The sequence below is a fragment of the Mesoplodon mirus genome (genome assembly GCF_964341445.2).
Source record: "Mesoplodon mirus genome assembly, chromosome: X".
NCBI classification, from domain to species: domain Eukaryota; kingdom Metazoa; phylum Chordata; class Mammalia; order Artiodactyla; family Ziphiidae; genus Mesoplodon; species Mesoplodon mirus.
This window is the reverse complement of record NC_138981.1, coordinates 86,062,129-86,206,307: the sequence shown is the minus strand read 5'-3', so window position 1 is coordinate 86,206,307 and position 144,179 is coordinate 86,062,129. Positions and strand designations below refer to the sequence as shown.

The 144,179-nt window shown below is 40.9% G+C and overlaps 2 protein-coding genes across 5 annotated transcripts; one reads left to right on the top strand and one right to left on the bottom strand.

Annotated features, from left to right (window-relative positions):
- Positions 1 to 45,084: 45,084 nt before the first annotated feature.
- SYTL4 (synaptotagmin like 4) lies at positions 45,085 to 115,101 on the top strand. Its single transcript, XM_082609888.1, has 17 exons — positions 45,085 to 45,231; positions 73,541 to 73,723; positions 73,975 to 74,190; positions 74,332 to 74,441; positions 74,674 to 74,776; positions 99,606 to 99,707; positions 100,189 to 100,264; positions 100,605 to 100,695; positions 100,808 to 100,911; positions 101,424 to 101,519; positions 103,301 to 103,479; positions 103,773 to 103,875; positions 104,387 to 104,548; positions 108,449 to 108,557; positions 110,422 to 110,521; positions 111,280 to 111,488; positions 113,423 to 115,101. The coding sequence occupies exons 2-17, from the start codon at positions 73,614 to 73,616 to the stop codon at positions 113,569 to 113,571; spliced, it is 2,019 nt and encodes a 672-aa protein (XP_082466014.1). The 5' UTR covers positions 45,085 to 45,231; positions 73,541 to 73,613; the 3' UTR covers positions 113,572 to 115,101.
- On the bottom strand, positions 103,447 to 142,553 carry SRPX2 (sushi repeat containing protein X-linked 2; the record flags this gene model as incomplete). 4 transcript variants are annotated; one of them, XM_082609890.1, is made up of 11 exons in its annotated part: positions 142,175 to 142,546; positions 140,257 to 140,339; positions 135,824 to 135,904; positions 129,377 to 129,568; positions 127,088 to 127,264; positions 126,684 to 126,810; positions 126,403 to 126,524; positions 125,132 to 125,311; positions 124,342 to 124,475; positions 119,645 to 119,766; positions 118,004 to 118,534 (listed from the first exon to the last, which is right to left on the bottom strand). In XM_082609890.1, exons 2-11 carry the CDS (start codon positions 140,336 to 140,338, stop codon positions 118,354 to 118,356), a joined length of 1,398 nt encoding a protein of 465 aa, XP_082466016.1. In that variant the 5' UTR covers position 140,339; positions 142,175 to 142,546. The 4 variants fall into 4 exon arrangements, with proteins under 4 accessions (XP_082466018.1, XP_082466016.1, XP_082466015.1 ...); XM_082609889.1 differs by having other exon boundaries at positions 140,257 to 140,489; positions 142,175 to 142,545; XM_082609892.1 differs by lacking the exons at positions 118,004 to 118,534; positions 119,645 to 119,766 and adding an exon at positions 103,447 to 103,566 and having other exon boundaries at positions 140,257 to 140,489; positions 142,175 to 142,553.
- Between the last annotated feature and the right edge of the window lie 1,626 nt (positions 142,554 to 144,179).

Here is a 144,179-nt window from a genome sequence, read left to right as displayed (position 1 = left end):
AGAAGCCACCGCAGTGAGAAGCCCACGCACCACAACGAAGAGTAGCCCCCGCTCGCCACAACTAGAGAAAGCCCGTGCACAGCAATGAAGACCCAATGCAGCCAAAAATAAATAAATGAAATAAATAAATTTATTTTAAAAATACTGCCATAAGGATGCTCAACAAATTAAATGAGAGCATGGATAGATAGCTAAAATGAAATCAGGAAAAATGCATGAAGTAAATAGAGTAACAACAAAGAGTTAGAAATTATGAAGAAACAACAAATAAAATTGGGGAACTAAACAATACAATTACTTAACTGAAAACTTCACCAGAGATATTAAGCAGTAGATTTGACCAGTCAGGAGAAAGAATCAGTGAAATTAAAGAAAGACTTCAAAATTACCCAGGCAAAGGAGGGGGAAGAAAAAGAAGAACGTGAACAGAGTCTGAGACACCATTATGTAGAACAACATATGCATTATGGGAGTCACAGAAAGAGAAGAAAAAGAAAAAGGGACAGAGAGCCTATTTGAAGAGCTAATGGCTGAAAGCTTCCCCAGTCTGAGGAGAAATGGACATACAAATTCAAGAAGCTCAGAAGAACAACAGCTAGGATAAATATAAAGAGAACTACACCATGACATACCTAAATGAACTGTCAGAAATCACAAAGAGAGAATCTCGAAAGAAGAAAGAGAAGAGCAGCTTATGACATACAGGCCTACCTTGTTTTATTGCACTTTGCTTTATTGTGCTTCACAGATAATTGCATTTTTTACAAACTGAAGGTTTGTGGCAACCCTGCATTGAGCAAGTCTATTGCCACCATTTTCCCAACAGCATCTGCTTACTTTGTGTCCCTGTGTCACATTTTGGTAATTCTCGCAATATTTCAAACTTTTTCGTTATTATTTTATTTATTATGGTGATCTGTGATCAGTGGTCTTTGATGTTCTTATCGTAATTGTTTTCAGGCACCATATACCATGCCCATATAAGATGGCAAACTTAATTGATAAATGTTGTGTGTGTTCTGATTGTTCCATTGCCCAGCTGTTCCCCAGTCTCTCTCCCTCTGCTCAGGCCTCCCTATCCCCTGAAACACAACAATATTTAAATTAAGCCTAATAACCCTACAATAAGTGTTCAAGTGAAAGGAAGAGTTGCATGTCTCTCACTTTAAATCAAAAGCTAGAAATGGTTAAGCTTAATGAGGAAAGCATGTTGAAAGCCAAGAGGGTCCAAAAGCTAGACCTCTTGTGCCAAACAGTTAACCAAGTTATGAATGCAAAGGAAAAGTTCTTGAAGGAAATTAAAGGTGCTACTCCAGTGAAGGCAAAACAGACTTATTGCTGACATAGAGAAAGTTTTAGTGATCTGGACAGAAGATCAAACCAGCCACAAAATTCCCTTAAGCCAAAATCTAATCCCGAGCAAGGCCCTAACTCTCTAATTCTATGAACCTGAGAGAGGTGAGGAAACTGCAGAATAAAAGTTTGAAGCTGGCAGAGGTTGGTTCATGAGGTTTAGGAAAAGAAGCTGTCTCCATAGTGTAAAAAATGCAAGGCAAAGCAGCAAGTGCTGGCATAGAAGCTGCAGCAAGTTATCCAGAAGATCGAGCTAAGATCATTAATGAAGGTAGCTACGATAAACAACATATTTTAAATGTAGACTAAACAGACTTCTATTGGAAGAATATACCATCTAGGACTTTCATAGCTAGAGAGGAGAAGCCAATGCCTGGCTTCAGAACTTCAAAGGACAGGCTGACTCTCTTGTTAGGGACTAATGCAGCTGGTGACTTTCGGTTGAAGCCAATGCTCATTACCATTCTGAAAATCCTAGGGCCCTTAAGAATTATGTTAAATCGACTCTGACTATGCTCTATAAATGAAACAACAAAGCCTAGATGATAGCACATCTGTTTACAGCATGATTTACAGAATATTTTAAGCCCATTGTTGAGACCTACTGTTCAGAACAAAAGATTCCTTTCAAAATATACTGCTCATTTGACTCTACACCTGGTCACCCAAGAGCTCAGGTGGAGATGTACAACAAGATTCATATTTTCATGCCTGCTAATATAGCATCCATTCTACAGCCCATGGATCAAGAAGTAATTTTGGCTTTCAGATTTTATTATTTAAGAAATACATTTTGTAAGGTTATAGCTGCCATAGATAGTGATTCCTCTGATGGGCAAATCAAATTGAAAACCTTCTGGAAAGGATTTGCCATTCTAGACGCCATTACGAACATTTATGATTCATGGGAAGAGTTCAAAATATCAACATTAGCAGTCTGGAAGAAGTTGATTCCAACACTCATGGATAACTTGGAGAAGTTCAAGACTTCAGTGGAGGAAGTTTTTGCGGATGTGGTGGAAATAGCAAGAGAACTAGAATTAGAAATGGAGCCTGGGGACTTCCCTGCAGGCTGGTTAAGAATCCATCTTCCAGGGCTTCCCTGGTGGCGCAGTGGTTGAGAGTCTGCCTGCTGATGCAGGGGACACGGGTTCGTGGCCCGGTCTGGGCAGATCCCACATGCCGCAGAGCGGCTGGGCCCGTGAGCCATGGCTGCTGAGCCTGCACGTCCGGAGCCTGTGCTCCACAAAGGGAGAAGCCACAACAGTGAGAGGCCCGTGTACCGCAAAAAAAAAAAAAAAAAAAAAAAAAAGAATCCATCTTCCAATGCAGGGGGTGCATTTTCGATCCCTGGTCAGGGAACTAGATCCCACATGCATGCCACAACCAAGAGTTCACGTGCCACAACTAAGGAGCCCACCTGCCACAACTAAGACCTGGCACAACCAAAATTAAAAAAAAAAAAAAAGAAATGGAGCCTGAAGATGTGACTGAATTGCTACAATCTCATGATAAAACTTGAACAGATGAGGAGTTGCTTCTTATGGATGAGCAAAGAAAGCAGTTTCTTGAGATGGAATCTACTCCTGGTGCAGATGCTATGAGGATCATTGAATTGACAACAGTGGATTTAGAATATTACATAAAACTTGGTTGATAAAGCTGCAGCAGGGTTTGAGAGGATTGACTCCGATTTTGAAAGAAATTCCACTGTGGGTAAAATGCTGTCTAACAGCATTGCATGTTACAGAGAAATCGTTCATGAAAGGAAGAGTCCATCGATGTTGCACACTTCATTGTTGTCTTATTTTCAGAAATTGCCGCAGCCACCCCAACCTTCAGCAAGCACCACCCTGATCAGTCAGCAACCATCAACATCAAGGCAAGATCTTCCACTGGCAAAATGATTGAGTTGCTGAGGGCTCAGATGATGGTTAGAAATTTTTAGCTATAAAGTATTTTAAAATTAAGGTATGTACATTGTTTTCTTAGACATGATGCTATTGCACACTTAATAGACTACGGTATGGTGTAAACATAACTTTTATATGCATTGGGAAACAAAAAAATTTGTGTGAATTGCTCTCTTGTGATATTCACTTTCATGTGGTGGCCTGGAACCAAATCTGCAATATCTCCAATGTATGCCTGTAAAAGTGAGCTGTTATTAAATTATCAGTGGATTTCTTAGCAGAGAACTTGCATGCTAGAAGGAAGTGGGATGATATATTCAGTGTGCTAGGAAAAAAAAAAAAACCCTTCCATCTAAGAACTCTATATCCAGCAAACAGTCCTTCAAAAATGAAGGAGAAATTAAGACTTTCCCAGATAAAAGCTGAGGAAGTTTATCACCACTACACCTGCCCTACAGGAAATGCTGAAGACAGAGAATTCCCTGGCTGTCCAGTGATTAGGACTTGGCGCTTTCACTGCCGGGGCCCGGGTTCAGTCCCTCATCAGGGAACTGAGATCCCTCAAGCCATGTGGTGCGGCCAAAAAAAAAAAAAAAACATGCTGAAGGCAGTCCCCTCAGGTTGAGGTGAAAAAATGATAAACAATAACACAAACCCATATAAAAATATAAAATTCCCAGGTAAAGGTAAATATATAGATATAGAATCTTATAGTAATGTAAATGCATAAATCATTTTTAAAACTAATATGCAATTTAAAAAAAAAAAGCATAAAAAGTAATTATAAATCTATGTTAATGGATATGCAGTATAAAAAGAGATCATTTGTGTCATCAATAATGTGAAGTTGGGGGAGAGAAATTTAAGATTTAGAGTTTCTATGTATGATTGGCAATTAAGTTGTTATCAGTTTAAAATACTTTTTTATAATTTTATGATTTATGTAAATGCAATGGTAATCACAAACAAAATGTATCTATAGAATATACACAAACGGCTCATCTCATGAATCCATTGAAATAGAGTGAAATAATATTTATAGAGAGCTTTTCTCTCCTAGAAAAGAAAAAAGGTTGCCAGTTGTTGCTTCACAGAATCAAAATAATAGGAATTCAAGTAATTTTCTTCTGCTCTTTTAAAATATCTTTCTATCCTGCAGATGGAATGGCCTCTGATGATGAAAAGAGAAACCATATCTCTAAAATGGTTTTGAAAATTAGCTGAAGATAAAATTGATGAAATATTCAAACTCTTGAAAACTATGAAAAACCCCACAGAGAAATCAATTGAGAGGCAAATTTTTGAAAATAATTTAAGTGTTTTGAAATGAAAAGATGAGAAATAGCAAAATTAAACTATTTTACAATCATTATATAGAAATTTTATTTTAAAAATGTATATTATATGTATATATTCCAAAGGATAATATTAAAATCTGAATCTTTTGTAATAAATCATACTCTGTGTGAAAAAAAAGAATATACACAAACGGAAGTAAGAAGGGAATCAAAACATGTTAGTACAAAAAAATCAACAAACACAAAAGAAGGAAGCAAGGGATGAAAGAATGACAAAAACTATAAGACATACAGAAAACAATGAACAAAATGGCCGTAGTCAGTTTTTCACTATCAGTAATTACTTTAAATGTAAATAAACACACCAATTAAAAGACATGGATAGGCAGAATGGAGTGAAAAACAAGATCTAACAAGATGTTGTTTACAAGACACTCATGTTAGGTCTAAGGACACACATAGACTAAAAATGAAAGGATGGAAAGGATATTCCATGCAAACAGGAACATAAAGAGAATGCAGGTGGCCATACTTAGACAAAATACTTTAAGACAAAAATTGTTAAAAGAGACAAAAAAGGACATTATATAATGATAAAAGAGTCAATTCATTAGGAGGATGTAATGATTATAAATATATATGTACCTACATTTGAGCTCCCCAATATATGAAGGAAACACTGAGAGCTGAAGAGAGAAATAGACTGTAATACAATAATAATGGAAGACTTCAATACTTCAATTTCAGTTATGGATAGAAGAACCAGAGAGAAGATCAAGGAAACAGAGGACTTGAACACCACCATAGAACAAGTGGACCTAACAGACTGTTGGGCTGCACCCCAAATGCCTACAAAGTCTTGTAGTTGCCCAGCCTCGAGACTGAAGAAACAGCCCAGAGACTGCGACAGAGACATCAACAGTTTATTGGACAAGGGGATCTTACACAAAGGGTCCTGGAGTGACAACCCACTGTGTGCAGCAGACTGCAGGCAGAACGTGGTAGCAGTCTTCACTACTCAGGGGAGAAGGAGGCTACCATTTATAGGGGGAATTGACATCAGGTTGGCTCATCGGTTACCAGGGGCTAATTAAGCCTTATAATTAAGAGGATTGGATAGTCATGTGAGTGAAGCAAGGACTGGTCAAGCAGGAGATGTACAGAGAGCAAGAGAGCAGCCATCTTGAATGGCCTAACCATACACAGACATATCCAGAACATTCCATCTAACAGCAGCATAATACACATTCTTCTCAAGCGCACAGGAACATTCTCATGTCAGGTCACAAAACAAATTTAAGAAGGCTGAAATCATACAAAGTATCTTCTCTGACCACAGTGGAGTGAAACCAGAAATCAATAGCAGAATGAAAACAGGAAAGTCCACAAATATGTGGAAATTAAACTACTCACTCTTAAACAGTCAAATAATCAAAAGAAATCACAAAAGAATTTAGACACAGAGAATGGACTTGAGGATATGGGGAGGGGGAAGGGTAAGCTGTGACAAAGCGAGAGAGTGGCGTGGACATATATACACTACCAAACGTAAAATAGATAGCTAGTGGGAAGCAGCCGCATAGCACAGGTAGATCAGCTCATGCTTTGTGACCACCTAGAGGGGTGGGATAGGGAGGGTGGGAGGGAGGGAGACGCAAGAGGGAAGAGATATGGGAACATACGTATATGTATAACTGATTCACTTTGTTATACAGCAGAAACTAACACACCATTGTAAAGCAATTATACTCCAATAAAGATGTAAAAAAAAAGAATTTAGAAAGTATCTGAGACAAATGAAAACAAACCCACAAAATAACAGAACTTATGGGATTCAGAATGACATCAGCAAAATGATAGACTGGGCATTTTATACCATCTTCCCCCCAACCCCAAACACCAATTTTTCCAATCATCCACAGATGAAAGTGCCTTTGTGGAAGTCCAAGAGTCCAGCGAGAATTTCCAGCACACCTCTGGAGCAAAAATAATCTAAATTGGACACATTGAAAAGGGTAAAAGGAAAAGCTTCACTTCACTTGCATAACCCTTTCCCTAAGGTGGAACAGCTTAGTACCAAGACCCTCTCCACCTGTGATTTCTCCCATGGGGAAAGTAAGAGCGAGTGAAAGACAAGATTCCTCAGCTGTGTGGAATGCTGCCAAAGAAGCCCACCTTTTTCTTACCCCATCCAGAATACTGAAGTGTGCTGCATGTTTGGACAGTGGGGAAGGGCTGGCAGAACAGCAGCCAGGGTTCTTGGAGGGCATCAAAAGGACACAGATCCTACTAACACTTCCACTGATTCCATCTCGAAGCCCACCCACAAGCTGCTGGGGATGCCTCACTTGTGGATCTCCTCAACTGGTCCACAGTCAACCTCAATGTTCCATGCCCCTCATGCACACACACCCTCACTGTGTGGCTGGCTCCCTGCATGTGCCCCCAAGAGAAACACATATGAGTTTTGCAAATGGTTAATGAACACACACACAAATCTTTCCTGTCTCTGTGGGACTGTGAGAAAGCACACAAAATTGAGCATTTGGCATTGCCATAGGGAAAGCAAATGGGAAGTTGTCGCACCCAGCCTGGCTTTGTAGGATTGAGGGAAGGCATACAATCTTAATAATTACCCCTCCTCCCCCACACCAGGGAATAAGAAGTGTGGAGTAGGCATATTTACAGAAAAGGTCTGAGAAAGTCTCAGAATCACTAGCACAGATGACAGATAGTATTTGTCACCTGAAGCCAGTCAGTAAAGACTGGAGGATGTGACTGCTTCTTCAAATAGGAAGACAGCAGCATAAACCTTCAAGGAACATGAAAAATCAAGGAAATAATGACACCACCAAAGGGACACAATAATTTTCCAGTAACTGCCCCCCCCACAAAATGGAGATCTGTGATTTGCCCAATAAGGAATTCAAAATAGTTGTTTTAAGGAAGCTCAATAACCCATAAGAAAACACAGAAAGACAAAAGAAACCAGGAAAAAAATATAGGAGGTAAATGATAAGTTTCACACAGAGAGAAATAGAAAAGAGCCAAACAGAAATTATGGAGCTGAAGAATACCGAGAATGAAATGAAAAATGCAATACGGAGCATTAAAAGCAGATTTGATCAAAAACAAGAATCCGTGAAGTCAAAGGCAAGTTATATGAAATTATCCACTCAGAAGAGAATGAAGAAAAAAGAATGGGAAAACATAGGTGGAACACTCTTTCCAAAGAGAACACTCTTTCCAAAGAGATGTAAATTGTAGCAATATTTTTTGGATCTGTCTCTTAAAGCAAAGGAAATAAAAGCAAAAATAAACAATTGGGACCTAATTAAATTTAAAAGCTTTTGCACAGCAAAGGAAACCATCAACAAAATGAAAAGACAACCTACTGAATGGGAGAAAATATTTGCAAATAATATGACCATCAAGGGGTTAATATCCAAAATGTAGAAACAGCTCGTACAACGCAACATCAAAAAATCAAACAACCTGATTAAAAAATGGGCAGAAGATCTGAATAGACATTTTTCCAAAAAAGACATACAGAAGGCCAACAGGCACATGAAAAGATGCCCAATATCATTAATCATGAGAGAAATGCTTCACAAAGACCACCAACATTTTTATTCAGTGGGCTACCCACACACCGGGAATCAAATTGCTGGACTTGTCATACGGTCTTCAGTTGCTGTACCCCACCTTAAATGCTTACTCTGCTGATACATTCAATTTCAGCCAACTCCAGGTAACAACATCTTCGCCCCAGGGCTTCCCTTCAGTTGGATGCCCTGCCCACATTTCTGCCCTAATTGCTCCTCAAGGAGTGATTTTGGAGTAGCCTTCAAGGCCACCTTGGTTATTCTGTGCCCAGGGACAAACAGCTCTTGGCTCACAGATGCCTTTAACCACACCACTAGGACTCATATAGCAGAGATGGCCCATGAATGGGTACAAATGCCTGGGTTTCTCGCGGGAGGTTCTGATGAATACTTTACACTGAGAACTTCTGCCTTTGGATTTTATTGCGGGGCCCATATCACAAGGCTCTCACCTAGTACATTATTCTCTCTCCCAGCTATGGGGTGTGGGGTGGTGGTGGTACACAGAGTGCTGGGGGCATGTGTCACCTAGTGGGGTGTTCTGCAGGTGACACACCCCATGGGGCTCGCGGATGGGGCTCCTGGTGGAGTCCATGAGCTGGCTAGTAGGATCTGTCAGTTGTTGAGTTCTCTGCACTGGCTGCTGACAGCCCGCACTTTTTCTTGCTCCTAGCTGCCCCCAGATGCTTCAGCTGTGCTGATCCCCCTCAGTGTTCTTGGTGGGAAGAGAAAAAGTGGGCCTCCTGGGCATAGTGCCACAGGCTGTGGAAATTGGGCACACATTTTTCCCTTACTTTCCCTTGAGGGAAAAATCGAGGGCCAAGGAGGTCTCTCTTGGCACTGAGCTGTGCCACACTGAGGGAAGGGTGATGTGAATAAAGTGAAACTGTTCTTCTTACCCTCTTCAATGCAGCTGTTCTGATTTTTTGCTTCACCATGGTGCTGAAACTTCTCCACTGGCCTCCTAGACTCCTATAAAGGTGTTTTCATCTGTAGTTGGTTGCTAAAATTAATGTTTCTGTGGGGGGTTGATGGCTGGAACCTCCTATTCTGCTGTCTTGCTGACATTCTTTTCTAAGCTATTTTTTTTAATGACTGTATTGTTTGTCCTGTGTGGCCAATGAAGTCTTTGTTTTGTTAGGTGGTAAGCTAGTGTTTTGACAGGGTTTCACTAAATGTCTGGAGCCTAGAAAAGAAAAAAAAAGAAAAAGAAAAAAATACTCTCCCAGTCTTTGCAAATTGGTATTGTTTTGGGGCACTCCTTCAATGCTTAGCTGGACCATTAACAACTCTTTCTTAGCCTTCATGCCTTGCTTCTGTGGAAACTGAAGGTCACCCTGAGGTGAAATCTTGGAGTCTTCTTAAGCCCTTTTCTGAACTTGTGTCTACACTTGGTCATCCTTGTGGACTTCTCAATTCCACAGTATGCACAGCAGTTTTAAAAGCCTCATCTACCTAGCCCACCGTATATCTCCTCCACATTCTTTGCTAGTCTTTTTGAAGTGTCTATTGCTTGTCCTGACTGTTCTTCCTTGCCCCAGGCTGCTGTGTTCAATACTTTTGCCATTAAATGCTTTCTATGAAAGCCACCCTATAAGCCACACAAGGCCTGGGAATGTTCTGAGTCAAGAGAAACAAAGGCAAGTCTTTGCACCAGTCCTTGAGGAAGCCATCAGATGGACTGAAATGCCCAACCATAATTCTTTGTGAATAATGTTCATACTGCTCTCTCTGGCACTAGCAACCTGCACCAGGAGTGTGGGCTGCTGCCTTCACAGCCACCAAACTGAGGAGTGGGGAGATGGTAGGTAGGCAAAAAAAAGCTGCAGTGCTCTCTGACTGCAGTGCAAAAGCTCCTTTCTTCATTAAGCACTCTCCTGGTTCTTGTAAGTTTTACACTAGATTCCAGAATTTTACAAAATTGATTCTGACAGTTTTTGCCAGCTTATTAATTGTTTTTGTGGAAGGGATGGAGCCCTGGAGTTTCCTATACCACATTTTCAATAACATTGCTCAATTTATTCTTCATTCCTTTTTTTTGTTTTTTGTTTTTTTTGCTGAGTAATATTCCTTTGTATGACTATACAAAACTTTATCCATTCAACAGTTCATAAAGGTTTGTGTTTTTTCCACTTTTTAGTTATTATGAATAATGGTGCTATGAACATTCATGTATGAGTTTTTGTGTGAACGTATGTTTCCAAATCTCTTATGTATATACCTAGGAGTGCAATTGCTGGGTTATCTGGTAACTCTATGTTTAACTTTTTGAGAAACTGTTGAACTGTTTTCCAAAGTGGCTGCACCATTTTATATAAACGCCAGCAATGTATGAGGGTTCCAATTTCTCTATATCCTCACTGGCACTTGTTATTATCTGTCTTTTTTATTGTAGATACTTCAGTGGGTATGAAGTAGTATCTCTTTGTGGTTTTGGTTGGAATTTCCCTAATGACTAATGATATTGAGCATTTATTTGTGTTTATTGACCATTTGTATACCTTTTTGAAGAAATGCCTATTCAGATCTTTCGCCTATTATTTCTTAGTTATTTGTCTTTTTTAAATTTTTTTTTTTTATTTTTGGCTATGTTGGGTCTTCGTTTCTGTGTGAGGGCTTTCTCTAGTTGCAGCAAGTGGGAGCCACTCTTCATCATGGTGCACAGGCCTCTCACTGTTGCGGCCTCTCTTGTTGTGGAGCACAGACTCCAGACGCGCAGGCCCAGTAGTTGTGGCTCATGGGCCCAGTTGCTCCGCGGCATGTGGGATCTTCCCAGACCAGGGCTCGAACCTGTGTCCCGTGCATTGGCAGGAAGATTCTCAACCACTGCGTCACCAGGGAAGCCCGGTTATTTGTCTTTTTGTTGTTGAGTTGTAATATCTCTTCATATATTCTAGATGCAAGTCTTTTATCAGAGGTGTGATTTGCAAATATTTTCTCCCGTTCTGTATATTTTCATTTCACTTGCTTGATATTGTCCTTTGAACCACAAATTTTTAATTTTTGATGAATTCTTATTTATCTATTGTTTTTTGTTGCTTTTTGGTGTCATATCCAAGAGACCATGACATGATCCAAGGCCATGAAGATGTATGACTATGACTTCTAAGAGCTTAAAAGTTTTGGTTCTTACATTTAGATATTTGACCCATTTTGAATTAATTTGCATAAATGGTGTGAGTTAGGGGGGTCTGACTTCATTGTTTTGCATGTGGATATCCAATTGTACCAGCACCATTTGTTAAAAAGACTATTCTTTTTTCATTACATTTTCTTGACATCCATTGGTCTATATGTCTGTCTTTATGCTAGTACAATACCGTCTTGATTCTGTAGGCTTGTAATGAGTTTTAAAATCAGGAAATATGAGTCATTCAATTTTGTTCTTCTTTTCCAAGATTATTTTGGCTATTCTGAGTCCTTTGAATTTCCATATGAATTGTAGAGTCAGCTTGTCAATTTCCTCAAAGAAGGCAGCTTAGATTTTGACAGGAATTTTATTGAATTTGTAGATCAGTTTGGGAAGTGTTGCCATGTTAACAATGTTAAGTCTTCTGATCCATGAACATGGGTTGTTGCATTGGTTTCCTATTGCTGGTATAACACATTTCCACAAATTTAGTAACATAAAACAACACAAATTAATTTTCTTACAGTTCTGCAGGTCAGAAATTTGAAATGGGTTTCAAGATGTTAGATGGAGGGGGGGATACATTTTCTTGCATTTTCTAGCTTCTAGAAGCTACTTCCATTGCTCATGGCTTATGGCCCTTACGCCATCTTGAAAGCCAGCAATGTAGCATGTTTTAATCCCTCTCTGTAACTCTTACACTCTTGCACTTATCTTATAAAGAAAGCTTTCAATCACATTGGACCCAACCAGATATCCAGGATAACCTTTCCATCTCAAAATCCTTAAGCTAATCACATCTGCAAAGCCCCTTTATTCATGTAAGGTAACATATTCACAGGTTTTGAGGATTAAGATGTGGACATCCTTGGGGGCCATTATTCTGCCTACTACAGATATCTTTCCATTTATTTAGATCTTCTTTAATTTCTTTTCACAATGTTTTACAGTTTTTAGAGACTAGGTTTTGTACTTCTTTTGTTAAAATTATCCCCAAATAGTTTATTCTTCTGGTTGTTTTTTTAAACAGAATTGTTTTCTTAGTTTCATCTTCAAACCATTCATTGCAGAAATATAATTGATTTTTGGATTTACAGAAATACAATTATATTTACAGAAATACAATTGATTTTGTATACTGCTCTTGTATCCTGAAACCTTGTTGAACTCATTTATTAGTTCTAATAAGTTTCTTTCGGTGTGTGGATTCCTTACAGTTTTTTATAAACAAGATCATGCCATCTACAAATAGAGTGTTTTAGTTCTTCATTTCAAACTGTATGCCATTTGTTTTTTCATCTAGCCTAATTGACCCAGCTAGAACCTCCAGTACAATGTTGAGTAGAAGTGGCAAGAGCAACATCCTTGTCTTGTTCCTGATTTTAGAGGGAAAGCATGCAGTCTCTCATCATTAAGTATGATGTTAGCTGTGGGGCTTAAATTGCTCTATAGTTCAATCCGAATAAACTTGGGCTCTTTTGTAGGGATAGTTTTGAGGTACATGTTTGAGGTCTGCTCTGATCCCTGGAAGGTTAGTCTTAGCCTTCTTTTTTCCTGCTTTCTGGCAAATTTATTGGCCTACAGTTTACCTTGTTCTCATGGAGTTATCAGTCTCTTCTTAATTGCTTGCTACCAAAATGGCCATTGTTTCTAGGAGGACCTTTAGTCTTTCCACATACTTTTTCAAATTAAATCAGTTTCTTTAAGGAGTACTTTGGAACTCTCAGTTATTATGGATGGCCTCTTCCCTTGGGAAAATTCTCTGAGTCATTCTTTGGGCACTGTGTGGGTGTAGTACCCTCTGGTCTTCTCAGCTTGCTTTTCCTGACATGCAACCGCAACCCTTACTTTTAGAGTGAGCTAGAGCAAGGGTGATTGGGGCCCCAGTGTTCTGGCATGCCATGCTTGATGTAGAATGTCTGCCCTGTGAGTGGAAGCTGGGTAAGAAAGGGTATCCCAACTTCTTGGCCATATTCACCAGGAATTTGGCTTCTTCAACTTGGAGTGGTAGGGAATGAGAAGTGCTGGTGGCTTGCCTCTCCCAATGAGATATGATAACCCTTGGTTTTGAGCTGAGGGGTAAGAGAGACCTGTCTTCTTGGCCACATCCTCCTGGAGGGAAGCTTCCATTAAACCCAGGCGGGTGATGGGGAAGGAGGGCATGGGTCTTGGCTAAACTGTCACATATCCTTGCTATTCTTACTGAATTTTAGTAGATTTTCTTGAAGAAATGTTTCTGCATTTGCTCTTTGCCCTAGGACAATATCAAGGGACTTTAAACCATTGGCTCTTTAAATGATTTTCATCAGTTATGCTTGTTTCACTCTGGAGTGGATCTGTAGTGCTCCTCACATGTCATTATGGATGTGGAAGTCCTTCATTTCTATCTTCAATAAAATGCTGCTTTGTGTGGGAAATTTTATGGTTTGGTGGATCAGGTAGCACTCAGTTCATGAAGACAGGTTTGGTTTGTATAATCCCTTTGTGTCCTATAGTCAGATGTTCAGTCTCTGTCAGGGCCCAGTAATAAACCAGTAGTGATTTTTCAAATGAAGAATAGTTGTCAACAGAGGAGGGCATGGCCTTCCTCATGAGCCATAGTGATCTTCACGGTGATTTCTTTTTTTTTTTTTTTCTTTTTGCTGTATGCGGGCCTCTCACTGTTGCGGCCTCTCCCGTTGCGGAGCACAGGCTCCGGATGCGCAGGCCCAGCGGCCATGGCTCACGGGCCCAGCCGCTCCGCGGCACATGGGATCCTCCCAGACCGGGGCACGAACCCGTATCCCCTGCATCGGCAGGCGGACTCTCAACCACTGCGCCACCAGGGAGGCCCTTCACGGTGATTTCTTATTGGGGCTTTGCCAGAGGTTTCATACTACTTCTCTGCCTGCCACAGACATATTTTGAATACCATTGGATCTGTTGGGTCCTAAGACCCAAGTGGCAGATCAGCTTTCATTGCAACCAGCACCTGTTGCAAAGTCATTACTTTCTCTGAGATTCACTCAAGAAAGTGGAGCCTTGCAGGTTCCTGATAAATGAGTCAGAGGGGCATAATCAAATATGGTAAATGTTACCTTCAAAATCCAAAGAGGCTCACCACACTTTGTGCCTCTGTATTCATGGTAAATAGTACAAGTGCAGGAGCTTATATCCTATTTTATAAGGAATATTCAGAAATTCCCCATACCACTGGACCCTTAGAAACTTTCCAATGTGGCACGCCCTTGAACTTCTCCAAGGTTCATCCCCTATACTCTAGCATACATATGTCTTGCTAAGGTATTTATTTATTTGCTATTTCCTATTCACTGTGTTTGCTTAGCATAATATCATCAATATAATGGACCACTGTTATGTTCTCTGGGATATCAAGATGATCAAGCATCCTCTGGTCTATGACAGTGAGCAGAAGAGTTGACATAGCCCTGGGGCAACAGTAAAGGTATACAGCTAATCTATTGTCCTTGCCCTGTAAATGTAATCTGTTTCTGATTTTGCTTGTTGACTGAAATGAAAAAGTATACATTTTCCAGGTCAATAACTGCATACCAGTAGAGATGGCTCATATGGAACCTCAGCTGCAATTGGTATCACTTGATTAAATTTGTGATAATTTACTCTAATTTTCCACAAATCATCTGACTTACAGTAGCCACACAGGTAAGTCAAATGGGAATTTGGTAGAAAGTGCCTTTATAGCATCTCTCAATTTTTGATATAGGTTATCTCTGCAGTTCCCCCAGGGAAACAATATTCCTTTAGGTTTAACTATCATGGTAGGGGTAAGAGTTGTTCCAGGGGCTTCCACTTGGATTTTCCTCCCATAATAGTTCTCACTCCATAGGTCAGAGGATCAATTTGGGAATTCTGTCAGTTAATATCTATTCTCATTATATATTCTGAGTCTTGGGAAATAACCATAGGATGCGTCCTTAGTCCCAATGTAAGACATGTTCAAGCCAAGACTCCATCTATCACCTAAACTCCATAGGTTCCCTATTATCAGCTGATGATAGTGGTTATTCCAGTTGTTTAGGGATCAGCATACCTTTGGAGCCAGTATCTAATAACCCCCAGAAGGTCTGAGTATTTCCTTTCCCTGAGTGCAGTTACCCTAATAAATTGCCACAAAACCTTTGGGGGAAGATTCATGATACATATCTGTGGCTGCATTGCAGGATCCCTCCTCCATCAGGGGGCTCTGTGCCTGTGAACTGGCTTACGACTGGAAACTGGGTAAGATGCCATGAATTTTCTTTATGATGACCAAAGGAAGTTAGGTTTCTGCCCAGAAGACCTATAATTTTTCCTCCTATGTATGTAAAGCATCACTTTAGTAGGCTAACCATATATTTCATTTTCAGGGACTCTATGAAAAATTAGCCATTGCCACAGATCTCTGTGGGTCAAAACATGGGTCAAAACACTGAGATTACCATTCTGTCCTTGTGTGTTATTGTGGTAAATGTTCTTATTTTGTGGTTAGGCTGCTACCTGACCTTTATCACTTTGGGATCCCATTAGGTCCCATCTGAGATCAGGGAACCCAATTCCATCGTGGAATCTCCCATCATCATCGTGGGCCTTCGGAGTATGGCCATTACTTAGCTAGTTAAGGATGCAGGTGCTCCCCTTACCCAATGCATATTTTTATAAATTTTTTAGGAGACAATCACAGGTGTACAGAAAATGTAAAGAAAAGTGGCAAATACAAGTAACTTTTCCTGGAACCTTTAGAGAGTTAGTTGGCAAATGATTGCCCTTCCACCTCAAAATACTAAAGTACAAATTTCTCCAGATACTTAAGTGTGTATTTCTGATAAACAAGGATGTTCTCCTATATAACCACACAACAAACATCAGTATCAGGAGATTAACACTGATACATTATTACCATCTAATCCTCAGACCCCATTCAAGTTGTGCCAATTGTCCTTCAGTGCAAAGGGATTCAGGAATTGTTCATTGCATTAAATTGTAATGTACCTTTAGTTTCCTTTAGTCTGAAATGATTCTTCAGTCTTTCCTTAACTTTTATGATCTTGAAACTTTTGAAGATTACAGTTATTTTGTAGACTGTCCCTCAATTTGGATTATTCTGACATTTCCTCATAACTAGGTTCATGTTATGTATCTCTTGTGGCTTTATAATGTGTCAACTGGTTAGGGTGAGCTGCATTTTCCAGAACCCCTTTTCTGTATGTTTCTTGCTGAGGTGCACCACGAAAGACATTCTCATGGGAAATTTGGAGGGTGGAAGTGAAACAATAGCCATTTTGTAGTTTACACACATTATTGCTTATCTGTTGGCTTAGCGTGTTGGTGTGGGGCACCAGCTGGGCCCGCAACTGCCCCACCTTCCCCTAGACCTCCCTTCAGCTTCTTTGGGTCAGGGGTAGGTTTAGCTTCACAATGAAGGGCCCAGCTTCTGTGGGATACACATACCACTAAAGGCAGAGACAACAAGAACTGCCAGCTAATGCTTGTGGGTTCTAACTTGTCTTTGCTTTCCCCCTGCCTTCCATCTATCTTACCTTTCCAACTTCCTGACCTGTGGATTGCAAGCTCCAGCATTAGACACAAAGACAATAGCCTTGCATACACTTCTTAACTAGGTCCCACAATTGCATAAGGTCAAATTTCTGTGACAGATTCCTTGTGGTTCTGTTTCTCTCATTGAACCCTGACTGATAGAACATCTTTAGTAGGAATATCACAGAAGTGATGCTTCATTCTTCTTATCATGTCCTACTGGGTGGTGAATAATTTCTGTTTGTCCCATTACTAATGATGTTCATTTTGATCACTTGATTAAGGTGGTATCTTCCAGGCTTCTCAATTCTAAAGTTACTCTTTTTGTCTTTTGTAACTGGTAAGTATTTTGTGAGGAGGTACTTAGAAACTACATAAATAACCCATTCTTCAAGCACTTCCTTCCTTCCTTAGTTTCTGGCACAAAAAGGGGTTCCAGGCTCATCTTATCATTTCCTGGTCTAGCCCTTGTAGTAAGCTAATTCTCCAAGGAGCTCTGATTTCTTTTAGCAGAAAATAAGACCTGGGGCTTTCCTGGTGGCACAGTGGTTAAGAATCTGCCTGCCAATGCAGGGGACACAGGTTCGAGCCCTGGTCTGGGAAAATCCCACATGTCGCGGAGCAACTAAGCCTGTGAGCCACAACTACTGAGCCTGCACTCTAGAGCCCACAAGCCACAACTACTGAGCCCGTGTGCCACAACTACTGAAGCCCACGGGCCTAGAGCCTGTGCTTCGCAACAAGAGAAGCCACCACAATGAGAAGCCCGCACACCGCAATGAAGAGTAGACCCTGCTCGCTGCAACTAGAGAAAGCCCACACACAGCAATGAAGACCCAATGCAGCCAAAAATTAATGCATAAAAAATAAATAAATTTTTTAAAAATAGAAAACAAGATCTGGAGTACAGGTCTTTTGCCTCCTTAGGTAGGTTTAATCCTAGGTATTTTATTCTTTTTGATGTGGTTGTAAATGGGATTGTTTCTTTTTTTTTTCAAAAAGAATTTTTTAATTTGAAAAATTATTTGCTATACAAACTAGATAGTGGATCAATACCTCTAAAATAGAGAGCACTTATAAATTCATAAGAAAACAATATCTAAGTAGAATATCAGCAATTTATAAATGTAGAAATACAAATAGTCAAGATGCAAATGAAAGTACTTTTGAAAACAAAAACTATTATTCCTTGCCTGTACATTGGTAAAGAAAGGAAGATTAATAATTCCCAATATTAGTGAAGGCTTAGAGAAAGCAGCACTGCAGGGGAGTGGAAAGCAGTTTGACGGGATATATTTTTTTAATTTTAATTTTATTGGAGTATAGTTGATTTACAATGTTTTGTTAGTTTCAGATGTACAGCAAAGTGATTCAGTTATAATATACATATATTCATTCTTTTTTAGACTCTTTTCTCATATAGGTTATCACAGAATATTGAGTAGAGTTCCCTGTGCTATCCAGTACGTCCTTGTTGGTTATCTATCTTATATATAGTAGTGTGTGTATGTTCATCCCTGTTTCTTTAATTTCTCTTTCTGATCTTTCGTTGCTAGTGTATAGAAATGCAACAGATTTCTGTTATTTGTTTTGTATCCTGAAACTTTACTGAATTCATTGATGAGCTCTAGTAGTTTTCTGGTAGCATGTTTAGGATTTTCTATGTGTAGTATCATGTCATCTGCAAACAGTGACAGTTTTACTTCTTCTTTTCCAATTTGGATTCCTTTTGTTTCTTTTTCTTCTCTGATTGCTGTGGCTAAGACTTCCAAAACTATGTTGAATAAAAGTGGAGAGAGTTGGCATCCTTGTCTTGTTCCTGATCTTAGAGGAAGTGCTTTCAGCTTTTCACAGTTGAGTATGATGTTAGCTGTAGGTTTGTCATATATGATCTTTGTTATGTTGAGGTATGTTCCCTATATGCCCACTTTCTGGAGAGTTTTGATCATAAATGGGCATTGACTTTTGTCAAAAGATTTTTCTGTGTCTATTGAGATGATCATATGCTTTTTATTCTTTAATATGTTGATGTGGCGTATCACACTGTTTGATTTGTGGATATTGAAAAATCCTTGCATCGCTGGGATAAATCCCACTTGATCATGGTGTATGATCCTTTTAATTGTTGGATTTGGTTTGCTAAAACTATAAGACACTGATGAAAGAAATCGAAGATGACACAGACAGATGGAAAGAAATACCATGTTCTTGGACTGAAAGAATCAGTATTGTCAAAATGACTGTACTGCCCAAGGCAACCTACAGACTCAATGCAACCCCTATCAAATTACCAATGGCATTTTTCACAGAACTACAACAAAAACCTTAAAATTTGTATGGAGACACAAAAGACTTCAAATAGCCAAAGCAACTGTGAGAAAGAAAAATGGAGCTGGAGGAATCAGGCTCTCTGACTTCAGACTATACTACAAAGCTACAGTCATTAAAACAGTATGGTACTGGCACAAAAACAGAAATGTAGATCAGTGGAACAGGATAGAAAGCCCAGAAATAAATCCACACACCTATGGTCAATTAATCTATGACAAAGGAGGCAAGACTATACAATGGAGGAAAGACAGTCTCTCCAATAAATGGTGCTGGGTAAACTGGATAGCTACATATAAAAAATGAAATTAGGACATTCTTTAACACCGTACACAAAAATAAACTCAAAATAGATTAAAGACCTAAATGTAAGACTGGATACTATAAAACTCTTAGAGGAAAACATAGGCAGAACACTCTTTGACATAAATCGCAGCAATGGCTTTTTCAATCTGTCTGCTAGAATAATGGAAATAAAAACTAAACAAATGGGACATAATTAAGCTCAAAAGCTTTTGCACAGCAAAGAAAACCATAAACAAAACAAAAAAGGCAACCCACAGAATGGGAGAAAATATTTGTAAACAACGCAACTGACAAGTATTTAATCTCCAAAATTTACAAACAGCTCATGTGCCTCAATATCAAAGAAACAAACAACCCAATCGAAAAATGGGTGGAAGACCTAAATAGACATTTCTCTAAAGAAGACATACAGATGGCCAAGAGGCACATGAAAAGATGCTCAACATCGCTAATCCTTAGAGAAATGCAGATCGAAACTACAATGAGATATCACCTCACACCAGTCAGAATGGTCCTCATCAAAAAGTCTACAAACAATAAATGCTGGAGAGGATGTGGAGAAACGGGAACCCTCCTACACTGTTGGTGGGAATGTAAATTGGTAGAGCCACTATGGAGAACAGTATGGAGGTACCTTAAGAATCTAAAAATAGAACTACCATATGACCCAGCAATCCCACTCCTAGTCATATATCTGGGGAAAAACATGGTTTGAAAGAGTACATGCACCCCCATGTTCATTGCTGCACTATTTACCATAGCCAAGGCATGAAAGCAACCTAAATGTCCATTGACAGGTATATGATAAAGAAGATGTGGCTCATATTAACAATGGAATATTGCTCAGCCACTAAAAAGAATGAAATAATGCCATTTGCAGCAACATGGATGGACTTGGAGATTATCATAACTAAGTGAAAAAAGTCAGACAGAGAAAGACAAATATCATATGATATTGCTTATATGCAGAATCTAAACAAAATTGATACAAATGAACTTATTTTTTTATGTTGGGGGTAGGAGTTTATTAATTTATTTATTATTTATTTTTGCTGTGTTGGGTCTTCGTTTCTGTGCGAGGGCTTTCTCTAAGTGTGGCAAGCGGGGGACACTCTTCATTGCGGTGCACGGGCCTCTCACTATCGTGGCCTCTCTTGTTGCGGAGCACAGGCTCCAGATGCGCAGGCTCAGTAGTTGTGGCTCATGGGCCCAGTTGCTCCGCGGCATGTGGGATCCTCTCAGACCAGGGCTCGAACCCGTGTCCCCTGCATTAGCAGGCAGACTCTCAACCACTGCGCCACCAGGGAAGCCCATGAACTTATTTTAAAAACAGAAACAGACTCACAGACTTAGAGAACGAACTTATGGTTACTGGGGAAAAGGATCAGGGGAGGGATACACTGGGAATTTGGGATTGACATGTACACGCTGCTATATTTATAATAGATAACCAAGAAGGACCTACTGTGTAGCACAGGGAACTCTGCTCAATACTCCGTAGTAACCTAAATGGGAAAAGAATTGGAAAAGAATAGATACGTGTATATGTATAACTGAGTCACTTTGCTATACACCTGAAACTAACCCAACATTGTTAATCAACTATAATATAAAATAAAAATTTTAAAAATAGCCAAAAAAGAATAGAAAACAAGATCTGGGTACTACGTATGATCATTGCTACTGATGTGTCATTGCTCCTAGGTCCTCTCAGCAGACAGAGTTAGGAAATATATGTAGAAGTGCACGTATGTGTATGCATGTGTATATTTATCTCTCTAACTGTCTATCTAAATGTGTATAAATACACTTACACACATTTACATCCATATTTATTTTGTATTGAAAACCATGACTTCTCATTGATACCTCCAATTCCAGTCCAATACCACAAGGTTCATTATAGTTTTTTTTTCCCTTACCAAATTGGTAACTCTCTTCTCTGACAGTGCAAAAACCTGGCTTCAGTTATCCATAATAATTTGATTAGGCCCCTTGTATGTAATTAATCTGCATTTCCTCCACTACCACTTATCCTTTGGAGATGCCTTCCTAATCCCACTTTGGCTTCAACACCTGATATCAGGCCATCCCTCTGCATGGATGCTCTCCTCATCCTTCTTGGCTGCTGACACCCCATACCAGGCTATCTTTTTGTGGGGATACCCATTCCATCCCATTAAGACTCTGATGTTGCACACTGCCCATCCCACTCCTATTCCACTGTGTGGATGTTCTGTTAACTCCACATGGGTTTTAACATTCCATGCAAGGCCATTCCTCTGCAGGGATGCCTTCATCACCCTGCCTTGCTCAGGCTCTGACCATTCAGTGCCAGGCTGCCCCTCTTCCCACATGGATGCTTTTTTTACACTGCTTGGGTTCTGACAGCCCACATCAGGCAGCCTCTTTCTGGAGACATCATCTTCACTCTGTTTGGGCTCAAACACCCCTCTCTAGGCTGCTTCCTCACCTGCATGGAAACCGTCCTCCTCCAATGTGGACTCTTACATCCTGCAGCAGGAAGTCTCTTCCCTTCATGGACATGCTTTTCACTCTTCTTGGATCTGACACCCCATGCCAGGCCTTACCCCTGCATGTATGCCTTCCTCGTCCTGCTCAGGCTCTGACACCTTGCTTTAGCCTGCCACTTTACTTCATGGATGCACTCTTCCCCTTGCTCAGGATCTGACGTCCTGTATGGGGCTCCCTGCCATTATGAACACCTTTCTTACTCCACTTGGGTTCTGATATTGCATGCCAAATTGCATCTCTGTGTGAATGCCTTCCTCACTGCTCAGCTCTGACTTTACATGCTGACTTGTGCTCCAGTGTGGACACCCCCCTCAGCCCACTTAGGCTGGGACATCCCATGCCAGGCCACTTCTCCCCACTGATGCCTTTCTCATTCCACTTGGGCCCTGACACCCAGTCATCAGGTCACCTCCTCTGCAAGGGGTTCTGATTCCCCATGCCACGCAGCTCTCCTCACTCCATGTGCATGCTTTCCTCACTGTCCTTGGACTCTGATAGTCCATGCCAGAACACCTCTCCTTGGGGATGCTCTTCTCACCCTGCCCTAGCTGTAACTCCCTATGTTGGGCTGCCCTCTAGAATGAACAGTCTCCTAACCCTATTTGGGTACCAGAACCCCATGCCAGGCCACCCCTCTGCATGAACTCCCTCCTTTCTTCAATTCGGCTTTGACATTCCATGCCAGACTGCCTCCACGTGTGATGCCCTCCATACCAGCATAGGTGCCCTCCACACCCTGCTTGGGCTTCATAACCCTATGCCATGCCTTCTGTCGACTGAAAAAATGCACAACCTAAAAGTTGAGAATTATGTTTTATTTGGCGGACTTTCTGAGGACTCAAGCCTGGGACGAAGAAGTTAGGGAGGAGGCAGGATACATAGGAGTTTTGCAACAAAGACCAGGTAGTCAGAACATCAAAAGGTTACTGTTAATTAAAGAAAACCAGACATCTCAAGTTAATGAATTTAGTGCTTTTTTGTGTACAGGAAAATGCAAGAGTCTGGGCTCAGTGAAATCATTCCTTTGATATGTACCTCAGCAATCTGGGGCCAGAATCCTCTTCTTTCCCATCCTCACTCCCCTCAGGGTGCACCATTGAGGGTGGCTCCAGTGGCTGAGGGCTTAATGGCCACAGCATCCTTTGTTTGCTGATATGGCAGGCAAGATTTTTAATTCACATTTCTTTACCCCACTCAGGCTCTAATGCCTTGCCCTCTAGGTGCCTGCTTTTCTCCGCCCCCACCTAATGGCTTTTAGACTGATACTCAGGAATGGGAGGGAAGAGAAAGGGCATCAATACATGTTTTAATGCCTTGGTGAAGGGCGTGTCCTCTGTGTCCTCGAGGAGGTGTGGTTAGGGGTAGCTAAGTAGTTTGCAAGTAAATCTATTCTGTTATATCCATTACCCAGAACCTCTGGACTCCTTCTTCTATAGGATGTCAGAGACGTTCAGGCATTTTGATTTCAATGACTGCAGGCTGTCACTGAGTCCAGGCTTTGATTGCCAATTTAATAGACCATTACAACACACCTCAATGCTTCAGCCAACACTTTAAATTTTCAATTCTGGGTGAGTACATCAGTGAATTCGACCCTATCACATGTTACACTTCTTCCCCCTTGGTCAACACCCTTAGAACTCACTTCCATACATGCTTCCTATGCTCCTGCTGAGGTCTTATGAGTCTCAGGGAATAGGCTCTCTCTCTTGGATCAAGCCTTGTACTGAGGCAGGAGATAGATGGGCCCCTGGGCTGGACAGCTGGTGTTTGTCAAGTGGACTAAAACTGAAGCTTTGTTTCCCCCAAGACACTCCAAGGACAAAGCTAGTGGCAGGAGCTGAGCTCTGCTGAAGAGATAAGGTAACCACTCCTGAGGTCAAGGAAAACTTCCCTGTCTGCACATATGCAGGAAGACTCCTTGGGGGTCAAAAAGAGAGGGAGTGCCACCCCATAATAAGTGTGGACATGCACCCACAGGCCTCTGGGGTGGGATCCATCTTAGCAAAAATTGAGCACTCATGTTGGGGAGGGTCCTGGGACCAGTCAGGTGTGAAAAAAGAAACAAGATAATTGGCCTAATGTAAACAAAGACCCGGAAGGACTGTCCTAGATAAGTGATTTAAACCACCTCTTCACTGCACGCCTCCTCATTAGGGGGGATACCCACACCCTTTCTTTCTGGGTGTGTATTTCTGCCTTGTTTCTGTCTTAAGTAAACAAACTGCTTCTCTGTGAGCTCTCCCATATGTTGTGCTGCATCTCTAATAATAAACTTTGTACCTGTTTTTACAGTTTTTGCCTACTTGAAACAGTCTTGCTTTTCAAACAGGGGAAAGAGCCAGGGCCACTTTGCTTCTAGCCTCTAGCCCCTGGTGGTCTAGTGGCTGGGATTCCTGGTTTTCATCCAGGCTGCCCAGGTTCAATTCCTGTGCAGGAAACTAAGATCTCTCTTCAGAACTGCTCACTGCTGTCTCTCTGAGATCAGTACTGCTCCAATTTGTGCTGTGTTGGCAATCTAACGCCTTATGGACTTGGAGCTGGTGAGAATGTGGATCCAGAGGAGGTCAAGCACTAGCTTGTCAGGCAACTTCCCCAAGGGCATTTGTTGAAAGGACTGTATGCAGAGGAGGCCTTGTTCCCTGGGGGGAGGGGGTGTTGGGGGGGGAATGAGGGAGTGTTGGCTTAGTTTCTCAGCAAGTGGGGACTCTAAGAACTATACATATTTTATGTTAATCAATTATCTTTTTCTCACTTCCCTTTCCTTGCTTCCTCGATGAAGGGTACGGGTGGTGACAACTCTTATAATTTAGGTTCCAGATAAGAATATAACTGAATCAATACCACCTGATGATATGGTGACTTATAGATTTTGTGTCTCCTCTGTGTTGGAAATGATAGTTCTTCTTTTGCATAAAGGACAGGAGTGGCTTCTGAGTGACAAAAGGGGTAGGCCATGCTGATTATTCTTTGCCCCCTACCCCCATCCAATTTCTATTCTTCATAGTCCTGCTCTGTTTTCTAGGTTTACCCCTGCATACTGTATATTCTTGGCTCCCTTGCCTGCTGGCTTGTAGTTGGGTTTGGTAGAGGGGTAGAAATGGTAAGAGATCAGTTAGTGGGAAGAAAGGGAGGTCAGAGTATTTCTCCCCAACTCCCTCCCTGTGCTGGCACTACACTTCTGGCAGTAGCTGCATCCCTGCACAGCTGGAGTACCTACTGGGCTCCTCCTCCTCCATGGGTCCAGCACTCACTGGGCTCTGGCAACGCTATTACTTCCTTTGACCCTTCCACTCATACTTCACTCTTCCTTGTTTCTTCCTGTAACCCTGACCACTCACTGTAAACAGTCTTTTCACAGTCTATTCATCTGAACCATCTGGAGTGAATTATTTTCCTTCCAAGGCCCTGCTAATAGTCTGTTCATATATTCATCCTTTGCCTTATCTCCATGATTTTAAAGAATAATAATGCTGGTAGTGGAAAACTCCCCACTTGGGTGTTTTTCTGTACACTTTCTGGGCTGTTCTCCAGTGCTTGGAGATAGAGCACCAGGGAAATAAAAATGTATCATCTAGGGAGGTTACCTTTTTAAACAAGACATTTAAAAACATCTATGCAAGTAATACATGGTCATGATGGAAAATTTAGGAAACCACAAAGAGAAAAGAAACATCTCCAGTAATCCCACTCCAGAGAAATAACCACTATTAACATTTTGATGAATGTCCTTTTAAACTAAATCGCACACTTGTTTAAAAAAAATCCACAATTCCTAAAGCAGTGCCAGCTTGAAATTTTGGGCTTTCGGAATTTTCACAACTGCCCCATCTGTAGTAGGGTGTATAAAGCAGGAGCAATTGAAGAAAAGAGAAGCACGGTGGAGGAGGAAGCAGACCTGGGGTGGTTTCATAGTTCAACCCCTTTCTGGACTGTCATATATTTGATGCACTGGATGAACCCCACCCACACTAAGTCCTGCTGTGCTGGGATGGGCTTGTGTGCTCTCTGGGAGGGGCTGCCTTCTCCAGTCTCACATTTAGAGGAATCTAAGCCAGAAGCATGGGTAAATAAGCCACAGTTGCCCAGCTGGCTGCTCTGCACAAAGCTCCTTTGCCATACATGGAACCCTTTAGAGCCTAAGGCAGCCCAGAGAGAGAAGTTAAGAACCAATTAATTCTCCAGCGGCCCTGAAAAGGTTAATCCCAAATTGACTGCAGAACACAAATGTGTTCCCACAGGGCAGAATCTAATCTTATTGTGGGTAATAACTTCAATCTTCGGAACTGGAGCTTATTTTCTAGATGCCAAGGTCATTTTGTTTTCCCTCAGAATCCAAAGAGCCAAAAATTCTTGCCATTTGATTCCTATGTCTCCTCAAAAGAAATGACACTATTATGTATGTATGGAACATCTTGTTCTCATCCCCTGTATTTGCTTTTCTACTGCCCAGTGTTATGATGGCCCCAAATAATCAACCCCTTTGTCATGAAGTTTATAAATTAGGCTGCTAAAATAGACCCCAGAGTGGTGGAATCTGCCCAGGCAGAGATGTATACAGAGTTGAGGCTACTCTGAGCTAGCTGATTGGTGCCGATGCACAGTTTTTTTTAATTTTCCCCTGGCTATGTCCCATCTGATTATTTGTCTCACTGCTTCAGAGCAACAGAAGCATCAACTTTCTACCAGTTTCCTCCTCTGACAGCAGTAGCAATGGAAGGATGGAATTTTGACAGCATCCTTGCTTGTTATTTCTTTCCTGTTCTATTCTTCAAGGCCCAAGTTTCACTCTAAAAAGCTCCTGCTGTGATTTTTTGGGAACCTGAAGAAAGAGATACTGTGCAAAAAATTTGACACAGGCCAATCATAGGACTTAGAGCACAGAGGGAACCAGTCTTCTTATTTAAAAAAGACCGCTTTTCACTTTAACTCGCTAGTCATGTATCTTTCTTTTGGAAATCTTGTTGCAACTTTTCAGTTCATGTGGAGGTGAGATGTAAGTTTACTAAACTTCAAATAGAACGGTATCTGGGAGGGGTGGACTCTCAGAAAACTTGTTTGTTTACTCAAAATGGGTGCCAGGACTCAACAAATTTGCTGAAGCTTCCTAGTTACTGCCTGCACATGTAATTGCAGTTTATTTTCATCAGGTTTCATTCTCACATATCTTTGGCTACACATTGAAAACAGCCCCAAGATTATCAAGCAGGAGTGTAAGAAGAATCACAAAGAGAATTTTAGGAGAAAGAAGCAGGGATTAAACCCAGGTGAAGAGATGTGCAGTCCTTCCTTGTAAGTATGAAGAGAGAAATTTTGAATTGCACTATCAGAAAGGAATGGCAGCAGCAAGGTAAGTGGAGATGTGACCTCCACATCTTTGAAGATGAAGCTTGTGATACTAGAGTAGGTATAAGCAGAGTGGGGGAGAGGCTAGTAATACAGGTTGTGGTGTGAAATGGTTAGACTATATGCTACCACATCACCAAAAGCTGTCCTTTGCATTGATGCATGTTCATGCTTGAGTAATTGAGGCATTATAAGGCAGGCGCAATCTTATTACAATGACCACCATTCCTATGAAGCATTATATATGATGCTAGAACAGTCTTCAATGGTGTTGTTATCAACAACAGAAAAATTGTCCGATCCATGCTTTCCTCTGATTCTTGCTCATGCAATAGTCGCTTCCTTTGGAAGGATTAGTTTCATGATGATATAGCAGATTACATAAAAAGAACTCCTGTGATCGTCGTCTAGTGTATTGAGATTGTTTCCCCACTCTACAGAATGGTGGAGGGGGAATATTGATGAGAACCCCAAAGGGATAGAAAGGGCAGCAGTAGTTTTGCAAAGAGGGAAAAGCAGACTGAATCCTAGGGAATTGTGGCTAGGGAGTGGGTCTGGGCCTGAGAAGGGACCCTAAAGTTGCATATTAGAAAAGCCTGTATGTGGGATATATCACATTTATCATATCCTATTGTTATCATAATCAAACTTTATCATTTTGCAGGTGAGAAATCAAGGAACAGTGAGGTAAAATGCCAGTCAATTTTTTTGAGTACACGTGATTAATTGAATGGGTTTATATCTTTTGATTCACAGCCTAGGCCTGATCCTATTGGACTACAGTGCCCCTAATGGAAATGTACCAAAGGAAGATGGGTCCTACCCAAGTGTGAAGAATCAAACAAAGGGTTAACTGGACTTAGAGTGGATGCCAAACAACTTTTTCTTTTTTAAGTTTGACAGAAGCAAACCAAACGTTGAAAGAGTTAGAAGATATCTTCTGCCTTGAGAACTTGATTTATATGTGCCTTTAGTACTGAATCATTCTAGCATGGTGTAATAGAAAGGCATTGGATGTAAGTGCTTATTTCTTCATTTATCATTAATGTGTTACTTAGCTTCTCTGAGCCACAGTTTCCTCACCTGTAAAGTGGAGATAGTAACAGTGCCTAATTTATAGTGCTATTGTGAAGATTTTAAAAGCGATAATGTATTTAAAGTACTTTACCTAGTGTTTGGCATATAGAAATAGCTCAGTACTTTACATAGTGTTTGGCATATGGAAATAGCTCAGTACTTTACATAGTGTTTGGCATATGGAAATAGCTCAGTATACTTTACATAGTGTTTGGCATATGGAAATAGCTCAGTATACTTTACATAGTGTTTGGCATATGGAAATAGCTCAACAAATGTTCATTACTCTTTCCTTTTCCACTTGTACAGGAGTTTGTCTAGTGCACTTAGCTTAAGTAAAAAATAGTAGCTCTAAAGAGCTCTCTGAATATAGTTAAAGCCCTTTGGGCCATTTGTAGAATGGCTCATCTCTCTGTAAGTATTTTCCCAAATATGGGTTTTAGCATGCATTCAAATATGGTTTTGCTCATCCAGGAAAACCCCAGACCGCAAGAACTTTATCTTTATGACTTGTTTTTCCTCCTCATTATTATCTTAGACCTCAGAAGACAGGACTGGATTTCACAGGCAGCTAATTCAGCACAAGAGAAACAAGGCTAGAAAAGTCCACCAGAGCTGCGAGGCTTTGCTTGCCCTAGGCGTGGGGGTCGGGGTGGGGGTTTCTTAGCCTCCATACTATTGATGTTTTCGTCTGGATACTTCTTTGTTGGAGGGGTGCGCTGTACTGTGTACTACAGATTGTTTAGAAGCATCCCTGGCCTCTACCCACTAGATGCCAGTAGCACACTATCCCTTCTCCGAGTTGTGCCAACCACAAGTATCCCCAGACATTGCCAAATGTCCCCTGGGGAGGGGGACAACTTTGTTCCCAGTTGAGAAACAGCCCTAGGAGGAACAATCTGCTAGCCATGTAGCACACAAACATCCAGTAGGATAAGCTAATGAATTCTTAAGGAATGATTAGAAATTTAAAGGGCAAGGATGAGTAAGGAGGAGTTCAGGCAGAGGAACAGTCTGGATTTTGAAAGAGAACCTGTGTTATATGTCAGGTCTTATTGATACAAAGGTTAATAAGACATAGATCCTGCTCTTGAGGAGCTCACATTTTAATGGGAAGGGCCACCACTTGAACAGTGAGAATACCATGGAGTGACTGCTATGTCAGAAATATATAGAAGGCGCTATGGGACAGGGGGAACACAGAGCATGGGTACCCATCTTAGTGGGGTGCAGGAAAGACTTTCCAGAAGACATCACATGTGAGCTGAAGAATGAGTAAGGATTAGCATGGCAAAGATAAATGAGGATGGAAGAGACATAAGAGAATTTGGGGTTTCGAGGGAAGTGCAAATCATTTAGGTTGGCTGGGAGAGGAGCGCTCAAAAACAAGGAGTGGTGGAAGAGATAGCTTGTAAGACAGATAGGAAGCAGATCATAAAAGTCCCTATAAGCCACATGAAAGACTCAACTCTGAGAACTATCCAGAGGTATTGAGTTTCTCTATTATCCTGTTTGGATTTAGGGAAGATTACTTTAGCTGCAGTGTGGAAGATAGATTGGAAGTAGGGTGACCAGTCAGGAGTCTATTATTATTATTATTATTTTAATTTATTTATTTTTGCTGTATTGGGTCTTGGTTTCTGTGTAAGGGCTTTTTCTAGTTGCGGCGAGCGGGGGCGACTCTTCATTGCGGTGCACAGGCCTCTCACTATTGCGGCCTCTCTTATTGTGGAGCACAGACTCCAGACGTGCAGGCTCAGTAGTTGTGGCTCACGGGCCTAGTTGCTCCGCGGCATGTGGGATCCTCCCAGACCAGGGCTCGAACCCGTGTCCCCTGCATTAGCAGGCAGATTCTCAACCACTGCACCACCAGGGAAGCCCCCCAGGAGGCTATTATTGTAGTCCAGGTGAGAGATGATTATGACTTGAGTTAGGGTAGTGGAAGTGGGAGGGAATTCAAGATCTGTTTACGTGGTGAGAACAATAGGATCTGGGACTGGTTAGATATGGGTACAGTTTCTGGCTTCTACTACTTGTGCTATTCACTAGGATGGAAAACACTGGGGACAGAAGAGGTTTGGAGGGAATGTGAAGTTTAAGTTTGGAGAAGTTGAATTTGAAGTAGTTGTGATCATTGAGGTATGGATATCTGGTAGACATTAAATATATGAGTCTGAAGATCAGGAGAAAATATAGGGTAGAGATACAAGATTGAGAGTCATCAGGGGAATTTAAGCCATGGGAATGGATGAGATAGCCCAAGGAGAATGTGTATACTGAAAAGGGCTAAGGGCTAAGGATATTCCTATGGCCTGGTTCTTCACTTCATTTGTATCACATCTTCTGCGAAGCTTTCCTTGACTAACATATGTAAAATATCACCCCATCATTCTCTCTTCATTTACCCTGCTTTTAGTTGGTAAAACATTACTATCCCATACTATGATAGGTATATAACCCATTGGCTTTTTGGCTACTCTCAGATATTTACAATAGTTTAATCAACAGGCATTAAAAAGTTCAACCATTCAAAATTAAAAATTCTATCTCACATTGAATTTAAAGCTTCTCTTTCAGCCTTCAACCTCCAGTGCAGCTTGAACAGAGATCCCACAGATCTCCAATGAAAAAAACTGACTTGGTCTGTTCTTTCACTCTCCTGGCTCTACTTCCTCCCCCACTTGCTCTGCAGCTTCTGGCTCCTCCAGTGTTGAGGTAGGTAGGAAGAGAGAGTGTTAAAGGGACAGTGAGGCTTAACTGACTGGGGCTGGTGTAATCTGGCTATCAATGCCCTTTGTAATGCCCAAATACTGCCTTTTCTTTTTTTTTAACATCTTTATTGGAGTGTAATTGCTTTACAATGGTGTGTTAGTTTCTGCTTTATAACAAAGTGAATCAGTTATACATATACACATGTTCCCATATCTCTTCCCTCCTGCGTCTCCCTCCATCCCACCCTTCCTATCCCACCCCTCTACTCTAGACGGTCACAAACCACCTAGCAGATATCCCTGTGCTATGAAGCTGCTTCCCACTAGCGATCCACTTTACGCTTGGTAGTGTATATATGTCCAGGCCACTCTCTCACCTCGTCACAGCCTACCCCTCCCTGTCCCCATATCCTCAAGTCCATGCTCTGGTAAGTCTGTGTCTTTATTCCCGTCTTACCCCTAGGTTCTTCATGACCTTCTTTTTCCTTTTCTTAGATTCCATATATATGTGTTAGCATACGGTATTTGATTTTCTCTTTCTGACTTACTTTGCTCTGTATGACAGACTCTAGGTCCATCCACCTCTCCACAAATAACTCAATTTCGTTTCTTTATATGGCTGAGTAATATTCCATTGTATATATGTGCCACGTCTTCTTTGTCCATTCATCTGTTGATGGATACTTAGGTTGCTTCCATGTCCTGAATATTGTACATAGAGCTGCAATGAACATTTTGGTACATGACTCTTTTTGAATTATGGTTTTCTCAAGGTATATGCCCAGTAGTGGGATTGCTGGGTCGTATGGTAGTTCTATTTTCAGTTTTTTAAGGAACCTCCACACTGTTCTCCATAGTGGCTGTATCAATTCACATTCCCACCAGAAGTGCAAGAGTGGTCCCTGTTCTCCACACCCTCTCCAGCATTTATTGTTTCTAGATTTTTTGATGATGGCCATTCTGACCGGTGTGAGATGATATCTCATTGTAGTTTTGATTTGCAATTATCTAATGATTAGTGATGTTGAACTTTCTTTCATGTGTTTGTTGGCAATCTGTATATCTTCTTTGGAGAAATGTCTGTTTAGGTCTTCTGCCCATTTTTGGATTGGGTTGTTTGTTTTTTTGATATTGAGCTGCATGAGCTGCTCATAAATTTTGGAGATTAATCCTTTGTCAGTGCTTCATTTGCAAATATTTTCTCCCATTCTGAGGGTTGTCTTTCATCTTGTTTGTGGTTTCCTTCGCTGTGCAAAAGCTTTTAAGTTTCATTAGGTCTCATTTGTTTATTTTTGTTTTTATTTCCATTTCTTTAGGAGGTGGGTCAAAAAGGATCTTACTGTGATTTATGTCATAGAGTGTTCTGCCTATGTCTTCTTCTAAGAGTTTGATAGTGTCTGGCCTTACATTTAGGTCTTTAAACCATGTTGAGTTTATTTGTGTGTATGGTGCTAGGGAGTGTTCTAATTTCATACTTTTACATGTAGCTGTCCAGTTTTCCCAGCACCACTTATTGAAGAGGCTGTCTTTTCTCCACTGTATATTCTTGCCTCCTTTATCAAAGATAAGGTGACCATATGTGCGTGGGTTTACCTCTGGGCTTTCTATCCTGTTCCATTGATCAATATTTCTGTTTTTGTGCCAGTACCATACTGTCTTGATTACTGTAGCTTTGTAGTATATTCTGAAGTCAGGGAGCCTGATTTCTCGAGCTCCATTTTTTGTTCTCAAGATGGCTTTGGCTATTCGGGGTCTTTTGTGTTTCCATACACATTGTGAAATTTTTTGTTCTAGTTCTGTGAAAAATGCCAGTGGTAGTTTGATAGGGATTGCATTGAATCTGTAGATTGCTTTGGGTAGTAGAGTCATTTTCACAATGTTGATTCTTCCAATCCAAGAACATGGTGTATCTCTCCATCTATTTGTATCATCTTTAATTTATTTCATCAGTGTTGATAACTTTCTGCATACAGGTCTTTTGTCTCCTTAGGTGGGTTTATTCCTAAATATTTTATTCTTTTTGTTGCAGTGGTAAATGGGAGTGTTTTCTTCATTTCACTTTCAGATTTTTCATCGTTAGTTTATAAGAATACCAGAGATTCCTGTGCATTAATTTTGTATCCTGCTACTTTACCAAATTCATTGATTAGCTCTAGTAGTTTTCTGGTAGCATCTTTAGGATTCTCTGTGTATAGTATCATGTCATCTGCAAACAGTGACAGCTTTACTTCTTCTTTACTGATTTGGATTCCTTTTATTTCTTTTTCTTCTCTGATTGCTGTGGCTAGAACTTCCAAATCTATGGTGAATAAGAGTGGTGAGAGTGGGCAACCTTGTCTTGTTCCTGATCTTAGTGGAAATGTTTTCAGTTTTTCACCATTGAGGGTGATGTTAGCTGTGGGTTTGTCATGTATGGCCTTTATGATGGTGAGGAAACTTCCCTCTACGCCTACTTTCTGCAGGGTTTTTATCATAAATGGGTGTTGAATTTTGTAGAAATCTTTCTCTACATCTACTGAGATGATCATATGGTTTTTCTCCTTCAATGTGTTAATATGGTATATCACGTTGATTGATTTGCATATATTGAAGAATCCCTGCATTCCTGGAGTAAACCCCACTGGATCATGGTGTATGATCCTTTTAATGTGCAGTTGGATTCTGTTGACTAGTATTTTGTTGAGGATTTTTGCATCTATGTTCATCAGTGATATTGGCCTGTAATTTTCTTTCTTTGTGACATCCTTGTCTGGTTTGGGTATCAAGGTGATGGTGGCCTCACAGAATGAGTTTGGGAGTGTTCCTCCCTCTGCTATATTTTGGAAGAGTTTGAGAAGGATAGGTGTTTATTTTTCTCTAAATGTTTGATAGAATTCGCCTCTGAAGCCATCTGGTCCTGGGCTTTTGTTTGTTGGAAGATTTTTAATCACAGTTTCAATTTCACTGCTTGTGATTGGTCTGTTCATATTTTCTATTTCTTCCTGGTTCAGTCTCGGCAGGTTGTGCATTTCTAAGAATTTGTCCATTTCTTCCAGGTTGTCCATTTTATTGGCATAGAGTTGCTTGTAGTAATCTCTCATGATCTTTTGTATTTCTGCAGTGTCAGTTGTTATTTCTCCTTTTTCATTTCTAATTCTATTGATTTGAGTCTCCTCCCTTTTTTTCTTGATGACTCTGGCTAATGGTTTATCAATTTTGTTTATCTTCTCAAAGAACCAGCTTTTAGTTTTATTGATATTTGCTATCGCTTCCTTCATTTCTTTTTCATTTATTTCTGATCTGATCTTTATGATTTCTTTCCTTCTGCTAACTTTGGGGATTTTTTGTTCTTCTTTCTCTAATTGCTTTAGGTGCAAGGTTAGGTTGTTTATTTGAGATGTTTCCTGTTTCTTAAGGTAGGATTGTATTGCTATAAACTTCCCTCTTAGAACTGCTTTTCCTGCATCCCATAGGTTTTGGGTCGTCGTGTATCCATTGTCATTTGTTTCTAGGTGTTTTCTGATTTCCTCTTTGATTTCTTCAGTGATCACTTCATTATTAAGTAGTGTATTGTTTAGCCTCCATGTGTTTGTATTTTTTACAGATCTTTTCCTGTAATTGATAACTAGTCTGGTAGTGTTGTGGTCGGAAAAGATACTTGATACGATTTAAATTTTCTTAAATTTACCAAGGCTTGTTTTGTGACCCAAGATATGATCTATCCTGGAGAATGTTCCATGAGCACTTGAGAGTAAAGTGTATTCTGTTGTTTTTGGATGGAATGTCCTATAAATATCAATTAAGTCCATCTTGTTTAATGTATCATTTAGAGCTTGTGTTTCCTTATTTATTTTCATTTTGGATGATCTGTCCATTGGTGAAAGTGGGGTGTTAAAATCCCCTACTATGATTGTGTTACTGTCGATTTCCCCTTTTATGGCTGTTAGTATTTGCCTTATGTATTGAGGTGCTCCTATGTTGGGTGCATCAATATTTACAATTGTTATATCTTCTTCTTGGATCGATCCCTTGATCATTATGTAGTGTCCTTCTTTGTCTCTTCTAATAGTATTTATTTTAAAGTCTATTTTGTCTGATATGAGAATTGCTACTCCAGCTTTCCTCTGATTTCCATTTGCATGGAATATCTTTTTCCATCCCCTCACTTTCAGTCTGTATGTGTCTCTAGAACTGAAGTGGACCTCTTGTAGACAGCATATATATGGGTCTTGTTTTTGTATTCATTCAGCCAGTCTGTGTCTTTTGGTGGGAGCATTTAATCCATTTACATTTAAGGTAACTATCAATATGTATGTTCCTATTCCCATTTCCTTAATTGTTTTGGGTTTGTTATTGTAGGTCTTTTCCTTCTGTTGTGTTTCTTGCCTAGAGAAGTTCCTTTAGCATTTGTTGTAAAGCTGGTTTGGTGGTGCTGAACTCTCAGCTTTTGCTTGTCTGTAAAGCTTTTAATTTCTCCATCGAATCTGAATGAGATCCTTGCTTGGTAGAGTAATCTTGGTTGTAGGTTTTTCTCCTTCATCACTTTAAATATGTCCTGCCAGTCCCTTCTGGCTTGCAGAGTTTCTGCTGAAAGTTCAGTTGTTAACCTTATGGGGATTCCCTTGTGTGTTATTTGTTGTTCTTCCCTTGCCGCTTTTAATATGTTTTCTTTGTATTTAATTTTTGATAGTTTGATTAATATGTGTCTTGGCGTGTTTCTCTTTGGATTTATCCTGTGTGGGTCTCTCTGTGCTTCCTGGACTACATTTACTATTTCCTTTCTCATATTAGGGAAGTTTTCAACTATAATCTCTTCAAATATTTTCTCAGTCCCTTTCTTTTTCTCTTCTTCTGGAACCCCTATAATTCGAATGTTAGTGCGTTTAATGTTGTCCCAGCGGTCTCTGTGACTGTCCTCAGTTCTTTTCATTCTTTTTTCTTTCTTCTGCTCTGCAGTAGTTATTTCCACTATTTTATATTACAAGTCACTTATCCGTTCTTCTGCCTCAGTTATTCTGCTATTGATCCCATCTAGAGTATTTTTCATTTCATTTATTGTGTTTCTAATCATTGCTTGATTCGTCTTTAGTTCTTCTAGGTCCTTGTTAACTCTTTCTTGCATTTTGTCTATTCTATTTCCAAGATTTTGGATCATCTTTACTATCATTATTCTGAATTCTTTTTCAGGTAGACTGCCTATTTTCTCTTCATTTGTTAGGTCTGGTGGGTTTTTATCTTGCTCCTTCTCCTGCTGTGTGTTTTTCTGTGTTCTCATTTTGCTTATTTTACTGTGTTTGGGGTCTCCTTTTTGCAGGCTGCAGGTTCATACTTTCCATTGTTTTTGGTGTCTGTCCCCAGTGGCTAATGTTGGTTCAGTGGTTTGTGTAGGTTTCCTGGTGGAGGGGGCTAGTGCCTGTGTTCTGGTGGATGAGGCTGGATCTTGTCTTTCTGGTGGACAGGTCCACGTCTTGTGGTGTGTTTTGGGGTGTCTGTGGCCTCATTATATTTTTAGGCAGCCTCTCTGCTAATGGGTGGGGTTGTGTTCCTGTCTTGCTAGTTGTTTGGCATAGGGTGTGCAGCACTCTAGCTTGCTGATCATTGAGTGAAGCTGGGTCTTGGTGTTGAGATGGGGATCTCTGGGAGATTTTCGCCGTTTGATATTATGTGGAGGTGGGAGGTGTCTTGTGTACCAGTGTTCTGAAGTTGGCTTTCCCACCTCAGAGGCACAGCCCTGAAGTCTGGCTGGAGCACCAAGAGCCTTTTGGGAGATCCGAGGTCTTCTGCCAACGATCAGTCTGTGTTCTATAGGAGCAGTTCCATGTGTAGATGTACTCTGATGTATCTGTGGGGAGGAAGGTGACCTCCACCTCTTACTCTTCTGCCATCTTCTCCCTCCCCCTCTGCCTTTTCTTGTAATGTGCTTTTGTGGTTTCTTCAGAGACTCCTTCACTTCCCATTCCGCCAGTGGTCCTCCTCCCTGCACCGGTCCTGATGGGAACAATGTACACTCTGACTGTCTTCCCCCCATGGTTCTTGCCCGTACAACTTTATTCTCATAGGATCCTCATTCTTCTTCTGGAGTTGCCAGATACACTCTGAGGAAACTACCTGGCCCATAGATAACACGGTCCCTAGGAAGTCTAGACCTTTGTCTTTGTCCTGCTGCTATGAACAACTTTAATCATCCTTCTGCCTTCAGATTTCTTCAGGTAAAAGTCAAGGACAAGTTTCTATCTTATTCAGACACCACAGGACACATGTGATGTTCTCCCATGAACTCTTCCTGCTTCATTGTCTACACAGGCAGGCCTAAAAATTTCTGTAGTGCAGCAAGCCTTCAGCCTGGGATTAAGATACCAGTCTCCCCTCTTGAAAGGTTTAACTGAGACCTTTTTGCTTGGCTTGAGCAGGGGAACGATAGTGCCTTCTACTCTCATGAATTCTCTGCAAAAATTCTCTTTCTCTTCCTCCAATTAATTTCTACAATTCTCCTGTATGGAATGGAGGTGAATGGTGAGTAATGATAATTAAAATACCAGTTTAGCTACCTCTTAGTAAGTCTTATTTGATGTGTTTATTTATTACTGAGAAGCAATATAAAGTAGTAGTTAAGAACATGGACGCTGGAGCCATACCGTCTGGCTTCAAATCCCGACTTAACCATTTGACCTCTCTGTGCCTCGGTTTCTTTATTTGTAAAATTGGAGTAGTAATGATATCTACATCATAGGATTTTTGTGAGGACTAAATGTGTGTGTATGTGTCTTAGATTAATATAATTAGAACAGTAATTAGAATAATAGTAAGTGCTATGTGTGTTTGCTACTGTGCTACTGTTTATTTTTCTTTGACTTAGAATGTAAGCTCTATGTGTGCAAGATCTTTTTTGTTTGTTTGTTTAGCACTGCATTTCCATCTCCTAAAAACAGTACATTTAACAGGCACTAGTAAATGTTAGTGCCCTCAGACTTCTCCTGAATAAATTAATGTGATGGTTAAGTCTTAAATGTTAAGGTGTAGGCGGAGAAAGTGGGGTCTGAGAAGAGTAAGAAAGACAGTGAGAGATAGGAGAACCAGGAGGCTATGATATTCCAGAAACCATAGGAGACTTTAATAAGGAAGGAGCGAGCAATAGCATCAAACATTGCTAGAGTGGCAAAGGAAAATAGAACACATATGGTCATTACATTTTGTAACAAGGCGCCCCTATCTTTTGCTTTCATATCCTCTAAGTAATGGTTTTCCTTCCTTCAGAGATGCTTTTATTAGAATGAATGACCACTGAGAATAAATCTTTGAACAGGTCTTAAAAGTTATCAACCTCCAAGAAACAAACCAGTTCTTCACTTATTTATTTTGGCCATGACCACAAACGTCCCATCCTCAATACAATTCAGTATATTTTCCCCTGACCTGGACTCTCCTCTTGAATCAAACAGCAAAACCAGCTGTTAACTTCTGCATACAACTCCATGCCACTTCTTCTAACAATGTGCTTCTCCCTTCTCCGTTCCCCCAACCCGTTCTCTCTTTTCAAGAGTATTAAGTAGTGAATATAAAGAACACTTACAATTCAATAATAAAAGACAACCCAATGTAGAAATGGACAAAGGGTTTGAACAGGCATTTCTTCAAAGAAGATACACTAATGGCTAGTAAGTACATGAAAAGGTGGTCAACATCATTAGTTATTAGGGAAATGCAAATCAAAACTACAGTGAGATATCACTTTGCACCCACTGGGACATCTAATCAAAAAACCAATAATAATCACTGTTACCAAGGATGTGGGTAAATTGGAACCCTCATACATTGCTGGTGGGGATGTAAAATGGTACAGCCACTTTGAAAAGAAATCTGGCTATTCCTTGAAAGGTTAAATATAGTTACTATGACCCAGTAACTCCACGCCTAGGTATGTACACAAGAGGTTTGAAAACATATGTTCAAAAAAACCTCATACATGAATGTTTATATCAGCATTATTCATAATAGCCAAAATGTTGAAATAACCCAAATATCCATCAATTGATGAATGGATAAGCAAAACCTGGCTTATCCATACAGTGGAATATTATTCAGCCATAAAAAGAATGAAAAATAATTTGAGTGACGTCACCAAAAATGATAGAGAACTCCAGGGTTCCTTGAATGGCCATAATCAGCTACTGAATAAAGTCCAAATTCCTTAACATGACTTACAAGGCCTCTGAAGTTCTAATCCCTACCCATCTGTTATGGGTTGAATTGTATCCCTCCCAACATTCATATGTTGAAGTCCTAAGCTCCAGTACCTTAGAATGTGTTCTAATTTAGAAACTGGGTCATTGCAGATGTAATTAGTTAAGATGAGGTCATTAGGGTAGGCCCTAATGCAATATGACTACTGTCTTTATGAAAAGGGAAATTTTGGACACAGGGACACATAAACCAAGAGAATGCCATGTGAAGGTGAAGGCAGGGATCAGGGTGATGCTTCTATAAGCCAAGAAATGCTTAAGATTTCCAACAGACCACCAGAAGCTGGGAAAGTGGAACTGCTTTTTTTTTTCCTCACAGTTCTCAGAAAGAACTACTCCTGCAGACACCTGATGTCAGATTTCTAGCCTCTAGAACTGAGGCAATAAGTTTCTGTTGTTTAAGCCACTCATTTTGTGGTACTTTGTTACAGCAGCCCTAGAAAACTAATACACCATCTTTCTAGCCTCATCTATGATCACTTTTCCCTTACATTTTCTGCTCCAGCCAACACCAATTTTCCTGTACTTCCTTTGCATAGACCTAGTGTTTCTCGCCTTTTTGTTTTTGCCTATGCTATTCTTTTGCCTGAAACTCCCTTTTTGGTCTACCTAATTCCTACTCATTTTTTTAAGTTTCAGAGAAGGTATTACTTTTTGCAGGGACCCTTCAATGACCACTCCCTACCAGTCTGGTGTAAGTGGCCTTCCTAGGTGCTCCCACATATCCTGTGCATCTCCCCAGCTTTGCCCTTTCCACATTGTATTATAATTTTATGTTTATGGTTTGTTTGCTTCCCTTCACCCTATGCAATAAACTGTGAACTCCTTGAGGAAAGGGTCACCAAAATCTCCATGCCTAGCACAGTATACTTTGCATGTAGTAGATGCTCAATATGTATCTTTGAATAAAGGGACATTTTCTCAATGTTTATTCATCTTTCTTTCCATAGCACCTGCTAATGTGCTTCTCATGTAATGGGTACTCAGTACATCTTGACCTGTGGTCCTCAACTGAGGACATTTTGCAATATCTGGAGACGTTTTTGGTTATCACTACTGGCATCTAGTGGGTAGAGGCCAGAGATGCTACTAAACATCCTACAATGCACAGGACACCTCCCAGCAACAAAGCATTAGCTGGTCCAAAGCTCGATAGTGTGGAGGTGGAGAAACTCTGATCTTGCCTGAATAAGAGACTGAGTCTACTTTTTACAACCTATACTCACTAGTGCACTAAATTTGCTTTGTCAGGAAGCTTGCTTTTTCTTTGTTGTTGTTGTTTTTTACAAAAATAAATTATTATCCAACCAGAAATAGAGGGAGTGTCCTAGAATCCTAAGAATTAAGACTTTGGCAATTTGAAAGTACCTGATCAATAGGAGAACACATGTATAAGATAGAATACTTTTATGCCTGGAATGCTCTCTAGCAGTGAAAATGAATGAATTAAAGCTACAGGGGTAAATCTCCTAAGCATACTGTTGAGTGAGGACAGCAAATTGCAGAAGGTACATACAGAGTGATACTACTTATGTATAGTACTACATATTGTTTAGGGATAGACAAATATGCAAAAAATGTATAAAGATATACATGGAAACGATCAAGATGAAATCTGGGACGGTGAAAACCTTGGGATCGAGCTGTATACAGAGGACTTTTGTTGTATTGATAATGCCTTATTTCTTAAGCAGGGTAGTTGGCATATGCTTGTTATATTATTTTTATACATTGAAATATTTAATACATTTTTTGGATATAAATTTTTTTAGTCATCCATTCATTTCTTTATTATAATTAAAATAAATTATAATTACATAAAATAAAATTAACCTTTTTTTGGTATACAGTTCTATGAGATTTAGACATGGATACATTCTGATAATCACAACCAAAGACAGAATATAGAAAATCCCGATGTCACCCAAAATTTCTTCATGCTGCCCTTTCTTTAATTTGCATTTCCCTAGTTACTAATGGCGTTGAGCTTCTTTTCCTGTCCTCATTTGCCATCATATATCTTTTTTGGTTAGGAGTCTATTCAAATATTATATCTATTTTTTTAAAAAATTGATTGTTTCATTATTGTTGCTTTTAATTTTTAAAAATTTTCAAGGTATGCGTTCTCTAATTTGTGGATGGAAGATATGCTCTCTCAGTCTGTGACTTGTCTGTTACAGAGCAAAAGTTTCTAACGAAATGCAATTTATCAATCTTTTCATTTATAGATTGTGTTTTGTATACCATACCTAAGAACACTTTGTCTGACTCAAGGTCATAAACATTTTCTGCCATGGCTTTCTTCTCTAAAAAAATGATGCATTTACATTTTACATTTATAATTTACATTTACATTATGATTAATCTTGAGTTTAAGTTCTGTATACAGTGTGAGGTATAAGTACAGATTCATTTTTTTCATATGGAAAAAAAAATGTTTTCTTGTTCCAGCATCATTTTTAAAAGACTTTCTCCATTGAATTGTCTTTACAATCTGATAGAATGTCTTCCCTTATCCTTTATTCATAAAAATGTATCGTCTATTCTTTACTGTTAATTATTCCAAATGTTATTTGGAATTACTCAGTTCTCATCTTAGTCCTAGAAAATTTAGAGTTGTGACTGGAATTACATAAAAGTACATAGATTAACTGAGATAATTTATATTCTTACGATAGAGAATTTTATTTATTTATTTATTTTTTAATTAAATTTTTTAAAAATTAATTTATTTTTTTGGCCGCACTGCAAGGCATGCAGGATCTTAGTACCCAGACCAGGGATTGAACCCGTGCCCCCTGCAGTGGACACTCAGAGTCCTAACCACTGGACTGCCAGGGATATCCCTTCCTGTGATAGAAATTTTTATATAGGTTAGTCTTACATCACTCAAAATGTGATAGTTGAAATATTTAATACTTTTAAAAGAGAGTACTTGCTCAATACAGAGGCATCCTGTTACCCAAGGCTGAGGAAAATCTCCATCTTATTAGTTAGCACCAGCCAGAACTTCCTCAACATGGTAAAATGAAACAACTCATTGAATCCGTCATTCACTATGGGACAGGAGCTTACATACTCTACACAGGATAATCATAAGTTCCTGTTGACATTGTTGCAGTGGGTTAGTGTCTGAGTTTGCTTGCATTGGACCCCTCACAATATTTGGCATAAGAATTAGAGCACAGTATCCTCGTGGCAAATAAGGAGGATCAAACAGAAATTGACAGCAGTTTGCAAAGCACAGAATCTGTATAAACAGGCCACTGGCTAACTTTGTTTTGGTTCATCGTTTATGTTTGTCTCTGTATTTGTAGCTGGTTCAGTGAGACTGTCTTACAGTAAAGGAGTCAGATCCTCACATTCTCCTTAACGAGCTAGACCTTGGAGAGTTAGAAACTGCACATGTAGAAAGAAGTAAAAACAAAATAATATCTGGAAGTTTTGCTGAGGAATAAGGGGATTGGACTAAATATTTTCTGAAGTCCCTTCTGGCTGAGGGTGTTTCCAGCTCCACCAAGGACAACCTGCAAAGAAGGAGCAGAAAAGTGCTTGGTCTGAGTTCCCACAGGCCTGGTTAAGGAGGTGAACACATTCAAAGCCCAGAGCTAAGCAGAGGGGCCCTGAGGGCTGAGCTGGCAAAGCTAGACAGAACAAAAGGATTTCCTTTTTGAAGTGGCTTCTTCACACTTCAGGCTGTGGGTGGGGTACTGAAGGGCTAAAGTATGGAAGAAAACTGTGGGGAGAGCTGGGAGGCTGAATTTTACTGTTTTATCTGTTAGAATTAATTTTTTTTTCTTTCCCCTTTAAGATTTTCCAAAAAATCTATATTATCAAAGCCATACTTGCTTATTATAAGAAAGTTGAAAAATACAAAAAAGTAGGAGGAAAACAAAAACTTCATTTAGTTTCACCACCTAGAGATAGCCACTGTTAATATTTTCCATATTTCTTTTTAGCCTTTTTTCCACGCATATCTATTCATATCCACTAATTGTTGTGATCATATTTTATATTAATGTATCTTACTTTCAATTAATACTGAAGCATAAGCATTTTCCTGTCATTATGAACTATGTGTAAATATCATTTTATTGTCTAGATAATATTATATTATGACTGTACTATAATTTATTTAACCATTGAACCATTAGGGTTTTTTTTCCTAGTATTTTATTATTCTAAGTAATACTGTGATTAACATCATTGTACAAAAAGTTTGTGTATATTTCTGTTTCCTTAGGAAACATTCATTCGTTCACTATACAAATATTAGTGAGGACTTACTATATGCCAGGCAGTATGCTAGGTGCAAAATTTTTGCCTTGGGTGGCATGTTGTCACCTACTGAGATAAGAAATACTGGAGGAGGAGCAAATTTAAGAGAAAATATTTGACTGGATGTGTTGAGTTTGAGACGTCCAAGTGGAGTTGCCAAGAAAGCAGAGCTCAGTGAAGAGGTCTGGATAGAACTATAAAATTACAGTTGTGGCCATATAGATGGTGTAATTCATGCCAAGTGAGTGAAAGATCATTTAGGGAAACAGTATATGTAGCATAGTCCTAAGAATGTCTGGCTTTCAGAGGTTAGATAGCAGAAGTGGAATATACAAAGGAGACTGAGGAGAGGGCAAAGGGATAGGAGGAAAAGCAAAAGAGTATGGCATCATAGATGCCACAGGAAGACTTTCAAGGAGGAGGAAATGGTTTACAGCGTTAAATGTAGGGGAGAAGTCAAGGAAGATAAAAAGGGAAAATGCCCTATTTATTTATTTAATATAGCTTTTTTGACACGGAGGTCATTGGTTGGGTATATTGTTGAGCACAGTTTCAGTGGAGTGTTGGGGGAAGGAAGCCAAATCGCTGAGTAAGAAGTAAGGGAATAGAAATTGCCCATAAAGAGGAGCTGGAGAGGTACCTAGTGTGTAGGTAGGATTTTTTTTTTAAGATGGCAGAGACTTGAGCATGTTTAATTGCTTATGACAGATGAGAGGGACTTGAGCGTGGTTAATGGCTGATGAGAAGAATGGAGAGAGAGAGAGAGGGAGGGAGGGAGAGGGGGGAGAGGAATCTGTAATTACTGGGTAAATATAAACATTTTAAAGTCTATTGATATATATTGCTCACATGCTTTCTAAAAGGGTTTTAAACCAACATACACTCCTACTAGCAATTATGAAAGAGCTTGTTTGAACACTTTGTCTTCATTAAGTGTTATAGAAACAAACAAACAAAACCTTTGCCAAAGAGTTGCATTATGGTTCTAATTTGCTCTTCTTTGATTACCAGTGAGTTTAACCAGTTGTGTCCATGTGTGAATTTAGTCTATGTCCTTTCCCCAAAACGTTTCTATTTTAGACAGACAGTTTTATTTGCTATAAAAAGCTGAAAGTCAAAGGATCAGAATAGTATCATTATCTCCCCAAATTATACGGTCTAGAGCCTTCATCTTCTTAGAAGTACACAACAAGTTGACAACTTTTGGCTCAGGCTGAGCGGAAGAGAAAGATGATGTATCGTCTGAGAGAGTGACCACCAATGGAACCCAGGTCTAGTCTTAGACTGCTATCGACAGTCTTCAAGCACCCTTTGCTAACCGGGGCCGGCATCCCTCCAGTGCCTTAAGGCTTTGGCTCTCAGAGCTCCCCTTTGGTAGGCGCAGCCCCCTACCAAGGAGCCCGGAGCGCTGTGCGGCCCCTTTAAGAGTCCAGCTCCTCCCCCGCTCCAGGGAAAGTTGCAGCTTTTTCCGCCTCTCGGGAGGGTAAGAAGGGCCAGCCGCCAGAGTGGGGTTGCAGTCTTCCCGGACTCGGAGACCCTCCCCTGAATCCGGTACTGGGACGTCTCGCCTTCTCGCGGCACCTGTTGCAGGTGACAGGTAGGTCTGTGGCCCGCGACCGCCCCTCCGCCCTCGGTCCGGGACGCCTCCTGGGCCCCCAGCACCTTTTCGCTGCCTAAGCGCCCCCACCCCCATCTCGGGGACCTGCGCGCTTCCCTACCCCCTTCCGCTCTCCCAGTCTCTCCTTGTCCCTAGCTGACCCCCTGTTCCCTCTCTCCGTCCGCCTGTGCGGACCGCACCCCCCACGCTTTGACTCCAGTCTGTTGGGGCGGTCCCTCCCCACCACTCTTTCTCCCTGCCGCCCCTGGCCATTTCCCCGGCCCATCCGTCGCCGCCACGGGCTGTGCCCCTCGGGGCTCTGCTTCCTCCAGAGTGGCCGACTTTTCCCGCCCTCCGGAGCCCGGGGCCCCTCCCGGGAGCTGGCCCTGGGGGCGGGGGTGGGGCCGAGCTCCTAGCGGGAACTGCGCCCTTCGGGGCGTCGAGTCATCTTTTCGGGGGTGTCTCTAGCAGCGCCCGGCGGTCGCGCGGGGTCTGGGCCCCGCACTCTTTCCGGACCTCTGACCTCGTGGCGTCCGCTTCCCTGGATCCGCCGCAGGTTAAAAGGCTGGAGGCCGATTGGCCCCGAGCCCTGCCCCGGTGGGCACCCTCTGCGCTTGGGCTGGGGACCCAGCTGTGTGCTCTGGAGCTGAGCCGCTTTATCTTGCCATCCTTCTTCCAGCAGGCAGCGGGGGTACCCTTCTGGAGGAGGGTCCCACAGCCCTCAGAAGGGACACAGAACGCTTCCATCTTCGGTGATGGTTTGTAAAGGGGCAGAAAAGATGTCCCTCCAGCCCTTAATGTTGAATAAAATGGTTAGGTTTTTTGGTGGTGAAATCATTTGGTGAGAATTTTGGTGACTCGAACAGGTGATGTTTCTCATCAACCAAAGTTTTCTTCCCCCAGTAGCCTGCCAGCTTCTTCAGGACCAGAGGACCTAGCATTCCAGAATACTGCTTTAGGCAGGGTTGATCCTAGGCCTTGTACATTTGTGCCAGAAATTAGTCTTCAGTACATCTTGTACCTTCTATTTTTAACTGGCTTCTTTTCTGCTTTCAGCTCCCCATCCCCACCCCTCATAAATCCATTAATATTAAGGTGTTAATGACCTTATGTGTTTGCCCGCTGGTCTGTGGAGAGAACAATGTTTAATGCAAAGAGTTGAGGCCCTAGTGAAGTTTTCTGCTGTAGTTGTAGCTGTTGGTGTTTTTGTTTTTGTTTAAAGCACCTGCTGGAAATCCTACTAGAAAAAGACCACCGACTTGGCTTGTGAGACTTTTCCTAGCAGGGGATGAACATTTCTGGTAGCACAATTTCAGGTGCCTCTCGCTAGGCTAGAGCAGTGAAATGAAGTTTGGAGGCCTGTTCAGGGATAATTGGTCTGTGAGTGTATGTGGCATTCTGATTTTTTTTAAAAAAACATTGTTTATTATTATTTTTAATTAATTTTTATTGGAGTATAGTTGCTTTACAATGTTGTGTTAGCTTCTACTGCACAGCAACATGAATCAGCCGTACATATACATATATATATCCCCTCCCTTTTGGATTTCCCTCCCATTTAGGACCCCACAGTGCATTAAATAGAGTTCCCTGTGCTATACAGTAGGTTCCCATCAGTTGTCTATTTTATACATGGTATCAATAGTGTATATATGTCAATCCCGATGTCCCAATTCCTCCCTGTGGCATTCTGGTTGATACTCTCTGAGCTTTTCCCCTTAAAGGCTGCTACTAATCATGGTTGTTAGTATTCATTGAGCCAGGGACTGTGATAAATTCTTTACATAATTATCTCACATAATCCTAATGATAAGTGTATGTGCTAGGCACTACAATTATAAGCACGCTATGATGAAAGGGAGACTCTGAGAGTTTAAGTGCTTTGTCTCAAATCACCCAACTAATGAGAGGCAGAGTTGGGTCATCTGACTGCCAAACTGTGTTCTTATCCCCTATCACACCACCTCTGCTGTCTTGGATGTTAGGAACACTAAATAGCTCACAGGTGAGGACTAAGTGATTAAAAATTTCCCTTCCAAGCTGAAGCCTAAGTTTTGGTCCTTGACTCCACCTCAGAGGCACTGCAGAGACTTTGGACCACTTACCTCACTGATGTCTTACCCACTTCACTTCCAACGTGAGGCTGGTTGCCACGTTGCCACTATAAGTACACACCCCTGGGTGTACCTAATTGAATGAAACCTTTGGGGATCTCAACTCAGAAGGAATTGTCTTGAAGTTAGAGAGGGTGACCCTGGATTCTAGGGATGTGTGCCTGACTCAACTTTTTCCTTTCCTGCTGGCTAGGGGAGAAATGAGGGTGTGGAAAGGGATAAGGATTTCCCAACAGCCAGGCCAGAGAGCCTGAGGGTGAGTGTGTGCTTGTTTTATCGTGGGATGGATGGAGTACCTTAGGGAGGGACAGTCCACAAGAAAATGTCCTTTCTGATTCCATCTCTGGGTCTTTGCTCAAGTTACTCCTTTTTTTTTTCCCCTGAAGAGAGACTTTCCCACCCATGACCACTCTCCTGCCATTAATTCATATTCATCTCAAGATTTAGCGCTAAAGTCACCTCCTTTGGGACAGCCTTACTGAACACACAGTTCCTTCCCCTAAGCAGACTTACCAGTTATTCTGTGTCCTAAAGCACTTTGTTTACACCTCAGGAAAATTCCTTAACACCTCTCTCAGTTGGTTTTCCACCTGGAAGGTACCTCTCTGAGTACAAGGTCTAGATCTTAGAGCTCCCTTTGTCTTGAGCACAAGAGATTAACAAATATTTGTGCTAGGAACTGGGGATACCATGCCTTCAAGGGCCTGAGGTCAGGTGATGGTGGGATTGAAGTACAGAAGACACCTTTTTGAGGCACTTGAAATCTGACAGCTCGGAGTTTGTACTTAAATGTCACCTTAGTGAGGCCGTTCTTAACCACCCTATTTAAGCTTCCCTGAACATTCTATATGCCTGAACATTCTATATGCCCCTTCCCTACCTTATTACTCTAATGTAATATATTATGTATTTTATTCATTTTTCTTTCTTATTGTCTGTCCCTCTCTGCCCTCCATAACGGAAGTTCCATGTGGGCAGGGATTGCCGTCTGTGTTATTCACCAGTGGACCCCAGCATCCATAACAGAGCCTGGCACATCCTAGGTGCTAGCTAATATTTGTTAATTGAATTAATGAATGACATTACCATGCTAGGGATTGGCACTCTTTTGTGTTCTCCTGGACATGAAACTAAGTGTCCCCAGTCTGCCCCAGGCCCAGTTCTCACACAGCTTTGCTGTGAGAGTGCATGCCTGATGGCAACTTTGACCTAGTTGGAAGTACTTCCTTTCTTTTCAAGGCATGAGTCTCTGGATGGAAACTTCTAAAGTTTAAAGTGGAAATGTGAAGATGCTGTACTTCTTGTGGGGAGGAAGGGGGGTTGCACTGAGAAGAGGGAGTATGGCTTGTCAGATGTCTTGAGGCGTTTGTTCAGTGAGCTCATAAGAAGCTGGAGAAAGTTCCTGTGTGATAGGGAAGTGAACAGCCCAAACGAATAAAAGATGCCAACCAAATTAAGCTTCTGGCCTCAAGTCACTCAGCCTTTTAGGCATGAGGAAGTTATGAGATTATGAACTTTATGGAAAAGCCATTGCTGATTACTACTGGTGTAGTACTTGACGAGTTTTATCCTAGGAGAATTATACAATGTGAGGAAACCACTGTGTAACAGAAAAGAAAAAAAAAAGAGTACTGTTCTATTTAAATGCTTTGAAATATTCAGAAAGAAAAATAAGGCTAGAATCTTTTAAAAGACAGGCTTGGAAGGAGTTGGACAGTGGTACAGTGGTAAATATGTGATTTTCCACCATTTGATGTATGGTAACTTCTCTGAAACTGAAGTTTGTACAAAAAACTTCTACCCAGCCTCCTCTTCTACTCAGTTTATCTCCCCAACCTCTGGACAGGGGAGTGACCCAGAGCTCAGTCCATTGACTTTTCTCTATCCAGAATCTTTCTAGATGCATTCATCCAGCCGCATGGCTTTATTTTCTTTTTTAATTTTTTTAACATCTTTATTGGAGTATAATTGCTTTACAATGGTGTGTTAGTTTCCGCTTTATAACAAAGTGAATCAGCTATACATATACATATATCCCCATATCTCCTCCCTCTTGCATCTCCCTCCTACCCTCCCTATCCCACCCCTCTAGGTGTTCACAAAGCAGGAGCTGATCTCCCTGTGCTATGTGGCTGCTTCCCACTAGCTATTTTACATTTGGTAGTATTTATAAGTCCATGCCACTCTCTCACTTCGTCCCAGCTTACCCTTCCCCCTCCCAGTGTCCTCAAGTCCATTCTCTACATCTGTGTCTTTATTCCTGTCCTGCCCCTAGGTTCTTCAGAACCTTTTTTTTTTTAAGATTCCATATATATGTGTTAGCATACGGTATTTGTTTTTCTCTTTCTGACTTACTTCACTCTGTATGACAGACTCTAGGCCCATCCACCTCACTACAAATAACTCAATTTCGTTTCTTTTTATGGCTGAGTAATATTCCATTGTGTATATGTGCCACATCTTTATCTATTCATCTGTTGATGGACACTTAGGTTGCTTTCATGTCCTGGCTATTGTAAGTAGAGCTGCAATGAACATTGTGGTGCATGACTCTTTGTGAATTATGGTTTTCTCAGGGTATATGCCCAGTAGTGGGATTGCTGGGTCATATGGTAGTTCTATCTTTAGATTTTTTAAGGAAACTCCATACTGTTCTCCATAGTGGCTGTACCAATTCACATTCCCACCAGCAGTGCAAGAGTGTTCTCTTTTCTCCACACCCTCTCCAGCATTTACTGTTTGTAGATTTTTTGATGATGGCCATTCTGACCGGTGTGAGGTGATACCTCATTGTAGTTTTGATTTGCATTTCTCTAATGATTAGTGATGTTGAACATTCTTTCATGTGTTTGCTGGCAATCTGTATATCTTCTTTGGAGAAATGTCTATTTAGGTCTTCTGCCCATTTTTGGATTGGATTATTTGTTTTTCTGATATTGAGTTGCATGAGCTGCTTGTAAATTTTGGAGGTTAATCCTTTGTCAGTTGCTTCATTTGCAAATATTTTCTCCCATTCTGAGGGTTGTCTTTTCATCTTGTTTATGGTTTCCTTTCCTGTGCAAAAGCTTTTAAGTTTCATTAGGTCCAAATTTGTTTATTTTTATTTCCATTTCTCTAGGAGGTGGGTCAAAAAGGATCTTGCTGTGATTTATGTCATAGGGTGTTCTGCCTGTGTTTTCCTTTAAGAGTTTTATAGTGTCTTAGCCCCATGGCTTTAAATGCCATCTGTCTGTACACTCATCATTCCCAAAGTTATGTCTCTGTCCCAAGGCTTTCTTCTAAGCTACAGCCTCATATATCCGATGGCCTATTCAGCATTCCTACTTGAATATCATAGACATCTCAAACATAACTTGGCCAAAACAGGACTCTTTTTTTTTCTTTCTTTTTTTAAATTGAAGTATAGTTGATTTACAGTGTTGTATTTATTTCTGCTGTATAGCAAAGTGATTCAATTATATATATATGTGTATGTATGTGTGTGTGTATATATATATATATATATATATGTACTTACATACATACATACACATATATATACACACACACATGTTTTTTGCCACACCATGGGGCTTGCAGTATCTTAGTTCCCCGACCAGGGATTGAACCCACGCTCTCAGCAGTGAAAGTGTAGAGTCCAAACCACTGGACCACCAAGGAATTCCATATACATTCTTTTTTTTTTAATATTCTTTTCCATTATGATTTATCATAGGATAATTGAATATAGTTCTCTGTGCTATATAGTAGGACCTTGTTGTTTAGCCATCCTCTATTTACCACTTTGCATCTGCTAAACCCAAACTCCTAATCCATCCCTTCCCCAACTGCCTCCCCCTTGGCAACCAGTAGTCTGTTCTCTATGTCCACGATTTTGTTTCCAAAACAGGACTCTTGAGTCGTCTCAAATCCCTAGCCCCTTCCCTCAGCCTTCCCGATCTCAATAAAATGGCACCATCATCTATTCAGTTGCTCAAACCAAGAACCTATGTTCACCCTTGATTCCTGTCTTTCACTCCCCTCCCCACACCCAATTCATCAGTAAGTCCTGTTGACCTGAACTTCCAACCATGTCATTATATTCTTTTTTTTAATTAAAAAATATTTTATTTATTTTTGGCTGCATTGGGTCTTTGTTGCTGTGTGCGGGCTTTCTCTAGTTGTGGCAAGAGGGGGCTACTTTTTGCTGTGGTGCATGGGCTTCTCATTGTGGTGGCTTGTTGCGGAGCACGGGCTCTTGGCGTGCGGGCTTCAATAGTTGTGGCACGTGGCCTCAGTAGTGGCTCATGGGCTCTAGAGCACAGGCTCAGTACTTGTGGCACATGGGCTCAGTTGCTCCACAACATGTGGGATCTTCCCAGACCCGGGCTTGAACCCGTATCCCCTGCATTGCCAGGAGGATTCTTAACCACTGCGCCACAAGGGAAGCCCCATGTCATTATATTCTGTCACGTCTCCATTTCCTCTGTCACCCTAGTCCAAGCCATGACATGCTGCAATAAGCATCTTTGCACAATACTCAATGATGTATGTAGATCTAGATAGACACACAGAAATATTTCTGTGGGATAGCTTTCTAGTAGAAAAATTGTTGGGTCAAAGGATATGCACATTCAAAAAATGTGAATAGGCATCACGAAAGTGTCATCCAAGAGGATTTACAGCCTCACCATTGAGAGTGCTTTTCCTCATGCCCTTGAATGGACAGTCTTTAATTTTTGCCAATCTGATAGGTGAAAAATAGTATCTAACTGATTTAACTTTTATTTATCTGGTCACTGGTAAGGCTGAGTATCTTCATGTGTGTTAGCTATTTGTATTTTTCCTGAGACTTGCTCCTTAATATCCTTTGCACATTTTTCTTTTGGGTTATATATTTCATTTGTTTATAAGAACACTATATTTATTAGGGATATTTAACCATTGCCTACTATACAGTACAAATTTTTTTTTCTCTTTAGTCTGCCGTATGTCGTAACTTTGTTCATGATGTGTACCCCTCTCGTAATCAGATAAAACATACTATAAAACATTTAAAAAACATGCTCATTAGATTTGGCAATTAGGATCTCAGTGATGACATCAGTGCAGTAGGAGGAGAGAGGCAGATTGTAGAGGGTTGGGGAGAGAGCACTTAGAGGGACTGATAAGGAATACAATATACATTTGGAAGAGGCTTGGCTATGATAGGAAGGACAGTGTTTCCTATAGACAGTGGGGCACAGGGGAGAAGAAAATGTTAATTTCGTTCCCTTTTAAATATAGGAGAGAGATGAGCCTATTTATGTGTAGATGGCACAGAGCCTGATCCATGCAAGGTCGCTGAGGAAGCAGAAGGGTGGGGACTTCAGAGTGAAAAGACGGGTTTAGAGAAAGGGAGGTAGCTCTTCCATCGAGACAGGAGGTAAAGAGGGCAGGATTGGTGAAGCTGTGGAGGAGGAAGGAGCTATGGAAGGACAGGATTTTGTGGGAGGTCCCAACTGATGAGAGCAGTGAGGGGTTGGAACAGCATTTGAGAGGGATGAATAGAGGAGCTCTTTAGAGGCAAACCATCCAGATTGCCACATCATAGTGAGCCTAGAAAGGCTTGGATAACTTGAGTTTGTCTCTCCCCAAGTCACAGAACCCTGTATCCATTCTCTCCAACAGCACTCATCAGCCCAGGTGTAGAAACAGAGTGGAGTCAATCTAGTTTGGGGGATTTTTCTGGGTGCTGTGACAGAGATATAAGAGGGTAGGAGACTGGACAGTGCTGCCAGAATAGTTGAAATGACGGACTACTGTGGCTTTTATATCTGTGTCTATCTAAACCTACCATGAACTTGAGTAATTCGTAAGAGATGGAAAATTTCCATGACTTCTACACTGTTTCTTGTTTGTATTTCTGTCAACTCAGGCATCAGAATAGCTTTAGTATCAGTGTCTTTAAACTATTGTTTGTAATTTCTCAGAAAGTATGGGTTGATTTACTGAGAGCCAACAATGTGCCAGTTTCTAGGCTAGGTGCTTGAGATATAGTGGAGAAGAAGGTAGACGATGGCCTTTTTTTTGGTAGAACTTATTTCAGCAGGGGAGGTATGTGTTAAAAAAAAACATAATATATAATCAGTGATTTAATCGCAATTTTGAGAAGTTGAAGTTCGGCTTTTTAGAAATCAAATTTAAATTTATTTATTTATTTTAATTTTTATTGGCATATAGTTGATTTGAAATGTTGTGTTTCTACTGTACAGCAAAGTTAATCAGTTATACATTTACAAATATCCACTCTTTTTAAGGTTCTTTTCCCATATAGGTTATTACAGAATATTGAGTAGAGTTCCCTGTGCTATACAGTAGGTCCTTATTAGTTCAAAACTGATTTGCATTTGCCAACAAAGTATGTGAGTACTTCTTACATCTTCCCTTTTAAAATTAAATATTGTCTTTAAAATTTTGCTTAATTGATAGGCAAGGATAAAAAAATCTTTATTACCAGTAAGAGTGAAACTGTTTCTTTTTTACATCTAGTGGCCATTTGATCTCCCTCCTTCAAGAATTATCTGTTCATGCTCTTTGTTTATTGGACACTTACCTCTTCTTATTTTTTACCTCTTCTTTTTATTTTTCCATGTTTGAAACCATTAACCACCTTTCGCTCTCTCCTCCCTTATCTCTGGAACACTAAAACATATCTTACCCAGTCTCTCTGGCCATTCCCTTTTGATCTCCTTTGAACTTCTTTCTTACCTACTTTGGAAATGTTGGTGTGCTTAGGGATCTGACTACATTTTTATTTCTTGACCCAATAAAAGATAACATATAAGTCTTCCATTCTCTTCTCTGCATCCCATTCACCAGGGGTAACAATATTAAATTTGTATCCCCTTTCAGACATTTTCCATGCCCATATGAAATATTTCTTTTCTTCTTTCCATTCATCTATTCATCCATCCATCCATCCTGTCTGCAATTATGTTACAAAATACAAATGGAATTATAGTTATATATGTTTTGCAGTGTATTTTTTTATTTAATATTTGTGGCATGCTTTCAATGTCAATATATATATAACTACCTCCAGCATGCAGGATCTTAGTTCCCCAACCAGGGATCAAACCCATGCCTGCTGCAGTGCTGCAGTGTAAGCTTGGGGTCTTAACCACTGGACTGCCAGGGAAGTCTTCTACCTCTTTTTTTTTTTTTTTTTTTTTTTTTTTTTGCGGTACGTGGGCCTCTCACTGTTGTGGCCTCTCCCGTGTCAGAGCACAGGCTCCGGACGTGCAGGCTCAGTGGCCATGACTCACGGGCCCAGCCACTCCGCGGCATGTGGGATCTTCCTGGACCGGGGCACGAACCCTCATCCCCTGCATTGGCAGGCGGACTCTCAACCGCTGCGCCACCAGGGAAGCCCCTACCTCTTTCTTTTTAACAGTGACATAGTATTCCATTATATGTATGTACCATAGTTTATTTAATCAGTTTCTTATTGATGCTTAAATTGTATAATTTTTTTGCTGGTTTAAACATTGAGCATCCTTATGATATATGTTTGTGCATCTACTTGAATATCAATAGGAGAAGTTTTTCAAAATGGAATGGCTCCATTGAAAAATGGTCAGTGTTGCTAAAGATTCAGAGAGGTCTACGACAATAAAAACTGACTACTGTCCATTGGATTTAGGAGGTTCTTGTTGACCTTAGAGCAATTTCAGGGGAGTGGGGGGAAGAATGCTAGACTTTGGTGGGCTGAGAAATGTTTGGGGATATGAGGAAGTGGAGGCAGTGGATATGGACAATTCCTTAGAGAAATTTGGCTCTGAAGAGCAAAGAAAGGGTGGTAGTAGGGGAAGGGTTGAGATCCAGAGAAATTTTTTCTTTTCTTCTTTTTTTTTAAATTTAGGAGGACTTAGATGTCTTTAAAGGCTGATGGGAAGGAAGAGGTAATTGATAGAGCAAAGTCCTTACCGAGTAAAGTCCTCATGCCAGATGCGAGAGGATCCAGAATGAAATGGAGAGATTACCCTTTAACAAGAGGAAGGACATTACAGTTGGGAAGAACAAAAAGTGAACAGATATAGATGAAAATAGGTTTATAGATTTGGTTGCAGGAACTTGTCTGAGAGCGTTTATATTTCCCTATGATAGAAGAGGAAAGGTCATCCTCTTAGAGCAGGGGTTGAAGTAGAGCAGGGTTTGGGTTGGAGTTTTGAGGTGCTTGAGGAAGGTTTGAAATATTGTGGTAAGCAGGAGAGCAAGCTAGGACTAGGGAAGCATAGCTGGAGTGTCAGGCAGTGTTGAAGTGAGCTTGACGACCAAGAATTCATACTGATCATAATCTACCAGATTGTGATTATTTTCTCCAGTAGATATCAGTAGTCCCAGTGCAGGCATAACGCACAACAGTTGGGCTCTTCTAGGGTTACGTTTTTATTAGATATTTGCGATGCAAATGGGTTATTGAGGATATTGACAAGAGTGCAGTTGAAACAATAGTATCCATACTGTCTAGGAAAGGAAGTGAAGACAGGAAGGAGCTGACAGGGCGGGAGTGAAAGGTCTATGGAGGACTACCTCCCGGCCATGAGGTCTGAGAACTGGTGTACAGCTGGGGGAGGTCATTGAGTGAACAGGCCAGAAGGACAGGGGATTGTAGTTAAGAGTGGGGTATTTGAATTAATGATATCAAATGTGGAGAAGTCCTGGGTGGTAAGTTCTTGGGTGTGGCTGAATATGCTATATAGTTTTTTGGGGTTTTTTTTTGCGGTATGCGGGCCTCTCACTGTTTTGGCCTCTCCCGTTGAGGAGCACAGGCTCAGAGGCCACAGCTCACGGGCCCAGCCACTCTGTGGCATGTGGGATCTTCCCGGACCGGGGCATGAACCCGTGTCCCCTGCATCGGCAGGCGGACTCTCAACCACTGTGCCACCAGGGAAGCCCGATATATAGTATTTTTGATGCCAGCTCATTCATTCAACAAATATTTATTGTGTGCATACTATGTGCAAGACAGCAGTCTTGGCACTGAAGGGTACCGAAGTGAACAAAACAAAGTCCCTTCTCTCATACAATTTATTATCTAGTGGGAGAGATTATTAATTTTTATAAAATAAAAGGGCATCCTCATTGATATGCTGATTACTGAATGTGTAATACTAAGGTCACATGTTTATGCATGAGGGGCTAGGAAAGTCCACCTAGACATTTTGAGTGCCTTGATTTATTGTAAGTTATATTAACGGAATTACAAAAATTCATATATCCTCCCCGCTTAGAACTTTTAAAGGTACTTTTATATGCTATGTCAGAATTGAAGACAAAACAAATATATAATACATGCAATTTGAACATTTTGGCAGTTTAAAATTTTTTATACTTCAGTATTTTTTTTTAATATTAGGACATTGCTTCTAGCTGTAGACCAGATGTTGATAATACATGTACTAACCTTGTTCTAGGGATTTGATGTAATGTGTAAAGTAATTATGGTTAAGCAGCTTAGGAGGGAAAGAGAGCTTGTATGTTAACATTTTATCTTTATTTTATATTCTCCAATTTTTACCTACTCTTTTGTGTACATATACTCATGTATACATTTATTAATGTTTTATTTGAAAGAAATTAGCATTTATTTTATGTCTTACAGACCTTAAATAACACCTTAAAATTATCTGCCACATATATAGTTCAATTTAAGTTCAACTACAGGTTATTTCACTGTGTTTAAGGTTTCTGTGGCCATAGCTAGATCACAGCATCCCTAAAATTAAAAAAGAAACCAAATGCATGAAATCACAGTTATGTGTGAACATGGGCTGGATTAGTCATGAACCATCGTGATTTCTCATTTAAGGCGACTGCGTGAGTGATTTTTAGGTGATGTGGCCTACAAGAAAGAATTAGATGCTAGCTAGAGTTCAGTTTAGAAATCCCCACCATCTGTGACCCAGGCAGGAGAAGAGGGTCTTCCCTGGGGGGGGGGTGCTGGTTTATCAAAGCTTGTTGACTAAGGAAAGATAATGGAGTTTCACACGGTGATGAGGCTTATTGAAAAATGACAATGTGTCGGCTCTCACCAGACTTAAAAATAAAGTGCTTTATGCGTATAAACCTGGATTTTAAAGTATTCTGTTCTTTTAGTTGTGGATTTTTTATCTTTTTAAAAAAAGCTTTTGGGCTGTTAAGGAAAGTGACTTTGGCAGAGGAGGGGATGAACTGGCCATCCTTCACCCCATTAACCTCATGGGGTTCTAGTGAGCCTGTGTGGCTCCTGTGAGAGGAAGCTTCTAGTGTACATCTTGCAAGCTGGAAAGCCAAATGGGATTTGTCTTAATAAATGCATTTCTTCTGTTGCTGAGGGGAGTGTTTAGACACATGGTCTTGTTTTCTACTTACTTCTATGTACCATGTTTATGGAGATCTGCCTTCTAGGATTGGTGGTAGGTTTAAGATGCCTGGAATTGCTGAGGAGCAGGAAAAGTGTGAAATCATGAAAATAAGACCACATTTCCATGTATTGAAATAACCACTCTGCAGGAGAAATATATATATTTTAAGATATCCCACTTCCCTCTGGCACTTACTTTAGAGAAGTATTAATATATATTATTTTAAGTGGGAATTTCTTCAAACTGTTTATGAACAGAATTTGGTGGTATTGAAAGGTAACCATGTGGATTCGATCTGGAGGAAATTGTCCCCACCTGTGTTTCTAAGCGCTAACAAAAGAGATTATATTTTAGTTACTCCCCCTGTATATACTCCTACCATCATTTAGAAGGGGTGTCCTGGAGTTGGTAGATATATTAAAAGGAGGTAAAACTGCAAAATGCCTCAGTACATGCAAACGCCACATTTGCAGAACCTGTTTTGGAAAGGATTGTGGGGGCCAAGAGAACCTTACTGCAAACCCAAAATCAGAATCTTGTAAAATTGAGAGCTATTATACATTTCTCATTGTTAGGGGAAAATGAAAAACACCTTGGCTACCATAACGCTTTTGAGAATGGACCCCAGTGTGGGCAGACGTGGGTATGCTGAGTTGTAGATTTGCTCCATGGGTGGGCTTGCGGGAGCCTAGACCCCAGCCGACCACTGGGAAACCTCAGTTGCCCTTTTGTTTTGGAGCCTTGATTCTCACTCCTCTATTTTGTCTCCACTCTTGCTTTTCTTCTTTTTGATCCTATTTTTTAAATTTCTGCTATTTTGTTATGTTTTATGCATCTTTGTGAGTCACTTTAAACTCTGTCTGGAACAGTGTATAAATAAATATCTTTTACACTGATCATATCTAATTACTAACATTTGCTTAATATTTATGCTTGTCAGCTACCTCCCTGCAGAGAGGTATGGTGACTTTCCATCTGGGCAAGAATACTGATTCAATTTCTCAAATTTCATAGTAAGATGTCAAAACTGCAGTTTGCTCATATATTTTCTAAAGCATATGGTTAATAATAATAAAATTAAACAGCTACCAAAATTGATTGCTTATTCTAGACCAGGCACTATGCTATGCCCTTTAATCATGATGTATATTTGAATCCTCACAGCCTTAAGCAAGAGCTGTTATTATTAATCACCGTTTTTACAGATTGGGAAACTGAGACTCAGGGAGGTTGAGTAACTGGCCCAAGGTCGCACAGCTAAAAAGTAGTGAAGCTATGCTTTGAACCTGGCTCCAGACCCAGTGCTTGTAGGCACTTTTCTATGCCATACTGCTCTTCATTAGAAATGTAGGACATCATTGGAACTTCCCTGGTGGTGCAGTGGTTAAGAATCCGCCTGCCAATGCAGGGGACATGGGTTCGAGCCCCGGTCTGGGAAGATCCCACTTGCCACGGAGCAACTGAGCCCGTGTGCCACAACTACTGAGCCTGAGCTCTAGAGCTTGCAAGCCACAACTGCTGAGCCCGCATGCCGCAACTACTGAAGCCCGTGTGCCAAGAGCCTGTGCTCCACAACAAGAGATGTCACCTCAATGAGAAGCCTGCGCACTGCAACGAAGAGTAGCCCCCACTTGTCACAACTAGAGAAAGCCCGTGCACAGCAACGAAGACCCAATGCAGCCAAAAATTAAAAAAATTAAAAAAAAAAGAAATCTAGCACATCAGAACTCCAAGTCCTAGTAGAAGAGACTGTTCTGTGTTACAAAACATTCACAGGTCCTGCAGATTTTACACCAGTGTTAATTCTTCAGTATGCCCCTTTTCATCTCTACTACCATTGCCCTCTACTTAGGGCTCTCATTATCTTCCCCCTGGATTTATACCAGAGCCTCCTCAAATCGATATTCTGAAAAATTATTAGAGTGATCTAATGAGTCCTTGCCTTCCCTAAAAGTCTTCAGTCGTTCCCATTGTCAAAGGCTAATTATCCATGTTTCTGAGCATAGCATATTAAGCTCCTCCTTTGATCCCCACCTACCTCTTCCACATCCTTCCTTACAATTTGATATACAGTATCAGTGCGCTCCTTGGCTATACCACATTGCTTTGTGCCTCCATGCTTTTACTTTTGCTTTTGTAAATGCTGTGCCCTCTACCTGGTTAACTAACTGGTAGACATTATTTACAGCTAGTTCATGTGCCACTGTTGGTGTTTCTTTCTAGTCCCCTTTCCCCAAGCTGGAATAGGTGCCCCACCTTAGCATTCCCATAATACCCTGTGTGTATATTTCTTTGATTACCATGTTCTTTTATGATTATATATTTAAGTACCTCCTTCGATAGACTGTGTGTTCTTTGTGGGCAGGTACTCTGCATTGTTTTGTCCTTAGCCAGCTAGCACAGCACTTAGCACATAGTTGGCCCTCCTAACTAGTGAGCATTCTGTAAACAGTGCAGAATGCAGAGCTCCAGGTCAGGGAAAGAAGTAGAATTTTGAAGGCCTGAAATCACACAGACATTCAGAGAGACCTACCAGCACAGGAGAGGGAGGTCTCACAGAAGAATCTTTGGGACCAGATACATTTACATTATTTAATCTAGGATCCAGAAGGGGCTTGAGGGGATGGGAGTTGAAAGGGACAATTGATAAAATAACCAACACAATATCTCAATGTAAACATTTTGTTGACTATAAGCAATGTTGCATGCTCACTCAGCTGTTACCAACCAAAACGATGTTCTCAGTTGGTGCCTTTGTGCATAGGTGTCTGGATCCAAACAAGGGGATTTAGGGAAGCCCTGCATCCCTGGAAGCTTTCTTTACTACACGGAGTTCTTTTGTTTGTTTGTTTGTTTTTTTGAGTTCTTCAGACTCACCACATAACCTGTTTTGGTTTCATTTTTCTATGCTCTTAAGAGCCACTCTCTTTTACCTTTAGATTTTCAAATAATTAGTTTCTTTTCCCCAAAGTGGGCTGGATTTTGCTAACTATGCTTCACTCATGTTTTAGAAACCCACACACGTAATAGGTATTAATTCTGACAGTGCTAGATTGGTCTGCTTCAGACACTATAATTGCCTTGGTCACAGTTAGTTAATAGAGTCCACTTTGGGATGTACCTTATGGCAGCACAAATCCTTATTCATTAAGCTGCCCTACCTGCATCAGGGCAACTATATTACAGTCATCAGAATGATTTATTCTTTCCTAATTAACATATATCATAACTGTATGCAAGCAGAATCACAATAATACATGTCAATTCATAAGAATGATTTCCCTTCACCCTTCTTTAAGCAAAGCATTTCCCAACTTTTTTTTTTTTTTTTTTTTTTTTTTGCAGTACGTGGGCCTCTCACTGTTGCGGCCTCTCCCGTTGTGGAGCACAGGCTCCGGACGCGCAGGCTCAGCGGCCATGGCTCACGGGCCCAGCCGCTCTGCGGCATGTGGGATCTTCCCGGATCGGGGCACGAACCCGTCTCCCCTGCATCAGCAGGCAGACTCTCAACCACTGCGCCACCAGGGAAGCCCCATTTCCCAACTTTTTTTATCACTCTCCCTTACTACCAAAAATTTCAATCACCCCTAATATACATATATTTATTTACAAACTATATATTTACCACTGTCCTAATATTATATATTATAAAGCATTTACAAAAATAGAAATAAAGAAGGATATGAGATGAAACAAATGCTTTTTAGATTAATTTTAATATTTATTAATAGTGTGACAACCTTTGCTCTCATTTCGATGAGAGCAGTGACATTGTGCGCTTCGTTTAAACAAAATCTTGGTTTATGATACAACTACCTGAAGGTCTGATTCTAAGTTGTTTATTTTTATACTTGATTTTAATGACTGTTGTAGCTGAGTAAAGGATACCTCACAAAACATATAAACCTAAAAATAAAAAAGTGCATTGTTGGATGCACTTACTAAATAACAATACACATATTGTAGTTTCAGGTAACAGTTATACAAACGTTTTGTTGCTGTTCCATCTTCTCAGCTCTCAGCATGCTGTCTTTTCTCATTTTTAGCAAATGGTTCAAAACTCATGGAACGTCTTCATTTGGAAGAGTTAGACGATGAAATACATCTTTTAAGAAACAAAATTAAATAGTAATAGAAACATTTTCATATCTACTCTGTATTATTTATTCTTTATAAGAAGCCCCTTTGATGTAAAATATTTTACTGTTTGAATGCATTTAAAGTCTGCTACTGCCTTAGAGGTATTCTAGGAGTATAAAACTGATGATTGCAAGGTTTAGTCACATTTAATCTTAAAACTTTAAAAAGCAACTTTACTGAGTTATAATTTGCATACAATAAACTGTGCATATTTAAAGTATACAAGTTGATAAATTTTGACATCTCTGTATACCCATGAAACCATTACCAAAATCAAGAAAGTAAACATATCTATTACCTTCAAAAGTTTCCTTATGCCATTTTGTAATCCTTCCTTCCTTTTTGTATTATATCCCTCTTTTCCCACAACCACTCATCTGTTTTCTGTCACTGTAGATTAATTTGCATTTTCCAGAGTTTTATATAAATGAAATCATGTACTACTGTGTGTTCTTTTTTGTCTGATTTTTTTCAGTCAGCGTAATTATTTTGAGATTCATCCATATTGCTGTGTGTGTCAGTAGTTCATTCCTTTCTGTTGCTGAGCAGTATTCCATTATATGGATATACCACAATTAAAAAAAAATCCATTCACCTCTTAATGGGCATTTGGGTTGTTTCCAGTATTTGGCTATTATAAATAATGCTATTACTGTCATTCACGTGCAAGTCTTTGCATGGACATATGCTCTTGCTTTTCTTGGGTTAATACCTAGAAATGGAAAGTCTAGGTCATACGGGAGATATATGTTTAACTTTTTGAGAAACTACTAAAATGTTTTCCAGTGTGGTTGTATCATTTTACATTCCCACTGCAGTGTGTGAGAGTTCCAGTTGCTTCAAATCTTGGCCAACATTTGTTACATTTTTAATTTTAGCTGTTCTGGTAAGTGCATAGCGGTATTTCATTGTGAGTTTAGTTTGCATCTCCCTAATGATGAATGATGTTGAACATTTTTTCAGGTGCTTATTTGCTATTTATATATCTTCTTTGGTGATGCATTTGCTTAAATTTTTGGTTCATTTAAAAAATTTACATTTTTTTTTAAATTATAGAGTTTTGAGAGTCCTTTATATGTTCTGGATACAAGTCTTTGTCAGATGTACTATTTGCAAATATTTTCTTCCAGTCTGTATAGTTTGTCCTTTTATTTTCTTATTAACATCTTTCAAAGCACAGAGTTTAATAAAGCACAGACTTAATAAAGTCTATTTTAGCAAGTTCTGGATCATGTTTTAGGTGTCATATCTAAGAAATCTTTACTTTTTTTGCATATGGATATCCAGTTTTCCCAACACCACTTGTTGAAAAGACTATCATTTCTCCACTGAATTCCCTTGCATCTTTATCAAAAATCAGATGACTATAAGCATAAGGATTTATTTCTGGACTCTGTTCTCTTCTAGTGTCTATCTGTATGCCACTACCACACTCCCTTGATTACTGTAGATTTATAATGTCTTGAAAACAGATTGTGTAAGTCTTCTAACTTGGTTCTGCATATGTTTTGAACCTCACAATATATTGTTTTCTAATTTTTTGCTTTAAGGAGTCAATTATATTTTTAAAGGAAATTTAAATAAGAAAATAATATTTTTACCCCCATATTTACTATAGCATGTGTTCTTCATTACTTTTTATAGACCCATATTCCTATTATTTCTAGCTGGTATTATTTTTCTTCTGCCTGAAGGACTTCCTTTAACATTTTTTATAGTTGCAGGTCTGCTCGTGATTAATTCTTTCAATTTTTGCATGTTTGAAAAAGTGTTTATTTCACCTCTGTTTTTGAAAGACACTGGGTTTAGAATTCTAGGTTGACAGGTATTTTTCTTTCAGTATTTTAGAGATGTTCCACTGTCTTCTCGTTTGCATTGTTTCCAATGGTAAATTTGCTTTCATCATTATCTTTGTTCTTCTGTATCTAATGTGTTGTTTCCCTCCCGCCCCCCACCTGCTGGCTGCTTTTAAGATTTTCTCATTATCTCTGGTTTTAAAAAATTTGACTATGCTGTGCCATGTGCTGCAGTTTTCCTTCTATTTCTTGTGCATGACGTTCATTGAGCTTCTTGGATCTGTGAATTCATAGTGTTCATCAAATTTAGAAAAAAAATTTGGGCCAGTATTTTCTCAAATATTTTTTCAGTGCCCCCATTTCCTTTGGTGACTCCAATGACATGCATATTAGGCAGCTTAAAGTTGTACCATAGCTCATTAATGCTCTGTTCTTTTTCTTCAGTAATTTTTCTTTCTGTTTCATTTGGATAGCTTCTATTGCTGTCTTCAAGTTCAATAATGTTTTCTACTGCAATGTGTAATCTGCTGTTAATCCAGTTCTGTGTATTTTTCATCTCAGACATTGTTTTTTTAATCTCTGGGTTTGATTTGGGTCTTTTTAACACCTTTCATGTCTTTATTGAACTTTTTGAAATATGGAATACAGTTAAAATAACTGTTTTAATGACTTTGCTAATTCTAACATTTGTGTTAGTTCTTAGTCAGTTTTTGATTAATTTTTCTTCTCATCGTGCATGTATTTTCTTACTTTTTGCATGACTATTTTTTATTGGGTACTAGATATTGTAAATTTTACCTTGTTGGGTGCTGCATATTTTTATATTGCTAGAAATATGCTCAAGCTCTGTTCTGGGATGCACTTGAATTACTTGAAACAGATTGATCCTTTCAGGTTCTTCTGTTTAGGTTTGTTAGGCAGGACCAAAGCAGTGCACAGTCTAGGGCTCATTATTTCTCATTATGTAGGCAAGACCCTTCTGAGTACTCTGCCCAGTGCCCTGTGAATCATGAGGTTTTCCAGTTTGACTGGTGGAACAGGCACTACTCCTGGTCGTGTGTGAGTGACAGGCACTGTTCTTTTGAATCCTTTCAGCTGGAGTTCTTTCTCTGGCCTAGGGTAATTTCCTCACAGGCATGCCATGTGCTGATCAGTCCTTTGCTGAATACTTGAGGGAGACCCTTTGCAGGTCTCTGAAGACCTCACTCTGTGTGGCTCTCTCAGGTACTCTGTCCTATGAACCCTAGCCAGACTCTTAGCTCTGTCACCTCCACTCGGGGAGTTCACCAGGCTCTGCCTGTATTTGTCCTCCCTGCACTATGGCCTGGAAACTCTCTCAAGACAGTGAGCCTGGAAAATCAGAGAGCTCACCCTATTTGTTTCCTATTTCCCAAGGATCACAGTCCTCCATTGCCTGATACTCAGTGTCTTGAAAATCACCATTGTTTTATGTATTTTATCCATTTTGGGGGGTGGGGGGGTCCAGGCAGGGTAAAAATCCATTCTTGGCCAGAAATAGAAGGCCACTGACATTTTATAATCCCAAATTTTCATGACCAATTATAATTTGTAGCCCAATTTCAATTCTTATTTTTCAAAAATGTACATACCATCATGTTTCTTGATATAGGTAGATCAGTTCTAAATATCTGTTCAAAAGTATACAGAATCTGACATGCAGTGATGCAGATCTTTTCATATCACTCATAAGTTTCTGTGTAAAACATACTATCATTTGCTTAATAATAGCAGTTTGATTCAGGGTTTCTTTTTTTTTTTTTTTTGCGGTATGCAGGCCTCTCACTGTTGTGGCCTCTCCCGTTGTGGAGCACAGGCTCCAGACGCGCAGGCTCAGTGGCCATGGCTCACGGGCCGAGCCGCTCTGTGGCATGTGGGATCCTCCCGGACCGGGGCACGAACCTGCGTCCCCTGCATCGGCAGGCGGACTCCCAACCACTGCGCCACCAGGGAAGCCCCGATTTAGGGTTTCTTGGTTTAACTAATATCCTTTGAAAGACACTGGTTTACTTTTTCATTTTCAGTGAGGTATAAATTTTACCAAAATTGTCCATTGCCCTTGGTCCAAACAGCAAAATGCTTTTGTCATATCACTTAAGTGGGACATGACCGATAATGGAATAGAATTTATGTACAAAACCAGCACATAATTATTACTTGTGGGTTTAGAGGAATAATTTAATACCAATACAGCCTTTTTGCCCTTGAGCATGGGTCAATTTTTCTGGAATTCACTGTCACCTCTAAAGTTGTCAGCATAGTTTCTCACTTTAAAAAAATGCCTGGGGGCTTCCCTGGTGGCGCAGTGGTTGGGAGTCCGCCTGCCGATGCAGGGGACACGGGTTCGTGCCCCGGTCCGGGAAGATCCCACATGCCACGGAGCGGCTGGGCCTGTGAGCCATGGCCGCTGGGCCTGCGCGTCCGGAGCCTGTGCTCCGCAACGGGAGAGGCCACAACAGTGAGAGGCCCGCGTACCACAAAAAAAAAAAAATGCCTGAAACTTTAAATGGTGTCTAGATGCAGTTTACTTCCCACTTCATCTGTATTCTTTAATAGAAAATAAACGTCACTTTGTAAGACCCAGTCACATCTTAAAACACAAATGCACATATAAAAACTGACAAAAATAAAAATAGCTAAAATTTGGAGTTCACTCTCTGTGTTTACATTACTTTAAACACTACATATTTTAAAAACTCATTGAATCTTTATAACAAGCCCAAGATGGTAAGTATAGTTATTATCTTCCTTTTACAAATGAGGAAATTGAAGCACTGAGAGGTTTAGTCACTTGCCCAAGGTCACTCAGCTAGTAATTGATGAAGCTGGGATTCAGCTTCAGGCAGTCTGAGTCCAGAGGCCATGCTTTTAACCATGACACCAGTCTGCCTCAGGAAAATAAAAACACTTTGCTCTCAGCTCTAGTACCACTCTTCAGTTTCTGTGAGTTTAAGTTTAAACATATAAATACAAATAGATTTCTGGGTGAAGACATTCAGTAAGCGTTTATTGAACTCATATTGTGTATCAGACACTATGCCAAGTAAGCTCTTGGGGGTATGAAGTCCAGGTACAGTGCCTGCCTTCAAGAAGGCCACATCTGGTGGAAGTTTCTAGTTTGAGCCTAAGTATTACCATCTTCACATTTATATGCGCATTGCATGTTTGGGAGAGGGAAGGATACCAGTGTGCCCAGCAAATTAAACATGGAAAAATATGTTTTATTTGCTGCCCAGTGCAGGGACATTATTTGATGTTTTTCTAATTCACACCAGTTTCCATTTTGGGGACACCACAATGATTTTAAAGTCAAGTACTGTTCTTACAAGGACTTCTATATCTTTTTATAATCTTTTTTATATTTTAGGCCCTTGCCCAAGGTCATATAACTAATAAATATTGCTGCTCTGTTGAACTGGTCTTCAGAATTTAAGATAATTTGAGAGAGCTCCCCTCACCCCTTCCTGAAAACTAGCTGTGTTAGTGTTGGTGTTAATGTTCATTTATTAATTATTATTATCTCTTAATCTACAAGATTAGGGTATAAAATGGATATATCCATTTGGATAAATAATTCTACATATGTTCGTATGTTCTACAATTATATCAAGATTACTGTGTTGTTCAAGTTGTCTGTATATATACTAAGTGTTTATCTGCTTGTGCTATCAGTAGACAGAGGTATATTAACCTCCCATTCTGATGGTAGATTTTTCAGTTCCCTTTTGCCTTTGTAAGTATTTGCATTAAAATATTATCCTGAGCAATAAATATATGTAATTTTCTAACTCAACAAACCATCTTTTCTAAAATATCTTCTTGTGGGCATGAGGCCCCACAAGGATGCTATATTAAGACATTTCATTTGAGTCTTGACACCCCACGACTAACATGGAACAAATTGTCCATCAGAGCTTGGGTTCGGACATTCATGTTATCTGAGCTGTGGTCTTCTCAGTAGATAATCCTTACCCTTTTGACTATATACCTCTGACTGAATTTCAGTGAAGGACCTTAACAAGTTTTCTTGGGCTTTGGTTTTGCCATTAAATCCTAGTGCTGTATCCGTCAATTGGGAGAATATGAAAAGTGACAGGTTTTCTAACCACAAATCTGTCTGGTTTTCTTATTTGTGCCCCTATTATTTTTCTGAGCTACATTTTTCAAAACGTGATGCGCCATTTACCATAAAAATATATCACTTAACTCATTGCATATAAAAGCAGTGTTTCTATCGCATGTTTTCCTTTCTGAATTTCTAGAAAACATTCTACCGTATGGTATGGGCATGGTGGTGGTGGTGGTGAGGCAGGCAGCAGGTTTCTTCTTTAAGATGTTAATGATAGATGTATTACAATTATGAAGTTATGATTTCTTCTTTGGCATATGAGTTATTAAGAAGTATCTTTAAATTTCCCAAAGTATCAGGATTAAAAATTATCTTTTGTTATTGATCTCATATTTAATTTCCTTGAGGTCAGAGACCATGGTCTGTATGAGAATGGTTTCTTTGAAATTTACTGAGACTTGCACTATAACCTAGTACATGGTCATTTGGTGGTGGGGGGTTGGTAAATGTTCCATATGTGCTTGAAAAGAATATGATTTCCAATCGGATATAGAATTCTACATATGGCCATTAAATCAAGCTTATTTTGTTCAACTTGTCTATATATTTAGTAATATTTTATCTGCTTGTACTATTAATAATTGAAAGAAGTATGTTAATCTCCCCACCTTTTCTTTTAACAAATTCTAGACTATTTTATTTGTTGACTACAATTATCGGTATAGTGCTAGATAATTTACATAGATTACATCATTTTTTTCCTTTTTTAATTGAAGTATAGTTAATGTACAATATTATGTAAGTTACAGGTATACACTATAATGATTCACAATTATTAAAGGTTACATTTATAGTTATTGTAAAATATTAGCTATATTCCCTGTGTTGTATCCTTGTAGCTTATTTTATATAATCTCCCATTTTGATGGTCCATTTTTCAATTTCTCTCTCTAGTTGTACATAATCTTCTTTTATATATTTGCAGGTGTTTTATTAGTGCCTATTAATAAAACATACTAGGTTTTTTTACTCTATGTAGTGGTCTTATCTTTTATAATGCTTTTATTATTTTGAAGTTTTATATTTTAGATATTAATATAATTACCTCAACTTTATTTAGGTTTACATTTATCTGGTATATTTTTTCCATCTTTTTTACTTTCAGTCCTTCCTGATCTTTATGTTTTAGATGTGTCCCTCGTGAAATGGCACATACCTGGATTTTTAAATTTTGTATAGTCTGTTAACCTCTGTATTTTATTTTATTTTTATTTTTTATTTTTTATTTTTATTTTTTGCAGTATGCAGGCTTCTCACTGTTGTGGCCTCTCCCGTTGCAGAGCACAGGCTCCGGACGCGCAGGCCCAGTGGCCATGGCTCATGGGCCCAGCCGCTCCGCGGCATGTGGGATCTTCCCAGACCGGGGCATGAACCCGTGTCCCCTGCATCGGCAGGCGGACTCTCAACCACTGCGCCACCAGGGAAGCCCCAAACCTCTGTATTTTCAAGGATGAGTTTTACTCCTATATTTTTTGTTTGTTTATATATTGGAGCTTGTTTTTACCATCTTATGTTTTGCTTTCTATTTGTTTTCTATGCTTTCTCTCCTTGCCTTTAAATTTTTTTTCTTATTCTGTTTTATTTTCCCCACTACTGACTCTGCAAGATCGCATCTCAAGTGAGCTGGCTAGTAACAGGGTTAACATTGGAAATAGCAACCTATGGTCTAAAGTGGGGTTGGGGGTGGGATGTGGCTTTTCTAAAAGGAGTCACATTGGCAAGTGATAGTGGAGGGGAGGCAGGGAGCTGATGGAGGTCATGGCTGATGGATTCTAAAAACGTTTTTTTTTTTTTACAAGGGTGAAACAAGGATGTCTGATGGGAACTAGGGGAAAGGGAAGTGGGGGTGTGAGATGAATGAAGGCTTAAAATAGAACCTGAAAGGACTATGTAAGGGAACTGAACTAAAGGCATGTAAAAAGACTTACGGGTGACAGTGAGGGTCCAGCTGAGATTGTAGACCAGGAATTATGTAGGATCTGGGTGTAGGAGCAGACAAGGCAGACTACTATAGCATTGGTACAGGTTTGGAATTTTGATGGACAGTTGCTGCAGAGAGATGAAGGTGCATGAATATGGAAGATATTGGTGAGAGTGGTTCAAATGTTGAGCCATCTGGAGTCCAGGATGGGTAGGGAAGGAAGATAGAACAACAGGAGGCAAGTAGACCAAGAGAAAATGGAGGGTGGGCTTAAGAGACTGTGGTCTTGATGAGGTTGAAGAACAGGTGTAGTGGGAGTAAGCTGTAATTGAAAAGTAGGGCTTCTTGAATTTAAGATTTCAGAGGGGGGCAATTATGGTTGGTCAAGCCCATGAGTGAAAAATAAAGAGAATATGTACAGTATTAGCAGTTCCATTTTGTTATGGTGCTGTCTTTGTTTCCTCAATGACGCTGTTACTTCCTTGGCTTTTACTATTACTTGGTCTCATTGTTGTGCCAATGTGCTTGTCTCATCACAGAACTCTGCTGCCTCTCCACAAACATCAATTTTCTAATAAATCTGGTTTTGCTCTTATTTCCAGTATGCCTGTGCCATTCTTGGTCTTTAACTGACAGGCAATTGGTGATACCTATTTTATCTAGGAGCCGCTGATTTTTTGCCAGTTCTTCATCCATAATCACACATATGGGAATTCATTTCCACAATGCTTTTGATTGCTCTGTTCAATATTTTATAATTGCTTTGGCTGTGATCCTGCCTGGACAGAGCCAGTAGAGCATTAGCTCTAGAATCTGATTGCCTGGGCTTGAATCCCAGCAACTGCAATTACTTTCTGTTTATTCTTGGGCAAGTTAACCTAACCTCTCCTGAGTCCTCGTCTATAAAATGTGGATAATAATAGTACTCATTCTTGGGGTTGTTGTGAGGATTAAATTAGTTAATATATGTAAAGTACTTGTTGCCTGGCATGTAATAAATTCTCAATAAAGGGAACTGTTGGGGTGATGATGACAGTGACGATGATCAACAGTAGTGGTGGCATATGCAACACAGTGTGCCAAATACAGTGTTAGGTGCTGGGCCAGATGCATAGAAGAATATTGAAAAAGTCCTTGTTCTCATGGAGAGTATATATTCTCCTCGGGGATAAGAATTAAGAATATTTCCTCAAGACTACCTAAGAAAGGGCCTATGAAAGAGGCTTAGCATCTTATAGTTCAATAAAGACCAAGAAATAGTGAAGTCAAGAAAATATTGAGATTTCTGGAACCTGTGTCGCTTTGCTGTGTTGTTTATACTCTCTATTGTGTTGTCGGTAATTAGTTTAAAAAAGTGAAAGTGCTTGTTGTGTAGTTTCAAGGGAGAGCAGAGAAGGTAAGTATGATCCTCATTTCCTTTCTCATGCTCTGTCCATCCTGGGCTATTTGACTCTCATGACAACTAAATCTGTATTTTCAGATGCAGTCTCTCTTCCTGAGGTATAGTTTTATGCCTCCAATTACTTCCAGAACCTAATAAGCTGGATATCCAGTATGCAGCACAAACTCAATATGACTGAAATGAAACTTCTTGCCTTATTTCCACACCTGTTTCTTCTCTTACAGCCCTTATCACTGTCAGGACTGTTACTAGTCAGTTGTTTAACCTTGACATACACAGTAGGCATCTTTTTCTTTTTTTTTTTTGTGGTACGCGGGCCTCTCACCACCGCGGCCTCTCCCGCCGCGGAGCACAGGCTCCGGACGCGCAGGCCCAGTGGCCACGGCTCACGGGCCCAGCCGCTCCACGGCACAGGGGATCCCCCCGGACCGGGGCACGAACCCGTGCCCCCCGCATCGTCAGGCGGACTCCCAACCACTGTACCACCAGGGAAGCCCCACAGTAGGCATCTTTGCTTTCACCTTCTTCGTCCTCTCCACTCAATCAGTCACTCCATTCTGTCAGTTCTACTTCTCAAACCTATTCTGTGTTCTTTTGTCTTCGTGTTCTGGTTTAGGCCTTCCCTGCAGCAGATTCAGCGAGTACGTGTACTCCAAACGTGTGTTCCAAACATTGTGATGGGACCTTTAACACACATTATTTAATTTTCTTGACAAGTTTGAGAGGTAGGTTATTTCGTAGATGAGAAACCAGAGGATGACAGAAATACAGTGACTTTGCATAATTGGTTAGAAGCATAGTTAAGTAAACCTAGGTTGTCTTTTTGTCTGGATTATTATAATAATCCCCCTGTCTCCTTTGAATTGTTTTCTTTTTTGAAATTTAAAAGTAAGACATGTTTGTAAAAAAAAATCAGAACTGTGTAAAGTAAAAAGTAAAAGTTGCCCCCTTGCAGTTCTGCTTCCCAAGAGAAACCAATAATAATGGGTTTTGTTCTAGACCTTTTTCTTTGCATATACAAATGTATAGATAAATACTTTACCAAAGGGATCATTCAAGTGCAGTCCTGAAATTACTTTTTTTCCCACTCAGGAACATATTTTCATACAGATCTACCACATTTTTAAAATGGATACATAGTATGCCATCATTTGGAAGTATTGTTTTGTTTAATGATTTCTCTGTTAAAGAACTTGTTTTTGCTCTTACAAATAATATTGCAGTAACTTTCTTGTACGTTTACCTTGCATACACATTTATGTGAATATTTCTATTAGGTAGGTTCTTAGATGTGGTATTGCTTGCCTAACGAGTATGCATATTTTACAATGTGTTACTAACTGTACTTCAATTTGTCTTTTGAATCAGTCTTCCATACTATAGCTGGAGCAATCTTTGTAAAACAAATTTGAGTATGTCATTTCCCAATATCAAAAACAAAGCAACAACAAAGATGCTCGATGGATTTCTGTTGTCTATGTCATCAGTTTTAAATTTCTTAATTTTTAAGAGTATTCAAGAGCTACATAATCTGGTTCCAACCTGTATTTCCTACCATTCTCCCCAACCAACAAACATATAATATACTCTGTTCTATAAGGTAAAATCCACCTGCTCTGTAAAACCTTCCACATGTATAGTTCTCTCTCTTCCCTCTCTAGGCAAGACAGAACTAGTTACTCGCTTCTGTAAGTTCCCATAACAATTTATTATCCCTTTAATAGCACTTAGTACACTGTACTGTGTGTGTATCTGTCTCCCCCTACTACTCTGTGACCTTCACAAAGACAAGAACTGTGCCTTACTCATCTCTGTATCCCCAGCACTTTGCCCAATACATGTGATTGGGTTCTCAACAAATGTGCATGAAATAGGTGAAGATATTCTTGAGGTAGTGTTAGCAATAAGGACTTTGGGAGATAGAATAGGTGACAGCAGTTTTGAAGTGTAGCAGAAGGCTGACTGCATCCTGGGAACATGGATGCTGGTCAGGAAAGGGGAAATGGGTTTCAACTGGCAGAGGTCCCTGTGTGGTTTTCTCCACTACAGAGACCAGCTGTCTGATTATTTGGCTTAATAGACTTGTTACTTGAGAACATTAAAAAAATTGAAAATTGGATGTTTGAGGATACACTTTGGTGGAGGGGGAATTTGACTCAGCTGTTCTGTGCTCTTTCCAGACTTATGTTGAAAGACCCAACCCTTTGGCAGAGTCATGAATAAGTATTTCTTCTTGAAAAATCAAAGCCTCTTCATTTTCAGGGTAGGATTCACATGGGAGTAGGAATGGTAAATTGGTCACATAATTCTGTGTTACCTCTAGCCTGGCTCAAGGAGGAGGTAGCCCACCGAAAGGCTCTAGGGCTGTGGGCCTCTTCTGGAGTAAATTACCTGTGTGAAATTAGTTCTTATCTTATTTCAGGCAACTCTGGGGTAGCTCTCCTGGACTGGTAGCTTTGAAGAAAGAAGAGTAGAAGGAAAAACTAGAATAAGTCATGTCGGAGATACTTGACCTCTCTTTTCTGTCTGAGGTGGAAAGGGATTTGATCCTCAGTGTTCTACAACGAGATGAGGAGCTCCGAAAAGCAGACGAGAAAAGGATTAGGTAAGAGTCCCAGAAAAATCATGGGCTCCCAGGCCTTTAACCAATGATACCTGGACTTTTCCTTATACTTCTCATCTGACTTTCGGAGGAACTTGTGTATGAGGTTTACAACTCCTCAGTGGGTCAGGTTGGGTTCTGAGGTTGTTGCTTCCACAGAACCAAATAGTCTTACTGTCTCTACCCCTCAACCCCTCTCCATCCAGCCTATGCAGATTTCAAATCACTTGTGTTTCTCTTTTGGGTCTTGGCAGGCGATTGAAGAATGAGTTACTGGAGATAAAAAGGAAAGGGGCAAAAAGGGGCAGCCAACACTACAGTGATCGGACCTGTGCCCGGTGCCAGGAGAGCTTGGGCCGTTTGACTCCCAAGACCAACACTTGTCGGGGTTGTAATCACCTGGTGTGTCGGGACTGCCGTATCCAGGAAAGCAGTGGTACTTGGAGATGCAAGGTGTGCGCCAAGGAAATGTGAGTGTTAACTTATGGCTGAGTAGAGAGAAGAAATGGGGCCCCAGTTGTGGTTAGAATTTCTCCCCTCATCCTTTGTTGGTTGAATGTCAAGGGCCATTTTTTTTAATCCATATGTCATTTTCTTTTATTCCTTTGCAGAGAGCTGAAGAAGGCAACTGGAGACTGGTTTTATGACCAGAAAGTGAATCGCTTTGCTTACCGCACCGGCAGTGAGATAATCAGGATGTCCCTGCGCCACAAACCTGCAGGTACCGGACCTGTCGGGAAATGGTTCCTTGAGGTGCTTGACCCTCTGCTGTGGGTGATAGACACTCTGCTGTGGAATCTTAGTGTATTCTTATTGGTGGTGTCTTCACTCCATGAGCTCAGCCTGTTTGTAGGGAACATGAAGATTGTGTTGCCATCCTTTCTGCAAGCGTGCTGTGTTTCCTTTCCCCCCCTCATCACCACCCCTCTGCCATGCTTTTGTTTGTCTTGAAGTGAATAAAAGAGAGACAGTGGGACAGTCCCTCCTTCATCAGTCACAGATGGGCAATATCTGGCCAGGAAGAAAGATAATTCAGGAGCAACAGAAGGAACCCAGGTAAGAGCCAAGCAATCATTTAAAGAACTGCTACACATTCCTTTAATTCTTTAATTTTTTTTTTTACTTCTATTTGTAAAATAATAGATTCTCATTGTAGGCAAATTTGGAAAGTACAGAAAAGAATAAAGAAGGAAGAAAAAAAAAACTTCCTAATCCTGCAACCCACATATAAACATTAACATTTTGGTATATTTACTTTGTGCTTTATAAGAACAATTTGAAGACAAATACAGATAACACATACTCATTATTAAACATTTAACCAGTATAGGAAACAATAAAGAAATCAACAAATCACCCAAATTCTTACTACCCCAGTATTCATATTATGTGAAAATTATTTCAGATAACTTTTGTGCATATATGTAGATAGAGGGATGGGTGAATGGATAGACTGAAAAACCTTTATAATATTGGGTCATAATATATTAAATTAAAAGCTTTGTTTAATTTTACTTGAATTTGACAGAATAAAACACTGAAATAAAATACAGAAATTGCTAATCTTCAGAAGAATGTTTCTTTACCATAAAAGATATTAGTCATTAATATCCATTTAAGCTTAAGAAAAAATATGAAAACCATGGAGCAGTTTTAGTCATTTTTTGGTAGTCTTTTTGGTAACAGCCTTATCAAGCTATAATTCATACACCATATAATTCACCTATTAATAGTGTACAATGCAATGGTTTTTAGTATATACACAGAATGGTGCAACCATCACCTCAATTGATTTTAGAACTTTTTGTCACCTTAAAAAGAAACCCTGTACCCTTTAGCTATCAGTGACTCCCCAACCTCCATATCTTTCCCATCCCTAAACAATCACTGATCTACTTTTAATTTCTATGTATTTGCCTATTTTGGACATTTTATTTAAATAGAATCATACAATATGTGGTCCTTCGTGACTGTATTGTCTCACTTAACATAATGTTTTCAGGGTTCATCCATGTTGAAGCATGTATCAGTACTTCATTTCTTTTTATTGCCAAATAATATTCCATTATATGTATATACCCCCATTTGTTTATCCATTCATCTGTTGATGGACATTTGGATTGTTTCCACTTTTTGGACTAATGCTATTATGAACATTTGTATTGAGTTTTTGTGTGGACATATGTTTTCATTTCTCTTAGAAAGATACCTAGGAGTGGAGTTTCTGGGTCAAATGATCATTTAGTCATTTTGTAAATCTACCTTTTTCAGTATTAAACATTATCAGTGGACTCTACTATGAAGAAGGAGGAGGAGATTAGCTTCCTTACACTTCCTCCTAACACTTTCCCCTACTCCCATTTTTTATTAATCAAGTTATTTTTACTTTGTCAGGGCTTACAGTATTTACATTCTGTTATGCAGTCATAAACCATCTGCTTGTTTTATCTGTTTGTTTAGTTTTAGTTCATATTTAAAAGGATCTTATGCTTACAACCAGGCTTTGGCCCATGGTTCATCTATATTTCTGAATCCTTTACTTTGACTTATTTCTTGATTGTCAGGATTTTATCATTGAGAAGTTCCTTCAAGAAGAGGTTGTGGGTGCTATATTCATTTCACTCTTTCATGTTAAGAATGTCTGCCTAGTCCCTTTATGAATTTGAATGATGTCTTGGCTGGATATTATATTCTTGGGTTATACTTTCTTTCCCTTAGAATATTGTAGACATTACTCCATTGTCTTCTGCCACTGAATGTAACTGAAGAAGTCTTAGGCCAGCTAGCCTTTCGTTTTTCTCCCTTGTAGGTAACACACACTGTGTGTGTGTGTGTGTGTGTGTGTGTGGTGTGTGTGTGCGTGCGTGTGTCTGAATATGCCTGAAAATTTCCTTTTATTTTTCTTGAAGTTTAGTAACTTAACAAGGATAGATCTCACTGGTGATCATCCTGTTTCATTTTTCCCTAATACACAGTGTACCCTTGATGAATTCTTTCTTCATTGATGGAAAATTTTTCTGCATTGTATCCTGTGAACTCTTTCTATTTCACTAGTTAAGTTCTCCACTTCAGGGACATTGGATTTCTTCATCTTCCATTTCTGTCCTTTTACTGTCAAATGCAAAAGAAAAAGAGAAAGGTGAAAGCAATTAATCATAATAACCCAACCCTTTCTTCTGTGCTATTACTTTGATTTTCAGCCATTTTCTTTTTTCCATTTCCTCCCTTCTTCCCTCCCCCCTTCCTTTTTGCTGTATCTAATTTACTGATTTGAATGAATGATCTTGTTTAGGTTTTAATTTATTCTTTGCTCTCAGTTTTCCTTTTTCTCTAATTTTGTTGTTTCATCATCTTGTATTGAGCTCTTGTGCCTTATCAAATCTATATTCTTATTAAGTTCCTGTGTAAGTCTAAAGCATTTACAAAAAGCTACTTATTTTCCTATGGTTATATTCTTCTCCACAATGAGTTCTTTGTTCATCATGCAAGTTCTTTCTATTTCTCCCCACCCCATGTCATATTTATGTATCTTCTGGACCACTTCTTTTCATTCTACTCATGTTTAACATGGGAGGTTCTCTCTGTATTTTTTGTTTGCTCTGATATAGTGTGTGAATTCTTCTTGACAGGCTTTTCATCTCAACTTGACACAATTTATCTCTTCTCCACACTCAATTATACTTTAGTTTAAGGATAGAAGTTACTTTCAACAAAAGACCTGTACTCCAAAAACTATAAGACGCTAATGAAAGAAATTAAAGACAACACAAACGTACTCTGTTCTTCAATTGGAAGAATCAATATTGTTAAAATGACCATACTACCCAAGGCAATCTACAGATTCAGTGCAGTCCCTATCAAATTACCAATGGTATTTTTCATAGAACTGGAAGAAGAAATTTTAAAATGTGTATGCAAACACAAAAGACCCTGAGTAGCCAAAACAATCTTGAGAAAGAAGAATGGAGCTGGAGGAATCAAGTGCCCTGACTTCAGACTATACTACACAGCTACAGTAATCAAAATAGTATGGTACCAGCACAAAAACAGACACATAGATCAATGGAACAGGATAGAAAGCCCAGAAATAAACCCACACACTTAGGATCAATTAGTCTATGACAAAAGAGGCAAGAATATACAACGGAGAAAAGACAGTCTCTTCAGTCAGTGGTGTGGGGAAAACTGGACAGTTACATGTAAAAGAGTGAAATTAGAACATTCTCTAACACCATATACAAAAATAAACTCAAAGTGGATTAAAGACCTAACTATAAGACCAGATACTATAAAACTCCTAGAGGAAAACGTAGGCAGGACACTCTGTGATATAAATCACAGCAATATTTTTTTTGGACCTGTCTCCTAGAGTAATGGAAACAAAAGCAAAAATAAACAGATGGGACCTACTTAAACTTGAAAGCTTTTGCACAGCAAAGGAAATCATAAACAAAATGAAAAGACAACCTACGAAATGGGAGAAAATATTTGCAAATGATGTGACTGACAAGGGATTAATTTCCAAACTAAACAAACAGCTCATATAGCTCAATATCAAAAAACCAAACAACCCAAACAAAAAATGGGCAGAAGACTTTTAATAGACATTTCTCCAAAGAAGACATACAGATGGCCAACAGGCACATGAAAAGATGCTCAACATTGCTAATTACTAGAAAAAAACAAATCAAAATGATAATACGGTACCACCTCACACTGGTCAGAATGGCCATCATCAAAAAGTCTATAAATGAGAAATGCTGGAGAGGGTGTGGATCAAAGAGAACCCTCCTACACTGTTGGTGGGAATGTAAATTGGTGCAGCCACTATGCAAAATAGTATGGAGGTTCCTTAAGAAACTAAAGCTGGAGTTGCCATATGATCCAACAATCCCACTCCTGGGCATATATATGGAAAAGACAAAAACTCTAATTCGAAAAGATACATGCACCCCAAGGTTCATAACAGCACTATTCACAATAGCCAAGACATGGAAGCAATTTAAGTGTCCATCAACAGATGAATGGACAAAGAAGACGTGGTACATATATACAATGGAATACTACTCAGCCATAAAAAGAAAGAAAGAATGCCATTTGGAGCAACATGGATGGACTTAGAGATTATCATACTAAGTGAAGTAAGTCAGACAAAGACAAATACCATATAATATCACTTATATGTGGAATCTAGAATATGATACAAATAAACTTATTTACAGAACAGAAATCGACTCACAGACATAGAAAACAAATTTATGGTTACCAAAGGGGAAAGGGGTAGGGAGGGATAAACTGGGAATTTGGGATTAGCAGATATACACTACTATATATAAAACAGATAAACAACAAGGATCTACTGTATAGCACAGGGAACTATATTCAATATCTTGTAATAACCCATAATGGAAAAAAATCTGAAAAAGATATATATATATATGTATATATATATATATATATATATATATATATATATATATATATATATGCATATAACTGAATCACTTTGCTGTACACCTGAAACATTGTAAATCAACTATACTTCAATAAAAAATAAAATAAAATACAATACTTGGGAAAAAAGAAATTGCTTTCTATATACTTCTTTTCTGTAACCCGAGGGGAGGGGCAAAAGACAACTTGGGGATCCTGGGTTTCAGTTTCCTGAAATTCTCTTAAATATCTGGGCTCACTCAGTCCAGCTCTGGATGCATCCTCTAGTTCATACCAGTGACCCTGAGAGATGACATCCCCCAGCAGGCTTGCCTGCTTCTGTTGGGGTCTCCCAGTGATACCTGGGGCTGCAAATCTTGAGGATTTTTGTTTTCCTTGTCTTACCCCAGGACTGCCTGCTCACTTAATCTGTATATCTCCGCACTGGAAGTTTTGCTGAGCTAGATCTTTCTTCGTTTTCTTCGCCATGACTTTTTCAACTTTATGACTTGAGTCTTTATTCCTTCCTTTCCTCATTTGGCTGCTGCTGGTGAATTTTTGACTTTTTATTTGTGTTTTTTCCCCTAACTTTCTCTTGGCCAAAGAGAAATGATTTTATCATGTTTTATATGATTGATGAAAAGCAGTATAGAAATATATCAAATGAGTCCCCAGTAACCTCACTTCCTCTGCCCCAGACAGTTCTTGTTACCAGTCATTAATAATTTTGATATATGGACTACCAGACTGTCTAAATGTACAAATATGGCTTGGATATTTCAAGTTTTCATTTCTTTTTACAAAAGGATCGTACTGTATACATGTTAAGTGAAAAAAATGAGACAGAATTTAAAAAACTCAAGAATACAGATAATATGGAAAATGGGCAAAAGATTTGAACATTTTACCAAAGACAATACACAGATGTCAAATAAACACATGAAAAGATGCTCAACATCATTAGTCATTAGGGAAATGCAAATTAAAATCATTATACGATGCTACTGTGTACCCACTAGAATGGCTCAAATTACAAAGACTGACTATACCAGTTTTTTTAATTTAAATTTTTTATTGAAGTATAGTCAATTTACAATCTTGTGCTAATTTCTGCTGTACAGCAAAGTGACTCAGTTATGCACATATATACATTCTTTTCAAATATTTTTTCCATTATGAATTATCCCAGGAGATTGGATATAGTTCGCTGTGCTATACAGTAGGACCTTGTTGTTAGCCATTCTAAAAGTAATAGTTTGCATCTATGAACCCCAAACTCCCTGTCCATCACTCTTCCTCCTCCTATCCCCCTTGGCAACCACAAGTCTTCTCTATGTCTGTGAGTCTATTTCTGTTTTGTAGCTAGGTTCATTTGTACCATAGTTTAGATTCCACATATAAGTGATATCATATGGTATTTGTCTTTCTCTTTCCGACTTCACTTAGTAAGATAATCTCTAGTTGCATCTATGTTGCTGCAAATGGCATTATTTCATTCTTTTTTATGGCTGAGTAGTATTCCATTGTATGTGTGTACCATATCTTCTTTATCCATTCATCTGTCGATGGACATTTAGGTTGTTTCTATGTCTTGGTTATTGTGAATAGTGCTGCTTTGAACACAGGGTTGCGTGTATCATTTTGAATTATAGTTTTGTCCAGGTATATGCCCAGGAGTGGGATTGCTAGATCATATGGTAACTCCACTTGTAGTTTTCTGAGGAACCTCCATACTGTTTTGCATAGTGGCTGCACCAATTTACATTCCCACCAACAGTGTAGGAGGATTCCCTTTTCTCCACACCCTCTCCAGCATTTGTTACTTGTAGACTTTTTGATGATGGCCAGTGTGAGGTGCTACCTCATTATAGTTTTGATTTGCATTTCTCTAATTAGTGATGTTGAGCATCTTTTCATGTGCCTGTTGGCCATCTGCATGTCTTCTTTGGAGAAATGTCTCTTAAAGTCCTCTGCCCCTTTTTCAATTGGGTGGTTTGTTTTTTTTGTTGTTGACTTGTATGAGCTGTTTGTATATTTTGGAGATTAAGCCCTTGCTGGTTGCATCATTTGCAAATATTTTCTCCCATTCTGTAGGTTGTCTTTTTGTTTTGTTTATGGTTTCATTTGCTGTGCAAAAGCTTGTAAGTTTGATTAGGTCCCATTTGTTTATTTTTGTTTTTATGTCTATTGGCTTGGGAGACTGACCTAAGAAAATATTACTACAGTTTATTTCTGAGAATGTTTTGCTTAGGTTCTCTTCTAGTTTTATGGTGTCATGTCTTATATTTAAGTCTTTAAGCCATTTTGAGTTTATTTTTGTGCATGGTGTGAAGATGTGTTCTAACTTCATTGATTTATATGCAGCTGTCCAACTTTCCCAGGACTGCTTGCTAAAGAGACTGTCTTTTTACTATTTTAGATTCTTGCCTCCTTTGTCAGAGATTGACTGTAGGTGTGTAGGTTTATTTCTTGGCTGTCTATTCTGTTCCATTGATCCATATGTCTCTTTTTGTACCAATACCACACTGTTTTGATTACTGTAGCTTTGTAGTATTTTCTGAAGTCTGCGAGAGTTATGCCACCTGCAGACAGGTGTTTTTTTTTTTTTCCCTCAGAATTACTTTGGCAGTTCTGGGTCTTTTATGGTTCCATGTAAATTTTTGGATTATTTGTTCTAGTTCTGTGAAAAATGTCATGGGTAATTTGATAGGAATCACATTAAATCTGTAGATTGCTTTGCGTAGTATTGCCACTTCAAGAATATTAAATCTTCCAATCCAAGAGCATGGGGTGTCTTTCTGTTTTTTTGAATCTTCTTTAATTTCCTTTATTAATGTTTTATAGTTCTCAGCATATAAGTCTTTCTTCTCCTTGGTCAGGTTTATTCATAGGTATTTTTTTTTGGTGCAATTCTAGAAGGTATATATATATTTTTACATTCTCTTTCTGATATTTCATTGTCAGTGTAAAGATGCAATCGATTCTGGGTGTCAATCTTGTATTCTGCTACTTTGCTGAACTCATTTATTAGATCTAATAGTTTTTGTGTGGAGTCCTTAGGGTTTTCTATGTATAGTATCATGTCATCTGCATATAGTGACAATTTTTCCTCTTCCTTTCCAATATGGATACCTTTTATTTCTTTTCCTTGTCTGTGGCTAGGACTTCCAATACTATGTTGAATAGAGGAGGTGAGAGTGGGCATACTTGTCTTGTTCCAGAGTTGAGCATGAAGGCTTTCAATTCAGCTTTTCACCATTGAGTATTACAATGCCTGTGGGCTTGTCATAAATGGCTTTTATTATGTTAAGATATGTTCCCTCTATACCCATTTTGGTAAGAGTTTTTATCATCAATGGATGTTGAATTTTGACTTTTTCTGCATCTACTGAGAGGATCATGTGGTTTTTGACTTTTCTTTTGTTTATGTGGTGTATTACATTGATTGTTTTGCGTATGTTGAACCATCCTTGTGAACTTGGGATGAATCCCACTGGTCATGGCATATGATCTTTTTTAATGTGCAGTTGGATTCGGTTTGCTAATATTTTGTTGAGAAGTTTTGCATCTATATTCATCAAAGGTATTGGCCTATAATTTTCTTTTTTTCATGGTATCTCTGTCTGGTTTTGGTATCAGGGTGATGGTGGCTTCACAGAATGTCTTTGGGAGTGATCCCTCCTCTTCAATCTTTTGGAAGAGTTTGAGAAGGATCAGTATAAGTTCTTTGTGTGTTTGCTAGAATTCAATTGTGAAGCCATCTGGTTCTGGACTTTTGTTTGTAGGGAGGATTTTTTTTAATATCTTTATTGGAGTATAATTGCTTTACAATGGTGTGTTAGTTTCTGCTTTATAACAAAGTGAATCAGCTATACATATACATATATCCCGATATCTCCTCCCTCTTGCATCTCCCTCCCACCCTCCCTATCCCACCGCTCTAGGTGGTCACAAAGCACGGAGCTGATCTTCCTGTGCTATACAGCTGCTTCCCACGAGTTATTGGTTTTACATTTGGTAGTGTATATATGTCCATGCCACTCTTATCACTTCATCCCAGCTTACCCTTCCCACTCCCCGTGTCCTCAAGTCCATTCTCCACATCTGCGTCTTTATTCCTGTCCTGCCCCTAGGTTCTTCAGAACCATTTTTTTTTTTAGATTCCCTATATATGTGTTGGCATATGGTATTTGTTTTTCTCTTTCTGACTTACTTCACTCTGTATGACAGACTCTAGGTCCATCCACCTCACTACAAATAACTCAACTTCGTTTCTTTCTATGGCTGAGTAATATTCCATTGTACATATGTGCCACATTTTCTTTATCCATTCATCTGTCAATGGACAATTATGTTGCTTCCATGTCCTGGCTATTGTAAATAGAATTGCAATGAACATTGTGATACATGACTCTTTTTGAATTATGGTTTTCTCGGGGTATATGTCAAGTAGTGGGATTGCTGGATCATATGGTACTTCAATTTTTAGTTTTTTCTTTTTTTTGCGGTATGCGGGCCTCTCACTGCTGTGGCCTCCCCTGTTGCAGAGCACAGGCTCTGGATGCGCAGGCCCAGCGGCCATGGCTCACAGGCCCAGCCGCTCAGCAGCATGTGGGATCCTCCTGGACTGGGCCACGAACCTGTGTCCCCTGCATCAGCAGGCGGACTCTCAACTACTGTGCCACCAGGGAAGCCCCAATTTTTAGTTTTTTAAGGAACCTCCATACTGTTCTCCATAGTGGCTGTATCAATTTACATTCCTACCAGCAGTGCAAGAGAGTTCCCTTTTCTCCACACCCTCTCCAGCATTTATTGTTTGTAGATTGTTTGATGATGGCCATTCTGACGGGTGTGAGGTGATATCTCATTGTAGTTTTGATTTGCATTTCTCTAATGATTAGTGATGTTGAGCATTCTTTCATGTGGTATGTTGGCAATCTGTATATCTTCTTTGGAGAAATATCTATATAGGTTTTCTGCCCATTTTTGGATTGGCTTATTTGTTTTTTTGATATTGAGTTGCATGAGCTGCTTGTAAATTTTGGTGATTAATCCTTTGTCAGTTGGTTCATTTGCTAATATTTTCTCCCATTCTGAGGGTTGTCTTTTCATCTTATTTATGGTTTCCTTTACTGTGCAAAAGCTTTTAAGTTTCATTAGGTTCCATTTGTTTATTTTTGTTTTTCTCTAGGAGGTGGATCAAAAAGGATCTTACTGCGATTTATGTCATAGAGTGTTCTGCCTATGTTTTCGTCCAAGATATTTAGAGTGTCTGGCCTTACATTTAGGTCTTTAATTGTTTTTTTTTTTTTTGCGATACGTGGACCTCTCACTGTTGTGGCCTCTCCCATTGCGGAGCACAGGCTCCAGATGCACAGGCTCAGTGGCCATGGCTGACAGGCCCAGCCGCTCCACGGCATGTGGGATCTTCCTGGACCAGGGCATGAACCTGTGTCCCCTGCATCGGCAGGTGGACTCTCAACCACTGTGCCACCAGGGAAGCCCGGTCTTTAATTGATTTTGAGTTTAGTTTTATGTATGGTGTTAGGGAGTGTTCTAATTTCATTCTTTTACTTGCAGCTGTCCAGTTTTACCAGCACCACTTATTGAAGAGGCTGTCTTTTCTCCATTGTATATTCCTTCCTCCTTTATCAAAGATAAGGAGACCATATGTGCATGGGTTTATCTCTGGGCTTTCTATCCCGTTCCATTGATCTATATTTCGGCGTTTGTGCCAGTACCATACTGTCTTGATTACTGTAGTTTTGTAGTATAGTCTGAAGTCAAGGAGCCTGATTCCTCCAGCTCTGTTTTTCTTTCTCAAGATTGCTTTGGCTATTCGGGGTCTTTTGTGTTCCTATACAGATTGTGAAAAGTCTTGTTCTAGTTCTGTGAAAAATGCCATTGGTAGTTTGTTAGGGATTGCATTGAATCTGTAGATTAGTTTGGGTAGTATACTCATTTTCACAATGTTGATTCTTCCAGTCCAAGAACATGGTATATCACCCCATCTGTTTGTGTCATCTTTAATTTCTTTCATCAGTGTCTTAATAATTTTCTGCATACAGATCTTTTGTCTCCTTAGGTAGGTTTATTCCAAGGCATTTTATTCTTTTTGTTGCAGTGGTAAATGGGAGTGTTTCCTTAATTTCTCTTTCAGATTATTTATCATTAGTGTATAGGAATGCAAGAGATTTCTGTGCATTAATTTTGTATCCTGCTACTTTACCAAATTCATTGATTAGCTCTAGTAGTTTTCTGGTAGCATCTTTAGGACTCTCTATGTATAGTATCATGTCATCTGCAAACAGTGACAGCTTTTCTTCTTCTTTTCTGATTTGGATTTCTTTTTGTTCTTTTTCTTCTCTGATTCCTGTGGCTAAAACTTCCAAAACTGTGTTGAATAATAGTGGTGAGAGTGGACAACCTTGTCTTGTTCCTCATCTTGGAGGAAATGGTTCCAGTTTTTCACCACTGAGAATGATGTTGGCTGTGGGTTTGTCATATATAGTCTTTATTATGTTCAGGTAAGTTCCCTCTATGCCACTTTCTGGAGGGTTTTTGTCATAAGTGGGTATTGAATTTTGTTGAAAGCTTTTCCTGCATCTATTGAGATGATCATATGGTTTTTCTCCTTCAGTTTGTTAATGTGGTTTATCACATAGATTGATTTGTATATATTGAAGAATCCTTGCATTCCTGGAATAAACCCCACTTGATCATGGTGTATGATCCTTTTAATGTGCAGTTGGATTCTGTTGACTAGTATTTTGATCAAGATTTTTGCTTCTATGTTCTTCAGTGATATTGGCCTGTAGTTTTCTTTCTTTGTGACATCTTTGTCTTGTTTTGGTATCAGGGTGATGGTGGCCTCGTAGAATGAGTTTGGGAGTGTTCCTCCATCTGCTATATTTTGGAAGAGTTTGAGAAGGATAGGTTTTAGCTCTTCTCTAAATGTTTGATAGAATTCGCCTGTGAAGCTGTCTGGTCCTAGGCTTTTGTTTATTGGAAGATTTTTAATCAGTTTCAATTTCAGTGCCTGTGATTGTCCTGTTTATATTTTCCATTTCTTCCTGGTTCAGTCTCGGCAGATTGTGCTTTTCTAAGACTGTGTCCAATTCTTCCATGTTGTCCATTTTATTGCCATATAGTTGCTTGTAGTAATCTCTCATGATCCTTTGTATTTCTGCAGTGTCAGTTGTTATTTCTCCTTTTTCGTTTCTAATTCTGTGGATTTGAGTGTTCTCCCTTTTTTTCTTGATGAGTCTGGCTAATGGCCTAACTTTGGGTTTTTTTGTTTTTCTCTCTCTAATTGCTTTAGGTGTAAGGTTAGGTTGTTTATTTGAGATGTTTCTTGTTTCTTGAAATAGGATTGTATTGATATAAACTTCCCTCTTACAACTGCTTTTGCTGCATCACATAGGTTTAGGGTCGTCATGTTTTCATTGTCATTTGTTTCTGGGTATTATCTGACTTCCTCTTTGATTTCTTCAGTGATATCTTGGTTATTTAGTAGTGTATGGTTTAGCCTCCATGTGTTTGTATTTTTTACCGATTTTTTCCTGAAATTGATATCTAGTCTCATAGCGTTGTGGTCAGAAAAGATACTTGACATGATTTCAATTTTCTTAAATTCACCAAGGCTTGATTTGTGACCCAAGATATGATCTATCCTGGAGAATGTTCCATGAGCACCTGAGAAGGAAGTGTATTCTGTCATTTTTGGATGTAATGTCCTATAAATATCAATTAAGTCCATCTTGTTTAGTGCATCATTTAAAGCTTGTACTTCCTTATCTATTTTCATTTTGGATGATCTGTCCATTGATGAAAGTGAGGTGTTAAAGTCCCCTACTATGACTGTGTTACTGTCGATTTCCCCTTTTATGGCTGTTAGCATTTGCTTTATGTATTGAGATGATCCTATGTTGGGTGCATAAATATGTACAATTTTTATATCTTCTTCTTGGATTGATTCCTTGATCACTATGTGGTGTCTTTTTTGTCTCTTGTAATAGTCTTTATTTTAAAGTCTATTTTGTCTAATATGAGAATGGCTACTCCAGCTTTAAATTTTTTTTTTTTCGGTATGTGGGCCTCTCAGTGTTGTGGCCTCTCCTGTTGCAGAGCACAGGCTCTGGATGTGCAGGCTCAGCGGCCATGGCTCACGGGCCCAGCCGCTCCGCAGCATGTGGGATCTTCCCGGACCAGGGCACGAACCTGTGTCCCCTGCATCGACAGGTGGACTCTCAACCACTGCACCACCAGGGAAGCCCCCAAGCTTTAATTTGATTTCTATTTGTATGGAATATTTTTTTCCATCCCCTCACTTTCAGTCTGTATGCCTCCCTAGGTCTGAAGTGTGTCTTTTGTAGACAGAATGTATATGGGTCTTGTTTTTGTATCCATTCAGCCAGTTTATGTCTTTTGGTTGGAGCATTTAATCCATTTACATTTAAGGTAGTTATCGATATGTATGTTCCTATTACCATTTTCTTAATTATTTTGGGTTTTTTTTATTGTAGGTCTTTTCCTTCTCTTGTGTTTCCTGCCTAAAGAAGTTCCTTCAGCATTTGTTGTAAGCCGATTTGGTGGTGCTGAATTCTCTTAGCTTTTTCTTGTCTCTAAAGCTTTTAATTTCTCCATTGAATCTGAATGAGATCCTTGCTGGGTAGAGTAATGTTCGTTGTAGGTTTTTGTCTTTCATCACTTTAAATATGTCCTGCCACTCTCTTCTGGCTTGCAGATTTTCTGGTGAAAGATCAGCTGTTAATCTTATGGGGATTCCCTTGTATGTTATTTGTTGTTTTTCCCTTGCTGCTTTTAATATTTTTTCTTTGTATTTAATTTTTGATAGTTTGATTAATGTGTCTTGGTGTGTTTCTTGGATTTTTCCTGTATGGGACTCTCTGTGCTTCCTGGACTTGATTGACTATTTCCTTTCCCATATTAGGGAAGTTTTCAACAATAATCTCTTCAGATATTTTCCCAGTCCTTTCTTTTTCTCTTCTTCTTCTGGGACCCCTATAATTCGAATGTTGGTACGTTTAATGTTGTCCCAGAGGTCTCTGAGTGTGTCCTCAATTCTTTTCATTCTTTTTTCTTTATTCTGCTCTGCAGTAGTTATTTCCACTATTTTATCTTCCAGGTCACTTATCCATTCTTCTACCTCAGTTATTCTGCTATTGATTCCTTCTGGAGAATTTTAAATTTCATTTATTGTGTTGTTCATCATTGTTTGTTTGGTCTTTAATTCTTGTAAGTCTTTGGTCTGGTGGGTTTTTACCTTGCTCCTTCATCTGCTGTGTGTTTCTCTGTCTTCTCATTTTGCTTAACTTACTGTGTTTGGGGTCTCCTTTTCGCAGGCTGCAGGTCCGTAGTTCCTGTTGCTTTTGGTGTCTGCCCCCAGTGAGTTAGGTTGGTTCAGTGGGGTGTATAGAGTTCCTGGTGGAGGGGAGTGGTGCCTGTGTTCTGGTGGATGAGACTGGATCTTGTCTTTCTGGTACACAGGAGCACATCCGGTTGTGTGTTTTTGCGTGTCTTTGACCTTATAATGATTTTAGGCAGCCTCTCTGCTAATGTGTGGGGTTGTGTTCCTGTCTTGCTAGTTGTTTGGCATAGGCTGTCCAGCACTGTAGCTTGCTGGTCGTTGAGTGGAGCTGTGTCTTAGCATTGAGGTGGAGGCCTCTGGGAGAGCTTTTGCCATTTGATATTACATGGAGCCGGGAGGTCTTTGGTGGACCAGTGTCCTGAACTCGGCTCTCCCACTTCAGAGGCACAGGCCCGACACCTGGCTGGAGCACCAAGACTGTGTCAGCCACACGGCTCAGAAGAAAAGGGAGAAAAAAGAAAGATAGAAAGAAAAAATAATAATAAGATAAAATAAAGTTATTAAAATAAAAAAATTATGAAAAACTAAAAAGTAGTAAAAAAAAGAAAAAAGAAAGAAAGAAGAGAGCAACCAAACCAAAAAACAAATCCACCAATGATAAGAACCACTAAAAACTATACTTAAAAAAAACAAAAAGAAATGGACAGAACCCTGGGACAAATGTTAAAAGCAAAGCTATACAGACAAAATCACACAAGGAAGCATACACATGTACTCTCACAAAAAGAGAAAAAGGAGCAATGAGTATTTATGTATATATATAAAAAAAGAGGAAGAGAGCAATCAAATCAAGAAACAAATCTACCAGTGATAATAAACTCTAAATACTAAACTACGATCAACATAAAACCAGAAACAAGTTAGATGCAGAAAGCAAACCCCAAGTCTACAGTTGCTCCCAAAGTCCACCACCTCAATTTTGGGATGATTCGTTGTCTATTCAGGTATTCCAGAGTTGCAGGGTACATCAAGTTGATTGTGGAGATTTAATCTGCTGCTCCTGAGGCTGCTGGGAGAAATTTCCCTTTCTCTTCTTTGTTTGCACAGCTCCTGGGGTTCACCTTTGGATTTGGCCCCACCTCTGCATGTAGGTCACCTGAGCACATCTGCTGTTCACTCAGACAGGACGGGGTTAAAGGAGCAGCTGATTAGGGGGCTCTGGCTCACTCAGGCTGCGGTTAGGGAGGGGTACAGAATGTGGGGCAAGCCTGCGGCAGCAGAGGCCAGCATGACGTTGCAACAGCCTGAGGCACGCCGTGTGTTCTCTGTAGGGAGTTTTTTAAAATTACAGATTCTATTTCACTTATAGTGATCAGTCTGGTGGGCTTTATGTTTCTAGAAAGTTGTCTGTTTCTTCTTGGTTGTCAAATTTGTTGTCATAAAATTGTTCATATTATTCTCTTATGGTTTTTTTTGTAGTTCTGCAGTATCGGTTGAGATTTCTCCTTTTTCACTTGTGATTTTGTTTATTTGGGTTCTCTCTCTTTTCTTCTTAGTGAGCCTGGCCAGAGGTTTGTCAATTTTGTTTACCCTTTCAAAGAACCAGCTCTTGGTTTTATTTACTTTTTCTATTGTCTTTTAAAATCCGTATTTTGTTTATTTCCTTCCTGATCTTTATTACTTCCTTCCTTCTGCTAACTTCAGGTTTTGTTTGTTCTTTTTTTCTAATTCCTTTAGGTGGTATGTTAGGTTGTTTATTTGAGATTTTTCCTGTTTTTTTAGGAAGACCTGTATTGCTATGAACTTCCCTCTAAGAATTGCTATTGCTGCATCCCATAGATTTTGTATGGTTGTGTTTTCATTTGTTGTTTTCTCAAAGTATTTTTTAATTTCCGTTTTGATTTCCTCATTGACCCATTGGTTTTTTAGTAGCATGTTGTTTAGTCTGCATGTAATCATTTTTCTGTCATTTCTTTTCCTGTGGTTTATTTCTAGTTTCATGCCATTGTGGTCAGAGAAGATTCTTGAAATAATTTCTATACTCTTAAATTTGTTGAGGTTAGTTTTGTGCCCTAATATGTGGTCAATCCTAGACAATGTTCCATGCACAGTTGAAAAGAAAGTGTATTCTGGTTTTTTTTTAGATGTAATATCCTGAAAATATCAATTAAGTCTAACTGTTCTATTGTATCATTTAGGATCTCTCTTGCCTTACTGATTTTTTGGCTAGAAGATCTGCCCATTGATGTGAGTGTAGTGTTAGTTTCCTACTATTATTATATTCCCATCAGTTTCTCCCTTAATGTCTGTTAGTGTTTGTTTTATGTGTTTTGGCTCTCCTATATTAGGTGCATATATGTTGATAAGTGTAAAATTATCTTCTTGTATTGATCCTTTTACCATTATATAGTGTCCTTCTTTATCCTTCTTTATGGCCTTTGTTTTAAAGTCTATTTTGTCTGATATGAGTATTGCAACTCCTGCTTTCTTGTCATTTCCATTTACATGAAATAACTTTTTCCATCCCCTCACTTTCAGTCTGTGTGTGTCCTTTGCCCTAAGGTGGGTCTCTTGTAGGCAGCATATTGTAGGCTCTTGTTTTTTGGTATCCAGGCTGCCACTCTATGTCTTTTGATTGGAGCATTCAGTCCATTGACATTTTAGGTAATTACTGATACGTATGTATTTATTGCCATTTTAAACCTTGTTTTCCAGTTGATTCTATGTTTCTTCTTTGTTCCTTTGTTTTTCTTTTTGTGGCTTGATAATTTCCTTTTATTTTATGCTTGTGTTCTCTTTTTGTTTTTTGTGAATCTGTTGTATATTTTTGATTTGTGGTTGCCCTGTTTTTCAAGTATGTTAACCTCTACCTATATCTGCTTTCTTTTGACTGATAGACATATAGGCTCAAACACATTCTAAGAAAAAAGAATCTACATTTTCTTACTCTCCTTCCCCACATTTTATGATTTTGATGTCCTCTTTTACATCTTCGTGTTTATCCTTTTGCTGTTCCTTGTGTTTATCATTGCTTTCACAAATAGTTTTTTTTTTCTCTTTTTGATCTGTATACTGGCTAATTTAAGTGATTTACTTTCCAATTGTGATTTCCTCCTTCCTGTATCTTCTTCCTTCTTTTCAATTTAGAGAAGACCTTTCAATATTTCTTTTAGGATAGCTTTAGTATTCTTTTAGTTTTTGCTTGTCTGAGAAATTCTTTATTTCTTCTCCCATTCTAAATGATAATCTTGCTGGGTAGAGCATTCTAGGTTGCAGATTTTTCTCTTTCAAGACTTTGAATATATTTTGCCATTCCCTCCTGTCCTGCAGCATTTCTGTAGAGAAATCAGCTGATAGCCTTATGGGGGTTCTCTTATAATTAACTCCATTTTTCTCCTGCTGCGTTTAGAATCCTCTCTTTAACTTTTTCCATTTTATTATAATATGTCTTAGCATAGGTCTGTTTGGGATCATCTTGTTTGGGACCATCTGTACTTCTTGTATCTGGATATCTGTTTAGTTCTTCAGTTTGGGAAGTTTTCAGCCATAATTTCTTCAAATACATTTCCTTTCTTTTTTCATTTAAATTTATTTATTTTTGGCTGCATTGGGTCTCTGTTGCTGTACGCGGGCTTTCTCTAGTTGCAGCGAGCGGGGCTACTCTTCATTGCGGTGCGTGGGATTCTCATTGCAGTGGCTTCTCTTGTGGAGCATGGGCTCTAGGTGTGTGGGCTTCAGTAGTTGTGGTGTGCAGGCTCAGTAGTTGTGGTGCATGGGCTTAGTTGCTCCACGGCATGTGGGATCTTCCCAGACCAGGGCTCGAACCTGTGTCCCGTGCATTGGCAGGCGGATTCTTAACCACTGTGCCACCAGGGAAGTCCCCTTCAAATACATTTTCAATCCCCTTTTCTCTTCCTTCTCCTTCTGGAATCCCCATTATTCATAGATTGGCATGCTTTATATTATCCCGTAGGTCTCTTATATTGCTTTCACTTTTTTTCTTTTTCATTTGGCTTTCTGCCTGCTGTTTTGATTGGGTAATTTCCATTATTCTATCTTCCAGATCACTTATTCTTCCTTCTGCATTATTCATTCTGCTGTTCATTGCCTTTAGCTCAGCTTTTGTCTCGGCAAATGAATTTTCTAATTTTTCTTGGTTCCTTCTTATAGTTTCTCGTTCCTTTTTATAGTAATTTGCATTTCTGTCAATAGCCTTTCTTAATTCCTTTAGTATTTTCATTATCTCCTATTTGAAATCCATGTCTATTAAACTGAAGTGGTCTCTTTCATTGTTTGTTCTTTCAGGACAATTTTCTTGGTCTTTTAACTGGGAGTGTTTCCTCTGCTTCTTCATTTTGCTTGTATTTCTCTTACCCTGTGAGTTTAGGAGAAACAGTTACCTACTGTAGTCTTGGAGGGCTATTTATATGCAGGAGTGTTCCTGCGTAGGTCGTTTGGGTTTAATATTCTTTTGGCGTGAGGGCTGATTTTGGTTTGGTTGCTTGCCATCTCTTTCCTAAGCATGTGTTGGCTGTGCGTGCTCCAGGGGAGACGACAGGGGTGGGGTGGCAGAGGTTGGTGACTGGTCACAGGACCCTTGGCAGTGGCAGGTCTTGCGCACTCCCAGGGAAGTGGGGGCAGTGGCTGGCGCCTGGTCACGGGACCCATGGTGGCAGTGGGCTGCACACCTTCCTGGGGAGGCAGGGCCAGCGGTTGGCACCCAATCTTGGGACCCTTGATGGTGGCAGCAGTCTATGCCCATCTCTGGGGTTGGAGATGGCAGTGGTGGCTCACGCCCACCCCTGGAGCTTGTGTAGGCAGTGCCTTGCTGCTTGAGAGTGTGTGCTCAGAGAAAGAAGCTTCTATGGTGAGCTCACCCCTCTCCTAGCACACCCCCCAACAATGGCGCCTTGCCTCTCTGGCGGGCCCATGCTTATTCCTGTATTCCCTTGATTGTGGCCCACCACATCTTAGCCCCCTGAGGCTGTCTCCTTGCAGCCAACCCCAGTCCTCTCCCTGGATATGACCTTGGAAGCCCAAAGCTCAGCACCCAGCCCCCACCTTCCCCAGCGGCTGAGCGTCTCAGGCTGGGGAGTGCCAGATGGTGGCACTGACCTTCTTTGCAGGTCTCTCTCCACTTTGCCCTCCATAAACCAGTTGTTACACTCTCCTCCAAGGCTCCGAAGCTCCCCATCTGTCCTGGCTTGATCTCCCCACCAGTGAGAGGACTTAGCAGTGTGTGGAAACCTTTCCTCTTTTGCAGCTCCTTCCCAGGGGCACAGGTCCCATCCCTATTCCTTTCTTTCTTTTTTGTCTTTTGTCCTACCCCATTACGTGGAGATTTTCTTGCCCTTTTGGAAGTCTGAGGTCTTCTGCCAGCATTCAGTAGATGTTCTGTGAGAATCGTTCCACAGGTAGATGTATTTTTGATGTATTTGTGGGAGGAGGTGAGCTCCACTTCCTACTCCTCCGCCATCTTAATCTGATCCCCTGACCATACCAATTTTTGATGAGGATATAGAGCAACTAGAATTCTCATACAGTGCTGGTAGGAATGTACAATGGTGCAGCCACTTTGAAAAACAGTTTAGTAGTGTCTTAAGTTAAATGTGCACCTATCTGCGAGTCAGCCTTTAAATTTCTATGTATTTACTCAAGAGAAGCAAAAGAATATGTCCTAGAAGATATACAGATTGCCAACAAACACATGTAAGAATGCTCAACATCATTAATCATTAGAGAAATGCAAATCAAAACTACAACGAGATATCACCTCACACCAGTCAGAATGGCCATCATCAAAAAGTCTACAAACAGTAAATGCTGGAGAGGGTGTGGAGGAAAGGGAACCCTCCTGCACTGTTGGTGGGAATGTAAATTGATACAACCACTATGGAGAACAGTATGGAGGTCCCTTAAAAAACTAAAAGTAGAGCTACCATATGACCCAGCAATGCCACTTCTGGGCATATACCCTGAGAAAACCATAATTCAAAAAGAGTCATGTACCACAATGTTCATTGCAGCTCTATTTACAATAGCCAGGACATGGAAGCAACCTAACTGTCCATCGACAGATGAATAGATAAAGAAGATGTGGCACATATATACAATGGAATATTACTCAGCCATAAAAAGAAACAAAATTGAGTTATTTGTAGTGAGGTGGATGGGCCTAGAGTCTGTCATACAGAGTGAAGTAAGTCAGAAAGAGAAAAACAAATACTGTATGCTAACACATATATATGGAATCTAAAAAAAAAAAGGTTTTGAAGAACCTAGGGGCAGGACAGGAATAAAGACACAGATGTAGAGAATGGACTTGAGGACACGGGGAGGGGGAAGGGTAAGCTGTGAGAAAGTGAGAGAGTGGCATGGACATATATATACTACCAAATGTAAAACCAGTGGGAAGCAGCCACTTAGCACAGGGAGGGCAGCTCGGTGCTTTGTGACCACCTAGAGGGGTGGGATAGGGAGGGTGGGAGGGAGACACAAGAGGGAGGGTATATGGGGATATATGTATATGTATAGCTGATTCACTTTTTTATAAAGCAGAAACTCACACACCATTGTAAAGCAATTGTACTCCAATAAAGGTGTTAAAAAATGTATTAGAAAAAAATAAAAGAATATGTCCATACAAGGACTTGTACGTGAATGTTCATAGTGGCTTTATTTGTGATCACCAAAACCTAGAGACAACTCCAGTGTCTATCAACAGGTGAAGGGATAAACTGTGCTTTGTTTATACAGTGGAATACTACTCAGCAGTGGAAAGGAATGGACCACTGATGCATGCAACAACATGGTTGAACCTCAAAATAATCACGCTGAGTGAAAGAAGCCAAACAAAAAAGAGGACATACTGTATGATTCCGTTTATGTAAAATTCTAGAAAAAGCAAGCTAAATTTCAGTGACAGCAGATCAGCACTTACTTGGAGTTGGGGTGAGGAGGGAGAGATGGATTATGAAGGGGCACAAGGAAACTTTGGGGAGTGATAGACATGTTCGATAGCTTAATTGTGGTGATGGTTCCACCAATGTATACATATGTCAAAACTCATCAAACTGCACACTTAAACATGTGCAGTTTATTTATGTCAGTTATAACTCAAGGTGCAAATGGGAAAAAATGACAGAAAAATATAACATTGACATCTTTCCATGTCAGCACCAAGGGACTGCCTCATTCTTTTTGCTCTCTGTATGGTGTTTCATTGTATGTATGTACTGTGATTTTATCCACACAGCCTTGGGTGGGTGACTCATCTGTTTTAGGTAATGAGGCCCCCCTTTTTCCTTTGTGGATAAGGATGGCTTTTGTTTCCTGAACCTGATTAACACATCTGGCATCACTGGTCAGAATGTAATTTCTGAAGCCCATTGCTTCTGGCTGTCTATGACCTCTTGTCTCATTGGGCTCAGAAGACTCTTATTTATCCTAAACATGGAAACAGATTAAGTGGCCACAAGTGATCTTTTCCATAAAATTATGGAGCCTCAGAGATAATCTAATTCAACCCCCTTATTTTTACAGAAAAGAAAGCAGGATAAGTGATTTACCTGAGATCATACAGATAGTTAGAGCCCAGGACTCCCGTCTCTTAGTCTATTTTTCTACTGCACAGATGTCAAATAATTGCTTTTTTGCCCTACGGTGGTTTGTATCAGCTTTGGATCAGTACGTATTAATCTTAAGGAAAAAATACAAGCAGAAACACTCTCCGTGGGCCATTATTAAACTACCTCTCTAGAGGAATGGTTCTGCTTTAGGTTCTTTATTCTTTGCAGCAAATGGGGAAAAAGAATGGTTCTAAAGTAAAAATGAAATCAAACTCCCTGCTGTGTCTTCACCTATAAAGCTAATGTATCTCTCAAGAAATGACCGCTGTTTCACCTCTGGCATGCCTTAGGATTTCCACCCCAGCTGTCTGTTTTCATAAAGCTATCTCAAACATCATGTTATGTTAACTTGGAAAGTTTAGTCTCTACTGCCTAAGACGTTATACATTTTGGTTACTTCATTCTTTGCTCATTTGTTATTAGTTCCTTCATTTGTTTGATAAATGTCTATGAATGCCTACTATTTTCCAGGCACTGTTTTAGGCAGTGGGATACACTGGTGAAGACAACAAAGTCCCTTGCTTGAGGAGCTTAGATTTGGGAGTGGGGGGCACAGATAATAAGGGAATAATCAAGTAAATATATTGTATATCAGATGTTGACAAGCGCTATGGAGAAAAATGAAGTAGATTAAAGGGAGGGAGTGCCAGGAAAGCATATGTGTATATAAGCTGTTTTATCTAGGCCAGCAGGGGAAAAGTCTTAATAATAAGATGACATTTGAGAGAAGACAGGAAGCAAAGAGGCACAAACCCTTAGAGTATCTGGGGGAAAGAGATACTTTCTAGGCAGAGAAAGCAGCAGGTATAAAGACCCTAAGGTGAGTTTGTGTTTGGCACGTGTGAGTCATCTGGAACTGGTGAGCAAGTGGGGAGGGTAGGGGATAAAGACAGAGGTGAGGTGAGAAGCAGATCATGTAAGATATTGTTGGCACTTGTAAGGACTCTGTCTTTTACTCCCGAGTGAGAAGGAGGGCTCTGAGTGACAGGACATTATTTTTTCTTTTTTTAAATTGGGGTAAAATTTACATAACATGAGATTAATCATTTTAACAGTTTTAAAGTATACAGTTCAGTAGCTTTTAGTACTTTCAGAATGTTGTGCAACCATCACCACTGTCTAATTTCAGAACATTTTCATCACTCCAAAAAGAAACCCCGTGCCCATTAAGCAGTCACTCTCCATTTCCCTCAGCCCCTAATCTGCTTTCTGTCTCTATGGATTTGCCTATTCTGAACATTTCCTGTCAATGGAATCATACAGAATGTGGCCATTTGTGTTTGGCATTTCACTTAGCATAATATTTTCAAGGTTCATCCATGTTGCAGCATGTGTCAGAACTTCATTCCTTTTTTTGTCAATAATATTTCATTATATGGCTGTACCACATTTCCTTTATCTGTTCATCTGTTGATGGACATTTGGACTGTTTCCACCTGTTAGCTATTGTGAATAATGCTGCTATGAACATTTGTGTACAAGTTTTTGTGTGGACACGTGTTTTCAGTTCTGTATTGGGGATATATATATATATATGATTGATTGATGTTTGGCTGCATTGCGAGGCTTGCAGGATCTTAGTTCCCTGACCAGGGATTGAACCCAAGCCCCCGGCAGTGGAAGCGCAGAGTCCTAACCACTGGGCCACCAGGGAATTCCCTGGATTTATATTTTCAAAACTCATTTTGGCTGCTGTGTTGAGGATAGATTGTATGAGGACAAGGGCAGAAGTAGGGAGTTCAGTTAAGAGGCTACTGCAACCACCCAGGAGGTGATGGTGGTTTAGACCAGAGTAATGGTAGTGGAGGGGGAGAGAACTGGTCATACTCTAGATATACTTTGAAGATAGAGCCAAGAGGAGTTGCTAATGCATTGGATATGTATTTTGAGAGAACGAGCGGAGTCAAGGGTGATTCTTAAGATTTTTGACCTGAGAAATGAAAGGACAGAGTTGCCATTTGATGAAATTGAGGGAAGAGCAGGTTTGGGGGAGGATTAGGGCTTTGGTTTTGGACTTGCTGTGTTTGAGACATCCCAGCAGAGATGTCAAGTAGGATGTTGGAAATAGAAGTCTGGCGTTTGAGTAAGAGAGAAATTTGGGAATTGTTAGTTTATAGAGCGTATTTAAAGCCATGAGACTAGATAAGATCATTTAGGGATAATTCTAGATAGTGAAGACAAGAAGCCCAAGGAATAAACGTGGACACAATCCAAAGATTAGAGGTCTAGGAGGTGAGGAGAGACCAGCAAAGGAGATTGAGAAGGAGCAGCCAGTGAGGTCAGAGGACCAAGAGAGTGTGGTATCCTGGAGGCCAAGTGAAATTACTTGAGACACTTCAGGAAGAATGATTTTTTTCCCTTGTTCTCACAAATTCCTTGAGGTAAGGGGTCCAGGAATTGTGTCCTTCCCTTTAGAGATGACTGCTAGTTTGAGTGCCCAGGGTCATCCTTCATTAAGCTGAAAAGGAATTCTGGTCTTCTGAATAATATCTTCAAAGCAAACTGCTTATTTATGTATACACTTTATGCTCCACTGAGGGCATTTAGTCAAAAATTCAGTCAAAAAATAATTGAGTGCCCACTCTATGCTAGTCTTCTAGGCATTGGGAATGCAGCAGTGAACAAAATGTGTGGTCACTCATCTCCTGGAACTTACTCCAATGGAGGAGAAAGACATTAAACAAATCATTTGTTTAAATTATTGAACAAATTAAGTAATTTATATAAAAGACATAAAAAGTTACACATATGATGACTGCTACCAAGGCATCAGGGTGCTTCAGGAGCATGTAGGAAGGTTACTCCAGACTTGGGGTGGGAGCATGGTCAGAGAGATCTCCAGGAACTGACATATAAGGAGAGACCAGAAGAAGCAATAGATTTAGCCAGAAGTTTCAAGTAAACAAGAAAAATGGCCATTGTGGCCATCCCAGGCAGAGAAAAGAGGGAAGAAGAAGAGCTTTGGCACATTCAGGAAACCAAAAGAGCTTCATCATTCTGGAATGTAAAGTATAAGGAGAGGTGGAGGGTGAAAGATGAGTCTGCAGACGTGAGCAGGGGTCAACTCATAAGGATTTTCTTGCCATGCTAAGGAGTTTGAACTCAATCCCAAGAGGAATGGGGAACCACTGAGCAGTTTTTTTTTTGTTTGTTTGTTTGTTTTTGCGGTACGTGGGCCTCTCACTGTTGTGGACTCTCCCGTTGCAGAGCACAGGCTCCGGACGCACAGGCCCAGCGGCCATGGCCCACGGGCCCAGCCGCTCCGCGGCATGTGGGATCCTCCCGGACCGGGGCACGAACCCGTGTCCCCTGCATCAGCAGGCGGACTCTCAACCACTGCGCCACCAGGGAAACCCCTACTGAGCAGTTTTAAAAGCATACTTAGCTCTTAGAAAGATCACTTAGGCTACCATTGTGAAAGGTTGGAAGGAAGCCTGCCTCCCGGCAAGAGAGCCCACTTCCTTTATGTGTTGGCTCTTGGTTTTTATTCTAGTGTGCCATTTGAAGTCCCCAAGCTGAAAAGTGGAAAGTGTGCCCTGGAGGCTGAGAGTGAGAGTCTGGATAGCTACATGGCTGACTCGGATAGCACGTCCAGGTGAGATGCCCCCAGTCCCTGCTGCTCTGCTCAGCCGAGCTCCCATTTTGTTGTCTAGCGCCAGGGTGCGGGAATCCGCTGCCTTCAGTGTTCCTGACTTCTGTCCTCGACAAGGCGAATGAAGTATTTTCTCTGACGTTGCCATAAGTCTTCCAGTAGCACTTCTACTGTTGGCTCTGAGCACACCCTTCTGGAACATGCTAACTTCCCAGGCCGCTGCACCTTGGAGGAGTCTTCCTGGACCAGCAGCAACGGATGCTGCTATCCCTTAGGCATGGGGGTTTGAGTGTTTGTGTTTGTACAGAGCTGCTTATCTAATCATCTGCATTCCTTCAAAGTAAATCAGATGTGAAGTTTACCTTCTGGATTTGGTTACTGCAGTGGCCTCAAGCCAGTGGCTCTCTTTCCATAGAGCTTGGGTTCCTAGACAGAAGGGGAAGGGGAAAAGGTGATGTATTATAGCTTCTGTATCTGCCTCCAGGAGAGACTCTCTGGATAAATCTGGCCTCTTTCCAGAATGGAAGAAGATGTCTGCCCCCAAATCTCAAGTAGAAAAGGTAAGCTTTATTTATTGGTTGGTCGATCTCTGTCTCTCTTTTGTCTGTCTTTGTCTCTGTATGTCTCTCTCTCTTTCTTTTACCTTCCTCAGGAAGAATTTAAATCAAGAGTTCAAACAAACAAATTTTAGTTCAGGTTCCCTTGGGAGCATTTTCTAAGGTTTTGGTTGAAACGTGAGAAAATAGGTTTTGTACAATTTCCTAGGATTAAGTTAAAGTTAAGATTAATATTTCCTTTAAGTTTGTCATAGTTTAGTGAAAATCTGGGCCTTCTTCCTTACTCCATTCTTCCACCTACTCAACTGTCTTCTTCCATTTCCTTGCCCTTATCTCTTCCTAGGAAGCTCAGCCTGAGGGTCAAAATGTGGTATCTGTGGACGAGGGTGAAATGATATTCAAGAAGAACACCAGAAAAATCCTCAGGCCTTCAGGTAGCTGGTTTCCCTTCATGGCCTTTTGAGATTGAAGTTCTGAGTACTTGGTGGGTTATTCGTACGGAGAAGAGTCGGTTTCTTTTGATTTGGTTTTCGGCCTTCCACTCAGAGTACACTAAATCTGTGATTGATCTTCGCCCGGAAGATGTGGGGCATGAAAGTGGCTCCTTGGGAGACAGAAGTAAATCTGTCCCAGGTCTCAGTGTGGATATGGTAAGTACCCTTGTATTTCACTTGGTCACTATATGAAATTTTATATATCTAAAGTTGACTTTACTGCCCAATACTCTCAATTCACCTGTTTAATTCTTTAAGAAAAGGTAACATGAATCTTGATTTCCCCCTCAATTTCTAAAGTAAATCTGGTTGCTGAATTGCTTGAAGAAAAAGACGATCTTTCACTGTCTCTTTTATTTTCTAAACATTGCTTGATATATGGTTGGGGGCTCAAATAAATACTTATCTTGAATATAATGTAAAGGGATGGCTGGGTTGGGGCAGTCAAATGAGAAAGAGATATTCTTATCTTATTATTTTGTGATTTGAGAAGGGTAGTTGGAATATAGTTTGGAAGCCTAAAATGGGAAAACATAAAGATAAGTATGTACGTGTGCATATGACACCTCAGAGCTTATCAACAATTATGGCCCCTACTAAAGGAAGGATATTCATCTTTGAACTTTTTCTTATTTTTATTAACTCTGAATCTATATTTATTTTTCAAGGAAGAGGAAGAGGAAGAAGAAGAAGACATTGACCACCTGGTGAAGTTGCATCGTCAGAAGCTAGCCAGAAGCAGCATGCGAAGTGGCTCTTCCATGGTAAGTTCTATTAGTTCTGTGGCTATGGACATGTTGGCAGGAAGGATGGAAGTGCCTCCCTAAAGCAGGAGGATCAGGACCTGGGGAAATTCTCCTAGTCACTCTTTCTAGGTAAGTGAGATGCATTTGTTTGTTCCTTTCCTCAGTTTAGACCATAGTTGCTTAGTGCACAGTTAGGTGGCTTTCTCAGCCTCTGCCCTGGCGATTCTTACATCAGGTAGTTAGAGCTAGAGATGTTCATCATAGCCTTGTGAACAGTAACCCATAACTTCTCCCTTAAAAAGGTACCCAGGTCATGAAGTGAGCAAGATCAGGTTTCTTCATCAGAGCATGTACCAAGTCTCACATTCAAGGGCAGTGAGTGCCATGGGAAGGGCCTTGGCAAGGTTAATTGGCATCAGGATATGATTAAGGAACAACAACATCACTCAGAATCATGAAGTTAAAGGGACATTTAAGATTCAGGGCCTAGTTCTGTCATAAGTGTGAAGATTGATGTTTAGGGGAAACAGAATCAGAAAGCAGGGTGATTAGATGGTCCCACTCACACATAGGAAGAGAACGGTGGGCTTGCAGAGTCAATTATTACCTGAGAGGAAGGTATCTTTTCACCTCTGTTGGGATTTTCCCCCCAATTCTGATGCAATCACTTTTCTCTATAGGTCTTGAGAGACATAAGGTGGATAAAAGAAATGCACAGATAATTAAGGCCCCTTGTTTTAATTAGTAACTGACCCCTTCTAGCCAGCATTGTAGCATATATAACATACACCAGGATCGGACTGAGCTGCGTCTTACCTCTACTCCTTGCCCACCTGCTGGGGCAGTTGAAAATTAACAATAAAATGTGTAAAAAGAGGGAAGAAGAGCAGCTCGGAGCCTAGGTGAGCCATGATTGATGAACCTGAGCAGTTGTGCGTGTGCTCTTAGCTGTCTCTTATACTCTGGGTACAAGACGACTGGCAGTACTGGCTGGTTGGTTGCAGGGGGCTTTTGTTTTCTTCAGTGACTGTGGCTTTCTCATGAGGGAAAATGTTAGCAATGTGGCAGGGGGAGTGTGCCTTCGCCAGATGTTTGTGAGTGCTTTATCTTTTTCTGTTTGGTTGGTTTTTTGTTTTGTTTTGTTTTGTTTTTTGCCACGCCACACGGCATATAGGATCTTAGTTCTCCCACCAGGGATTGAACCTGTGCCCTCTGCACTGAAAGCACGGAGTCTTAACCACTGGACCACCAGGGAAGTCCCTGTTTTTTTCTTCCAGTTTTATTGAGATATAACTGACATACAGCACTTTATAAGTTTAAGGTATACAGCATAGTGATTTGACTTACATATATCATGAAAAGGTTACTGCAGTAAGTTTAGTGAACATCCATCATCTCATATAGATACAAAATTAAAGAAATAGAAAAAAAATTTTTCCTTGTGATGAGGACTCTTAGTATTTACTCTCTTAACAACTTTCATATATAACACACAGCAGTGATAATTATATTTATCATGTTACACATTATATCCCTAGTACTTATTTATCCTATAACTGGAAAATCATACCTTTTAACCACTTTCATACAAGTTCTTCTCCCCTGACCCCTTGCCTCTTATAACCACAAATCTGATCTCTTTTTCTGAGTTTTGTTTGTCTGTGTTTGAAGTATAATAGACCTACAACACTATGTTAGTTCCTGTTACACAACATAATGATTCGATATTTCTGTAAATTTCAAAACGATCACCATGGTGAGTCTAGTTACCATCTGCCATGTGGATGCTTTATCTTCAGAGTACGATTGGCAGCGTGATGAGCATTTATAGCGAAGCTGGTGATTTCGGGAACATCTTTGTGACTGGCAAGATTTCCTTTTCCCTGAAGTATGAGCAGCAAACACAGGCTCTGGTCATTCATGTGAAGGAGTGCCACCATCTGGCCTATGCTGACGAAGCCAAGAAGCGCTCGAACCCGTGAGTGCTTCTGGACCCTGCGCGGTGCTTGGAGATGATCAGACCCCAGCATCTCTCTGGGCACCCTTGAGCCGAGGCTCTCACTTCCTGGGCAGACAGGGAGGTGTGATTGAGAGTGGCTAGGGGAGATGTGGTAAAAGGACCAGGATTGGGAAAATGCAAGAATGGCAGGTCTAAGAGGGCTTGATGTGACATTTTCATTTCATCATGGCATATGTATATGGAGAGGAAGAAAATAAGGAATGGACTTCCAAAAAGACAGCAAATGACTCAGTATTCTCCTTGGTTTTTAGATATGTGAAGACTTATCTTCTGCCTGACAAATCCCGCCAAGGAAAAAGAAAAACCAGCATCAAGCGGGACACCATTAATCCGCTATATGATGAGATCCTCAAAGTAAGTATCTAGAGCCCGAGAGGGTATGAGAATTTGTTCTGTCTTGTGTGCTAAGCTGTAGCTATTCCTCTGCTACGTGGGTGGTCGACATGGTTTTCAGTGGCCATGTCTGTGTTTGAGGATATACTATGGGCATCTGTTCACATCCTGACCTCCCAGAGAAGAGAACAAAGCTGATCTGACTTTCTTGGATTATTGTGAAGTTGGAGGTCCACGTGGCCACAAGTCTCATTTTAAAGAGTCATTTGCAATCAGGAGTCTCCCTGGCAGTTCTTTTTGAATATTCCAGTGTTCTCTCCCCCACTGAAGGAAAAATTCATATTCCAGGTCCTCCGATGGAATATGGGGTAAGTGGAGGCTTTGAGGGAGGAAACTCAAAGTGCTTAGGGACTAAAGTGATTTGATATTCAGGACTATGGACTTTGAGTATGGTTGCTCAGATTTGGGAGTAACCTTTTTCTGACGAATTACCGTGAACTAATCATCTTGGGCTTCTCCTTTCCTTTCACAGTATGAGATCCCAGAATCTCTCCTGGCCCAGAGGACTTTGCAGTTCTCGGTTTGGCATCATGGTCGTTTTGGCAGAAACACTTTCCTTGGAGAGGCAGAGGTCCAGATGGACTCCTGGAAGCTTGATAAAAAACTGGATCATTGCCTCCCTTTACATGGAAAGGTAGTCTGCTTTAACAACTCCTTACAGAGTTTGGATCTGAGGTAGAATTGCCTGCAGTGACTTCTGCTGGGACAGTTTTGAATGCAGTCTGTGGAGTTCTAGTGCACCCTGCTGGGGTTACTGAGTTTAACAGTAATTTCAGATGCACTTGGATGGCAAGTGTGAGTAATCTCTTCTGTGTAGGCCAGACGAAGATGAAGCCACGGTTTTCCTTTGAAGTCTTTCATATGTGTGCCAAGCTTTGCCTCCTGATCTTCCAGAGTCTGGGCGTATCCTAACATCCTAACTTGTGCCTCTTCTCCAAGCTAACTTTTTGGGTGTATCCTAATCTGCACTGGTTTTCCAAACTACCCTTTTCACTAAAGAAGTGGGAAGTAAAGCAATTCACGGAGTTCCAACTGCTGTGCTCTTGGTCACACAAGCCAGGGACGGTTTTACTTTGGAGATGGCATCTCAGGTGAGAGTGTGGCAGTGTGCATAATAGTACCTGGGATCTGAGTGCAGACCTGGATTTGAATCCAGGCCCTGTGATTTACCAGCTAGGTAAATCACCTAACTTAAAGGTAACTTACAGGACTTCCCTGGTGGTCCAGTGGGTAAGACTCCATGCTCCCAATTCATGGGGCCTGGGTTTGATCCTGGTCGGGGAACTAGATCCCACGTGCATGCCGCAACTAAGAGGTTACCTGCTGCAACTAAGAGTCCGCATGCCGCAACTATGAGCCTGCATGTCACAACTAAAAGATCCCACATGCCGCAACTAAAAGATCCCACATGCCTCAGTGAAGATCCCGAGTGCCACAACTAAGACCCAGCGCAGCCTAAGTAAATAAATAAATATTTAAGAAAAAAAAGAAAAAGATAACTTAGGTAAGTCACCTAACTTCTGTGGGCCTTAGTTCCTTCACCTATAAAGTGGAAATGATAATAATATTCCTCTTCTGCAGGAGCATATACAGAGTACCAATCAGTGCCTGGCACATAAAAGACATTCAATAGGTTACTGTCACTCTGGTTAAGATGAAATGCTAAAACAGAGTTAGGACTTCTTGATTATCAGAACTGTTCAATGGCAAGATTCTTCTGTAAAACTTTTTTTACACTAGCATTTTCAATGCTAAAAATAGTACATGTTACATAGAATGCCTTTGGAAAGATGGACATGAAACTAGTAGTAGTGGCTGCCTCTAGGAAGAGAGACTGAGGTAGGAGGGTTTAGTTTTCTCTATATGCCCTTTTATAACGTTTGAACTTTTTATCAGGTCTACATATATTGCTTATCAAGAACATTAAGAATAAAAGGATTTATGTGCATGATTCAAAATTAAAACAACATGGAAGTGTATAAAAAGAAAATAGGTTATTTCCATTCCCTAGAAATACTGTTATCAACTACTTGGATATCTTTATAGAAATTTTGTATTAAGCAGCACAGATATATATATATATGGATTTACATTTTTCCTTTTTACACAAATGGACTCTTATCATTGTGTATATATATCTTGATTTTTCATTTAACAATTTGTCATTTACCATGGACATTTTTCTATGCCATCACTTACAGCCTTATCTCATTTTAACTGCTGGATAGTATTCTTCATGTACCTATATTATAATTTATTTACAGTCCCCCCACCAATGGGTATTTAAATTGTTTGCCTCTGTTTTTGCTATTAAAACTATGCTATAATATATCTTGGTCTTCTTTTGTGAGTGTAACTTTAGGAAAAATTTCTGGTGGTGAAATTGCTGAGTCAAAGGAAATGTACATCCAGTATTTTGATAGCTACTGCCCTCCAAAAAATAGTAACAATATTAAAAATGTCCCTAGGAAAGCAGTTATCACCAAACTATAGCATATTATTAGAAATTTAGAATTTCTGAAGCACTTGGCATGTAAGATATTCTCTCTGGGGCCTACACTTGATATAATTATATTGGAAATGTCACTGTAAGCCATCATGAACTACTGCCAATAAAAAAATGTCTTACATAAAAAGAAAAACCTGCACTAAAATGGAGCTGTTTGCTCTTTGCAATTATTTTGAGCCAGAATGAAAACGTGCTACTGGAACAAATACGCCAATTATGCCAATTTCCAGCTAAGGCTAAACTCCAATTTTTAAGAGTCCACTGAAGTTCACAATCTAGAGACTAATAAATTGTGTAGACATTTTATAAACAACAAAAAGACCACTCCAGTATTACATATCTATTTTAACTGAAAACATTCTACATTTATTGTCTCTGATTTTTCTTTTTTTGCCCTAGTGATCCATTTGCTCCCATTCAGTTTTCTCTTCCTGGCATCCACCTCCCTATTCTTCTGTGTCTCTCCCATACACTACACTTCCGTGCATTCTGGGTATGTGGTACATTTTTCCAAACCAGTGGGGATTATACCTTCCTTGCATTGCCATGCTCAGAGATGAGGCCTTAGGTTAGAGGAGCCCCAGTGAACACGGGCAGTGAAAGAGCACCTCTGATCTGCACCAGCTCATGCTCTGGGTACCAAGGCATAAGGGACAGAGCCATGCTGAGAGAGCCAGTAGAGTGAAGCAGTCCTGCTGCCCACAGCCACTTGCTGCTCATCCCAGATATCCACTCATTCACTCTTGCATTCATTCAGGAAATATTTGTGGAGCACCTACTGTGTGCCAGGTACATTGCTAAGTGTTGGGCATACTTGGATGAACAACAAAAAGGCTTGATTCCTGTCCTCCTGACATTTAGATTCTAGTGGCAGAGGCAGTCATTAATCAAAAGTAACCTAAACAAATGTAAAATTAAAACTTGTGGCATATTCAAATCCTTGTAGCAGAATTTCACCTAGACCTCAAATCTTTGCAAACTCTCTTTTAAAAAAGACTTTTTATCTTTGAAAATCATACAAGTGATACATGCCATTCTCATTAAAAAGACACTATAGATATAGACAGAGTAAAAAGTGAAAGCCCTCTTTCCTTTCCCCATTCTAATCCCCTCCTTAGAAGATACAGGTGTTAATTATGTCTGTATGCTTCTGGGTTTTTCTATGCAGTGTAGTATAGTGCTTAAAACCATGGATTCTGGAAACAGTCTGTCTGAATTTGATTCCTGGCTCTGCCAATTACTGGGTGACCTTGGGCAAGTTACTTAACTTCTCTGTTCCTCTGTTTCATAATCTGTAAAATGGGGATAATTGTACTCATGTCATAGGGACTATCTTGAGGATTAAACAAAATGATATAATTAAAATACTATAACAGTACCTGGCACATAGTAAGTACTATATGAGTGATAATGATAATAATCATTATTTACATACATATATATTTACATATACAAATATGAATATATTTTAATATAAGTGGGATGCTTTTTCTGCATCTTGTTGACTTAACAGTACATCTTGGATATCTTTCTATGTCAGTGTGTAGAGATTCACTGCATCCTTTTTGATGATTGCACACCATATGCCATATGATGGCATTAAAATCACTCATTTAACCTTTCCTGTATTGATTGACATTTAGGTTGTTTCCACTTTGGGGCTATCACTAACAATGTTGTTAGCAAGATTCTTCGTCATGGTGTCAGTCCCCTGTCAGTTTGTATGGCAACCTTGCTGGCAGACCTTTGAGGGTATTTGGAATCTAGTAATGGTATCCCCAAAGTAGCAAAACAGTAGGCATTGCGGAAGACTCCTTGTTAGTTCTTCTGCAGCTCCTTTGGAAGAAGCTGCCTTAGAATCCTGTGGCTGCCATGGCCTAGGGATCGTGGATGGTATTCATAAGGAGAAAGATCCTTTTATGCTGTGAAACTGTTCTTGGGGGTAATTTTAGAATCTCCTCAGCGAGAGGTCTCAACAACTCGTGAACAGCCCAGCTTGACCTGTTGGGTTTCCCTGTGTTTCAGATCAGTGCTGAGTCCTCGACTGGCTTGCCATCACACAAAGGAGAGTTGGTGGTTTCATTGAAATACATCCCAGCCTCCAAACTCCCTGCTGGAGGTGACCGGAAGAAGAGTGAGTTTTCTTTGGGGCCCTGGATTTAGCTCTTAGTTTTCTGCACAAGATCTGTGCGAGGTGGTGCTGGCTAGTGGCTAGCACTATTGGAGAGACCAGATTACGATGCACACTGGATCATTTTCTAGGGAATATTCCTTTACTAAGTAAGCCATTTCTGTTTTTCAACCAGAAGGGAATGCCTTAAGAGTTGGATTCCCTTTTTTTGTTTTTGTTTTTATGTTGTTGTTTTGTTTTGTTTTTGATGCCATTAAACTAACTTGGTCTTGGTCCAGCTCTGACAGGCTACTAAGAGGTCAGAACAGAACAGAAACTTCAGGACTGAGAGAGGGTGGTTGGAAAGGGTGGTGTATAAGTATAAGGGACAGGAAGTTGAAGGCTGAGGAAGAGTAAATCAACACACCAGGCATTGTGCTAGTGACTGTGGATATGTAGGTGAATAAGACATGATATTTGCCCTCCCTTGCACAGTTTTATTTTAGAAAGAAAGACAGTCATCTGCTAAAAGAACACAGATAAGGGAGTGATGAATTCTGTCTGGTTATATTTGGGAGAGATTTAAAGAGGAAGTAATGATGATACTGGACTTAAGACTTTACCAGGCAGAAAAGGAAGAGGATGGGGTGAGCAGAGCATTTCCAGAAGAGGAGATAGCATGAGCAAAGGTTTGAAAAAGGCATGGTAAATGGGGGGTTGTATGTGAGTGTGAGGCAGTGAACTTCTTAGTTGAGTGGGGCTGGAGTTATGGTATATAGATGTGGAAGTGGGGCTGGAATTGTTGATGAGGCTGCAGCCTAGCTGAAAAGGGCCATTAACGTAATGGTAAGAAGTTGAACTTGACACTTTGGCAACGGGAAGCCAAGTTCTTAAAAAGTTACCTGCAACAAAGTCTAATCTATAGGATTTGGGGAAGTCAGTGAGATCCCCAAGGAGGGTGTGCAGGATAACTAGAGAAGAGAGACAAGGATAGAACCAGAGGGAACACTTTAAAGAATGAAGATGGGAAGAGAAGCCAGTGAGGTAGAGGCTTATCAGGGGAGAGCAATGCCGGGAGAGAGCTTGAAGAAGGGAGCGGGTGTTGTCAACAGTATTGAAATACCACTGGCATGTCGGGCCCAATGAGAAGATACAGCTCATCAGCATTAGATTACATTTTCAGTGGATCAGTGGAAGCAGAAGCCAGATTTCACTAGAAACTAGGTTGAGTGAATGAGGCAAAGAAGTAGAGGCAGTGAGTGTGGACTCTTTTTTTCCAGGATAATTGATGGTGAAAGAAAGGAGAGCCAGGGAGGACAGCTTGAAAGGAGATAAGGTTGAAGGGAAATTTACTTTTAAAAGAATTTTTTAAAATCAGAGGTGAGATTAGCATATATTTAGACTGAGAGGATGGGACCAGTAGAGAATGAGATATTAAAAATGGGAGGTGGGGGTTGAAATTGATGATGCCTGATGAGTCTTGTTGACGTGGGGATGGGATCCAGAACACAAGTGGTGGAGTTCCCTTTTTTCAATCATTCAGCAAACATCAGGCAACTTTATTTCTCTATGCCTCAATTTTCTCATCTGTAAAATGAGGAGAATGATAGTATATATCTCATACGGTTGTTTTGGGGAATAAATGCTTAATGTTGAATCAGGCACATAGCCAGTTTTCAATAAGCCTTTGTCGCTATTGTTATGACTTGAGTGCCTATTTCTTGCTGTTAGGCACTGTGCTAGGTACTGAGAATACAAGGCAGGTGTGGTCCACTTATCATGGAAGTTGCTGTCTTCAGGATCAAGGAGAGGGAGTGCTATATAGATAAAGCTTGAGAGAAATGTGGAGGTGTCGGAACTCATTTGCTATGTCTGACATCCCTTCCAGGTACAGGTGGGGAAGGGGGAGAGCTCCAGGTGTGGATCAAAGAAGCCAAGAATCTGACGGCTGCCAAATCAGGAGGGACTTCAGACAGCTTTGTGAAGGGGTGAGTCCCTGGACCAGCACCAAACTAACCAGTTTCAGGACATGAGAATTAAGAGAGGAACCCAATTTAACCTTTCTCTGTAGATATTATCCCTGTTTGTCCTGCCACCTCCAGCAACCAACTTGTTCCTGAAATTAGGTAATGGCACATCCTCCACTACCACGTTGGCATTGGTCTGAGCTCAGTTTGGGCTGGGCTGTAGTGTTGATTTCCAAAAAGGAGGGTGGTAGACAGTTAGGTCTGACTTTTCCTTTGTTATAGATTTATGCTCTTAATTAATCCTGAATAAAAATCTGTGTTCCCTGACTGTCAAGACCTGGGGACTCAGGACTTTGTTCCCCACAATATTTAAGCAATGGCAGCTTTCCCCAAGTTACAGCTCAACCTACTGACTTAAGTTCTCTAGCAAATCATGTCTGGCTATGCCTATGCTTATTACTGTTGTTTTTATTAAACAGGACTTTGCCCAATAGAAGTGGAACCAAATATTCAAAACCCATTTTTGATGGTGTATAAACAATAGCTCCCTAATAATATTGTATTAATTTTCTCTCCAGGTAAAAGGAATTGAATCGGGTGAATGATCTAGTGGAGGTGGTAGGAACTATGCTTCAACAGATTCAAAGGAGGGAGAGTGTGTCCTCAGATCTGAGTGTTGACTCACCTTCGTGGGCTAGGCCTGTGGGAGGGGAAAGGGGAATTTAGATAGATATTGCCAGCTTTGAGTAGGTTGTTGATTCCTCTGCACCCTCTGCCAGATACCTCCTTCCCATGAGGAACAAGGCCAGTAAGCGTAAAACTCCTGTGATGAAGAAGACCCTGAATCCCCACTACAACTATACATTTGTCTACAATGCTGTGAGGCTGGAAGATCTCCAACACATGTGCCTGGAACTGACTGTGTGGGACCGGGAGCCCCTGGCCAGCAATGACTTCCTGGGTGGGGTCAGGCTGGGTGTTGGCACTGGTGAGAGCCTCTCCCCCACCCTCACTGTCTTCAAGGCCTCTTAGATATTTCACTCTGAATAGACCCATCCCCCTCCCTACACAGCTCCACTATGTCAGGAGTTGTCTTCTTTCAGTTAACATTCAGCCAGTGTTTACTGAGGGCCTATTATGTGCAGGGCTGGGGGGAGGCTGAGCTCCTGCACTTTCATGTGTACAGGTAAATGGGACCCTGATTGCCAGGAATGCCATCATCTTCCCACCAAAAACATAAAAAAACCTACATATATCTATACCTCTGATTTCCACCTTCCATCCTGTTAAGTGAAAGAAGGGTCCTTCCTAGCAAGGGCCAAGCTCTTTCCAAGTGTTCTAGATCACACCCTCTCCTTCTCAGTGACCTTACTTCTGGAATCTCCTATCTCTCCTATCTGATCAGTTTTATTCTCTCTACCTCCCTATTGGAGGAGAAAGTACATATACTCTGGTATTTCCAGTCTTAATAAACAGAAACAAACCTTCCCTTGACCCCATGTCTCCCCTCTGATTTCTTAAAGAGAGTGGTTTCCATGGCCTCAGCTCTCCTTTAGTCTTCAATCCACTGTGATCTGACTTCTGTCCCACCACTCCACTGGGTAACTGCTTATGCCAAAATTTTGATTTCATCATCCTAGAATTTTCATGCTATTTAGCATAGCTGATCACTCCCTTTTTTTTGAAATACTTTGCTTCTCTTGACACCACACTTTTCTTTGGGACATCCTCATTCTCTACCCAAACTCTAAATATTGGTGCTCTTAAGGCTTAGTCTTGAATTCTCCTTTCTTTTTCTACAGTCTCTGCATTCCTGTGGCTGTAAATATTACTTGTATATTAATAATTCATACAAAGCGTTTAACGCAAAGCATCTAGAATGATGTTCTTACACATGTAAGCCAGTTCATGTCAGTCCCCTACTTAAAACACTTCAGGGGCTCCTACTGCACTTAGAAAGCAATCCACGGTTCTCACCATGCCAATAGGCCCCTGTATCTAGACCCTCTGTTCCTTTATGGTCCATCATATAGTACTACTTGCTCACTATGCTCCAAACACAGTGACTTGCTTTCTGTTCTCCAAGTATACCAAGCTTCTCCCCACTTCATAACCTCTGCAATTCATGCTCCCTCTGTCTGAGAAGGCTGGTTCCTTCCAGTCCTTCAGCTCCTGACTATATGTCTCCTTCTCAGAGGGGCCCTCAGATCACTTAATCTAAGCGAGGCCTTGATCTAGGCACTACAAATCACCCCGTTTGTTTGCTTCATGACACTTACCTCACTATCTGGAATACTCTTGTTGATTTACTTGTGTATTTTCTGTCTTCTCTATTCAACTGTAAGCTGCCTGCAGGCAGGACTTTTTCTGCTTTGTTCACTACTGTATCTCCAGAACCTGAAAGAGTACTTGGTACACAGTAGGCACTTGATAAATGTTTGTCGAATGAATGAGTATACAAGAGAATAGAAATGAGGCCCCATATGATCTGAACTTCAAGCCTGGAGTCTACAGCCAGAAAATAAAGGTGTTCAGCTTCCTTCCTTCCTTCCTTCTTTCCTTCTTTCCTTCCTCCCTCCGTCCCCTCCCCTCCCTTCCCCTCCCCTCCCCTCCCTTCCCTTGTCAACTTGGCAATAACAGAAGGGCTATAGCTGTAACAGCCTTAGAATAAGAAGTCTCGAGCTACCGTGTGTGCTGTTTAGAGTCTCATTTCATCAACTTTAAGTCTCTTGACGGAGTCTCAAGAGCACAGAAATAGCTGTGCAAAATCAACAGGGAGCCATTCTCAGACCGCTGTCCCCATCAGCCCATCTTCATAGTGCACTGTCTTTTATGGGGTGCTACCCTTAATGCATAACCCATATTTCTCAGTAGGCTGAGGAATGGGGTCCCTGTTCAGCCTCCTCTGGTGTTTCTCCTTAGGGATCAGTAATGGGGAAGTGGTGGACTGGATGGACTCGACTGGGGAAGAAGTAAGCCTATGGCAGAAGATGCGACAGTACCCAGGGTCTTGGGCGGAAGGGACTCTGCATCTCCGTTCCTCGATGGCCAAGCAGAAGCTGGGCTTGTGAGCCCCTATCCTTCTCTTCAGGTCCAACCCTGTCTAGGGCAAGTCAGAGGAAGCGAAGAAACCAAGGGTGAAGATTTATAATTTAGTGTGTGTGTATGTGTGTGTGTGTGTGTGAGTGATATATGTGTGTGTGTAAATGTATTTCTACAAATCTCATTATGCTAGAGTGATATAGACTTCTATCCCTTTTTAAAGCAGGCTCGAAAATAAGCGTCTCTTCAAAATGTTTTTATTTGTGCATAAACTGCTATATATTTTCAGAGTCCATGTTTCTTATATCTTTATGAGATTTAATTAACTTATCTTTTAAAACAATTTTTTATCACCTGTCTTGCTATCCTGGTCCCTCCTTCCCCAGGAAGCCCCGGCTGCCTTTGGCACTCATACTGGTCTGTGTTTCAAGGTGTGCCTGGTCTGAGGCCAAGGCTCCGGGAAGCAGGGGTGGGTTACAGAAGATGGGGTGGAAGACAGAAAATGGGAGAGAGGTGAGTAGGTCCATCCTTTCTTCTCCAATTTATGCTTTTAACTCCATTTCTACCTTGACACATTTCTGGAACTTGGCTTTTAACTCTTCTTGTTTGTAGCAGTTTCCACCTTGCTTGGGTCGAGTGGTTTTCTTGGAAATGCTAAGAAAATGTCTAAGTTGCTTCCAGTTCTGAACACCTTCCCTAGACCTTTGGGGAGCCCTTATAACAGAGCTGCTTTAGAAGAGCACTTTAATTAGATAATGGCCTTTGGACTGGGTCATGGGCATGCCCAGTAAGGGCTTCTCAGTGGTTCCTGAGGACCAGTGACTGAGTGTCTCCCAGCCCATGCTGAATTCTTTGCATTTTAAACTGATACAGCGGTTGTTAAAGAGCTCCTAATTTCTCTAATGAAAGACAAGACATCTTCACTCTCAAGTACCACACTTTTCTTAGCATTTGTGTTCACCATATGTTACCACCCAGAATAGTCTCTACTTACTGTTAAGTCAGCCAGAATGGCGACGTATGGTCTAAACCAGTCCAGTGTTTCTCCAGGCTGGGCACTGTTAGTGTCCAAGAGAGTGTGTTCAGAGAATCTCCTTTTCTGACTTCCTTCTTGAAGTGGTTTCAGTTCCTATTTTTTCTCTTGTTTCCTAAAGTTGACCTAGATGTAACCTGGGTATGGTGGGTTGAGACCTTTCTAAGAAGGGTCTAGTGATCTAAGGTTCATTTTCTGAAACTCACTGTCCCAAACTGACCTTCTTATTCTCACAGTTTTATCTTCACAAAGTCATTTGTAAAAGGAGTCTGTACCGGAGAAGAAATCCCTTTCAGTAGAGTCGGCTGCTAGCAGACTCTCCTATAAGGCTACTGGATTGAAGGTGGCCACTGCAGTTTCTGTTGTATGTGTGAAGTGAACGGAAGAGTATTTTAAAAAGGTTTATTCGGTGTGGATTGATATTGTAATGGAAAGCATAACTTGGGATCCTGGACTGTCACTTGCTCCTTTGTTCTCCACCCCCTGAAATGTGTGTGTGCTTCAATAAAGCTTTCTTCCTTGTCAAGCGTTTGCATTTGTTAGTCTTATAGATGCTTTCGTCTCTGATGTCCTGACTTACTGTTGTTGCTTTTCATGTGGCTTGAAGGATAAGAACCAAAGTGACAAATGCCCTTCCCTAACCATACTGTGCTCACTTGAAGAAAATTTCCCTGTCCCCACATTGGTGCCTGATACCTCTGCCGAGCTCTGATCCATTGACCTCTGTGTTTGGTATTGAGGGAGAGAATGAGAACCCATCTTAAAAGTGCTAACACTTTTCTTTCTCTCTCTAAAGTACCAAGGGAAACTCCTCCTTTACCTTTGTAGCCACCCCCATCCCACGTCTGCAACTGCAGGAAGGAGAGAAAAGTGCACAGGGAAGGGAAAACATCCCCTGCTGTTTCTTTCTGGATCCTTCACCTTCTCTAGGAGGTAGGGCCTTTTCCTTCACTTCTACTACCACTATTTAGTTTTGAGAGATAAATAACCCAGATACCAAGTAGCCCATCTCAGAAATAAGACTCTGGGTTTCTAGGTAGAGCCCAAGTGATTTTTGACCTCTTGTATAAAAGGGTATTAAAATATATTGAATGCCTTTTGTGTAGAAAGCTTTCTGCTAGGCATATATTATATCCTTCATTTCTCCAAGCACCTTATGAAGTAGGAAACCTTCCCTTTTTACAGGTGAGGAAAGTCAAGCCCACTGTCATGCATAAAGTTGGGAAGTGAATCAAGGTCTAACTCTACAGGACCATGCTGCCTCCTGTGAGGCATGGGCCAAGATTCAAAGAAAGGGGTGACTCCTCTCTTCTAAAATATCTCAAAGAAATAAGTTTCGTTTACGGGGTAGGACAATCAGAATGCTTTGGATGTTACCTAGTCAGCTGACTGACGGAATAGCTTGTATGGGGGGGAGGGGGCAGGGGAAGGGAAGGAGCGGGGAAAGGAGGAGTGTTCGGGGCAGGCAGAGGCAGAGAGAGAAACACAGAAACAGGTAGAACAGGGTCAGGTCGGGCTAGCCCCTTTGGGTCTGGCTGTCAGACTGATCCCACTGCTGTCTCCTTCCCCTATTTTAGGAGTTGGGATTTCCTGACTCATAATCCTGACTTTACTCATAGCCGTAAAACTTGACCGAAAGAAAGCAAGATTGATTTGTCTTGACTACTCAATCAAATGAAACAAAACAAAAGCTTCTCAATTTTTTTAAGCTAGAGGAGCATTTATATGCAAGAGTCAGGCCCAGGTGGGAACTCTGCTTGAGAGGCACTGGGCCTCCTCGTGTTATCACTTGGGCCTTTGACCCTCTGGCGTGCCCTGGCTTGCCACATGAAGTGTTAGTGATAAAGACGAGGAAGGGCATTCGTTTTGCCTGATGTGCAGTCTTTGCCTCTGGAACCACAGACCCTGTCTGATGGGAGATTTCCCACTTTAACTCATTGTGTTTTGCCTTCTGCCCATAACTTGCTTCCTGCCTTTCAGAGCTCCTGTCTTTCTCTGGAGGGAAGGGGGAGAAGGGACCTTTGTGCTCCAAGTTTGATCATTTCCTCCATGTCCCACTCCACCCAGAAACTGCCTTTTAACTTTGCATTTTACAAATGAGATTTCCACTAACCACCCAGTATAACAGCTTCTCTGTGACTCACTACTACCCCATAGGTCCTGGGCTCTCGATTTCCGTCCCATCACTCTGCTTGGGAGAGTGTTTTCTTGGGTTGAGAGCTTTTCTTTTCCCTCTTTCCTCCTGGGCACACTCTGAGTGTTCTGTCTGAGTGGGATTACAGAAGATAAAACCTTTCTCCTGACTTAGAGCTGTCAGCTGTCTTTAAATGAAAAGTAGAAAAGGAAGTAGAGACAGTATAACATCGTGTTTAGGAACACTGACTCTGGAGCCAGGCTGCTGGGGTTTAAATCCCGACTCTGCCACTTCTGAGCTGTGTGATCTTAGGCAAGTTGCCTAACCTCCCTGTGCTTCCATCCCTGCGTCTGTGAAATGGGACTCATAACAGGACCTACCTTACAGGGTTCTTGTGAAGATTTCAGTCAATCCAGAGTGTTTAGAACGGCACCTGGCACATAGTGAGTGCTCGAGCATTTCAGCACTGCCTCTCCACCTAGCCTGCTTCCTTCTCCCCTCTAATTTCCCACCAGTGAACCCCTGGGGGAAAGTGGAAGGTGAATGGCTGCTGAGTCTTAGCCATGACACTGGGTTCCAAGAGAGTAGAAAAGAAGGTTCCCAGCAGCCTGGGGAAGAGCGCTTTTCTTTCACACACTGATGCACGCTTGAGTGTGGCCAAAGCCAGAGCAGGGTGTCTGAGTGTGGCTCTGCTTCCCAAGAGCTCAAATAGCCCACATTTCCTTGCAGGCCTGACCCTTAAGGCTAGCCTTTGTGCTGCTGTAGCTCTCACCTGCTCTGTGCCCATCTCTTCAAAGTGGGTGTCTGAGTAAGTTAATACATGAGGCTGAGGCTGTCTTTTTTCCTTCTCCCTGATTTAGTTTATAGTTGGTGGTTCTGAGGTTTCCTAGGTCACGAACTGGGAGCTTCTCTGAGGAAGGGGCAGCATTGGCTCCCTTTTTGCTATGAGAACTGGAGGCTCAGTAAGGAGAGAGACTGTTGCCCATGAGCTGGTTGGAGGGGCAGGAGAAAGCCTTCTGCTCTGGCCTGATTTTTCTTCCCAAGCTCCCTCCCCCTGCAGCAGTTTGCTAATTCTTAGGTGAAGCGATGGCTAACAGAACATTTGTGGCCCAATACCCTAAAAAGGGAAAGGACAAACAAGTTCAAGAACGTTTTGGTGCTCCCCCCACCTCCAATCACACAGTTAACCTGTAAGGAAGATCAGCCACACTCGCTAGTGTCCTGGTTGTCTGTTGTGATGGTGCTGCCCTCTGCTGTCACTTCAGGGTAGAGAAACCATTTAAAACACAGACGGTTAGTGAATGAATTTAGAATTTACTTATCTTGAAGACTTTGGAGAGCTGGGCAGAAGCCCAGGTTAGGAAAGCAAGACCTTCTGTCCACAACCTGCTGCCCAGGGCCTGTCCTCAGTCCCTCCCTAGCTTCTTATGCTCCTCCAGTGCTACCTAAAGCAGAGACTTGCTTAAGGAAACTATTCCACAGCCCTAAAAAGGTGCCTGGAAATGTCCCAGGATCAGGGAACCTCGCCCACCTCAGAGTCCTTTCCCTAGAGCTGTGGAAAAGCATTTTCTCCTTGTATTAGGCCCCAGTTTCAGCTGACTAGGGGACCTTTCCCCTTGACCTCAACCATACCCTGGCTCAAGTTCACTCGCATATGTCCCTTTGCATCCTGCGCTGCGTCAGCTCCTGGTTGCTCAGTAGATAGTCATCAATGAAAGTGAAGATTTCCTCGGGAGTGACAGGTTCCATGTAGCGTTCCCGGTCAATTCCCTGCTTGTCAATCAACACCATGTTGAAGTAGGAGCGAGTGAGGTGCTGAAATTGCCTAGAGAGAAGAGCCCAGGGAGGTCTGAGACCTTGTCTTGACGTCATCCCACCAGGCTCTACTACCCTCTGACCTTTCACAGTTCCACTGATGGACTAATTTTTTCCCCACCCAACCCCTTGGCCCCATCCCCTCCACTACCTGTCTCAAGTCTCTTTGTTTCTCTCTGCCCAGACCCGAGTCTTGCTGCCCCTACGTGTCTAGCTCTCTTAGGCTGTCCCTTCCTCACCCCAGATGGAACAGCTTTGTTATTACCAAGCTGTGTTTGCCTCACAGGCCCCCTTAAGCAGGGCTATCACATACAGCAATGCGGGCTCCATGGAATAACTCCAGGGAGCACCAGTCACATGCACTATGCTTCGACTAGTGTTTCCTAGAGTTGGGCTGGGCACAGCCTGCACAACAAAACATGGCAGCCCTGAGGTTGATGAATGTCACCTGGTCAACCTTGAAGTTGAGCAACATCACCAAGTCTGCAGTCTCCTTCCTCTGAGTGTTTCCCAGTCTCTCTTCTATCTGGGACTGAATCTTTCTGTCCCTACTGAGACTGAGCCCTAGGGGCAGGTATTGTTTATAGAACAGAGATCAGTGATGGATTTATTGGCTCTGAGTATATGTGGAGGCACTGGAAGGGTGATAATAGATAGATAATGAGAAAAGTCAACTTCTACCCCCTGTTGCCTATGGTCTTCTCTCCCCCCAGGGGCAGATGGGTATGATTCAGATTTCAGTGCCTAAAATGTGTTTTGCTCCTTTGGAGACTGAGGGCAAAGGGATAAGGCCACAAGGCAACAGGATCAGAGGCTTATCTGAGTCATGTCTGGGTCTGGGTCTCAGCCCTGGCTGTGCTTCAGAGTCACCTGAGGTGCCTCCTAAAAGCACAGTCCTGAGGTGGTTTGGGGTGGTCATCTGTATTTTAAGCACCGCCCAACCCCCAATTTAATTCTGACACCCTGCCACTCTCTGACCTTACCTAATACATCCAAAGAGCTCAAACACAAGGAATTCCCCAAGAGAGTAGTGTCTGCTGATTGCCCCACAACCCTCCTGTGACCAATGTCCTGCCTAGAGTTTCTGCCCAGCCCTTCCCTGTGGCCTCCCAGCCTGGACCTGAGCTCCTCGATGATGCTGGCTGACAGCTGTTGCTCCCGGATGCGCCCCACTTCCTGAGGTGGCTGCCCCACCAGCTCAATGATGGTCACGTGCCGCAGGTCCAGTCCACAGATGGATTGCTGGGAGGGGAGAGAAGAAGGTTTTCTGGAATAGGCTGTCAGACTCAAACCTAAGGCTACTTAGCTGATTCCTCCTGGGACCACGTGGAGGCAGTGTGGGAAAGGAGGGGCTTCTTCCCCAACCATCACACCAGGGGGTCTACGACCTCTTCCCTCTGTCATTCCTGAAGCACTTGCCCTAACAGTGTTTCCTTTATTCTAATGAAGCGTGGGACACTGGTTACACCATGTGGGGTAGAAATGTAATCGATAAATTGCAGGAACATCATCTCTCCTTGCTTAGTTTTGCATAGGTTTTTAAATACATAGGTTCTTTTTAAAATTGAGATATTATTATTATTATTATTATTATTTTTTGCAGTACGCGGGCCTCTCACTGCTGTGGCCTCTCCCGTTGCTGAGCACAGGCTCTGGACGCTCAGGCTCAGCAGCCATGGCTCACGGGCCCAGCCGCTCCGCGGCATGTGGGATCCTCCCGGACCGGGGCATGAACCCGTGTCCCCTGCATCGGCAGGCGGACTCTCAACCACTGTGCCACCAGGGAAGCCCGAGATATTATTTGACATATAACATTATATTAGTTTCAGGTGTACAATATAATGATTTGATATTTGTCTATATTGCAAAATGATCACCACAATAAGTCCAGTTAACATTCATCACCACACATAGTCCCAGTTCTTTTTTCTTGCAATGAGAACTGTTAAGATCTACTTTCTTAGCAATTTTCAAACATACGATATAACTATAGTCACCGTGCTGTACATCACATCCCCAGGACTTATTTATTTTATAACTGGAAGCTACATAGGTTCTTAATGGATAGCTATTGTGATAGGATAACAATGACTATTGTTCATCAAACACACATACCTAATGCTTCGCGGGAATAATTGAATTTAATCCTCACAACACCCCTAACAGGGTAGGTGGTATCATTCTTATTCTATAGAGGAGAAAGTAACTTGCCCACATTTGCATGACAATAAGATGCTGAGCCAAAATTCAAAATGAGGGCCAAGGCTGCCTTCCCCAAGTGTGTGCTCCTTACCACTAAGCTACATGGCCATGGCCTTCTCTCAGTCTCCAGAATTTCTCCAAAATGGCACCAGTGCCCTTTCCATTACCCTTTCTCGCGTTCCTCTGCACTGGGCAGGACACCCTGTAACCCTACCCCGGCTCTTTGTCCTGCCTCATCCAGCAGGGGCGCCTCTTAGCCAGTTACCTGGGGGGAGGTTTAAAGCAGCAGTGAGCACTGCCTGGTGCCCACCCCTTGTTTAATCTTTGGGCTACTCCTCTAGACCTGGCCCTCAAAGTCACAGTCCTCCCTGGCTGGTTTCTGTTCTTCTTGCTTTCTGCTCAAGCTGAGGTATTGCCTTTGTCTGCCTTTTTGGGATCCCTGGAGGAACTAGGTCCTTTTTGGTCTAGATACCCAGGGTCATTCTCTTGATAGAGCTGCTTTCATCTTGGGCCTCTGAATATTGACTTGGCAACTTGTGAGATTCAATTTTAGAAACTCCCTAAATAACTTCTTCTTTTACCTGGGTATCCAGCCCCTTTCAGCTTATCAGAGCTGGTTCTCCAAGCCTTGTCAGCATAACTTGAATTCTCTTCAAGAGCCTAGTCTCTTCTTCATTTTTATCATTATATTATTTTTCTCCTTTTTACTGAGGTATAGTTGATTTACAATATTATATAAGTTTCAGGTTGTTTGCAGATGACATGATACTATACATAGAGAATCCTAAAGATGCTACCAGAAAACTACTAGAGTTAATCAATGAATTTGGTAAAGTTGCAGGATACAAAATTAATGCACAGAAATCTCTGGCATTCCTATATACTGATGATGAAAAATCTGAAAGTGAAATCAAGGAAACACTCCCATTTACCATTGCAACAAAAAGAATAAAATATCTAGGAATAAACCTACCTAAGGAGACAAAAGACCTGTATGCAGAAAATTATAAGACACTGATGAAAGAAATTAAAGATGATACAAATAGATGGAGAGATGTACCATGTTCTTGGATTGGAAGAATCAACATTGTGAAAATGACTCTACTACCCAAAGCAATCTACAGGTTCAATGCAATCCCTATCAAACTACCACTGGCATTTTTCACAGAACTAGAACAAAAAATTTCACAATTTGTATGGAAACACAAAAGACCCCGAATAGCCAAAGCAATCTTGAGAACGAAAAATGGAGCTGGAGGAATCAGGCTCCCTGACTTCAGACTATACTACAAAGCTACAGTAATCAAGACAGTATGGTACTGGCACAAAAACAGAAAGATAGATCAATGGAACAGGATAGAAAGCCCAGAGTTAAACCCACGGACATATGGTCACCTTATCTTTGATAAAGGAGGCAGGAATGTACAGTGGAGAAAGGACAGTCTCTTCAATAAGTGGTGCTGGGAAAACTGGATAGGGACATGTAAAAGTATGAGATTAGATCACTCCCTAACACCATACACAAAAATAAGCTCAAAATGGATTAAAGACCTAAATGTAAGGCCAGAAACTATCAAACTCTTAGAGGAAAACATAGGCAGAACACTCTATGACATAAATCACAGCAAGATCCTTTTGGACCCACCTCCTAGAGAAATGGAAATAAAGACAAAAATAAACACATGGGACCTAATGAAACTTAAAAGCTTTTGCACAGCAAAGGAAACCATAAACAAGACCAAAAGACAAACCTCAGAATGGGAGAAAATATTTGCAAATGAAGCAACTGACAAAGGATTCATCTCCAAAATTTATAAGCAGCTCATGCAGCTCAATAACAAAAAAACAAACAACCCAATCCAAAAATGGGCAGAAGACCTAAATAGACATTTCTCCACAGAAGATATACAGACTGCCAACAAACACATGAAAGGATGCTCAACATCTTTACTCATTAGAGAAATGCAAATCAAAACTACAATGAGATATCATCTCACACCGGTCAGAATGGCCATCATCAAAAAATCTAGAAACAATAAATGCTGGAGAGGGTGTGGAAAAAAGGGAACACTCTTGCACTGCTGGTGGGAATGTGAATTGGTACAGCCGCTATGGAGAACAGTATGGAGGTTCCTTAAAAAACTACAAATAGAACTACCATATGACCCAGCAATCCCACTACTGGGCATATACCCTGAGAAAACCATAATTCAAAAAGAGACATGTACCAAAATGTTCATAGCAGCCCTATTTACAATAGCCTGGAGATGGAAACAACCTAAGTGTCCATCATCGGATGAATGGATAAAGAAGATGTGGCACATATATACAATGGAATATTACTCAGCCATAAAAAGAAATGAAATTGAGCTATTTGTAATGAGGTGGATAGACCTAGAGTCTGTCATACAGAGTGAAGTAAGTCAGAAAGAGAAAGACAAATACTGTATGCTAACACATATATATGGAATTTAAGAAAAAAAAATGTCATGAAGAGCATAGGGGTAAGACAGGAATAAAGACACAGACCTACTAGAGAATGGACTTGAGGATATGGGGAGGGGGAAGGGTAAGCTGTGACAAAGTGAAAGAGCGGCATGGACATATATACACTACCAAACGTAAGGTAGATAGCTAGTGGGAAGCAGCCGCATAGCACAGGGAGGTCAGCTCGGTACTTTGTGACCGCCTGGAGGAGTGGGATAGGGAGGGTGGGAGGGAGACACAAAAGGGAGGGGATATGGAAACATATGTATATGTATAACTGATTAAATTTGTTATAAAGCAAAAAAATAAAATTAAATTAAATTAAAAATAAAATAAGTTTCAGGTATACAACATAGTGATAGAATTTGGTCTATTCCTTTCACAAGTCCCAATGGTCAGATCTATTCTGTCCTTTCCACTTCTCCTTCCCCCACAAGTGGCTTTAACTAGATATCTGGTAGAATGTTAAAAATCCTCACGCAATTCCCTCATATTACTTTGCAAAATCACAACACTTTTCCTTCTCGTCTGCTATTAGTCGTGGTTAAGAGCACAGATCCTGGAATCAGACTGCCAGGGTTCGGTCCCGGCTCGGCCACTTACTAGCTAGTGATTTTGGGCAAATCGTTAACCACTCTATGCCTCAGTTTCCTTACCTAAAAAATGGGGATAGTAATGGTACCTATTTCATAAGGGTTGCTGTGAGAATTAAGTGACTATGTGTAAAGCACATACTTGTATACCTGGTCCTTATATAGCACTTACTGTCTGTCTGTTAGTGCTATTATTCCTTGAAAACATAAACATAATTAATTCCCCACATTTACATTTGATCCTCCATCTTACAAGTCTCTCCAGAGTGTTTTGCCACACAGCCTTCTCATGCTTCACCAAGCCTCCTGTAACCCACCATTGCAGTGACCTCACTGTCTTTTCAGTAAAAGCAGCAGTTTTTAAAATGTGCTAAATTTTTCTACAGTAAAACTGACCAAATGTTGTCCACAGAGTCTGAGGAAGTAGCATTTGTGCTGCAGAAAGAGCAAGTCTTTGAGAAGAGGTAGGAGAGTAACGGAGTGGGGTAGGGGGAATGCAAAGAAGCTAAGCCCTGATTAGAGGAGTGGCTCTCACCTGTAGCATAGAGATCTGCATTTTATAATATCGGTTGGAGGGATCAGGAGCCGAGATGATGAGGAGTCGCCGTTTCTCATAGAACTGATCCAGAAGGCCAGCAGCCGAGTTGACGTTGACATTAATCTTCATAGCTAGGGCAGAAGCACATGGCCAGTCAGAGTATGGACTGCTCCTTCATCCCAGCATGGAAAACAACATCCTGGGGTGTTCCACCCTTTCGGGTTAACCTTTTTTGGTTGTTTCTCCCTTTCTTTTTTTTTTAACATCTTTATTGGAGTGTAATTGCTTTACAGTGGTGTGTTAGTTTCTGCTTTATAACAAAGTGAGTCAGTTATACATATACATATGTTCCCATATCTCCTCCCTCTTGCGTCTCCCTCCCTCCCACCCTCCCTATCCCACCCCTCTAGGTGGTCACAAAGCACCGAGCTGTCCTCCCTGTGCTATGGGGCTGCTTCCCACTAGCTATCTATTTTATGTTTGGTAGTGTATATATGTCCATGCCACTCTCTCACTTCGTCCCAGCTTACCCTTCCCCCTCCCTGTGTCCTCAAGTCCATTCTCTACTTTCCTTGGGGGAAATCCCGAAAGAACACTTGGAGATTTTAAACCCTTTTTCTTGGAGGTGGAGTATGCTAAGGGCGAACACTGGCCCTGAAACATCTCAGAATCCCTCATTCCCACATCAGACACATTGCTCTTGGCCCCTGAGTCATAGACATTGGGAGATCCCCCAAAGTAGCCCTGATCAATATGTCTACTCTCCCCATTTCCTAGTTTCACTCACGAGCACAGATAGGTGGTGATCCTGACCACTGGCGGCTGGACTGGCACACCCGGGAGGGGGTCCCTTGGCGCTCATACCCTCCATCACAGTGGTATTCACAGGTGGCACCATAGTTGTCCCCCGCTGAGGTGCAGGTGAGGTAGCCATGCTGTGGTGGTTTCAGAGTTGGGCAGCGTCTCACTATCAGGGAGGAGTTCAAGTTAGGGGCTATGTTATCTCTTTTAGAAAAAAAAAAAAGGCTAAGAGGATGCCTATCCTGGGTTGCCTAGATCAGCAGACCCAGAATGATCAGAATGAATGACTTGTCTGTGTTTCCAATGGCCAGAGCTAGAGCCAGAATTTTCCTTCCTTACGGAATTAAATCTGAAATGTAGACAAAGGTGTTCATAAAATGTGGAAGCACAGGTGAGTATACATATTGTCATCAAAAGACTATCAATCTGTAAGAAGAAATTGCCATTTTTGTTTTCAGACTTTGGGGACACCCCACATAAAGATGACTACCTTACAAATTACTTTTAATATCAAAAAGAAATTGGAGGAGACTTAAATATCCATCAGTGGGAGAAGTGTTAAGCAAAGTATGATATATTCTTAGAAGCAGATTATTGTACTGTCATTAAAACACTTCTGAAGAAACTTTAAAGAATATGAGAAAATTACTTGTGTTATAATGAAAAGTAAAAAAGGGTGACATAAGATTGGATATGCAATATGATCTCAATTATATATTTTTTAAAGTATGTGTGAATAAAAGACTGGAAGGAAAATACCAAAAGATTAACAACAATTGCCTCTGGATGATAGAGTAATAGTTTTTTTTCCCTTTATATATGTCTTTATTTCCCATATGTTCAACAGTGAGCATGAATTAATTTTATGATGAAAACAAAACAAAACAAAAAGCAAGAATCGGGCAGCCAACACCACCAATTTCAGCAGAGGAGGAAGATGGAGAATGAAGGCTGATTAGCTTTAATCATTAATTTGAAGGCCAAGAAAAGAAATGGATAAGAGTACCTTTGTGGATTTTATGTAGATTTAGGAGAGTGAGAAAGTCTTTTTGGGAAACAGAGTTTCTGAAACATGTGTATGCACATGTCATGCAGGTTTCCTGAATGACCTGTTTAGTGAACTTATTTTTCCCATCTCCCAATATATATGCATTGTCTGTTTCAGGCATAGAGAGGAGAGGGTTGTGATGGGCATCTGGAGGGTAAGGGAAGAGCAGGAATAATAATCAATGCAGAAATGGAAGACTTCTTTCTAACCTTGTACTTTTACAATGAACTTGCAGCTGGCCCGGTTGTAGGCTTGGTCATAGGCAGTATAACGAATCACGTGCTCTCCTTCGGGAAAGTGAGAGCCAGGCTCAGGGCCCCGAAGTGTCACCCTGCATGGGACAAAGTGAGAGAGCCACTGAGAAAAGTGACTCTTAGAACTGGGGTCTGGGGCATATTATCACTGTACCCTCAGTCTGTGCGGTTCAGTGTGGGCAGCCTGAGTGCCTGGGAGAAGCTAGTGGGAAGCATAGGAGGCATCCATTACTCACCTGGTGATGGTGCCATCAGCCGAATCTTTCACCAGGGGTGGGTCCCAGTATACTCGAGCAGTCAGTTTCTCTGGCTCTGCCATCTTCTCACGGGAGTGGGGACAACGGATCTTGGGGGGATCTATGTCTGCCAAGGTCAGAAATCAAGTGTTGACTCGTGGGTCCCCTGCCTTCTTTGGAGGGAACCCATAGAAACAATGCCACACCACTGGGTAGGTAAAAGATGCACTCTCAGTTCAAGATGCTCAACAAAACTGGGGAGGCCCAGCTCCACGGGAAGTGATCACTTTGTTAAGCCCATGCCCAGGGTACCACCCTTGAAGCGAGCAGGAATGCCTTCTGTGGTGGACATAACGCCAGGCTGGCTCTTTGCAGCAGGACAGCTGGGAGCAACCAGCATTTACCTACACATACAGGCTCGCCTCCACTCCATCGCCCATCTTCCATGCAGATTCGGCTGCGGTCACCTTCTAGGTGGTAGCCACTGGAACAGCTGTAGTCACAGCGAGAGTCAAGAAGCACCCCATTTGTGCATGTGTAGGTGCCACTCATGATGAGTGGCAATGCATGGCATCTCATCTCTAAGAGAGAATGAAGTGGCAAGTTCAGTGGCCTGTGGGGTTATGTGGAGGTGATGCCTGGGCATCTAGCACAGGGAGAACCGTATTGGAAACAGCAGAAAATACAGAAAACCCTACACCAAACTGCCCTAACATTTTTGTGCCTGATTGCCTCTTTTTCCTAATTGCCTTCTTATTTTGATATTATGAAGTATGGTACTGCTCTTGGTGGCTGGGGCTGGGGTGGTGGTCTCAAAGAAGTAAATTACTCATCAAAGTGCATGGATTTGAGAAACACACCTGAGTTTGGATCCCAGCTCCACCACTTACTAGCTCTGTGACCTGAGCAAGTTACCTCATCTCTCCAAGTCTCAGTGTTTTCGTCACTAAAATGTGTATACCATGAAGTAGGATTGTTGTGCCGACTAAAGAGAAAATGCATATTAACCTCTGGGCTTATTCAGAGCCTCAGCAGCTGATAGTTTTCCTCTCTTGTTCCTCAAATGCTAGACGCCCTTGAACAAATTTAAGGCTCCTTTTTTGAGTATAATGTTGGTACTACCACAAGCACTCCTCAGCTGAGGCTCACTTACAGGCAGGCTAGTCCTCTGTGCCAGTGAGAATACAAGTCAGGCCAGTGCCTGGAGGGCCAGCTTTGGTGGCATTTGCTTAAAGATGAGTCCATGTGCTTTAGACATCACGTGTGCCAGAAGCGGAGACAGCTTCCATGAATTGATTGTGAGCCTGTGCTTGCCAAAGTCTAGTTTGAAATACCTGATACGTGAAAGAAGTAGGCCAGCCATATCTTCCTTTAGGTTGTCTAAGTTCTAACCCTCCTTAACTTCAATTATTGGAGCTTTGAATAAAGATTCTGTGGGCTATGTTTGTTTTGCTTCTTGGTCAAACCAGACTTGAGGATGATTGCCTTTTATTTTTTCCAGTCTCCTTTATATAAAGACCTAGGCAAAAATGACCTCCTTGAAATCAGGTCCAAAAAAAAGTTTGTCTTTTCAGCTGAATTTGTTTTCTTAGTATTATATGACAGTGAAAATGATAGATCCAAAGTGTTTGCCCTTGTGTCTCTTATGAGGAAGGACACAGCCAGATTCAGTGTTTAAATATAGTAATTAACTCATTCTAGGCACCTGGAAATCTGTACATCTCCATTTTTTAACTGGTTTTATGTTCATTTGTAGACTTATTTTAAGTTTTATGTTCATTGTAGACATTTGTAAGGCCAATTCAAATTCATTTTGGAAATGATGGTGTCTAAGCCCTAAAACAAATGCATTATGGTCACCTAGAGGGGCGTGGTAGCTTCCCTCTTCCTGGCTATCAAGCTTCTCCTGTCCTCCACAGCATCTTCTCTGACCAACCCCATCTCTCTCTGAATGCTCAGCATTCTACATCCCCTTACACTCCATTCACGTGCACACATTTGTGTTTCCATCCCATTAGTCTATAAGCAGCCTGGTAACTGGGGAACTGGCTCCTGAAGTGACCAATACAGGGCCCTGCACACATGGGTGTTCTACAAATGGCATTCAGTGATAGACATAGGGACAGACAAAGCTCAGCTGCCAAAATGAGGTAGGCTGTAGGGCTTGAATAAGAGGTAGGGATTTGGGAGCTAAGGGGGACATGATGTGAAACGTGCGTATTAGCATGCCCACATTCCAGCCTTAGGGATTCTTCTTGACTTTCAGAAGAAAATGAAGACTAGTGGATGTCTTATAGTTTCACTGCCAAGGCCTTCTAAGGCCTTAGGTCAGGAAGTACAGCAGTTTGCCACAAGTGGGAATGAGTCTGAGACCACATATGCTCAGAGCTCCAGAGGAAGGCCCAAGTCTACATCAGGCCCCAGGCGTAAGCCTTCCATGCACTCCTCAACCTCCTGAGCCAGAAGGGCTGGTTGCTACTTAATGCCCCTATTGCTTGACCAATAACCACAGGGAGAGAAAATGAGCTAGAATATTAGGATGGGGAAAGACCCTGTTGGGAGCCTGTGGAAGATTCTCAATTTGCACTTGACAGAGGTCAGAGTAACACCTCCAGGCATATATCCTGGGTGGCTGGCCAGCCAGCCTCTCTCACACACTCATGTCAACATATGCATGCACAGACACCACTTACGCCTGCAGTAGGCAGTTCCAGACCAACGGCGGTTTGGCAGGCATTGCACCGACCTCCTTCCAATCAGTCGAAAGCCCCGGTCACAGGAGAGCTCACAGCGAGTGCCCAGGCTGCTGTGATAATTTCCTCCTCTCGGTGAGTAGCATGTGGCTTCTCCATCCTGGATATTTAATGTATAACACCATCGGGGGACTGTAGCAATAGAAGAAAAGTAAGCTAGAAGTACAGTAATCAAGACAGCGTGGTATTGGTGAAAGGACAGACACATAGATCAATGGAACAGAACAGAGAGCCCAGAAAGAGACTCACACAAATATACTGAAATGATTTTTGACAAAGGTACAAAAGCAATTTAATAGAGGAAATATAACCTTTTGAACAAATGATGCTGGAGCAATTGAACTTCCATAGGCCAAAAAAAAAAAAAAAAAAAAAAAAAGGAAAAGCAAAGCAAAGAATCTCGACCTAAGTGTCTCATACCTTAAACAAAAATTAACTCAAAATGGCTCATGGACTTCAGAGAAAAAAGTAAAATTATAGAACTTTTAGAAAAAAAATAGGAGAAAAATCTTTAGGATTTAGGGCTAGGCAAAGAGATCTTAGACATGATGTCAAAAGCACAATTCATAGAAGAAAAAAAATCAAGAAACTGAACCTTGTCAAAGTTAAAAACTTTTGTTCTGTGGAAAGCACTGTTGATAGATGAAAGACAAACCACAAACTGGGGGAAAATATTTGCAAACCATATATTGGACAAATGACTAGTATCTAGACTATATAAAGAACTTGGAAAACTCAACAGTAAAAAAAGCAAACAATCCAGTTAGAATATGAGCTTTAGATATGAACAGATATGCCACTGAAGAGGATATAGTGATGGCAAATAAGCACATGAAAAGATATTCAGCATCATTAGTCATTAGAGAAATGCTAAATCAAAACTACAAAAAGATACCCTTGTATACCCATTGGGATGACTAAACTTAAAAAAAAGGCAATTCTAAGTGTTGGTGAAGATGGAGAGAAACTAGAACTCTCATACATCGCTGGGGGAAATACAAAATGATGCAGCTACTTTGGGAAATTATTTGGTAGTTTCTTAGAAAGGTAAATGTACACTTGCCAGGTGACTCCACAGTCCCACTTTAGGTATTTACCCAAGTGAAATAAAAACCCATGTTCATACAAAATACTGTACACAAATGTTTAAAGTATTCTATTCATAATTGTCAAGCACTGGAAACAGCTCAAATGTCCTTCTGAGGGTGAATGTTTAAACTAACTGTGGTTTATCCATACAAAAGAAGGCAGTGCTGATACATGCAACAACTTGGAGGAATCTCTAATACAGTTTGTGAAATGAAAGAAGCCAGAAGCAAAAGGCTGAAGGCTGTAGGATTCCAGGTATGTGACATTCTGGATAAGGCAGAAATATTGGGATAGATCAGTGATTGCCAGAGATCAAGGGTAGAGGGGTGGATAACCTCAAAGGGACAGTCCTGGGCAAATTTTTGGTACTGTGGTACTGGTGACCTGACTCTTTGCATTGTCAAAACACCAAAAAGAGTGAATTTTTACAGTGTGTACATTTACAATAACTGTTAAAAATAACACAAAGATGTAAGCTAGAGAGAGGAAGGGAATGCCATGTCAAAGTAGGCTGCTTAGGAATGAAAGTCCAATCCCAGTTCAATACTGAGCACAAAAGGTAATAGGGCTGTTAAATCATAAAGCTATCATAAAGATGCCTCATCTGCTACACAAAATAAATGACTCTTCAGTGGGTTCACATTTTAAAGGGGAACATATAAACAAGCAGAGGGCCACCTGCCCAAGGATGCATACATAGGCTGACACAAGTTTCTTAGCCTGGGGCTGGGAAGGCTAAAGCCCAATATGAGCTAATTTGGTTCCCAAATCCTAAGAGACAAATAAAGGGGGGCTTTGATAAAAAGCTCAACAGGAGCTAAAGGAACAAAGAAAGGCTAGAGCCTCTGTTTGAGGGCAGCTGGAGAATGAAGACAGATGACAGTAAGAAAAGTAGCCTTTAAGCCACAACAGCCTTGTGGCTTCTAGCGTTAGCTTTGAGCCTGTGGCTGTGACACACAGCTGCCATCTGGAGACGCCATCTCCAAATGACAGAAAGTCTCTTAAGCACTACAGTTGCAGAGCTGTTGATTATATGGTCACAACACATATCATCAAGACTTTACATTCGAGGCCGGGACCTCAACAATTACTCTCATCCTATTTTTCACCCATATTCTGTCAAGGAAAATACACATAAAATTGGAATGGATAGAACAAGCAAGCAATAATAAAGGGAAATATATACCTCAGGATAAATGCTGAGACAGTAATAGAGGGTCTAGCTATTGTAAGTAAGTCCAGATTTGCTGGCCTCGAGGAATACTGGCATAAAGAGAACATGTCAGATTTGTGATTAGCAGAGGCAGGGGGTGGGGGGAGGGGGAATTGGATGAAGGTGGTCAAAAGGTACAAACTTCCGGTTGTTAGATAAAGAAGTGCTAAGGATGTAATGTACAACATGATAAATACAATGAACAGTGCCGTGTGCTATATGTGAAAGTTAAGAGAGTAAATCCTGAGTTCTCATCACAAGGAAAAATATTTTTTTCTATTTCCTTAATGCTGTATCTATATGAGATGATGGATGTTCAATAAACTTATTGTGATAATCATTTCATGATGTATATAAGTCAAATCATTATGCTGTACACCTTAAACTTATACAGTGCTGTATGTCAGTTATATCTCAATAAAACTGGAAGAAAAGAAAATAAAGATTTGAACCATGAGGCACAGCAGTTTACCAAAAGAAAAAAAAAGAACATGTTGGAAGGCTGGAAAGAGCAAAAAAACTATCCCAATTTTCTTTTTTTCCAGATTTGTTGAGGTATAATCAACACATAAAATCGTATATATTGAAGGTGAACAATGTGATGTTTTAATATATGTATACATTGTGAAATGATTACTGCAATCAAGTTCATTAACACATCTATCACCTCACACAGTTACCATTTTTTTTTGGTAGTGAGAACACTTAAGATGTACTCTCAGTGAATTTCAACTATGAAACATAGAATTATTAACTATAGTCCCATGCTGTACGTTAGAGCCCCAGAAGGAAGAAGAAGGCAGCCTCTGGGAACTATAGTCTGGTGAGACTGACAGCACTGATAGCAAAGTGTTCTAGAATATTTAAACATAGGCTTATGAGCAGTTAGGAGAAGAAGTGGGGATCTCCAAGTGACCCCAAAAACAAGTAATTGAAGACTGACCTTGTTTCCTTTTTGGGTATGGTCACCAGTCTAGTAGAGCAGGGGAAATGGTAGGTGCATTATGTGGAAGTCAGTGAGGCATGTGACAATGTCGTTCATGCCATTGATGTGGATGAGATGAAGAAATACATCCACATGGGAGAGGTGACAGTACAGTTATGGAGATTCATAACTGGCTGAACAAAAGAGTACTGATGGGAAATTGAAACTAAGAACATGGTAGGAAAATTGTTAGTCATTATGGAGTAGCTACGGTGTGCTAGTCACCATGCTTTATATTTTCATTTTCCCATCATCTCATATAGTTCTCCCAATAGCTCTGTAAGGTACAATATGTAGGTATTTATCCTTATTTTGCAGATGAGGAAGTAACTTGCCCAGGATCCCTCAGAAAGTAAGGGACAGAGCTGGAATTTGAACCCCAGGTTTGTCTGGCTCTAAAAGCCTTTTTTTTTCTAACTATAATTATCTGTCATTGCAGCATGTTAGGCTGCTGTTTTGAAGTATACATTTACATTTTTGATTAGGTACTATAGCCATATGTTTCAAAACCCCAAAAGTATAAAAAATTATGCAGTAAAATTCTCCCTCCCACCCCTGCTCCCACACTTACCCCCACTAAGTCCCCCCATCAGGAAACACTGTTAATAGTTTCTTTACACATATACAGCGAATCTTATTTTCCCCTCCACTTTATCACATAGAGTAGCATATTATGTCTACTGTTCCCACCAATGCTTTTTAAAATAAACTTAACAATGTGTTTTAGAGGTCTTCCCCTATCACTCCAGAGCAAGCATGAAATGTAAACGAAATAACATTTATAAAATACATAGCACAGTGACTGGCACATAATACGTGTTTGTCCAGGGTCAAAACTGCTGGAAGGTGGAGGAGCTGGGATTTGAATTCAGGCCTGTGGCCTCTGCGATCCACATTATCTCTTTCTAGAGATTATAAAGAAAACAATGTGCTGACAACAGGATTGAAAGTGCCTTCTTCGTGATTACCTTCAGATAACTCAGGCAGAGTTATCAGCTTGCCCAGAGCTGTAGAAATCTGGGAGCAAGTGGTGGCCCAGAGGATTGGGACGTACCTCAGAGAACGGTTTCTGACTCTAAGCTAGGAGTCAGTTTAAGAGAATGAAAGAAAGTTCAAGATTAGTGAAAATGGTACCAAAGTACATGCACACTTTGCTCTAAAATATTGATCTGCTTTTTACTGGTTAACTCTTGTTTTTGTTTTTTTTTTTAAACCTTCTTTGCAAAAAAAAAATGGGTTACCTTTTTTATGAAAGAGACAGAATAAGCATGGATTTGAAGTCAGACAGACCTGGGCTTAAATTCCTGCTCTGCCACCCCTGAGCTCTATGATTCTCTAAACTGAACTTCCCTGAGCTTAGTTTCCTGATCTGTAAAGTGGGGGTAATAAACCAGTTTCATAGGACTGTTTTGAGAATCAAATGAAAACGTGTGTGTGAAATATATCTAGTCCTGGGAATGGGAATGATATTCCCTGAATCAGTGTCTGGGTTTGAGCCACCGGCTCATCCCGTCTCAAGCAACAAAACGCTGCTGCCATCTGGAGATGCCATCCCCAAATTACAGAAAGTCTCTTAAACACTACAGTTGTAGAGCTGTGGATTATGAGGTCACAAGACCTTACAAGGAATGCTGGAACCTCAGATTGTACTTTCCTGGCCACCCCTCCCCCCTCAACATAGATAACCGTACTGAGTTAGTTTTATGCCCTGAGACTAAGTCCCAGAGATAGCCATGAGACACTTGACCCCAAGGCCAAAGGCCACCATGTGGCTTATTTTTTTAATGGCTTTATACACATTTAAAAATAACCAATGAGGCAGATTAATATTAATCATAGGGCTGTTGGACCCTCCCTCCCGAAAGTACCTTCTGCACCTGTTGCTTTTTCCTATCTACTTCTCCCACTTACAGTCTCCTACAATCTGGCTTCTGCTCCCAGAATGCCAACCAGCCAGTAAACATTTCTTGAGCATCTACTTTTGACATAGCTCTATGGGGTGTCATACGTGGCTCCTTCTGTTAAATAGGTAACTATTTTGTTGAGGGTGATAAAAAGTAAACCAAAGAGGCAGTATATAATGAATGCTGAACGAGCAGTCCAGACAATAACCATTTAATTCAGAAGAGGTATACAGTAGGTACTCAACAAATAGTCATTGAATAAATGAATGAAAGAATGAATGGATGATGGAGAGTTCAGCATGGGCCAAAGCAGTTAGGGAACAGCATGGCTTGCAAAGCACAGAAACAGCATGGCTTGCAAAGCATGGCTTGCAAACAGTTAGGGAATAGCATGGCTTGCAAAGCACAGAAACAAAGAATCTTAGAGGTGGAAGGGATATCAGACATTGCGTGGTCTAAATTTCCTTCTAATGCAGGAATCGCTATTCAGCATTTTTCACAGATAGTCCTCCTGCCTCTCCTTAGAAGGGTCCCTAGATCATGGAGCCTTTCCAAATTTGGTCTCACTCTTCATATTTATCTCCTACTACTCCCTCCACATCCCATCTCCTCTAGTCAGGCTGGATTCTTCCTAGCTCCTTCCTCTTACACGTTAGTTCTTACCTCTATATCTGTGGCCATCTGCTTTGCTGAAGGCCCTCCCATCCCCTTTCCAGTTCTCAGATCCACACATCATTCAAGGCCTAGTCTCAATGTCATCTTTCATGACCCCTCCCCTGACTTCTTTTTCTTAACTCCTATCGCATTTACTGCTAGCACAGAGTTTCACGCTTACTTGCCCTCTGCCTGCTAATTTTATTGCACCCTCACCCATATCTCCGAGCAGAATGTAAGCTTCTTGAGGGGGACAAAACCCTACCTTAGATTTTATATCACCCAAGGCTTTCATTACATAGGATTAGGTATACAGTAGGTACTCAGTCAATACTTAATTATAGATGGGCAACCTTAATTCTAGACAGGTGAGATCACACAGCAAGTCAGTAACCAAATTCATGACTGGAGACCACAGCCCCTGCTTCCCTGAGCTGCAGCTTTGGCACAAATGAGCCAAGCTGGGTGAGGATGCTTCAGGCAGGGCCTAGGCCTTAGGCCAGATAAGGCCCTTCCTGAGCCTGAGAAGCAGTGAGGATTACCTCGGTAGTCTAGGGCAGGGGCCTGTGGGACCTCTTCAGCATATACTTCATTGTAGCTTTCATCTGGGTAGTAGCCTGAACCTAGAATGAAGAATATATCAAGATGACATATTGGTTTCTTACACAAGTCCTTCCCAACCTTTTCCCCTTTCCAACTTGGTCCCTTTCTGAGGACATGAGACTCCATGGGTGGGGAGCTAGGTGGCTATTTAGTGGGGAAAATCCTGCCTTGTGAAGCAGCAGAACTATTGTGGGCAAACGTCCACACCTCAGGTGCACAGAGGGTGAACTCATGTTGGGGGAGAGGTGGGTGGCTTACTGGTAGCACTAGAAACCTCCATTCAAAAGAAAAAAATCAAAATTCTTGACCAGCCATGAATCCTGCCCATCTGGACTAGAAATGACCCATTTCCTTGATGTAACACATGAGTTTTGGTGAGACACTGATGACCAAGCTCTGAGGATGGACAGTTGTTGTCCCAGGTAGGAGGAAAACATAGAGCCTGAGCAAGGGTCTTTCCACTAGTGATGGGCCTTCTCACAATCCTCAGAGGGAAATAATTCCTCAAGCTCCCACCAGCCCACAGGGCACCAGCCTTTTGCCACCTGGTTGCCAGGGCTAGGGTTGGCATGCCAAGGCAAAGAGGGAGGGCTCAAAAGGCGAGGGGGCATGAGAAGAGTTTCACTTCCTGAGCAGTTTGTCCTGCTTTGGAGAGATATCTAGTTCTTCTAATCATCAGGAGCCTTAATAGGGGGCTGCTGAGCTAGAGAACATTCCACAACCACCCTCATCCCGTTAAGTGGGCCACTCCCTGGTGGAGGCCAGTCTATGGCTGTCCGGGAGACTAAACAGTGCGTTCCACCAGACGGCAGGAAATGGGTCATGAATACGAACTAATTGGAATACAACTTAGTCCTTTCCGGAGGGAAGTTGCCGGAAGCCCTCTTTCCAGCCTTCCAGAGCCCTAAAGCACACACAGAAATAGAGCAGCCAGCCGTGCTGGAGTCAGAAGACAATTCTGCATTCCCAGGAGAGGGTGTGCTTCCAGGACAGGGCTGGATTTTAGTGCTGAAGCCCTTTGGCCTGTGTCAACACTCCGACCACAAGCTCGCCTGACTCCTCTCTGCGCAGAGGCACAAGGCCCCCTGCACTAAAGGGTGGAGCAGAGCGCAGATGATGAGGCTCTTCCAGTCCCCACAGGCATAGGCTGCGGGTGGGGGCGTGTTGGGAAACCAGTCCAGCTTGATGAACAAGGGAATGAATCAAACTGAAAGTTTGCCTTATGAAATCATGTCCTTGTTGGTTTGCCCTCATTCCAGAGGAAAGAGTTCATTTTTTCTCCTTCCCTTTATTTTTTCCTGGTTTCCCATTTCGCTTCTTCTCCTGGATTTCCTTTATTTCTTCTTAGGCCTCCTCTCCCTTGCTCCCTCTTTCCCCACCTGGGAAGTTTCTTTGTAGGGAGGTGGGAAACAGAATTCTTGTCAGCTGTTTCAGTTTAGTATCAAAGCCTTACAGCGCCTGTAAACAGGAGGACAGATGTGCACGATTCTCTAAACTCTTTGGTCCCCCTACCCTTGTTCCAGAGCTTGCTTGTGAAGAAATGCCCAGCAGGGAGCAAGCCTCTGTTTACCAGAAGAGCAGACAGAGATGTCCAAGGCCTGTGGCTGGATAACAACAACCACAATAACAACGGCTGCTAACATCACTCAACACCTACTCTGGGTTCAGTGCGTTACATACGTCATCTCATTAGATCACCCTGACATCTCAGTGAGGTAGACACCCATATTGCTTTCATATACACTTGAGGTAACAGGCTCAGAGGAATTCAGGGAGTAGCCCAAGGTCTCCCAACTAGTAAGGAGCAGAATGGGCATTCCAGCCCAGGGCGGTTTGATCCCCTCGAAACCAAACTCAGACACTCCACTAAAGATGGCGGTAGGGGAGAGCTTTGGACAACGCCCAACAGGAATAAAAATCCAAAATCATTCTCGCAATTCAGCCTTTTTTCACTCTATGTGTGCGGGATCGAAGGCCACCAAGCATTTCACATCATTCCAGAATTACAGGGGATGTGGGAAAGCTGAGGGGAAGACTCAGTCAGATAATTACAGTCTTCACCAGGGTACAGAGGTGGCTGGCCCAGTGCCAAGTCTGCTTTGTGACAGGAATAAGTTGGGGCCACCTTACCACTTTAAGCCTTTCCATTTCCCCTCTTTGCCTGTCTTTGTGTATTTTTTGGCAAATATTAAGATACTGAGAGGAGATATGGGAAACCAGAGGGTCCCCCCTTCCCACCTTGTTCTATCTGCTTGTCCCTCTTCAGTCCTGGTTGGGAGAGATTTGGGCAGCATTCCTTGGTTCCTTTATGCTGATCAGTGGTTATTCTGTGGTCTGTTACTGGGTTTCTCCAACTTCCACAGTATAGTCAGACCCTCTAAGCACTACCCTTCACAAAGGTGTGGTTGGAAATGTAACTGATAGTTGTTGACAATTTTAAGATCCCCCCTAATGCTTTGATTATGATAAGAAATACTGTCTGACTTCCTGAGCTGCACAGATATGCCAATATGCACTTTTAACCCACTGTTGGCTTGATTTATATTCTTAACGCTTCCCACCCCCTGCTGATTATTCTTGGATCCTTTTTCTGATTAGCCAGGAATCCACACTTGGCTGCTTTCCTTGTACTATTCCCATTGGAGGACAAAGCTATAGTCATGAACAAAACAGTGCTGAATGCTTAGAGAGTGGTCATTAAATATCTATTGAATGGAGAGATGAACAGGTGGGATGGGGCAAGCTCTGACAACTGAGCTAGTGATGTAGGGGAGGATTATTGGGAAATTTCCAAATTTCTCTCATCACATAGCCTCCTAAGAAAAGAGAAAGGCAGAATGAGTGAGTTTTCAGGGCTGTCAGAGACCTCACCAGCCTGGGGTCCTGAGAAGGAGTGATGACCATAGTGATTCTTGTGAGAAGTGGGGAGTAGCCACCTTTGCAAACAGCCCTTTGAGAGTTTCAAATGAATCCAAGTCTTTAAAAAAACTGCACTGTCCTTAAGACTCCAACAGTTCAGGCTTCCACCCTGGGAAAACTCAAGACCTTTGTGTGCCATGAGGTTTCTTATAGTTATTCAAAATGGGGCTTGAGCCATTTAACCTCCACTCCATAGTCTCATGGTCTTTGGCCGGATTTTGGTGTCATGTACTTGAACTGAAGCTGGGGGGAGGTTGGGGAGGACAGCTGCACATGGTATCTCCTGGGGACTTGGGGCTCCTATAACCCCAAGCAGTGTGCACTCTTCCAAGGGCTTGACTTGAATTTCTTCATCTCAGTGTCAGCCCTTATGCTTCACCCCCTACAGAGCCAGGTTAAGCCAAGGAGGGGAAGAAGTGTGCATATTTGTTGAAAGCTTGATGCAGCTGTTCCAAACAGAGCTACTGCCAGAAGCCTCCACCAGGAGCTAAGGGCATGTGGAAAATTTTAGCTACAATGACTGCAGCTGTGATGGAAGCAGTTTCTTATTTACTCATCTCTGGATGTTTTTCTAACTCCATTAGTTGGGCCTGTCTCCTGCCCCTACTCCCCCCAGCCCCCGTGAAGGCAGACGCTGAAAGCCACAGAATATTCTTAGCACTTGGAATGCCAGCTGGGCCCCATCAAAAACCCCTGTCTGGCACCTCATTATCCTTCCTTCATTCCTCCCCTTCCCCTCTCCCATGTCCTTGCTGGGTCTGTTCTCTTGAGCTCCCTATGTCTCCCCAGGGGCAAAGGATGAAACATTCAGGGATCTAGAAATGCCCATCCCTTCCAAAATAAGAAACAAGCCAGAAGAAACTGAGGGATTCCTGTTTAAGAGAATGTGGTCTGAATTGTCACTAACAATCTTCAGCAGAAAAGGGCTATAAAAATCTCATCCTATAAACAAGGTCTGGGAGGAGGGAGAGAAAGAGAGAGAACGTAAGTGGAGAAGCAGGTAAGATAGTGGCCTCAAAAGCCATGTTGACCAACCTTATTTTTTAATATTTATTTATATTTATTATATTTATGAAGTATAGTTGATGTATAATATCATATAAATTACAGGTGTACAATATAGGATTCACAATTTTTAAAGATTATACTCCATTTATAGTTATGATAAAATATTTGCCATATTCCCTGTGTAGTACAAATAAGCTACAAGGATATATTGACCAACGTCATTTTTATGCTGGTGCAGCCTGTTTTCAAAAATCTCTTATCAGTTTGCCTCAAAAACCTCCCTCGGTAGCCTTTTGCAATGTTTAACCATCTTTGTTGTTGAGGATAGTTCTTCTCTGTATCTAATTTAAGTGTCTCCTATTGCGGTCTAACCCTTCCCTTCTCTAACACTTGCTCTAAGCCCTGCCCTTCCTGGAGATAATGGGCAACAGCTCCTAGAGCTTACCTGCATACCATGTTGGCGTCACTGCTGGAGTGAGGAAGAGCAGCAGGGAGAGCGCTCCTCTTCGAGTTAGTTGAACGGCCATCCTTGAAAGGGGGAGAAGGGGGAGTGGGAGGGTCGTTTAGGGAGACAAGAATAGGGGTATGTGGCCAGAAGCACCAGGGCAAAGGAGGATGACTTTCAGAAATCAGCCATCAATGAACTTCCAAAAGTGAGAGAAAGCAGAAATGCAGTATCTGCAAGGAAGAAGAGAGATTTTTAAATTAATGAATGCCTGTTATATGGTCCCCCTTGTAAGGATCTTCCACTTTATAGAATAACAACACTCTGTTTGTTAATTTTGGTCTTTTCCTCCCAGGAGGAAGAGGGCATAAAACAACCAGTTCTCACTTGACCCTGGTGATATCTGATGCCAATGTTCCATGGTCCAAGTTACAGAGAGGGACAGTGAGGTACCAAGACGAGGAAAGGGCCAACATTAAGTCATATAGAACCAAGAGGGAATCCTGCAATCTAAAGGCACCAGTTGATGGTTTCATCCACTTAACTAGTACTTCCTAACAACAAATCTGGGAAAGTGTTAGCATATATGGACTAAGAACTTGAACTCTAGAGTTACACAGATCTGCATGTGTATCCAATTCTGTCCCTATTAGCTATGGGGCTTTGGACAAATTCCTTACCTTCTCTGAGCCTCAGTTTCCTCATCTATAAAATGGGAATAATAATAGTATCTACCTTATAGAATAGACTATTGCCTGGCACATAGGGAAGCAATCCATGTACATTAGATATTATTATTACCAACTCCATCTTGAACAGGACTGGATGTCTCCTTTCTGCAGTCTCTCAGGTGGTGAGTATACCCTGGCTCTGTTCTTAGCTTTGGGCTTTGAGGCTTAGTGGTTTAGTAGTGGCTTCTAGCTTTCAAGTCCAGCCTAACCTTCTAGTTTTACCCTGCTGAGCCAGCAGGAAGTCAGTGGGGTTGGAAAGAACCTACTGAGGTACGTGAGGAGAGGGTAAGCAAGCTCCCACTGCCCTCTTACTACCCGTCCTGTCCTCACTCTAATGGGATGAGAGTTGTGTGGTTCCCAGTAGGCAAATACTTCATAAATGACAGTATTAAAACTTGCTGCCCATTGGTATAAACTGGCCACTGGACTTCTCAGCAAGCACCCACAGGCTTTCAATGAAATGCCATGCTCGGGGGAGGTGTCAGCCCCAGAAATGGAGGAACAAAAAGATGGCAGATTCTGGCCAGCCTCCCTAAGGGGCGTGAGAAGTCCAAGAATGGCAAAAATTCACTTTCCAGTTCATTACTCCCTGGCTTCAGATTTTGTCTAGAGAGTTTCAAGGAAGCAGGATGGGAAGAAGTAAGAGCAAGCGGGGGAGGCAAGGAAAGTGGAAAGATGTGGAAAGGAAGCTTAGCAAGAAAAGACAATCTACCAGAGCTGAAGGCAAGAGATAAAAGCAGAAAGAGGGAGTGAAGGGATGAGAGAGAGGAGATTAAAGAGAGATTCAGGAAAATGAACAGCTAGATGCCCTAATCATTGACCACTCTCCCACATGCAACTTCCATCCAGTTCCTTGGTTTGGGAGCAGGGGCTTTCCTTTGCAGACCCAGTGCTCTGAATCTGTGACCCCTTCCCTGCCTACCTTCTCCACAATCTCAGACTGAAAACCTGACTCATCACAGGGGTCAGCCATCCCTCTGCTGTGGGCCGGGAAGGTAGTGGGAACATATGTCTGCAGCCAGGTCACGGCTCAAATGGAAAGCAGCATGTGGTCCAGTTTCATAAAAGAACTTCTTCCTCCCCCCACCCCACCTCCAAGCCATGTTGCCCAAGTCCTGGGTCTCGTTATCCTCCCGGGTTGTGAAATGGGGTAGTGTGGTGTGGACGGATGAAGCAGCAGATCTTACCTGTTGTACGGTTTTTTTGTGTTCTCCCTCTCTCCTTCTCTTTCTCTTTCTCCTTCCTCTCTGCTCCTCTCATCAGTCGGAAAAACTTCGACTTTTTTACATTCCTAGAACGAGTGGCTCCTGGTCTGTCGGGGCCTCCGGGATTCTGTTAACACTGCCCAGATGTTAGGATATCAGCATCTGCCAAAAGTTTCCTTAAAGCTATATTATCCCCAAAGCTATAGCTGCTCCTCCCTCAGAAAAGAGTTTTAGAGAGGTGGGGGAGAAGGAACTCAAGGATGAGAGGAGCTCAATCCGTCTGCTGCAGAGCAGAGGAAAGTGTGAATGGCGCTGGCCCCAAGCCTGTGAGTATAGTAATGACTAACAGGCTGGCTAAAGGGCTTCCAGAGATGTGGTGCACTGAAGAACACTGTTTTTTTTTTTTTTTAAATGACTCAGCATGACCTCAGGATTGAATGAAAAGGAATTCCACAAACTCCTAGGAGAGGGGAAGAGTGGAGCTGATTTTGACATTCCCTGCAGATTTCCCCTGTAATTCCTTAGTACTCTTCATCCCCAAGTTGCCCTGCCATCCCTATGTACAGGGTCAGATCCACTTTGAATCCCTCTCTGATGACCTAACTCCTATGGACTTCAGTTTCTGATAAGATTATGTTGCTGACAAAAAATACCATGCACTTCTAGCCTGCAGAATCAAAACTGATTTCCTGTAATAAGAGTGGAGACAAAGGATGCTTAGAGAAGCTTTAGGGGGAGGTTGTTTAAGCCAATTGAGATGATCTATCTGTGCATGGGCAAGGTTATAGCTATTGCTAAGCTGTTTCCTGGTGATCTTTTATGGAGGGCTGTGTTTCTCTTCACTAAGCAAGCTTTGTTCATTTTAGTATCTGATAATGAGACTGTTCTACCACAGTGCAGAACAGCTCCTGATACTTTCCCTCCACTTAGAGTTTAATTTCCATCCTTTTAAATGCATTGTCCTGGAAGAAATTTTTTTGGCTGCTGTAGAAATGATTTCTTCCTTGTGTGTGTAAGCAAGCTGGTAACCCCTTCTCAGTCATGAAGTAATGAGTGTTTACCATGTGTTCAACAGTGTGATCATTGTATAAAGAAGGCAAAGACATGGTCTTGGCCTCATTCATTTAATAAGTTTATCAAACATCTACTGTGTTAAGGATGGTGGACAAAATCCCTGACATACTAATCCATAATTAATTAAACAAATATTTGTTGAGCATCTATTATGTGCCACACACCATTAGAGGTATCAATACTTGATAGACATCAGTGTGTAAAATGGAGATAATCCTTGCCCTCATGTATTGGAGGAGACACACATTCAACAAAAATGTTCTTTTTTATCTTTAACAACTTTATTGGAGTATAGTTGCTTTACATTGTTGTGTTAATTTCTGCTTTACAACAAAGTGAATCAGTTATACATATACATATGTCCCCATATCTCTTCCCCCTTGCATCTCCCTCCCTCCCACCCTCCCTATCCCACCCCTCTAGGTGGTAACAAAGCACCGAGCTGCCCTCCCTGTGCTATGTGGCTGCTTCCCACTAGCTATCTATTTTACATTTGGTAGTGTAAAATACCAAATGTAAAAATAGAGAGTCAATGCCACACTCTCACTTCGTCCCAGGTAGCCCTTCCCCTTCCCCGTGTCCTCAAGTCCATTCTCTACATCTGTGTCTTTATTCCTGTCCTGCCTCTAGGTTCTTCAGAGCCATTTTTTTTTAGATTTCATATATATGTGTTAGCATATGGTATTTTTCTCTTTCTGACTTACTTCACTGTGTATGACAGATTCTGGATCCATCCACCTCAGTACAAATAACTCAATTTAATTTCTTTTTATGGATGAGTAATACTCCATTGTATATATGTGCCACATCTTCTTTATCCATTCATCTGTTGATGGATACTTAGGTTGCTTCCACATCCTGGCTATTGTAAATGGAGCTGCAATGCACATTTTGGTTCATGACTCTTTTTGAA

What these genes read in the sequence shown, in the direction of transcription:
- SYTL4 (XM_082609888.1), top strand. Translation starts at nt 73,614, where the DNA reads ATGTCGGAGATACTTGACCTCTCTTTTCTGTCTGAGGTGGAAAGGGAT. An exon ending in GACTCGGATAGCACGTCCAG is followed by an intron (nt 99,708 to 100,188) that starts GTGAGATGCCCC and finishes ATCTGCCTCCAG; the next exon opens with GAGAGACTCTCTGGATAAAT. An exon ending in CAGGCTGGGTGTTGGCACTG is followed by an intron (nt 111,489 to 113,422) that starts GTGAGAGCCTCT and finishes GTTTCTCCTTAG; the next exon opens with GGATCAGTAATGGGGAAGTG.